This window comes from Orbicella franksi, chromosome 10, assembly GCF_964199315.1.
Source record: "Orbicella franksi chromosome 10, jaOrbFran1.1, whole genome shotgun sequence".
NCBI lineage: Eukaryota > Metazoa > Cnidaria > Anthozoa > Scleractinia > Merulinidae > Orbicella > Orbicella franksi.
In genome coordinates this window covers 8,883,002-8,985,858 of record NC_138154.1, presented here as the reverse complement: position 1 = coordinate 8,985,858, position 102,857 = coordinate 8,883,002, and the positions used below count along the sequence as shown (strand labels likewise).

Genomic DNA, 102,857 nt, shown 5'->3' with positions numbered 1-102,857 from the left:
CTCGTGGTAGTGATACAACATGTCTGTATCTCGGTTCAAATAACAGTGCTTGACCTCTGTCCACGCCTATTGCGTCACATGTTAAAGGAGCTCAGTCACAGTATTTTGAGCTATTTTGGCCACATACAAAATTACCTTTAAATGGTAGGAAACCTGAAAATAACAGTTTAATAAGATAGAAAAACACCAAAGAGATAATGATAAACCATAAAGGAACAAGGATGGCTAAGGGTGGAGAAGAATAACACGGATTGAAAAAGACGAATTTTAACAATTGCGGTTAAACTTTTCAATATGCGCAAACCGTCACTGAGCTCCTTTAAGACCGATACTTGTCACAAAACAGCTTGACGCTTTGTGTAACCTATCTATGTGGTAAATACTTTTCCAGTTTATTCCACTCGTTAAGACATAAAACGGTAAAAACGAACGATAAAATCCGACGTTTCGGAGTCGTCATGACTCCATTATCAAGAAAAAATATATGTTAGATCATGCAAATTACAACATTTAAAGCGATTTTGGCGCGAAGAATTAACATAAACAAGAGCATGGCTTTTGAGCCGTTTTGGCCTGAAAACCGGTATAGAGTTTGGCCATTACGGTCGTAAATCGGGTATCATTTTCAAGGGAACAACGACAGCGTATAAACGTACTTGTCTTTTAAACTTCAAATGAATAACAGAGAAAGGAAAGTAACCAAAATATATCCAGTCGATCTGAATTTTACCAATTCTTGGCTTCGGCACTGATGGGAGCTTAATTACACTACAACAAAGCCAGTATTAAAATTTGGAACCTCAGCGTCAGGTCTAAAAACTGGTATGGAAAATGGAATGTTTTGGTCTGATATAGGGTCAGGATTTGTAACCGTTAAACAGGAAATTTGATCCTTTGTAGCCGTTCTCATTAAACCAGTTGTTGCTGAAGGCCTTGTCCGCAAGGAATTATATCGTTTCTTTCCCGAGGATTATTAGCAAAAATTGAAGAAACATACAATCGTGGACAAAAGTCCTTGGGACACATGTAATTTAACGAATTATCTGTGTTTTACTACTAAAGTTTGAAAAAAAGCTCTGCTTTCCTTTTAAAAACGCGTTGCTGTTCCCCCTACCCATCCAAAACAATGTTGAAAATCAGAAGAAATTGCAGGTAGTAGTTTTCCACATTGTACAGGAGGTGGGGGGCGAGGTTAAGCAGGTGAAGTTGTATTCGCGTCTGGCGTGTGCGCAAAAGCGCCAAAAGTGTAAATTTGTCCCAAGACTTTTGTCCATGATTGAAGGTCAAAGGACACAGGGAAATCGTCGTTGTTATCAGTTCAGGACCTTCGTTCATGCATGTACACGAATGTGTCGCTGATCGTGTAATGATTGGTGGCAAGGGACTCTAATTTATCGTCTTACCATTTTGTTATACTAAATTATTTATCTTTTTGTTTCATTTGGTCGTCTACGTATGTTATATCCTGTTTGGTCGATTGGTCGTCCAAAAACTTGCTTTATTGCAATCCTTTTACAATTTACATTTGGTCTAATTTTTTCTCTTTATAACCTCTTATTATTTACTTTAAACGTTTTGTAAAATCTTTCTAATATGCTCGTAAAAATGTAATGAACTTTAAAGAGGGTGGCTTATTGTCCAATTACGCACTTGAATAGGTTACCTGATCGCCCAAAGCTTGTGGTACTCTCGAGATTTAAACCTTTCTTTAATTTGTCATCAGTAGGAAATATTATTAAACTTCTCCACAAATTCTTGCTCGATATATTCTTGCCTTATATATTCAAAACGGATTTCGCCAATCCAGTTAAAGCTAGTGGATTTTAACATCTATCGCCAAACAAAATAACCGAACACAAAACTTCCTTGACCTCCCACTATTCTTGCGAATTATTTATAAGTCAACTGGTTAAAAGAGTGTGAACTGGAACATAAACTGATACTCAGTTTTCCATTCAAGCTACAGATAAGTCGCGATTCTGGTCCGCGCATTTATTACAGCTCTTATTTCTACTTCAAGGTATGTGAAAATAACCATATACAAGGGTTGGCATGCTGGGAACAGTCCAGAGATATTTGATTACCAGCATTTCCAAAAACAAACAAAACAAGAAGATCTTAGATCTTATAACCGCGCTTTTAAAATTTAACTTTTTTCTTAGCACCACAGTCGCAATGCAGTGCATATTCCAAAGCAGTCCTCGATGATTCGTTGATCACTGTAGACACCACATCACTTGATCAACACAAACTGTATTATTGCACCATCACTCTTAGACTTTGTGAAATCTGCGATGACGTAATAGTCTTAATCTGGAACTTTTTTCGCGATATGTATGGGCATGAAGATACGAACACTTTTAACAACAGCTTTTTTTCTTAAAAGTCAAGATTAAATTTAATTGTTTTTTCCTTGAGTAAAGGGCTAGCGAAGAAGTCACACGAGTCACATAGTTCAAGAATTACGTTATCCACTGCTATCTTTAGTACGGTGGTTATTTCCCTACCAATGACGTAATCCTTGCACGTTCTGAGACGTTCTTTGCTTGGCTTGCAAATATTTTATTTTCCTTCCGATCTCTGAACTCGCTTCAATAAAAGAGCTCGACAATGCAATTCACTTCTCTTATCTAAAAATACGAAAAATACTCGGAAAACTGAAAAGACTCGCTCCTGGTGAAATAAACGTGCGAAGTAAACAAAATCTTATTTGTCATGTGGCGAAAGAGAAAGCTGCAACGTCAGCGCATTCCATGGCTAACGTAATACCTTTCTTAGCGTATTTATTATTCCCTTCGAATCCAACGCTTCGATAAAACCAAAAGAAAATATATTTTACACACAATAAAGAAAACAGTATCCGTAACATTGTCCGTGTATTAATGTTTCAACGGCTTTTGGCGAATAAACATCACAGGTTGCGTGATTCAGAATTTGACCGAGAGGAAGTTTGGGTCTGGTCACCGACAAAACGACGAAAAAAAATATATTAAACCACGGGTAAAACATGAACCCCGCTCGGCCCATGGCCGCACGGTTAACAATATTTTTTGTCATGAAAGACCAGAATGGCTTTGTTAAAAAAATTAATAATAATAATAATATTTTGCCTAAATACAAGTCGGCAGTTATTATAAACATTAGAATTCGTAAACAATTTAAATTCAAGTAGCAATTAGTGAGTAAGGATATTTTAAGCGTTTTTGATAGTTCAGAGTTTTAGGGAAAGGAGGCATAAGAAATGCCAAAGAAAGAATTTGTCGGCCTCTAGTACAAAAGAAACAAATTCTTTTCGCATCTCGCTCAACGTACCGTTATGCAAATAATAAATAAATGGGAAAATTTTTGAAGATGTGCCAAAAGTGGAAAGAACAGGCAGACGTTTCGAGACTTCAGTGGCAAATGCGTTTTTAGTTTATTATTAAACATCTACGCTGCACCGTTAATCGAAGTTGTACCATCATGAAGCCGCGACTTGTTGCCGGAGAAATGTTCGTTTCAAGTGGTAGACACATGAATATCTTGACGGCTGAAGAGACTGAGCCCGTTGGCGTGCTTTCTTCAACTGCAGAAGTACTTTCAAAGTGTTGTAAATTGCTTTAAAAAAATGATGCTTCATTGGACCTTGTAAAGAGAAAAAAACTGTTTTGAATCGTTGGTAGCCAAATATTTGGGTCGCCTGTAATAATGTGTAAGAGGTCATGAAACGTTTTCATATTAGGTGTAGTTGCAAAAGGACCTCTCAGGTTTTAATGAGGTTAACTCTGTCCAAGGCAAAAATTCACTGCCGTTAGTGTCGTACAGGAGCGCATGTTTGTAAATGGCTAGGCCCTCTAATCTTCTCGGATATCGACAGAAAAACGATAGGCCCCGTTTCCTGGCTGTACAGTGTCACCTAAAACAACCGCTAGGCGGAATCTCTGGCCGTGGCCACCCCTCGTGTGCTGTCTTTGGTCTTGGGTGGGCTATCTGTAGGGTCAGATCTTAAACATAGGGGTAACCTCTTGATTCTTCGTCAGGGTGCCGAATCGGCTGCCTGTAAACAGCTTATTTTTATGTGCTTTGTTTGTCTCATAAATTATAGCGTCTTTGAAAAAGATAAAAAGTGTAAACTATGTTCATGAGAGAACCTTTAGCAGCAATTTTCGGATCATTTCAGTTTCTCATTATCTGAATTAACAAAGTGCTTTACAATGCACCCATTTTACCGCTAGTCGTGTTCACGTCTGTAAAAAGTTTTTGAATTTAAAGGAGATCTGTCATGGGGGTTTTTCTGTTTTCCGGCGAAGACTACACAAAAATACTACCTAATGACTAGACCCATGCGAAACATCCCTTGAAAAGTAGCAGAAAGACATCGCTTGAGTTTTTGCAGGAAAAGTCACCAGTAGTACATTTTTGGCCTGAGCTTCAAGATAACGTGTGAGAATGTGAAAAATGTAGGCTAAATTTTTCAAAATGCAATCCATTTTCATCCTTGCCATCCGTAACACAAGACAGTATTTAGTCTCAGTGCAGTAACACAGTCTAGATAAATAAACTGCTTCATTATTTGTTGGGTTTTCCCTTATTTAAAGACATCTTTACGCATTTTACAGCGGACCGAAATAACGTGACAGAGCTCGTTTAAAATTCACAACTTCCTCGCAAATTGCTGACAAACGTTTTATACTCAATTTAAATAAGCTGATTTCAGTCTTTATCTTCTTGTACTCTCCACAATAAATCCCTCGTTGTAGCTAATGATCTAAGGTAATTTATATTACATGAAACCATTTCTTTAAATCTGTAAATTCATAAGATACTTTTCCAAATAACGCCCATTACTTTTCACTTAAGATTTTGTCACGGATACTTAAGAGCAGTTTGCTGTAAAGATCAACTAAGGTCATGCAAGATAGAAAAAAAACTGATTTTCCCAAACTTGACCAGAATAAAGCCCTAGGTCAACTAGTTCTAAAAATACAAGTTTCAGGTCGTTTAGATTTTTATTTATTTTTATTTATTTTTTTGTATTTTGCGCTCGCGGCAGCCTAAATTGACGCCGAAATTGGGCATTTTTCGGAAGCTCTAATTAAAAAGTGAAAGCATTCTAGAAAAGATTAACCTAGGAAATCAAAAGACCTTATTTCCTCTGCTTATTCGCGGTGTAAAATCCAACTGAAAGTTGACCGTGAATTGTTGACGAATTTTTTAAATTTATGCTTCGCGACAGTGCTCACCAACTCTGAATTTAGACGAAATTCAAGCCTCAAAAAAGTACTCTGGTGCATGGCTTCACCCAACGAGACTATACTCTGGGGAAGAACAATCATTTCAACTACACGTCGGGCGAAAAAAGAATTGGGGTAATTAATCGGCGAATTCTGAGATCACTGAAAAGCCCCTTGGGGACGGGGAATAAACGTATGTATGTATGTATGTATTTTCAAAACAGGTCACTTGAGCAATATGAGCGACCCTTTGACCTTTCATGTCATTCGGAAATCAACACACGGCAGCTCTTAATTTGACTTTCATTCGTCGGAATATACGTTTCTTTGCTTTTGTTTTGCTTTCCTGACATATTCTCAGGTAAACGAAGTTAGATTTTGAATTTGGAGGCATCTACCCGCTATAAAATTTGACCCACTTCGCATTTAGACGTATAAACAGGTTGACCGCCGGATTACATATTAAAATTCGCTTTAAGAAAACGGCAGTATTAACAAGGAAGCAACCATCAAATGCACTTAATGTTAGGAATTATTCCTTACCTTGGGGTAAGGTTTTCCCGACGGGAAACCTCAGCAGTTTTGCCAAAACACAGAGCGAAAGTCGCACGTGACATTGACGTAACTTGGCCGAGAGATAGTGGAGCTAGGGGTTAGGGGGAGGGCAGCAATGGACGCGTGTGGTGAAATTTTACGGGCAAGTCACCTTGAAACTGTCTGTGAATGTAAAAATCTGGTATAGCCTTGACTGGATCAATGAAGTACCTCACAACAGAAGCGGAACGTTTGGGTCACAAATTTACACACGCTTCTTTCGAACTGAACACGTGGTCATTTTTATTATTATTTATTTATTTTTCATTCATAGAAAACGCGTTCAGGAAAATAAAACATAGATTAAAGTAAATACCACATAAAAAGACAATTACAGCACTATGAAGACTACAATATATAAATAAATGCTAGGCGCTTTTACTGATACTGAAATTTTAAAAACACGGGAACATTGACACATAGCAGGTAAATTAATTTGTCTTATTGCATATTGCGACGTTGGTGGTGGCAAAATTTCTTGGACAAAATAATTCAATATAAGGTATTTCCATTTGATAGTTATGTTTTTTATTTCGGTGCATCTTTCAGTCATTATGGCTTCTCGAAATTGTATCTTAAACAGTGAGAAGAGTAAAGATTGTTCACTCAAGTTACATTTGTAAATAAAGTATTTTGCCAACAGCAAAACCAAGCTTCGGGGTTGATGGTGTTCAAGTGAGTTTGTAGGTCCGTATAAAAGACTTGAGTCAGATAAATGAATGTTTTCACTGGTGACTTGCGACCTCCAGTCAAAGAATTCATTCTTAAATAAGCTACTTGGGAGCACCTTAAAATCATATGCTGGATTGTATGATGTTCTCTTTTACACAGATGGGACAAATCAGTCATCAGAAATTATGTTGACTTTTTTGAGTTTGTCTTTAGTGTAGATGATATTGTGATTTAGTCGTTTCTAAACCAAGCCAAGCTTACACGACATGTGCTCATTCGAATATGAGCAAATAGCAGAGAGGACATGTGGTTCTAGCGTAGACAAACCAGCTTAAACGCCAGTTAAGAGTCGTATTGTCAAGTGAACCCAAGCCATACGAGAGGGTCCCCCATGAAGGTGTCTTTGGGAACGATGGAGCATGGTCGATTTCGATTGGGGAACAGAGGAACAAAGGCAAACAATGTTAGGGAACATGGCAAAGGGCAAGAAAATTTGAGTAAAGTAGGGAGCAAGCACTGATAATTGCGGGAACAAGGGAATACAACAACTATTGAGGGGAACAAGGACCCTCATATGAGGACATCTGTGTACTTAAAATACATAACTGTCGACATTCATCTGAGTTCATTACCACGTGGATTAAGTTGGGAATTAGCCCTCGTGGAATGTTGAGAAGTGCTTATGGGTGAAACGTGATGAGGGAAAAATTTACATAGTGTATGATAAAGTAGCTAGAAGTATATGTGACGTTTGAATTTTACGGAATTCCACGCGAGGTTTGCTAACGCATTGCTGTTGTCTGACACTGAATAGTTGCCAACCTATAACATGAGGATAATTACCACACAGTAGATTCAGGAGATAGCCGGGTCTTCATTCCCTAATGCATAAATGTTGTCCACCTTGCGCCTTGGATGGAAAAACTGTGTGTTCACGCACCATATAAAATACTTGCAGTCTTAAGCATGGGTATGCTAAGTTGGCTTTCACGCAGGAGTTCCTTCCTCATATGCATGTCGAGTAGGTTCAAGATGACACAGCTGGAGAGTTTTAAAACCGTGTTTCTTCAAGTACAACCTGGCGGGCATCACGAAACTTTCGCTAATGCTGCGCAACTCTGACAGTTACTCACTCGTAATGCATCTTAGAAGCCATTCCTTAAATGAATGACTGTATCTGTTGTGCGAAGGAGAACACACGCGTCGCTAGAGAACATCTTCCACCGATCTGTTTTTTTTTTTTTTGCAAAACGCATCAGTATCTTTCGCCACGCTCTCAGGGTCTTGCTAGCGAACGGTTTGCTGTCCAAGGCTGAAATTGTCCTCCAGTTACATTTTTTCAGTTTCATTGAACCATGCTAACTTTTGGGTGATTTTGACGTCCAACCAGTCGTCCAACCAGTCACAAATTTAGCACTAGCGCTCTTTTCAAGTCTTTCTGTTTTTGTGGCTTTCTGGGCATCGAAAAGGATTTCTTGTATTTTGGGGAGCTCATAACAATCCTTAAAATGTCTCCCCCTTTGGGGGTAGCAGGTGGGGGTCGAAAAGAACAATACATGTAAATGTTTGACTTGTGCACTGTTCACAATAACTAAGAAATGCATTTTTTATGTGTGCTGAACAAATGCTGTTCAAAATAAGAAACATGCTAACAAAATTTTACGTTTGTGATCTTTAGGAGGGTGGCATGGAGCGTTGAGTGACAAGACTAAAACCAACGACTGCAAACGAGACCATGTGTAAACAGTAGTAGCAGAAAGTTTTTTAATTTTTTTTTCAATGACTGTTACGAAAACATTTACAGTTCCAAGTATTTTTAGTATTGCCATACAAGCAAAGAAATAGCTTAAGCCACCTAGAGGTAATTTATCTGTTGAAAACGATGACTAAACGTTCAACAACGCGCCAAAAAGCTTCCAGGGAGGGAAGGAAAGGTATATTGCTTGATATATTAGTTAATACCCCAGATCCCTCCTATGGATCTGTATTTGTTTAAATCATTCCCGCACAAAAATTACTATCCACACTGACTGATTCCGGGCTTAATTTCAGCCCTGTAATATCGTCGACTCACGGCGAGCGACAGTTTTGCTTCCGATCAGAAACCCTTACAACTACCTTGTCAATGAAATCCCCATCGCGGCCCTATTTTTTTTTAGAATAGCTGCTTCAATGTTTAACCGAATATTCGCCAAATCAAGGCAGTATAAAGAAAAACTGGTAGCTTCGAAATTCCCTTCCATCTTTTGCATGTTAGTCTCCAAATTGTATATTTCCATAGCAACCCTATTAAGGAAATATTCTTTTTCAGTGATACTATGACATTAAGACTAAGTTACATATTTTACACGTATATTATATTTTTTTTGAAAAAGATACGCTTTCAAAAAATGTCATTATTAAAAATAAGGGATTAAAAGTTAAAAACACAATGTTATTGTTGTTCCCCTTCATTTTTCCGTCTATCCATTTCTATTACAAACTTTATTTCCCTTAATACATTTGGGTATCATGTTGTCTCAGGGTATGTTTAGTACTTGCAGTTTGTCTGATTCTGGGAACATGGTGGTTGTTATTTTGCCCCACAAGGTAAGTTCTCACAAAAACGTCAACTGTTTTTATTCATCTATAGTTTACCTCGTAATTTGCTTTTTCTCTCAATACTAAAGTTATTTGAATCAGCCTATTGGATCGCATCTCGAAGCTAAGTTTCAAAAAGGAAGGTGAATTAGTCATACAAGAAGTATAAAAAAAAAACACATCTGCCGTGCCAAGAAAACCACGATACTTGTTTGTAATAAATAGATACAACAGCACATAATATAGAATCCGATACAACTAGGTTAATTTTAAATGAGTAATACTGGGGGACGATTTCAGTCATTAACAAAGGACTGTTTGAAGAATAGTGTAAATTTTAACAGAAGTGCTCTCTTTACACACTTGCAAACACTAAATGGAAAAATAACAATTAAAAAAATAGAATACGTTTTATTTCGTTAAAAAATAACAAAGATAAATAATTAGTCGAGGTAAAAGAGGTCTCGACGAATTAGAAATAAGTAAACAGCCTTAAGAAAGGCTTGTCGACCTCACCTGCAAGAAAAAAAGAAACCAGTTTAAGGCAGATTTGACGGCGGTACAAACTAAAACCCAACGAATTCTTGAATGAAATAGAGGTGCGAAAAAGCGCCATTCATTTTTAAATTGCGAGCTTTTTAAATTGAAAATCGATACGTCACATTTTTCACTTAAAATTCACTGAATATTTTTGGAATTGAAACAAAAAGGGTGGATTAAAAAAAAATTCAGTTCAAGTCAGTTGATGTTAGCAAAGTTAGGCCTGTTAGCCATGTGTCAAATCTTACCAAAGGGAAACACCTGAGGGGTTTATACTGTATCTGACCTAAGTATACAGAAGACTACAGAAGTTGTACCTGCAAGACGCAGCAATTTTTAAGATGATTATTGCAATGAAAGTGTTCTAAAGGAGAACGAGACAAGAAATATTTTAGCTATCGGCCAAGATATTGTATCTTGTAATTCAGGGGCCAAGAAGAAAATGCCCAAAAATGTAGGTCTTGGGCTGGCTATGAAAACCACGGTGCGTGGAAAGGAAATAATTACCATGTTAAACCATTATGGGCACTGTGTAAACTACTGGGAATGTGAACAGATCGACACAAAATGGCCAGAAATGAGTTTGAATCAATTTGAAGAGGAAGATGGATATTATCAAGCAATTCTTCCTTCGAACATTGTGAGTGATGCATTTGTGCAAAGTGCTGCAGACAATGCAAACTACTTGCAGGATACCGTTGATGGGAACGACAGTGTACACGTGATGAGTAAGGCTTTTTACCAAGGGGGGTTTGCACTAGATCCAAATAACCTGGTACTCCCGGCGCAAAAAATTAGCAAGGTCAGAAGACGAGTATTAAAATCTGCTGAGACAAAATTGTAAGAACTTGCGTTCACCAGTAAGACGCCAGTACTCACCTCTGTCAAAAAAGTCAGGGCAAACTTCTTTCAACAGTGTGCATTGGAGAGAGAAGTTACAAGGATTGAATCAAGCCTGGGTGTTTACCAGAAATGCCCCAACAAAGCTGGTTACTGTTTAAGTACGTCAAACACAAACCAAGCAGAACGTTCCTGGGTGGACTGGCTTTCATGCTATAGTCACCGTGAACAACTCTCGGCCAATCCGTATAGGTTTTCCTCCAATGGTTCCTGTATCTGTTAAAGAACCAAACACAGTCTACGCATGCCTGAAAAGTCTGGACAAGACTTTCCGCGAGAGCTTTCGTCAGAAGAATGTAGTGGTAACCATGCTTTGACGAAGGAATTTACTGTGAGGCCGAGCGCATTCAGTGGGCTATTTCACAAGAGCTGGACAATGTAATTGTTTGACTGGGAGGGTTTCATCAAGCTAAAAACTTACTCGGTGTTATTGGCAAGTGCGTGACAGAATCAGGTGTTGAGGATCTTTGGATCGAGAGTGACATATGTGGTAGCAATGTCGCAACAAAGATAATCAGCGAGACGCACTATAACAGAGCAATAAGAGCTCATAAACTAACTCTTGAAGCATTGGAGAGATTACAGTGGAGCCCCTTTATGGAATGGTTAGAGAAAATCGGAAAAATTGATGAGAAAGAAATGAATTGCATCAGAGAGAAAAAGCAGGAGTTTCTCGGTCTTTTCCAACAAGGGCAGAACTCTGTACTACAACAACGAAGCGAGATCCGACAGAACGCAATTGAGCTCGGTAACTTGCTGATTTAGAAGATTAGTCTACTGTATATCCAGTTCAAAGAACACGGTTGTAAATGCTCGGCTTTGTTTGCATTTTGGAATGAATACATGAAAATGGTGTGGCTGTTGTTGAATTTCATCCATGGTGACAGAGATGCTAATTGGCTTTTGCATCTTGAAACATTCAGTGTAATGCTACCTTATGACAGAGCATTTGACCACCTAAACTACTTCAGTTGGGGAACGGTTTACTGAACAGATATGAAGATGCTGCAAGAGGACACCCCAACATTACATGTAGAGTTCACTGAGAATAGAGCCAATGCTGTTTCAACATCATCTTCCGAGTCATCGTTCAATTCTGTCCAACCAGACATGGCATTGGAACAGACAGTGAACAGAGATTCCAAAACTAAAGGAGGAATTGTTGGAGTTACTAGCATGGAGGGAACACGAGATAGGTGGGCACTCACAGCTCATATGATGGAAGCAGCAACAGCTTCTTTCAAAGTTATGAGTGGAACTTCAGCAGGCTCAAGCTTTCATAAGGAACTGGGATCACAGAGAATTGAAAGAGATGAAAATGACGTGAATAATATCATTCCGTGCATTGACACGAAATTGGTAAATCCATTCGATGTCGGTCAGTACGAAGGAGAAAAGATGCCACTGATCAATAACAATCAGAGAAAATTTAGTGATGAACTACAATCTGTGATAGATTGTGAGTAACGTAGCCGTGTGCCCTTGTTAACAAAATAACGGCCCGTATTCGCGTTTTCGAAGTGTACGGTGAAGAGCATCTAAACTTCGTTTAAAAGAGTAAAGTGTTAAACGACTATTAGATTTATACTAAAACAATTGGATTATTCGCCCTCGATTTCCATCGCGTGATAGAAATCGAGAGTAAATAATCTAATTGTTTAATATTTTTCTCAATAGTTTTTAATTGATAAGTGAAGGGAACTTCATGCAAAAATAAGAACAAATGTAAAATGCCCTCTCCGAAATGATGTTTAAGATTACGTGCACAGATAAAATGTACTCGGCCGTATTGACTTTCTCGGTTTTTGTCAATTTTATCACGTCATAATCTGATCACGTGACTCATTATAAACATCATCATGTTATCCATGGCATGAACTCTATCTTGGTAAAATTTTGTATCATTAGACAAAATCTGTTGATGGCCATAGGTGATAAACTATTTCACCCCTTGTCCCAGATTGTTGTGGAAATCACTTGAAGAAATACATAAACACTCAGAAGGGGAGTACTTCGAGGTGCTCTCGATTACCACGGCCCACTTGACCAGCTCCACTGCCACCCCGTTATTATTCCCTAAGGTCTAAAGAACATTGCTGGGTGAGTCAAAGTCTACCAACTCCTCGAATAAACGAAACTGTTTTTTAACCGCCTTTCCCAGCGTGGGCACCCGGACTACAAATCAGCCGACATTTTGGGAGCGTTCAAGCGCGCACACTCCATATCATCATCTGAATCAAAGAAACCAATAAATCTTTGCTCAGAGTGGATTCATCGTTGTTTTTTTTTTAATGCTCTATTATCCGAGCGGCCTTAAATCATTGACTCCAACGCAGTGGAAATTTGTGCCATGAATGTTCCGCTTCTGTAGTCACATCGGCCATCTACTTTTTTGATCCAGTCCAGGGTATAACAGATCTTGACATATACAAACCGTTTTGAGCTGCCTGTTTAAGAAACAGCGTAAAAGTGCTCTCGCCCGTCAAAACGTGCAGTTAAAGTACGAGAAACCGCCCGTCCACTGCTGCACAGCTGCGAATTTTAACATGTAATCCGGCGATCAACTTGTTTATGACGTAACCGTCTAAATGCGAAGTGGGTCAAATTTCAACAATACGCCAGCTGTTCCTATTTTATAGCGGGTAAATGCCTCCAAATTCAAAATTCTAACTTCTTTTACTTGAGAATATGTCAGGAAAGCAAAACAAAAGCAAAGAAACGTGTATTCCGACGAATGAAAGTCAAATTAAGAGCTGCCGTGTGTTGATTTCCGAATGACATGAAAGGTATGGTTGACCATTCGTTTCAAAATTACGACGAAGTATACGCGGGTTTTTCTGCCGCGTATACTAGTTTACATACGTTACGTATGGGCTTTAAGCTCATATATACGACCATTTAGATCGCGTATATACGCATTTTTAAAGGGCCACACATTTGCGTAAATTCAAGCGCGGGGATTTGCGAAATAAATACCCAAATATAAGCGTCCTACAAGGACCCATATACACGCGTGCGAAAATGCGCAAATATGCGGGTCTCGTAAATTACGTTTTATATGCACGAAATGTGCCTTTTAAGAGAATGACTCTTCATGTATGATGGCAATGAAAATTAATTTAACTAGGAATCGTCAATATGGCGGCAGTGGTAAAATGCCTTGTCTTGCTCTATCTGCTATTTAATGTTTGTTACTGCAGCTCTCCAGTGAATGAACTTCTAGAAACAGTTATGCGTGTTTTGAATGGCTGTTCAAGATCTTATCCTAACGCTAATCGTCGTGAAGTTGCTGTGGATTACTCTGTACATCGTTTAGTGGCCTGCGTAACTTGGCGGTTTTTAGGCAATTTGAACGCTAAGAAAGCGGCGAAGTGATAACGAGCGCCAAATGCGGCGTAGCCACGAGCCTGGGGGGTTCCTGCTCGTTTTCGCGACTTTTTCGCTTTGTGCGCTCGCTCTCAAATTGCTTAAAAAATTGCTAAACCGCCAAGCTACGCAGGCTAATCCTTTAGTTGATTCATTAGACAGAGGTACCAAGGCGAATGCTGAGAGGATACGGCCTCTAGAGTCGCTGGTGAGACAAATGCAATATTTACTACTTAGATGGGAAATGTTTGCATTAAGAGCAGTTTCATGCACCTCAGTGTACTCCCATTAGGGCTTTGCCAACTGCATCAGCTTCTAATGGAAGAGTGGGTCGTCCAGCCCATGATATATCAATACCTCAAGGGGAGTTTTAGGAAACAGAATGTGATTTTAGTGTAAGTCCTATTGGGTCTTCACCAGATAATTCATCTGGTTGGATGTTATCACCAGATGTGTCCCTGACAGCTAGTATTTGCAGTGTTACATATATCTTGTAAAATCACTGCGTTCACCCATATTAGTTGTGCGTACAGCATGGTTATTCCATGCCTCAACTAGGAGGTTTAACTGGTTGTTAATTCTGGAAAGAAATATGTAATACAAACAGAAAGGATCGATTATGCTGGTAGATTCCAGGATGCCATTTTCCTCCATCTGGTAGAAAAGAGTGTAATAGAACTGACCGACTCCAATAAAGACTTCTCTCCAGAGACGTTCAATTCAGTGGCTGTGTACAGACAAACCAGCAATTTTGCTTCCCCTATTAAATCCCCTGTGCCATAGCAGAACTCTTCCTACCTCTAAATTTTCATCCCCTTCGTCTGAACACACTCTAGAGGGCAATCCATAACTTTGCACAGCAGCTAAGAACAGAGCTAGTCCAGTCGCAGCAGAATTTTTTGTTGCACAACTTAAAGTCTAAAGCCCTGTCAAAACCACCAGGTATTACAAACCTCCAACTGATAAGGCAGTGTAGTCCATCAATGTGCCAGAGAGAATTATAGGTCCCCTGGCGCCTCGTGATGGTATTGAACCACCTCAAATCAGACCCTGCTGGGTCAGTTTGAAAAAAACTTTCCCTTACACGCTGACACCGAACATAGATGTTTCTACTTCGCAAATGACCCAGCATGATACTGATACCAGAATTGGAAAACCCACGTCAGTCATATTTCTCGAATCATCTGGGCCGGGTTGTTCGAAAGCCGATTAACGCTAACCCAGGATTAAAAGTTAACCCAAATATAAATTTTTCTCTATAAAACTGTTTTCCAATGCTTATGCTTTGCGTAGTTTGAGATTACTCAAGTTCAACACTGAACTGCAAACATTTCCCATCTATGTAGTAAGTATTGAATTTGTCTCACCAGCAATTCGAGAGGCAGAATTCTCTCAGCATTCGCTTGGGCACCTCTGTCCTAAACGGTGAACAGAATCCACAGCAACTTCACGACGAACGATCAAGTTCTCTGCCATGTTACGATTAGCGTAAGGATAAAATCTTAAACAGTCATTCAAAACACGCATAACTGTTTCTGGAAGTTCAGTCACTGGGGGAGCTGCAGTAACAAACATTAAATAGCAGATAGAGCAAGACAAGCCATTTCACCACTGCCGCCATATTGACGATTTTTAGTTAAAGTAATTTTCATTGCTATCATACACGAAAAGCCATTCTCTTAAAAGGCACATTTCGTGCTGGCATATACAACGTAATTTTTTGAGACCCGCATATACGCGCATTTTAGCACGCGTATATATGGGTCCTTGTAGGACGCGTATATTTGGGCATTTATTTCGCAAATCCCCGCGCTTGAATTTACGCAAATGTGTGGCCCTTTAAAAATGCGTATATACGCGATCTAAATGGTCGTATATATGAGCTTAAAGCCCATACGTAACGTATGTAAACAAGTATACGCGGCAGAAAAATCCTTGTATACCCTGTCGTAATTTTGAAACGAATGGCCAACCATAGAAAGGTCAAAGGGCCGCTCGTATTGCTCAAATAACCTGTTTTGAAAATGCATACATACATACTTTTATTCCACGTCCCCAAGGGGCTTTTCAGTAATCGCAGAATTCGCCGATTAATTTACCCCAATTTTTTTTTTTTCGCCCGACGTGTAGTTGATACGATTGTTCTTCCCCAGAGAATAGTCTCGTTGGGTAAAGCTATGTACCAGAGTGCTTTTTTGACGCTTGTATTTCGTCTAAAACACTGTCGAAAAGCACAAATTTAAAAAATTCGCCAAAAATTCACGTTCAACTTTCAGTTAGATTTTACACCGCGAATGAGCAGAAGAAATAAGGTCTTTTGATTTCCTGGGTTAATCTTTTCTAGAATGCTTTCACTTTTTAAACGAGAGCTTCCGAAAAATGCCTAATTTCGGCGTCAATTTAGGCCGCTGCGAACGCAAAATACAAAAAAAATTGCAAAAAATAAGTAAAACTCTAAACGTCCTTAAACTTATATTTTTAGACCTAGTTGACCTAGGCCTTTATTCTGGCCAAGTTTGGGAAAATCCGTTTTTTTCTATCTTGCATGACCTTAGTTGATCCTTACAGCAAACTGCTCTTAAAAAATATTAATCTCTGAAAAGACGAATGAATAAAAAGTCGATCGCAACCTTTACATATTAGTTTGCATCTTTCAATATGCAAATTTCTCTCAGTTTCTGTCATTGTTATTGTTAATTAGTTACTTGTGAAGAAACATACGAAACGTCAAGTTTATGAATTTTGTTTTCCAAAACGCGTTTTATTATCATGTTTGTCACCGCAGTTTGTGTGTTATTTTTTTTTTATCATGCATGAAAACATGTCTATAAAGTCTGTAAATTCGTAAAACACTTTAAATAACACCCATTTTTAACCGATTTTTTTCCAATTTCGTTAAATACTATACTTGAGCAACTTTTCTCTTAAGATGATCGTATAGTTTCACGACGAGTTACCACCCGAAATACACAGCTTGTAGTAATTTCAAGGCGAAGACAACCGTTGTTTCACAGATTGATACTTACAAAATAATCCCTTGCAACTGACCAATATAGCAAAATAACCCGATTATAACCTCAGTCCTTTTTAACAAGGACTTCTGTTAAAAAGCCAGTGGTACAGAGTGAAATTTTCGTAAAATTTCATCCCTTGTCACGACAAAACGATTGGAAAAGGCATCTATCCTCGCTAATTATTCATAAGCTACAAGAAATTTTGTTGCTTGTGGCACTTTAAAGGTGCCTCTAGTCAGTCTGCAAAACAATCTGATTACTCGAGTCGTAAGGAACTGAGTCTAGGAATGGGCTCTGAATCACGAATTTCCTCATTTAACCTGAGTCCACGTGACTTGCGTAATCTTGTAGCTACGATTGCGCACGTTGTGCGGACCTGTGTATGACGTAACGTGTTTGCTTCACGTGTTATGAAGCATGTGGGTTGTCTCTGATTTGCGATCCGCCATGTTGTTGTTTTTGAAGAACATTGGACATTTGTACTTGGAACGAAACAGTCGGTAAGGGTTGCATTCGTATAATTTCGCTCTTTTGGTTCCCGTACTTAGTTCCTTTTGATGTCTGTAGAAAACCTGGAATAGATGAACCTAAATCGCTAAAATTGGGCTGATCGAAATGCTTGTCGCAGTACTTTAGCTCGTGGATGTTTGGATTTACAAGTGGATTTATTAAAATTAAAGTTCTGAGTTTTCGACGTTTATTTACATGCAACATAATACGTAGCACCTGGGCTTCGTAACAAATCTTGCCACGCACCACTGTACAACGCTTCTCTCTATTTCAATTTTTTCTAAAAAAAAAATGCTTTGATGAGTTACTTCAGAGGTTTGTTTAGCCATATGACAATTATAAATCGTTCGATAAGCATTTCCTTTCTCAAACAGCGAGGAGAACTATCCCATCGATCGATCGGCGTGGGTACTTTATTTAGTCATTTTTATTTAGTTATTTAGTCATTTGGCCGTTTAAAGTGCTATTGTTACCTATTGTCATCTATTGGTGACGGCGTGAGAGCCCGAGATCCACTGCTCATCAAGACAATTTTATCTCTGTTCTTTGTTTCGTTACTTTGTTATTGTTTCTTATTGGCAATTGTTTAAATTTCTCACTTCTCCAAAACAGGGTAATAGCTATACGGTATAATGCGATCTTGGGAACAAGTAGTTTTCAAAAGGATGCAACTATACCTTGCAATTAAAGAGCGCTAAAGAATAATTGCAGTAATTTGTTTGTCAAGCACGCGGCGTCCGCGAATTGTAAATTCCCTGAGGACTAATTTCATCACACGCCGCGCTTAGAGTTCAGTTGGCGAGCGTAATTAAAGCAGGTATCGCGCGACTGGGTGCGATAGAAAAATATATGGCGGGACGGAGAAAAAATTGTGTTACGCTCTTTTGCATTGCAGTTTGGAAAGTGAACAAGATTGGTTTTTACGGAGGTTTCGGAGGTGGCTCAAAAGTGTGCTGAAAACGCTCATAACATTTATTCTACAGACCACAAGCCGTTGCGGGGAAAGACTCTTGACACGATCAAGATTTAACGCAGCTGTCGCAGATGCGTGGTTTTCTACCAAATGATCATATGATCATAAAAAGTATTTCGGAGCAATCGGGAATGCTCGGAACTCTATTGTCTGTTGACAACTTGTACAGTTGATGGACAGTTATTCCACTGGGTATTCGCAGCTCCTAGAAATTTTGTGTAAATTTGCATTTGTAAGAGACAACCCCAACCAATTGGAGGCCATTGAGAGCCCTCACGGGAGTTCTAGGGAGACAAGAGTAATTTATGCCAGTAAGTAAGTATTTCTCCTACAAACAAAAGTCATTCTGCGCCATGGATGCGTGCGATCGAGCACGGCTTTTGAATATTGATGTGTTAAATTGAACAGAACATAATAAAAACACAGGCAAGACAATCGAAAGTGATTTAGGCTCCGAAATAAGATGCATCGTTTATTTGAATAGGACAATCACATGAGTTTTGGAGGCATACAATTTATTTGTGGCCCAAGTAGCATCGTTTGCGCGTATTGATAATAATACGGCTATTTGTCAATTGTTTTATCTTTAGTTGGTTAATTCTCATTTGCGTTCCATATCAGGCGATGTTGTGTCAACATACATCTCTAAAAGATGGAAAGGGTTATGAAGGAATGGGTAACGGGAAAAGGGGAATCTCTAAAACGGGAAATATCTTTGTTTTGTTCAGCGAAATGAGGAATACACTATGAAGGATAAGATGCAAGCCCAGGTAAATGCTATTGTTATACTGCTTTTTACTTCTGTTCTCATGTTTTACAGGTTTCAATTACATCGCCCCTCAACTATGGGGGTCCGAGTGGTGGCCTTTCTGTTTTTAGTTGGTCTCTTGCTTTCGAATGCTGCCTTACACGCTTGGGGATTACTTGATGACGTTATACTGCGGGACAATCGTTTGGTCGCTATTTACAAGGATGTCTCCGACGAGCTGGTGGAAAGGTCAGTGGTTGACCCCGCTGACGAACAAACGGTCCAAGAGTATCTGGACAGAGCGGTGGTTCAAGAGAAGGTCAAACGAAGCTGGGATCAGCTAAAGGCAGGTGCACCAAAGACAGTCACAGAAACAACAACGCCTGGAGGTGGAAAACAGGTCACATTTGAAAAAACTGGAGTAATATCTCTAAAAGGAGTATTTCAGTTTATGCAGTATTATCCTCTTCTTTACGGCAAAGAAACAAACCCCACAGAATTTAAGGTACCAATCGGAAGCGACGATTATACGTTTAAACTCGCCAATAAAGGCGACGGGACCTTTTCACTACACGCCGTACGCTCCGGCACGGACGTGGATTTGTCTAATCTTCAGGACCCTGTTAAGACTCTGTCTGACTCCAATCTGAAGGCGGCCTTAAGGAAGACGGTACAAGATGTGTCTTTACAAGCGTTAGATGCAAATTTAGACAGTCAGCCCGATTTTAATGCGGAACTACTGAAACAAGACAAAGAAAAAACAGTTTCCTCCAACGAAAGGGATAAAGCCTTCAGCGCAGCCAGAGATTTTATGGTTGGAACTGCTGTCCGAAAGAGCAAATTAGCCGGTCTAATTCCACCGCCTTCCGATTGGCTCAAGACGACAAGCGAGGATATTGGTTCAAAAATGTATGAAGTAAGGGAGCAGCTAAGCAAAGAGATAGCGGCCGAAGGGGAAACAAAACTTAAATTTGAATTAACTCAGAGCCTGCTCCAAAGCAGGGATGAGGCAATTGATAGGTGGAAAGAATGGACGACCCCCGACAAGACAACAAATAAAAGAATTATTGAAGATGAAGAAGTCACAGAAGGAAAAAGCAAAGTTAGAAGAGTGATAGTTCACGAATCTGATAAGGTTCCCCTAAAAGAGGTATTCAGAACATTACAATCTTATAACGACATATTCGACACTCAAGGACTCAAACAAACGAGGTTTGAAGTTCCAATTGGCGGAGAGAAAAGAAAATTTCGTTTGAGCAAGAGTCGACCACGTTATGGTAAACACCAGATAGCGGTATATACTAATGATGCTGATTGGCCTGGTACTTCGAAACGAGGCAACAAAGGCAAAGGTGGTGTAGTGCCAGCGTCTTACGATACATTACTAGATGATGTCCTTAAGCCATTTCCTGACCATGATAAGCTAGCAACGTCTATGCTAGAGGCTGTCGATAGCAATCTTGATAAACAACCTGACTTCTCCACAGATTTAAAAATCCCAAACAACGACCTCGAGACCGCAGACACCATTCGAGCTGCTACAGAATTTCTGACTATTTCAATGATTGCAGAAGCAGCTCGGCCGTTGGATGAGGTCAGAGCTAAGTTTTTAAAGGATCTTGCTCAGAAAATAAGAGATGAAAAGACGTTTCCAGACAGTATTCCCAACCTGGCAGATTTGAATGGAGTTGATAAGTCAGGAAGAAGTCCAACAATGGACACTTACGTTCAAGGGGTGCTAAAAAACCTTCCAAGCAAACAAAAACGCGTAGACGAAGAGTTTAACGATGCTGACTATCCCGTAAGAAAAAAAGGTGTTGGAGCAAACGAAGGACGCAAATTGCTACATAATAAGGGCAGTGAGACAGTTCCCTCATATCTCATCCGCAAACGAGCTGCTGGAGATCACGATGGAGAGGTCATTGCCGAGAAGGTCGCAAAATATTGCACAGGGACGAGACGTCGAAGAAAGCGCTTTGCCTGCTCACTAGGTAATAAAGACTCCTCTGCAACTGTCGATGAGAGCTCCATTAAAGTTAATGAAGACAAGGTGGAGTTTGACGTGATAGATCGTCGCGATGCCAAAGAACGTGAGCACGTGCAGTTAGAAATAAGCCCTGAAGAGCTGGCTACACCCAAGCTGATCGAGGACAAGTTATCAAAATCGAAAAGGTCTGGAGCTACCGAGGCTTACTCCAAGGTAAATAAAGGTCTAGCTGTTCACGGTCTGATATTTTCCGTTCTGGGGGCTGTAAACTACTTCCAGGAAGGTGATAACCTTCGAGGTGCCATTTCCGTGGCTCAGTCTGCCCATACACTTGGAGGACTTACCGGGCTCAATGAGATAGTTTCCAAGGTTGGAAAACGAGTTATAAGTAGTGCAACTAAAGGGTTAGCAAAAGGTCTGAATTTAGAGAAAGGCTTGGAAAGGTTATCTACCAACGTTGAACGGTTTGCAGAGAGAGGAATCGGAGAGTTACTTGGCGACATCCCTGTAGTAGGACTTGCATTCGATATCTACTTCATTGAACAAGACATAGAGCAGTTGGCTAAGTTAAATCTTAATAACCCGGCAGACCTCAAAATATTACCGTTACGTGTGATCGATTTAGCACTTGACGTTAGCACGACTGTGCTGAGCCTAATAGGCACGTTTTGCCCGGAAGCGGAAGTCATTACAGAACCTCTGGTGATTGTCCTCTCAATAATACGAATGGCCATTGACGACTTTTACATCGACATTATGGCAGAAATGGAGAAAGTGAATTGGAAAAGTCCGTGGGCTGGGTTGGAGTTTCTTGCAGCCTTAGTGAAAGGGTTTTTGGATGGAGCTGCAGATTTCTTAACAGGAGGCCTCAGAAGACAAATGGAGTCCTATAGAAAACAGGAGGAATACGACAAAACACTCCTTCGGAACCTGACAAACCCCGATAGTTATTACAAGATTATTGGAGAAAAAGATGGGAGTGGAGGGACGATCGATTTCACCCAAGGCATGCTGTCAAGTTTTGGCGGTTATATAAACTTCAGGCTCAACGACAATAACCGAGCTACGTTAGAAATCGGTGACGTCTCTGGCAGTCATAAAACAATACGTAAGACATTTACAGTTGGTTCTGATGTTAAGAACATCGTGCTTGGGATAGGAGAGTCCAGGACTTTCGAATACAAACACGAAACTGCAAAACTCTGGTTTTTTATTCCAATTAAGTCGTATGATGTAATTTGTGGAGCTAATCTCCATGAGAAATCTGTTTACGGCACTTATTATGGAAACTCCAAGAATAACACATTTTATGCCGTACAGCATCAAAAGCCGACAACAAAACCCCCTGGAAAAAAAGATTCAGATTGTAACTTTGGCAAGTTAAATGTTAACTTTGTTACTGGAAACTATCATTACAATCTGTATGGGCGGGGTGGCAGCGACACCTTTTACTTAGGACCTGAAATGTCTGCAGTTACAGGAGGCTCGGGTAGTGACCTCTACATTATCCAGTCGGACGGCGGAAAAACAGTCATCGATAACTTTGCTGAAGATGACTTGCGCGACATCGTTGTCATAAACGTTAACTATGATAACATCCGATGTCATCAGAGTAAAACTGATCTTGATGTCACTTATTCCCAGAGCCATCACATTCGTATCACCAACTGGTTCATTCCCGGAGATCCTACATATTACCGTCATGTCTCGTTTCGTAGTCTGGACGGGGTAATTTTTGTTCCAAAACAAGTTTTAAATAGCGATGGTGTTCAGGTTGTTCAATGTGTGGCGGTGGCTCTAGATCTAGGTACAGCAAGAGGTGATCAAACGATTTCACTCAATGATCGGAAATACAGTCAAGTGAAACAAGTATCGGGATCGAACGGAACCGATCATATTGTTGGCAACGATGTCAATAACATCCTAGATGGGAGTCGTGGTGCTGATCACCTGACCGGGGGAAAAGATGAAGACACCTACATTATCAGAGCAAATGAAGGCTGCGATGTTATTGACAATAATGCAGAAGATTACTTAAACACCACTGACGTTATTGTCTTTGACGTACCCTTTGAAATGATAGACATTCAAACAGTAGGTAATGACTTGTCTGCAACTGACAGAAACAATGCACAGAGCTCGTGCTTTACCGTAACCAACTGGAAGTTAGGATACCGATACCGGCATGTGCTATTTACCTCCGGAGATCATGTTGTATTTAACGTTACTACCAGTGAAAGCGGACGAGTATCCAAAGTACCAATTATGTTGGACTACAAAAATTCCGCCACCGGAATCTGTGTTGATTTATCGGATTCCCCAAGCCCAGACTGTGTCAAACCACCTGGTTACTCCAATGTCGCCACTCTGTCCGATTCCCCACACAATGACCGCGTAGTTGGAAATGCACAGACAAACTTTTTGAGCTGTTCTGGAGGAGAAGATTATCTCGAGGGTGGGAAAGGCACTGACAACTATGTAATTAAGAAAACATGTCAAAGAGCAATCATCAACAACTTTGACAATCGCCAGAAGGTCGATTTGTTGTACATAGAGGAAACATTTGTGAACCTGCGACTGCAGAAGGACAATAACCATTTGAGGATTGTCTCAAATTATGAGACACCAATCATAACACTTCATAATTGGTTTGACTCGGCTGACAACCAGCATCTTGGAATACGAACTGTTGATGGGATTACGTCAAGACTAAATAGTAAGACGGTGAAATTCGAGCCATACGAAGTATCTAAGGATCCGACTGAATGTCAATGCACGCGTGCAGGGTGCGACACTGGAGTAATACCATACAATTTGGAGAATGAGCCTTGGAAACACGTAGTCCGTTTCCAATTGAAATCAAGTCACTGTAGTTACAGAATATACGGAAATAATCTTAATAATTACCTCGACCCCGGAACAGGCAATGGTTATAATTATCAGCATCTGGAGGGAAAGAACGGATCGGACACTTACGTGTTTAATCACGGGTATGGAGAGTTTAATGAAATTAACAATTATGCGGACGACGACAAGACGGATACCCTCATGCTTGGAATAGAATTTGATGACATTCGTGTGTATTTTCATGGCCAAAATGATGTCATTCTGGAATCAAACACACGACCTAGCTCACTAAGTGTTCGCATTCTTGATTACTTCCGTGGTGTAAAGTATCAGCACCTTCAGATTATATCAGCGGACAAAGTAGTCTTTAATATTTCAAAACAGTATCCATGCAGAATGATAATCGCTGTCGACCGAAGAATTGTCGATTCGCCACAACGTATTGATCCTAAAACGACTAGTATACTTGCAGCTGCGGAAGATTTAAAGGGATCGCTGACCTCTGAGAACATTCTGACCGGCACCAACACGACACGAGAAATCGAAGGTGGAGCAGTGGCTGACACTCTACGTGGCGGAGACACAGGAACAATTTTTGAAGGAAAACAAGGTAACGACACAATTTATGGTGGTGCTGGTAATGATATAATTTTCGGTGGGGATGGCGATGACGTCATATATGCCGGCCCTGGAGATGATTACATTTATGGTGGGAATGGTGCGGATATCATCGATGGTGGCAATGGCACTGATACACTTGCTTTCAAAGGTGACGGCTCTCTTCGCAAGGGAGTCACTATTGATCTCATTATTGGAATTGGAAAAGAAGGTGATGCTGAGGGAGATAGCTACAAGAGCATTGAAAACGTATATGGGACGATTCACAACGACTCTTTGATCGGATCCGATTCTGATAACAAACTTTATGCCCTTGAAGGCGAAGATACGCTTTCTACTCGTGGTGGCGATGATAAACTTGTTGGCGGCGAAGGGAAAGATTTGTATTTACTCTATAAGGCTTCGGGGTTGAAAATAATCGACAACTACGCAAATGATGAGATTGAAGATACCCTCTCACTGGCGCATTTGAATTCTACTGATATTTGTATTTACTTAGTCGGCAACGATTTACATCTACAAGTTGATGAGTCTAATTTAGCCTCCGTTCTTTTTTATGGTGAGCTTTTGACAGTGATAATTAGAAACTGGAAAGTGAGTGTCAAGTACAGACACCTCAAGGTGTTATTTAATGACACTTTGTGGGAAGGATTCGCTTTGTCGGCCATCGCTGCAAGATTCGACAAGCTGAACAATAGTGTCAACTACATCGAAAGGAGCACCAAACTGCAGGTTGTGTCTTCAAACGACACAAGTGTAAGCCTAACATGGCACCAATCAAGCGGTCTTTTGTCACATCCAAAAACTGAGCTTTACCTTGTGCATTTTCAACGACAGGACCCGGCCAAAACCCTAAAAAAAGCACAAGTGGATAGTCAAACATCGCTGACCGTGTCATCTCTTGAACCAGGTTCCCATTACGTCTTCGCTCTCGCATTAACAAAGTGCAACGCAACAATTGCAGTCTCCAACACACTTTTGACCTATGGTCGGAAAAGATCCTGCTCCACAGCACATGTACCACACTCGTCTGTAGAGTATACTCCATCTAATTCCGCATCAACTCCAGGTCACGGCACAATCGCTGATGTGAAATGTAATACGGGGTATAACATTTACATCGACCACACTGAACAAAATGCAACGTGCTTAGACCAAGAATGGATTCCCGCCCTTCCTGTTTGTAAAAAAAATAAAACAGTGTCCTGTTCTCACGAAGCCGAGTAAAGGAGAGGTTTCTAGTGACGGACATCACGAGGGATCAAAAGCTTATTATGTTTGCCACAAAGGATTCGAGCTTAATGGACCTAAGGAACGTATCTGTGTGGATGAAGCCTGGGATGGGACAGTTCCTAACTGTCAGCCGCTAAATTGCCCACGACCGCCAACTGTTGATAATGGATCGTACCTTCCCTGTGACTATATAAGACACACAAATAGGTATGGCACGTCGAACAATCCCCTCGAAGGCTACTGTGTTAAAATTCACTGCAACAACTTATATCTTCCAAGTCACGTATTTTCTGGGAAGACGAATCGTCTCCGATGGGAAAGTGACTGGGAGATACCGCAAGGCGGACGAGTTTGCAACGATGGAAAGTGGATTGGATACGTAGATGACACGTGTGAGCCTATTGCCAGACTCGTCGGAGTACAGGATCAGTGGAATAGGAAAAGTGGCTTACTTCAACTTTGGCAAGGCGGAGCGTGGACGACTGTTTCGTCTACTCCAGCACAGAACATTCTTACCCTGTCTTGCAGAAGTGTGGGCATAAATCATCCCGAGGGTGTAACGCTCAGCTCAAGCAATTCCCAAGTACGGGTAACATGCTCTAAGCTGCGTTTAGCTCAACCAATGCCAACCAGATATGAAGGACGACTTGAAGTATTAAATAACGGCAACTGGGAAGGAGTATGTGTCACGGAAACAGGAACACCCGCAAGTCATTCTGCAAGCATGGAGATTTGTGAATCACTGGGCTTTAACTACATATCTGCGATTGTGAGCATCGCAACAGGTTGGACAGACCATAGGCTTATTTGTTCACCGTAAGTAAATGATTGATGTATGTATTCAGAATAACAAAGGGTCGACTGAATGGAAGATATGTTAAATACGAACATGACGCCGGCCAGGACGCCTGTTTACAGGATAAAGTTTTTTTAATGAGCTGACTGTGTTTGTTTGAGGGCCTACCTAGGTAAAGGGCCAATGCAAAATTCAGTTGAGATCAGAGTAACTGTCTAGATACGTTTTGATAGACAAGCTCACTTGCATTTCTTTTGCAGGTATATCTGGTCTTATTGCAGTTACAACAAAAAAATAAGCTCAGCGGCTATTGTGTTAATCGTGCTGTGTGACATAAGTAATTTAACAACAATTGAGCAGGAAACCTTGCGTGAATGAATGCATGAAGCATCGCACTAAAAAGCGAATTTCAATACTACTACGAAGAATATTGAAAGTACTTTACGCGTCTGAACGCATCGTGTAAAAATTCTTTGGCCTCTCAATGCATAAATGAAAGCTGCGATATTTTACAGTTCACAAGAGGGTACTCATTTGCTTATTACTCGTCTTGGTTTGTGTGTTTTCAACTCTTAATAAGTGTCTGTGTATTTCTTTCAGAACAACCCGAGTTGTTCTCCTTAGAAACGGAAAAAGGTAAATTATACATGTGCTCACTTTCATTTGTGTTTTTTGAAAACGTTGGTATTTTGAAAAGTGAGTAAATGTGTTGGTCCTTTAACTCTCAAGATTTGATTATTAATTCTTTGTGGCTGTACAGTTCCTTGCACTATTAGTTAAAGGAATTTGGGGTTATATCAAGATAACACCCCCTGGCTGACAAAGTTGCCTGTCTGTTGGGCAGTATATTGATATTATAAGGAGACGAAGTTGAAGGTTTAAACGTATCTTTCTGAAGGTTAGATTAACATTGCTAACGTGACTGTCTTCATGATTGTGGGAAAGACGAGTGCTGGCACATGATGCAAAGGTAGGCTTATCCTAGTGTATTTGAAGAATTTCCTTTGTAGTGATTCATTCTGGGTTTTATATTTGTTCCAGACAAACTGTTTATCGCCCTGTTGGAAGCAGTAGGTAGGTGATTCAAGGACTAATGATGACGAAAAAGACTTAGATGCTTTCCTCCGCTTGTAATAAACTTACAATTACGGGTGCTCTAATTGCCCTTACTGTCCCTTTTCAAGACAATTGACGATTCCCTTTGAAAATGTCCGACCTAAAAATTCAATTAGAACGATAACAGAAAGCTGCTGAATGTTAACGTAATCTTGTCACGTGGTTCTAGATGTAATAGCCAACAACGAAGTTCATTTCTGTCACGTGATGTTAGTTCGTTTAGCAGAAATTTTCCCTCCAGCATTTGTTATTGCAACATTATGAGGATCTAGAAGAAACAACTAAGTGTTTGCTTGAAAGATGAAAAATGTAAAATGACTTATGGAATTGAAAGACTACGTCTTTGACTGTATATCTCGATAAACCAGTAGGTGCACTTTGAATGGGCAGCGGCAAAGCTGTGGTAACATGGTACGATGCAGACAAAGATGTACAGACAGTTTCCCAGTACCCCACGGTTATGTTACATGCACGGAACGTTTTAATTATGAAGGCGATACGTGCACGGTTCATTGCAATAACGATTATAAACTCAAAGGAGTATCTAGAGTTTATTGTAAAGGAGGAGTATGGACCAAGCAGGATGGGACAACCGCTTCAGCCCGCTGTGAATATATAGGTATGTATCAGAAGATTACGATTACAGAATGAATTTACAGGCATAGCAAAGGATGAAATGAAAGTTTGCTAAAATTATACTATTTCACAGGTTAGAGACGGAGTCATAAGGACATCAACTTAGCTTTTATTGTGAGTTGTGTGCGGTGTTTATATCGATTAGTGGAGCTTCACTGCTTGTTCGAACATGGCAATCGGCGGTCTTTCCTCCTTCATCAAGGCAACATCGAAAGCCGTAAGAATCCAGATCAAAAGTTCATTTTCCAAATTTCCTATTGAATCAATAAACTCTTTTTTCGGCTAATTTATTCTTGTTTTTCATGTCACCATGTTTCCGCAAATAGCGTAACTCACCAATCGATATATAACCACACGCAACCCACAATCCCTTGATTCGTTCTGAAGCTGAGCAAGCGCTCTGAACGTCAGCTCTTTAATGTTACCATTAATGGTGGGAATTTACTTTGTCAATTCTGTTGCTAAAACTGGATTTTGTTCCACTCCACCACCGACTCAGCATCACAGATGCTTTACAAACTAACCCCCTTTTAGCTTTTATTCAATTTGATATATGTTTCTCGAGGTCAAAATACCGTGCCAAGATCCCGGGGCTCATAATTTTAGCCAAAAGTCAAAGATATCGTTTTGCTGAAGTCCATATTTATCATATCCTCCTTACTTCTTTCAGACACTCTGTACAAGGATGAAGTCATGAGCCTTGTATCTGCTCATAGCGGCAAAAGCCGCCACGATTTAGCCGTATTCCTAAGAGATTATTTGGAGCGAACCTATCCCAGTCAATACTGGGTGGTTACCGTGTATGATCCTGTTAAAGGTTTTGAAAATCACGCTTTTAATGGCCATGACACCCGAATCGGCTGGAAGTTAAGGCATGCGGGTGTGAACTATGTTGTTACAAAATATCCTAAACATTCTGCTCGCTCTCCTGTAGTGTCCCTCTCAGAAGCAGTGGGCTCGCCCACTGGAAATCACGCTGAACAGGTTCTTAATAGTATTAAAGATAGGTTTCGTGCCCGTGGTCTAAGTTGGGCTTCGATACACGTCGTGAAGAGTAGAAGGTCCGAGGGTTGGTGGCTTGGTGAACGTACCATTGAAATGACGTTAACCACTTCACCATCTATTCTTTCCCGAAACTACTTCTGGAAGGAGTTTTCGAATGTTATTGTCATCGCCGTTGCTCCCTATTGAAAGAACGGAATTCTCTGCTAACGTCCCAGTCCTATCAAAAGACAAGTTTAACAAATTAAGCTAGGTTTAGCAAAATGAAATTGATAACTTAACTAAGGGTCCGTTTCTCTAGGAGAATCTAAGATCGGATTTTTGATCTTAGATCATGCGGACTGTTTACTACCAAAGAAACGAAAAATCCAAAAAGGGATTTTTGCCTTTACTTGACAACAGCGTGCTTGGTGGTTGTTTTGAAAAAGGCAGCTAGCCAATATTTATTCCTCGTGGACAATTTACCGCAGCAACAGCTCCTTCTATGACCAGAAGATGAGGTAGTAGCATTGAACAGATGGTAAAGACGAAAAGTTCCGAAAATTAAAGAAATAAAAAGATCGGTTGTACTATTTACCTCCCGTGAACTTGTGAAGCACCGAGTGTGGCGACGAATGGCTGCTATTTGCGTTTGAAATCCCTCTAGCGTTTATGAAATTTGTGTAGCAGTGAAATATCTCCTAAACAATCACGATTTTCTTTAACTTTTAAGTCAATTCTACGACCAAAGTTGCATTGAAAACCTACCATGATCGTTCGCCACGTTTGGTGGACTTTTCACGAGAAAACCGCTCGCCAAACGAATTTTCTTCGGATCCGTTCCCAAAGAAACGCACAGATCACGAATCCTAAAAATCCGGATTTAGATTGTATCTAATGAATCCACTCAGAGTGTGGATTCTTCAGATTCATGATCCATTTTTGAATTTTAGTAAAGAAATGCAAAATCCGTTTTTGGATCTAAGAATCCGGATTTGGATTTTCGCAAAGAAACGCACCCTAAGATTGATTACACAAAAAATACCGCCATCATATGAAAACCAAGCTATAATGAACCTGCAGGATAAAATTTTGGCAATCAACTCTCCATTATACGAAAACTTGCTTGCTCAAAAATTTAATATGATTTTGAAGTTCAGGATAGATTTTCAATTAATTTCTCCCCTGTAACTGCGTAGTTTAGAATGACTGGCCGGGCGTGAATTGTTGAGTAACGTAAATTAGTTTTGTTGTAGTGTATTGAGCATAACGAACCTGAAATAAACCAGGGAATCTGATGCAAACAGTGTGTTTTCTTACCAAAAGTAATTTAAAACCAGTGCGAGATACATGTTCACTTGAACTGGCTGAAGGAGGGTTTTGCTAATTTCTGTTCACCTCTTGCAGCTCACAGAGGGGCTTGCTTATTTTCTCTTGTTTGTTGACTAAAGAAACCCCATGACACTGAATAATGTCATGAAATTATAAAGTAATAAGAGCGTAGAAAACCAGATGTGACGCCGAGCGCGCGCTCTCATCACTGCGCCAACCCTACTCCTTAGGAATTTATGTTTTAAGAAATCGCATTTTAAGGTGGTTCACATCGGTTCCAGCCCCGTCTAGCCTTTTCACTTTGATGGATCAACACCAACAATATTAAGGAATGGGTGCATGCCAGAGGTGGGGGGGGGGGGGGGAGAAATAAGCTCATTTTAATTTTTTCTTACCCATGATCTCTTAGAGGACAGACGCATACCAAGAAGTAGAAAAATGATCATCGGCGAGGTAATACTGTCTGTATAATAAAGGAACGAAAATCTCACCGATGGTCATCGGCGAAGTAATGCTGTCTATATAATAATGGAACGAAAATCTCGCCGATGATCATTGGCGAGGTAATATTGTCAGTGTAATAAAGAAACGAGAATCTCACCGATGATCATCGGCGAGGTAATGCTGTCTGTATAATAAAGAAACGAAAATCTCGCTGATGATCATCGGTAATGTAATTCTGTCTGTGTAGTAAAGACACGAAAATCTCACCGATGGTCATCGGCGAGGTAATACTGAATGATGTATTGCCAACTGAGAAAACAATAGATTTAATACATACAACCACTATTTTGATTCACTATTTGTTCAAGGCTAAGTAAACAAAGCATGGTTTTCAAGATCGCATTATAATTCCTTTTTTTTTTCTTATTTCACAGGAGAAGCAGAAAGTGACTATGTTGTGTTTTTATAGCCTGATATAAACATTCGATCGAGTTTGAAAGAACCTATTTAAAGGACCAACCCCAAAACCATTAAACCCAACCTGGCAGAACCTCTGACCCAGTCCCTGTCCCCCAAATCCAAACCTCTGTCCAGATCTGAGCTCCTTTCCCCTGACTTAACTCCAAATCTGCCAACAAAATCCAAACCCCTATCCCCAAAATCCAAGTCTCCATTCCCCCAACTCCAAACCCTTGTTCTCCAAATCCAAGCCTGCATCTCCCCAATGCAAACCCCTGTTCCTCGAATCCAAGCCTCTGTCTCCCAACTCCAAACACTTGCCCCCTCAGGCCTAAACATAGTAAGTAGAGGGGATTGGTTATGAAGACCGGCAAACTTCAGAGAGATAGGTTATAGTCTCATGACAATGACCCCGCGCACACACAAATTCAAGATGGCGTCGTTTGCGAACTATATGGTCATTTGACGTGTTTTAAACTCTAAAACAATGTAGTTCCGTCAGCTTGAATGGTTTTCAAAAGTTCATCATTTCGAAAGTAAAATGTCCGACGATAACTGTTCGGTTTTTGGTGCGGTACGTGTCGGGGGACGAAAGGAATCGGCATCTGGAAACTGCCGTCTGCACCAAATGCCGAATTCAAGAAGTGGCGAGAAGAGTGGCCGAGTGAGATCCCCTATCCCACTATTACGTACATGTGAAATGATGATCTGGCAACACATAGTTCAGCTGTTTAACCAAGATGTTGAGAATGATTTGAAGTTGATGCCCAGATAACTTATGATCACATTAATCTGAATTCCTATTCAACCATGCGTGTAAGTCTGGCAGCCCAGATACTGAGTTCTGCTGTGGCAGACTTACGAAGGCCTGTAGATCTCAGCCTATTCAGCTGTAGAGACAACAAAGTTTCCTCTGAATGAAGGTGTAGAGTATGTCTTAACTGAGAGGTTCTGCCAAGATCCATTAGACAAATACTTTCGAAACCAAAGAAAGCTGGGAAGAAGAAATGGCAACCCTGACATGAAGACGTTTGGCTACAACAACAACACCATCAGAGTACAACGGTGGCGTCTCCTGCCAGTCTGGGAACACGCGTGGAAGGAAAGAAAGAGACAGATCATGGGTCAATGTTTCAAATGACCCAGTGACAAAGAGAAAGAAACAATGATTGCCTTATACACAGTGTCATTTATTTTATTTTACGGGGGGAGGGTGGGGGCTTTTAGTCCCCGTCCCCAATGTTTCACAAGGATGATGTTTTATTTTGTTTTACTATGAGGTACCATAGCTCCTTACAAACTTGCATATCCGGCCCTCGTTTTCAACCCCCTCCTCCCCCCGCCCTAGTTGAAAATAGGCTCCGTCCCTGATGTTTTAGATATACATTGTAACATGTATGCTGATTGACCAGCTACTGCTGTTGTCTCTGAACTAAGGCCAGCTAGAGGAAGTTTTATCGCAGTCTTCTATAAGTAAACAAGTATACATTGTTTAATATGTATAAGACATGTATTTTTTTCTGTGTAAATATTTCAACTTGCACTTGTGAATGTAAATAATTTTTATTTTTAATCAGTTATTGTTTTGGCATCCCTGAAATAATGTTCAGTTCTCTCAAAAATTGATTGAGCATTTTTTGAAATTGCCCACAAACTACCAATCATGATTTAAGGATGAAGTTAACTTCTGGCATTCAATGGCATTCTGGTCTTCTAATTTGCCAGCTGGATGGAGATTCCCTGCTCACGTTCTGATGATTTACTGGCATGCTTTGTATGAAGTCTATGAAGCACATAACCTCCAACAAACTGTAGTCCAGCTTTTTCTTCATCTGAAAGTTTAGTTAATGGGACACAAGTATAAATGCTTTCTCCTTAGTGTGTGCTAACATACCAAAAGTAACCTTGGTAGACAGTAGTGTAGCAGTGTTTTCCCTCCACCCCGCCACTTTTTCACTAGGATGACGTCTATTTTGTTTTAGTATGAGGTACCAGACCTCCCTACGAACTCTCGCATCGGACCCTCGTTTTCAAGCCCCTCAGTTGAAAATAGGCTTCATCCTTGATTTTTTAGATACACATTGTGACATGTATGCTGATTGACCAGCTACTGGTATTTTTCTATGTATATATTTCAACTTGCACATATGAATGCAAATAATTTTTATTTTTAGTCGGTTATTGTTTTGAAGTATAAGTAAACTTGTGTTCACATTATTCAACAACAAATGCAACAGTAACTTATTATAAACATGCAAATATGGACATGATTTGGTCAAGGTGTCACAATAAATAAAATTGTTTATTGCATGATTATTCTCAGAGTTTAGCTTTGCCTTTGTTGGTCATACTCATGGGAGGCTCTGCTTATATCCATACGGAGTGCTTTTGATTTCATTTGTTTCAATCTAATCTTCTGTTTGTACATAATATCTTTTGCAGAAAAAAAAATGAACGCACTTTGACATACAATTGTATGATGTTGTGCAAAACATCTTTGGCAACACTACTATTGATTATCAGTTCAGAATTGGAAAACATTGAATTGTATGAGACAACTTCAACATCATGAACAGATCTTGATATAATACTAGCATTTGCACATTAGTCCTCGAAGTGGCATCCCTGAAATAATGTTCAGTTCTCTCAAAAATTGATTGCGCATTTTTTGAAACTGCCCACAAACCACCACGATATAAGGATGAAGTTAACTTCTGGCATTCAATAGCATTCTGGTCCGCTAATTTGCCAGCCTTAAGGATGGAGATTGCCCGCTCACTTTCTAGTGACTTACTAGCATGCTTGGTGTGAAGATCATGAAGCACATAACCTCTAATATACTCCAGTCCAGTTTTTTCTTCATCTGAAAGTTTAGTTAATGGGGCACAAGTATACATGCTTTCAATTTTCTCCTTGCTGTGTCCTGACATACAAATGCTTTCAGTGAGACCCGGCTACGTACTCTCTTGCGAGTCGCCAGCTGTATTCCTGCATTAATGTGCTTATGGAGTCAAATAAAAGGAACTAGCAATTCACCCTATTAAATGGTTAGTTATTACATGTATTGGAAAGCTAATAAAAACGTAAAAAAAAACAACCAAATAGTTAATTTATACACTACCCTGTGATTTTACCGCTCTAAAAGCCACAAGTAGTCTTTTTAACTCGTGAATTGGGCATGCGCAACACGAGTTATCGTGAGTTATGGGGAAATGTGTCGCTCGCTCGGTGGGCTGTAAACATTATGCAAATGAGGTACGCTCGCGGCTTACTTTTAAATTGCTGTCCATCTTTAATTAAAATAAGCTGTTTTAAAGGTCTAAATCGAAAGATATAAGTTAAAGAAGAATCGGCCACCGAATATGAGAACATCCAGAATCGTAAAATCGATGAGCAGCACAAGTTCTCACTGAATGCGGAGTTCGTACGGATTTTACAGAAACAGAAGTCGTTGAAGTACGGTTATGGTATGGTAAATGCACATATAGCGAGCGAAATGATATAAACACAGAGCATTTATTTATTGTATCACTAAAAACATTGAAAAACGAAAGGAAAAAAAATAGAGATCTACATGTACCCGGAGTCGATCGCGATTACTTTCCAATGCGGTTACTTTCCTGTGCTAAGTGAGCATAACATGAATGAAACGGAGAAAATGAAGATCACAATTAAATGAACCGCTGATAACTAGCGGGCTCGAGTCTGTACGAGGATTGTCTGTCCCCTGTCGTCTGAAGGTTAATTTGTCCTTCACCGAACAACTGTCAGTGAGTATATTTAGTATTCGTGGATTTTCTGACGCTCGACAGTGCCTTTTTTAAAGCTTAGAGGTCACATGTGTTCATTCGTCGGCAAATAGAGTCACAAAGTTTGTTTTAAGGGAAGGTCTTCATGACTTGTTTTGCACCGAGGCTCTTTGCAAGCTACACACAATACAGGTAAGCTGAAACAAGACGTTTTGTTCAAGAAGCTTGGTTTCGAAGAAATCGGAGTGAATCAAGGTAGTAGTTGAAGGATACATTAGTCGTCGCAATCACCGTCTGGATCTGCAAAGAGTTTAACATTTCACATTAGGCCGTTTGTATTTGATTTGATTTTTTGAACATGGCGAAACAGAAGTTTTTGAGACAGTTTGTCGTGTTATTTCTTCTTTGATTTCCTTGATGAAAGATCAGGTGTCCAGCCTGAACGAGAAAGGAGTCAAAGCTGTAGTTTTGGGGTCAGAAAGTTCTGACACGGAGATTAAGGATGCTTTTCAAGGTAAATACAACCTTGTGTTTACAAAGTCGGTGCGCTGTCAAATGGGTTTTGAATACAGATCGCGGATTTCAAGCAGGTTCCTGGACTTTAGAAAACAAAAATGGTAATGTCCAGTATTACTTCGAAGTTTAATTCAAAGTTTTGAACGACTAGTAAAGCCACGGCCGATAAAATGACTGCAAAAGCCGTCGGCAAAAACTCACGCTTTTGCTTCAGCGTGAAGAATAATTTGAACATTTTGTCACGCAGCGAAGCACGTCTGCGAAATTTTGAACATTTTTTTGCTTTTAGATAGTTTTTTTGTTTTCTTTTGCCTCAACTTGAATGAAAATTTATTGTTATTGAACTTCCTGTCGTGTTTCTTTCATTTGGTTACCTTTCTTTGGAAATTTTAGGTTTTAAAGTTAACGGTAGTTTTGCACTGTGGTTTTCTGCATATTTAATTTACGGCGACCGCCGCGCCGTGTTTGTTTAGTTTATTCGCCTCGTTCAACTGCATTTTTTTTAGTTTTATTCAGCTACTACAAAACTCCTGAGAAAAGAACTAAGTGGGCACTAATTTTGCACAGTTGAAATACGATTTATCTCAAAATAGTTGGCTTGTTTTTGAACTCTTTTTTATTTACAACTTTCATCTTTCTTTCACTGCGCCATGTTTCCTCGTCGTCTTTTTGCAACTTGAAATGAAAATATCTCCTACACTTTGCATTTCACGGAATTTTTACATCGGAAACTTCCATCGAAAATGTCATGAACGCGTCCTTGTACATGTACGTCCTTATAAGCAGAACCTGAAAATGCCATTTTGCAACAAAACTCAAAGCTCGTTGTTTATCTCATTTGATAAAGGGAGAATGAGTAATGTTTTCATTAAGACAGAATTGCCTTGATTTTTCAATATTTCCACTGTTCACTTTTCAACCACATTTACTGCCAACTATTTCCTGGTGAACCAGAAACAAAAATGATAAATGTTTAAAACACATGACCTCTTCCACCGTGGTCAAACGTAATGCCATGATCGTTTCAGTTGTAATGCCTTCTTATCCAAATGTTACTTTGTTTCCTCGGTACCTCATTAGCGAACACTGAACTACTGCTCGTACTGTAAATATGAAAATCAACCACAATATTCCCCAAACCAGATAATACTAAACATAATCCAAAAAATACTGTAATTCTTTTGTTCAATTCGCGAGTTTGCTCACAGAGCACTTTGATTATTTCAAGATTGCGTTTAGCACATGAACGTGCCTTTTCGAAATTTTAGGAGCCTGCATTGTATAGTTGAAGAACTTCAGCATGTTGCTGGTCTGTTATATCAGGAGTACCCGTTGGATCCGCTCCGCAAAATATCCGCTCTGCAGACCAAAGTTGAACTGGCTGGGAATCGTAGGAATAAACAGAATCTTGCTGAGAATTTAGCTTATAAAGAGCTAGCTAGCTGGAAAAATTTTTTGGTGTACAAATTGCTTACATTGTGGTTTTACAAATCAGTTCTGGCTGGAAATTACGTTCCGGATGCGATCACTGTGAAATGACTGAAGTGTGTCATTCGACACTCTCTGACTGCTTGACCCTTTGTTTGAAAACATGCTTACAATATAATGTTAGTTGTTTATCAAAATTTTATTTACCAGCAAACAATAGAGGTCTGTTCTGTTGTCATTGATAGAGTGAAATTAGATCAGTTTCTTTTCCCTTGACGCTCCCTTTTCCCACGTTCAGTTGTATGTTAAACCACCGTTGATCCCGTCGCGGAAAATCATCGTCTGTTCTGCTTTCATGTCACCTAGTACCTAGATACAACCGGTTATCTGGTAATGACGTTTTTTGGTTCGTGCAGTCTTTCCACATTTTGCCCTTTCTTGCCAGATGCCCGGTAAGACTCCGGTAACCTCATAATATTTTGTAACTTAGACATTGTTCCCGTATAATTTTGTGTTCAACGGTCGGTTAAAGCGCGGTCAGGATTCGCCGACCAGTTGTTTGAGGGTTTGGCTGCCAGAGAACTCTCAGGACTCCAATGATAAATTCAAAGGTTCAGGTAAGAACTACTTTGGAGTTGAACTAGCTAAATCAGTCTATATATTTAATATTGATCATGATAAGCAACGTGTGCGGGAAAAGCCGGCGCAGTTTTTCAACCTGTATTCGCCACTGTATTGTATTTCAAACCCTACGGAAAGTGCAGCTTCAGTGAAAAGCAAGACCAGAAAAGGCCTAATATGTCTCCGAACTTGGAAGGGTTTTCGAAGTTGCCAGTCCATTCATCCACAGTGATCTTACTTCCAAGTGTAATTTTAATTCTGTAACTTTAACGGCCAGTAAATCCGATCCCGGTACTGCAGTCGATGATGACCGCTTTTTAACGCGTCGAACATGAGCTATTAGGGAGCTTAAGCAAACCACGACGACGACGGCAACGAGAGTGTCACTAAACAAAAGGTTTAATGAGCAAAACAATAGCTGTGCACGTGCGTTATAAATTTTTGTACATTTCTTTGTCGTCCTCTGCAAAACAACAACGTGAAATGATCAAGTTCTGCGTCGTCTACGAAACGTGGACGACGACGGCTAGTTTTTCACATTTTCATCTGGAACTGTATGCCGTCGTTGCATATTTAATCTGAGCAAGTTTTTAGAGCCATTGGCGTACTGAACAGATCTACACATTCGCGAATTTTGCTTGTAAAATATGAATTCATTTTTTACTAGGCGTCGTCCTCGGCGTCGTCGTCGTCGTTGCTTAAGCTCCCTATTGAAACACATTTGCCGCGTCTTGGACAAAACGAGATATTGAAATGATTATTTTTTCCCGGTGCAAGAAAGTGTTGTTTCCATCGGTTTCTTTACTGAAGTCCGATCGAGTTCTTTATATAACTGAAGGCTGATTACTTATTGCTGCCTTTTGGTATCGCCGAAGCTTTGGCCTGAAAGGTTGACCAACACACCTGATTGATCTAGTTCCATGCTAATTGTACTGTACTTTGGGATTTAAATGTCAAAGGTCAGAAAAGACCAGAAGGCAGTCATGTCATCCCAGATTTCGTTCTTTCGGTGTCGATAGCGCCAGGACAATAATATGTAATTTAATTTCTTATGCGTTTCCATTTCTTAACGCGCGTGTTTTTCGCACATTCAGTTTCTGTCAGAGAGCAAGTTATTTTGATGCCTCCGTTGTTAGCGGAAATGGAGACATTTCGCCTTGTTGTCCTTCTTTTTATGATGGCATGGACAGTGTTTATATCGTGGAACAATTATCGCGCGGTTCAGTTCATGTAGCTAAGGCAAAGCGCGAAACATGGCACACGAAAAAATAGGGGAGAGCCGGGGCACCAGTTCACACCATTCACTGAAATCACGCTTCTGGGTTATAGTTTGATGGCGAAATGAGCGGTGAAAAATCATTCCGCGATTATTGCTTTCTTAAACAGTTAAATCCTTGCTTCATTTGACTTGCCCCAGGGAATGTAATTTTCAGCAATGTAATATCAGTTAAAATCTAAGACATTTCATTGAATACTCTCATGAATGAGTTACTTTTGTGAACGTAGTTCTTTATCTAGAGCTTACATTCAGGGGCTCCAATGGTATCACCAGTTTTGTATATTATTGTGTGTCCGTGGCTGTATGCGTATTTGGATGCATGTGTGTGTGTGTGTGTGTGTGTGTGTGTGTGTGTGTGTGTGTGTGTGTGTGGAGGGGGAGGAGGACGCCGGTATAAGAGGGATTGTGCAGTATGTTGCATTTTCTATAGACGTATCATTTTGCAGGTGCAAAATTGATTGCGTGAACTATAAGAAGCATAGCTGAAGATACTGCAAATGTTACCCGATATCATGGACTGGTACCCAAGAGGAGATGAGCAAATTTGTTGATGAAACCACGAGATTAAGTTTGTGAATGTCTTTATGCTGATCGTCCAGTATATACTTATGACATTACATTGATCTGATTGATACATGTTGTTAACGAATCTCTAGACGTAATGATGCTTTGACATCCCCGCGGTGGGTCTTTGCTGCGAAACTTTGCACTTAACTGTGTGAAACTTTTACGGTGAACGGCCTATAACATCCCAACAATGCCGGGGTCTTTGCTGCGAAACTTTGCACTCAACTGTGTGAAACTCTTACGGTGAACGGCCTTTAACATCCCAACAATGCCGGGGTCTTTGCTGCGAAACGTTGCACTTAACTGTGTGAAACTCTTACGGTGAACGGCCTCTAACATCCCAACAATGCCGGGGTGTTTGCTGCGAAACTTTGCACTTAACTGTGTGAAACGTTTGCGGTGAACGGCCTATAACATCCCAACAACACCGGGGTCTTTGCTGCGAAACTTTGCACTTAACTGTGCGAAACTTTTACGGTGAACGGCCTTTCACACCCCCACGCATGGGTCCTGGTGAAATTTTTACGGTAAACTACCTCTAGGAATGTGATTGTCTTTGGTTGTTTAACTTTCGAGTTAAATTAATTTTGTGAAAGTTGTGTTGACAGTGCTTTGCAGTCTTGGGTAAGGCATGGATCAGCGACATGGACTGGGGTGGATCACCAACATTCAAGGTATTATCAAGATTTTTTTTTTTAATTCATTTTATGATAAAGATTCTAATGTGGTTTATACACTTTTATCTCGCAATTGCAGACTGTGGGAAGCTCAGAGAAAACAGTTGTCCAAAGAAAAAGAAAACGACGTTTTTCGATATTTTGAGGTAAACTTGGTGTTACTGATCAATACTAAACCAGCTCCCTTTCAGGGAGCTGGCACAACCCTATATTTTTCAAAAAAATAATTAGAAAGAATTGTAAACTACTACATCGGGGTAAACATAAAAAAGTGTGCTGTTTTTGTTGAAATTACAATGATTATTGGGCTAGCAATGTAGATGTAAGGCCGATATGTATTAGTAAAGGACTTCAATATTATTTATTTTTTTGGTCATTTCCCTTACAGCATTACATAGAAGTAATTTCGCAACAAGCATTTCTTTGGTGAAAGCAAGTTTGATCTGAATGTCTAGAGGGATTAGAGGGATCTTATTTTAAACATTAGTGTGAATCATTTTAGATGTCAGAACGTAACGTGCCAAACTGTCACACGCATGCTGAACGTGAAAGGCATCTGAAGTATCGGAAAAAAACCGACCGTGTTGGGAGACAACTTGTCCGATCCGCGTAAATGGTACGTTGTACTGTTCAGTTTTTAAGTGATAACATAATCAAAGTGTAGATTATGCTCATGGCGGCAAAATAGTCAACAGACAATAGGCTGTTGAATAGTGGTCCTGAACAATGCGTTTGTTTTTAATCCGGGTCAATACGCTAGCCAGAACAATTTTGGGCCTATAATTGCCTTGCTGGTATTTCGAATGTTACTCTTTACTGCTGGCTGGCTACTTGGCTAATTGCCATTTTTGTAGCTCGGTATTCCAAATTTTCATTATGTCTGGCTGGGAGTTTTATGAAATAAAGTCGATCTTGCTAGCAGTGAAGGGCGGATATTTTTTTCCTAGCAAAGTTAATTATTAATGGTAATTGACGTGGGAGCACAGCACGGAATTGGGTACTCCTGTTATATGACTTACAGGTTGTCAAAGGGAAATTCAAAGTCACTCAAGCAATTCACGGTAAGCCTCAAGAGCACTCAAATATATGTCTACACCAAAGCTACCAGATTCAGCCACTGGATTAATTAGCTGTCTGAATTCTTCGAACAGTTCTGCTGGGAAAGGATTCTCGATGTCTTCAACTTCAACAGATCCATGTTCCTCTAAAGGAGATGGGCCCTCTAGGTCAGTACCATACCATTCTATCATATCTTGGGTAATTGCCTCATTCTGCATTTGTCGATTAAGCATGCCATTGACCCACAGCCTCTCAGGTGACCAGTTGCGCTCGGTTCGTACTGGCCTCAAATTAGATGCTCTTGTAAACTCATCTAGGGCAACACTGATTCGTGGAAGGAACACTTGATGTAGTAAAAACATCTGCAGAGTGCTACTTGCGCTCAGGTAACCATTCTCTTCCAAAGAATAAAAAAACGGCATGAAATAAAAAAGAAATAAATAAAAAAGAAACTTCTCAGAGGACCCTCCTGAAAACCACCTTATGGTGATTGGAGGCCTCCTCTTAAAATATTATGTATTATTTATTTATTTCTATTAAACACAACGGAATACTTTTCTCCATAGACGCTCAATCCTTTTATTTCTTGTGGATGGCCCTGCAATAACACTGCCTCTTCCTTCGCCCCTTTCTCGAACAATAGATCTTACAACCTCTATGTTTTCACCTCCATGATCACCTCCTACGCGAGAAGGCACACCAAACTGTTGTACTGCCCTCTGAAAGGCTGACATAACTGTATCTACCCGATTGTTGGTTGAACATCGTAAGAATGTAATCATTCCAGAAAAGCCGTCGATACAGCCATGGACTACAAATCCCCATCGTATTAGACTATCATGCCCATCTATGTGCCATGACGAGTTGGGCCAAAGCACACTGTACACCCTCCTTGTTATTACCGTTGCCCATCGAAGAGCACTGTTTTCAGGGTCAACCCTATTGATTGTTGCACGGACGCGTTCACGCTGTACGAGATGGCCCAGAGATCGAATATGCCCTAACAAATACGACTGTCCAGTTGTCGTTCCATGTCGAGATATAAACCCGCGAATAACCTCCTCGAGTTGGTCATCGCTTATGTTTGACCACCTGCCGCAGCCCAACCCATACTCTTCCACTCTACGATAGATAGTCCATCTTGATACTCGTAGCATCTGCACAATCTGATTCCAGGAGCACCTTAGGCTTCTAAGATTTTCAAGACGTTCCTCGGCAATGACGAACTTTGGTCTTCCAGGTTGCGATGTATGCGCAACGCTACGGGATCCTAAATCGACAAGGCTTACTGTTCTCCTACCTATTTCAGTCATCCTCTCAAACCAGAACTGATGTATTTCAGAAAAACAATCACAGAGCTGCAGTAAATTGTTTCTACAACATAGATCCTCACTCTGATCAAGGACACTTCGCGGAACGGAGAGTACCTGGTCAAGACAATTGAAAAGCAGCGCCGCTGAGTGGAACTCTAAGTTTATAATTCTGGCACTGTGTTCGCATCTATCCAGTAGATTTTCAGCGAATATAAAAAAATCATTCCAAGTAGTTGCATCTGCTGTTGCATCTGGGTCTAGATTTGTCGCCATTTTCAGACAGAACGTAAGGATTTTGGATAATGGCGGGAAGCTTTGTGACCCTGCCGTAAATGCTTTGTGGCCATGCCTCCTTGGGTCACGTGACTTAATCGTTAATATCTTTTTATCAAATGAAAAAACATCGAATAAACATAATTTTTATCGAATGCAAAAAGAGCATGGAAATGGTTTTATCGAACAAATATATTTTTATCGAATGAAAATATTTTAACGAATAAAAATATATCATTTCCAATGAAAATATTTTTAGCGAATAAAAACATGTCATATATGGATGATTATGTTTTAAGCGAATAAAAAAATGTCACTTATCAAATGAAAATATTTTCAGCGAATAAAAATATGTCATTTATCGAATGAAGATATTTTTAACGAATGAAAATAAGTCATTTATCGAATGAAAATATTTTTAACGAATGAAAATAAGTCATTTATCGAATGAAAATATTTTTTGTCAAATTTTGCTACTTTTCGGCAACCATAAGGAAGTAGCATTTAGAGCAGACGTCCCAGATTTACTTGCTGGAACCGAGAATGCAGAGGCGCGGCCCAGACAGGAGGTAGCATGTAGAGCAGACAAAGAACGGAGAGCATTGATGGAAAATTAGTTGCCTCAGGAACATTGATGCTCAAGTTCCAAGAACAGTGAGCTTTGAGAACAGTAGACACCTGCCCTATGTTCGGAGTAATTGCCTTAGGAGTGGTGAACATTGCCACTTAGACTTGTGTCGTTGAGTTCGACTAGTATTGTACTTTGTTTTCGAGTATGGCATTTAGCCTGTAAAGAGTTCCGGATTAAAGTTTTCACAGTTTTGTTGAAGCAGCACGTGCTGTGCGTGCAGTCGCACCGAGTGTGTGTATCAGTGCAAAACATTGGTCAACACGCCTTGTTTTCGAGCCTCGTTGCTAATGTCGAGGTGATAAGCTTCCGGTTTCGAGCAGAAGTAAAATTGGTTACACACCAAAAACACACTTTCCCCGGAGATACCTCATTTTCCTCCTAGTTATGAGGTCCCGTGTAACTGCAAGCGATGTTTCCGTTGTTCTAGCGTCGTCCTGTTTTCCACGTCCTCATACAACACATTTAGCATGGTTAAGCAGACGACAACCGTCAGGGCAACGACAACGTCACCAAGCAAGAGGTTCTTAAATAAGCCGAACCAGACAGTACAAGGCAAGTTATATATCTTGGTACATTTCTTTGCTGTTTTCTGTAAAACAGCTGCCTGTCCTGAGCAGCTGAGATGACCAAATTCTATGTAGCCAGGAAAACGTGAAGCGACCACTTCGGGTAATTGAAAGTTCCAATTTAATAGACCTCTTTAGCTTGGGCGGTTTGTTTTCCCATTGTAGACCACGTGATATTCTCTAGAGAATTTTTCTTTTATCTTTCTAAAATTATTTATTCATACACATGCGACCACTTAAAAATTTGAAAGCAAGAATTCTCAAGATTATCATCACGTGGTCTACAATGGGAAAACAAACCGCCCAAGCTAAAGAGGTCTATTGTGTGACAGTTTATCCCATTTTTAGGCGATTACGTATTGTGTGACGTCATCGCTTTATGCTGGCATCCATGCATTCCTTTGAATAGTGATTTCGCATAGTTCGTCGCGCTTATGTCCGTGCGCTTATGTCGCGCACTTTTTATCCCCCTGTGGAAGCAAAATGTACTCTGTGAGTTCCTTTGCAGCTTTCCTTTGCTATTTGTAGGTTCAGCGGAGTGCTTTTAATTGGAGCTTTTAAACGAAGATTTAGGGGTGGATTTTGGTTTAAACAGCATCGGATAAATTTGCGTTCACGGGCAAACTCATAATAACAACATATTCTCCATACTTACAAGTTTAGATAGACAAGTAAGTCGCACAGGCGATAGGTGAAGGCTTTGCGGCTTTCCTTTGCTGTTTGTAGGATCAGCAGACTGCTTTTAATCGATATGACAAGTATACAGTTAAAACAACAAATTAATTTCCGTGTTGCCAAATATTTCTAAAGGTAAGAAGGTGTCGATTTCAGAGAGAGTAACATTCCTTTGCGGGTTTCCTTTGCGGCTTTGCTTTGCTGTTTGTAGGATCAGCGGAGTGCTTTTAATTTCAGTTTTTAAACGAAGATTTGGGGGTTGATTTTCGGTTTACACAGTGTCGGATGAATTTGCGCTCATTGGCAAACTCGTAATAAGAACATATCGTTCATACATACAAATTTAGATAGACAAGCAAGTCGCGCGCGCGATAGCTGAAGGGTCTACATAAAATTTGCGGATTGGTAGCGCAGTTGTACTTCTGCCAGTCTTGAAGTGAATTGAATGAGCATTGTATGAGCACTGAAATATACAGTTTACAGTAGTGATAATGAAGTCAGGGTACGATTCATTTGCAGTTTTCAGTTTTTTACGAAGTTTTGGAAATGTGCTGTTTTATATTTTCTGTCAACGAAAGAGTGGTTGTGATTAAACAATCGATAATAATTTTGTCAGGGTAAAGACAATACGAATGTTTGTTGATGATAAGTACACGGTTAACAACAAATTAATTTTCTGTGAGGTAATTAGCGTTGCCAAATATCTGTAAAGATAATAAAGTGTCCATTTCAGAGAGAGAAACCTGTACTTTGCGGCTTTCCTTTGCTGTTTGTAGGATCAGCGGAGTGCTTTTAATTTCAGCTTTTCAACGAAGATTTGGGGGTGGATTTTGGTTTATACAATGTCGGATAAATTTGCGCTTACGGGCAAACTCATAATAACATATCTTCCATACATACAATTTTAGATAGACAAGCGGGTCGCACACGTGATATGACAAGTCAAGAGAAAATGATTTTCTCTTGGACAAGTATACGGTTAAAACAACAAATTAATTTCCGGTGAGGTAATTAGCTTTGCCAAATATCTTTAAAGATAATAAGGTGTTGATTTCACAGAGAGGAACTTTTCAGCGGAGTGCTTTTTATTTGGGTTGGTACATTTCGCTGACCCCTAGCACATGGACTAACAAGGTGGACCTGGTACATGAACTACTTAAATGAACCACCAATGGACTACCCTAAATGTAAACCCCTAAAATTTCTAACCCAAAAGTTTAAGAATCAGTTTGTCTGCTTATGTTCCAATCTCCTAGGAACAATTTTTAAACATCATCGCTTCTGCATGCATTGCGTGCCGTTTATTAAGAAGTTGCGTGATTCAGGGAATCTGGGAATAATAGAAATCGGAAGCACGTGCCTGACAGTCTCAATTAGTTCGGTCGATGATTACCAGTTAATTAGCACCAGATTGTAAACGTGTTTCATCTTATCATTAGTCATAGTTACTAACTATGATCTTATCGACAAAACATGTAAGCTTGCGTGTCAGGTAACATTCCATGATCAAAGAAACTCTTTAGAAAAGGTTGTAAGCCAATCAAATTAGGTTTCGCTAAGTTTTAAGGGAGTGCCGTGTGTTGAGTCTTTTTAGCACAAGTACACAGTCAGAGCGAGAGAGGAAACCGAACCTTGTGATCTTAAAATAAACTTGTGAAGTTTGCGAAGAACGGCCTGTTGAGTCTTGGCATTCGCAACATAATTTGTTAATGTTCTTTTTCCGAGTGCTTTCTTTGGGCATAGCGAGATAAAAACTGAATGAGTTCAGGACTGAACAATTCGTCGGTAAGGTGGGAATATTAATTTCTCAGCGTGACCACCGTGGTGTAGGCAGCGGTTATCCGGTCACCTCGCCACCGGGGAATTTCGCCACCAACGAACTCGCCGCCGAGTGAAGTCACCTCGCCACCAAACACCAACAAAGAGATAAACCAGTCGAGTAAAGTAGTCGAGGTGAAGTAGCTGGCTAATCGGTTTTCAGCGCTCTTGTTTTGTTACTTTCTTGCTATGATTGTGCAGTAGTCTTTTGCATCATTGAAATGGACAATGCATTGCCTTCTTAGTTTTCTTTTCCGAGTCGCTACATAGATTATTCCTCGTTTTTCATTCACTGCCTTATTAGGTTATTGGTGGCGTGGACACTTCGCTTGGTGGCGACATTATGGAAGTGGATTAAATCACGATAATCATGGTCTGTGATTTTTGCGTTGTTAAATTTCTCCGACGTACGGTGTAAATGGAGAACATTTGTCGCGTTTTCAAACCGAAACATCCGTTTTCAAATTTCTCCAGTGTAGTGTGCACTGGGGCCTAAACTCCCTTTTGACAGGAGAATGGCTATGGAAGTGCATCATAAATCCTTGCAGATTTCTTAGCCCAAATCTGGAAAACAACAATTTGAAACGAGGAAGCTGTCCACTCATTTTTTTGAGAACAAGAATCCCGACAGGAAAATTTTTGTTGTCGTTCCTTTTTCTATCTAAGTTACGAGGAAAACGGGTTGTATCCAATGAAGAAAATCCTTGGGTTCGCTCAAGGTGGGTCGACCTTAGTTCTCGAGCTAATATTCAGTTTTTGAACTCTGTGTTTATCGAGGGCATAGGTTCCAAACAGTTATTAGCTCGAGAGCGAGATTCGAGGATTTAAGTGAAATTTAATGGTAAAAAGTGAAGAAAATACGTTATGCTTGGCATAATTTTCAGGCCATAATTTACACATGACTGACTGATATCAGAAGCATATCACCTGCTAATATACATTCACGCTCTGCGGACCTGCGGACCTTAGCGGTGAACCCGCGGTCTGGGAACGAAGTGGGAGAAATCGGAGACATGGCCGCCATCGAGTGCAGCCCGAGTGATTGAATGGGCATTTTGACACGACCTCGGTAGTTCTTTGCTCGATAACTTTCTGTAAAGGTTTCGATATGCTTGGAAAAGTTTGTTTCGGTGCACAAATGGCTGATTTTGGTAATGGTGCCGTACACGCAAGCAGGCCGTGGAAAACAGCAGTGCATGTGTCATTCAGCTGATTATGGCGGTGATAAAGTTCCCGAGGTGTGAAACCTTCCTGACCGCCGAAAAGGATCCAAATATCTTCAGGTAAGAGGCACATAAGTTACTTTCGATAAATTGCACACCACATGGTGAATGTTTTTGGTTACAACGGGACTGGAAACAAGAAATAGGCGTATTTTAGCTGCGACATGCGTTCAGCTGGGAAGTTGTGCAAACCAAAGTGAACTTACAGGGGGACAGGATTGGTTATATTCCCATAGAAAAAGTCCCTAAATTTAATTCAGCAAAATTTAAAAACATCAAATGTCGGTACATCAAGGTAGACTCTCCAAAGTGGACTGATATAGCATCTGTAATCTTTACAAAGAATGGAAAATGGCTGCCTAATGATGGACTATACAAGTACATGTACAACGATAAGCCGTAGCCACTTTAATTAAATTTGTTTTCAGAAAATGAAAGCCCACATTATTCTTAATCTTACTAGGGGTTATCATTGAGAAGCGGGAGTGCTGCTGTTAGTAGTGTGTTTGTATGTAAATATGACAATGGGAACTTCAATGGAAATATAATTAATTTATTTCTAAAACAACATGGTTACATTAGTTAGAGCATGTAAATACATGCGATCTCCATGAAATAAGATAGCATCGATATCTGTTTGCGTCCAAGACTTGACCAAATCCGATCGAATGAAAAGCAAAGCTGAAAGTGACATAAATGCACACTGTCAGCCTCTAGAATGCTCACTGAAAGCCTCATGACCTTGATGAATGCTTCCTCGAATAGAAGTAATCATAACAGATCAGCAAAAGAGATCAAAGAAACGAAAAAAAAACCACAGCTCACCTGTAAACAGCGTAAACCTTGATTCTAGTATTCCACTGCGAGAAAAAGCAAAGCTGCAAGTGAAACAAATGCACACTGTTGTCTAGAATGCTCACTGAAAGCTTCATGACCTTGATGAATGCTTCCTCGAATAGAAGTCATCGAAAGAGATCGCAAAGTTAAATGCGATCAAAGAGAACAAAAGAGCTGCAAAACTCACCCAAATAGATCGCAAACGCTTTATCTTTCTTGTGAAACACGAGAGACGTCAAAACGGAGCACATGTGAGTTTCATCGATTATAAGGGAACTGCTGATTGGCTGCTGGCTCATATTTTAAAGTGGATTGCTGATAGGCTAATTCTCTATCTGAACGATCGATCGATCGAACGAAACTTCTCAAACGCTTTCAAGAATATGAAGGCTACCTATCGGCAGCAATGAGGAAGTGTGATTTCTTAGTAATAATTTGAGTATAAAGGGCAAAATTAGATAGACAACACAGGTGATTTTCAGCAATCTTTGAGAGACTGTCATAAGTATTTGCTAATCAAACTCAAAACTCTGTGTAGGATGTTGGGTGATTTTGAACAGTCTTTGGAAGTTTTCATGTCATGGTAAATTTAAGTGAACAGTAATATGATGAAAAATAGTTCCGCAATGCGTACATGTGTGGTTTACAAGTCCACTTGTAACATGTAATGGAAGTTAAACTGAATGGAAAAATATGAGCTGGAAGTAGGTGATAATAAGTCTAACTGGATAAAGTTTTCCATAACTTACATTGAAAACTTAATTCTGGATATTGGAAGAAGTAACTGTCTGGATATCACTTAGAGGAGAAGTATGGAGTTCCAATGTCTCTTCAGAGGTGAACACTTTTCAATATGATGGTCAATAGAAAAAACAATCAGAATTGAAATTCTTATATATTGCCTTAAGTGACAATTGTACGATTAGTTAGCAGCAGTACTTGTTGCCTGAGAAGTAAGTGACAGGGTTTGTACACCTTTTCAGGCCAAAAATTCAAGGACTTTCCAGGACCCTACTTTGAAATTTCAAGGGCTTTTCTTTTGTGTTGAAAGCTATGTTTTCGGCATAGACATGTGCACATGCAGAAATGCCAGACAGCGAGAGCTTGAAAACATGTGCAAACCAGACATTTGCTGTGCATTTGTGGCTCAATGGACATGTGTGAGAATAAGGAGAAAGCACTAGGACAAAAAACCAATTTTGAGTACTTTCACCCTTGAAATTGGACTGCTGAATTTAAAGGGTTTTCAAGATGCTCATGAACCCAGAAATGAAAATATTAGAGTAAACTACATGTTATTACTCAATTTGTCAAAATTTACTACTTGCCAAAAAGTTAGGCTATGTGCCTTGTTGTACCACAGTTTTTTTGGAAAGTCAATCCAGTTTCTATGTGCATTTAAAAATATGTACCTTTGCTATAATATTGTGGCCTGCGTGGCAACAGGGAAGGGGTATGGAGGGTGCGCTCACACCAGTCCCTCAGTACCTATTCCCACTGATAATTAGGTATGGGGTTTGGGGAAGAGAACATATGTTTGAGGAATGGCGATGAAATTGCAGGTTTCCAAGGTCAAAATTTTGATGAAGGAAGGATTGTCAATTTTTTCTTTCCAGATGAAAGGACGCTATAGACACCGTTAAGTTATTCTGGGCAGAGAATATAAATTTCGTCTTATTGTTGTTTTAAGTGAAAGCATACTTACATGAAATTATTGGTTTACAACCACAAGAAATACACTCATAAATATTTTAATGATTGGTTTAGAGTTCAATCGCTTAGAAAATAACAAGGCGAAAGTTTAAATAACACGAGTTTTTGAAATTGTTGTTCAGTGTTCCATGTTCCTGAACAAACTGGCGATTGGTTTAGAGTTCAATCCCTGACACAACACACGAGTTAAAATCACACAAGTTTCCAAAACCTAAACAATTGGTTCAGAGTTCGCTTACATCTAATAACAAGACAAAAGTTGAAATACTGCAAATTTCCAAAATTGTTCTTCAGTGTTCTGTGTTCCTGAACAAACTAACAATTAGTTTAGAGTTCAATCTCTGACACAACATACAAGTTGAAATAACACAAGTTTCCAAAATCTAGACAATTGGTTTCGAGTTCACTAACACGTAATAACAATCCTTGACCGGTATTGTTCAGTTGAGATCCCCATACTTACTTTTGTCATTTTGAAATATGTCTCCATGAATTCTCAACAGTGCAAGGAGAATGTAACTACAATACAGCTTATTTCACTTTGATACATTCAGCTTCAGACACTTTTAAACACTTTCAAACACTTTGAGACACTCAGTGGTGCAGTCTGCACCGATACAATCACCTGAAATCACTCAAGACCATGCTTACAACCAAGATGGCTGACCCAGACTAATGCGCTGTAGCACACTAGACCATGTGACAGGCGCTTGACTCTCATGGACAAATAAATCCGATCATGCCATAATGTGGCTACACACTTTGTGTAAGCCACACAAAAAGTGATTGTCAGATGTTCATACATTGTATTAAATTCAGTTATTGGCCTGGTTGTAACCCAAATACCTAAAGTCAGCTATACAATAACAAGATAACATTTATTAAAAAACTTTATTTCTTTGATCACCCTTGACCAATGATTTTAGCAAGTCTTGAATTTTAATTGCTTACCATTTTTTGGTTTGAGGATATATACAAATTATTTTCCATTGACACACTCTTGCAAAGACATACTTGATTTTGTATTAAGATTCCTTTACATAACTTAGTATTCACGTGGATATAAAAACCCTCTGTTCTGGTAGGGTTTAGTTAAAAAAAATTATTTCTTTACGAATCAAGCTGTGACAGTTTCTCTTAAATCTATATTTTCAGCACTTGTCTGCCTCATGCCATTGGTATTGTAAGGAGAAAATAATTATTATTGTTGGGGGTTAAAGATATCAAGATACAACTGCTATCCTTGAGAAACAGGGGGTAACCCAATATCAAAACAATGAAATCATTGTCTTGCCGATGTTCTGTTTCTGGCTGGAAGAAATGACGGACTGGCAGCAAATATGGATTGATCTTCCCTGGTATTTCTAACAAGACAGTGCAAACGGTATGGGTTCTTTGTCAGGTTATCATAATCTTCATTGTCACTTCCACAGCCTGGTGGTGGTTCATCAAATGATGGCAACAAGTCCACTGAGAACCTCTCATTCAGAGTATGGTAAAAGAAGGGAAGATCCATACATTTTCTAAATTCCCTAAAAATGTAGAATTAAAGAAGGGTCATTCAAAGCTTTCCCTAAATCAATGTGTAGTCACTGACATGGTTACCACAGACATTGCTTTTAATTTCAAAACTGCCTGACTTTTAACTGATAACAATAAAATTTCCCTGACCAGAAAAATGCAAAATGTCAGGTCTAGTTTCTACCAGCCTTTAATAGTAATTTAAATAATCTGATCAGCTGTATTAGTAGCCAGCAGGCTAGTCATTTCTGAAATCTATTAGCCCAAAACGCAACTTTGTAGCCCAGGTCTGTTTACTATTTTACTCTATTTTCACATTCCTTACTTTGCCCCTTACAACATACATGAAAAGAAAGACTGATCAAGCATGGGCCCTATTGGTTTTTAGCTTAAAATTTTTGTTTCAACTGAACATGAACCGGAACGATCATACCTTCTGCAAATGTCACAGAGCATCTTACCCTCACTGTTAATAACATGATACTGGAGCCACGAAAAACTTCCTTTCCACGATAGATTAAATGCTCTTTTCCTTTTATTACTCTTTGGTTTCACTGGTTTTCGCCTTTTTGCTTGGCGGCACCGCTTTATTGCTCCATCTTCTCTACAATCGCTTCAAGTGCGAGGCGGTGTGTGAGGCGTTGCAAGATGGGTAGGGAGAGAACTGGGGAGTACATTTTCCAGTAAGTGTAGGGTCTGGGTTCCAGTGATATTTTACAACAAGATAGATGCCACAGAGTGGTACTTTTGTACTTTCTTTATTAATATTGTCCTTACAATTGAAAGTTTTTTTGTTTTCGACAATTATGAACTTAAAACACACGAAATAAATATTAATTCTTTAAATTTTTCTACTAGCCCATGGGCTATTAAACATGACATTTTACTAGCCCGACCTCATTTCTACTAGCCTCGGGCTACTGGGCTAGCGGAGATGTCAAACTCTAAATAAGCCATGTTAAATTATTTCAATAGATCAATTACGATATATTAAAATTCAGCCTTAAGTAATAGACCTCAGTACGAGGCTCTGGGGAATAAATACAGAGTTTGGGAGTTTTATTCCCCAGAGCCTCGTACTGAGGTCTATTATTTTAGGCTGAATTTTTATATTATATCAAAATTGGGCTATTTTCTTTGACTTTTCTTCAAAATATCAATTTCCCCTGAATCAAAATAAAATTCCCCAGCTTTTGCCTGGCCTTGAAGAATTTTGAATGCCCTGACCTTTGACAACCTTGACTGAATGTCTGTCTATCAACTTTATTGGTCACAAAATTACAATATAATTAAAGAAGAAAAGGACCAATAGGAATTGCGCGAACGGGAAAATAAAGTTACCCATGCGAGGCGCAACCCTAGAAGCTAGTAAGAATGGTGATAGAAAATCTTAAATTTGATAAAAATTACAATAAAATCTAATAATTACTTATAGTTAAAAATTATAGTTAAATCTAATTAATTACAATAGTTTAAAACAAGACGCGGATAATATTAGTCACAGAAAATTAAGAGTGGTGGCAAGGGCAGTTACGGAAGAGGAACCAGGAGCAGGGCATGTCAATATCATAAGTAGTGTCCAGTAAAGTAAAATAAGTGGCGTGCAAAAAATATTTGAATAAACTTGGGCTAGAAAATTTGTCTTGAGGGGTGAGATTACAGATAGTGTTCCAGGGTTTTACAATTCTATTGAAAAAAGAAGCTTGAAAAGTTGCGGTTTTACAGTAAGCAGGTTTTAGTATGAGGGTGGGGTTCTTAGAGCGGGACCGGCCATGTGTGGTAAAAGTAACCTATCGTTCAATTTTTAGGTCAGTATATCCAGAAATACAGTTATAGAGAAATAAAAGATCTCTCAGTTCCCTGTCATATGTTAGTGGTAACAAGCGAAGAGTCAGCAATCAATCATTTGTAGGACATCTTGCCGATTCTAGTTCTTAGTATCCAGCGAGTGGCGCACCTCTGGACTCTTTCTAAGATTGTTCTCAAATTGACACTAGCAGGAGACCAAACTTCCGTGGCATAAGTAAGCTGTGACTTCACGAGAGATAGATAAAGTGTCTGCGTTACTTTGATGTCGGTCATAAGTTGGCAAGTTCTCTTTAAGAGTCCCAGCATTCTATTAGCCTTGAGTACAATACGCATTGCATGTGAGTCCCACGTTAGATTTTTAGTAATAGTTACACCGAGGTCTTTTTCTTTCTGAACGTGTTGTATGTTTACCTTGCCAAGGTGATATTCATGATTTACAGGTGTTTTCTTTCGCGTAATTGTTAGCACTTTGCATTTGGAGGCGTTGAACTTCATATTTGATTCGTGGCTCCAGGTGTTTAAACTTGTCAGATCCTGTTGGAGAATAGCACAGTCCTTCACTGACAAAATAGTACGGTGCAGCTTGGTATCATCAGCATACAGAGTGGTGCTGGTTTGCTCATGGATGACATCAGGGAGGTCATTGATAAATATCACAAAGAGGAGTGGGCCGACAAGACTACCCTGGGGTACACCGGAAGTGACCGGTAGACGCTCAGAGGCGGTGCTGTCAATCACAACTCTCTGCGATCTGTCCTTTAGGTAGTCAGAAAACCAATCTAACAGTTGACCTGTGACACCGTACCATTTGAGCTTTTCAATAAGAATGACGTGATCAACTGTGTTGAAGGCCTTGGCAAAATCAAGGTACAAAATATCCGTCTGTTTATTTTTGTCTAGTGCCTCCCCAATTGAATGGAGTACGGATAAGAGTTGCGAAGAGCATGAACGGGAACGCATGAATCCGTGTTGTAAGGATGTAATAGATTGCGAGACATGGGAATAAAGTCTATTACAAATGCAGTGTTCCATAACTTTACTCACAATAAATGAATAATCCATGATGAACAAAATTAGTCTTTTTAAAACAGTAGTTAATTTTTATGTCACAATTTCAGAACATTTCTTTCCAACGGTAAAACCCAGGCATAAGATAGAAGTGGCCAGGATATTCACAGGATCCAACACATGTACATATTGCACAATCTTCCTCTACTTTAGCTTGAAATCCTTGAGGGTGAAATATGGACCCAACCAAGTGTGGCACACCATAAAAACACTCGAGGTCATCAGTTTCTGATGTTCAGGGATTCTCCACATAGCCAATTTCTTGATTTTGTCACCAACGAAACTCTTGATTTTCAATGTTGGTTGTCACTTCAATGATGGTTTCTTGAGAAAACCCTCTCAGACTCACTATAGGCCTACAAATTCAAACCAGAGTAAACAATGTCAATTTCTTTTATTATGTGCTATAGAACATTCATTTCCACGGATGAGGCGGCAAATTGCAATGAAGACATAGTTCAATGAAGATTCTACAGGTATTTCTTTTCTCATTCTTTTCCCATGTTTTCTTTTTCTTTTTCTTTTATTCACTTTTTTTCTACCTTTCTATTTTTCTATTTATTATAGTAATAATCATTAGATAGTAATTATAGTAATAATCATAGTAATTATAGTAATGATAATAATAATAATTAAAAAAGAAAAGTGTTTGTAACTATTGATAGAATGGCCCGCCTAGAATAGCATAGCTATCTGCGGGCCAGTCCAACTGTAAAATGAACATTCATTAAGAAATGAAAAAATGATTGAAAAAAACGATTGATTGATTAAAAAGTCAACAATCAAAACACACTATGGAAAGGGTTTGTGATGATTTTCATTCACAAGGTTATATTTTCTTAAACATGTTTACAATGCTTTTCGTGCCACATTCTTGTTGTACTTTATCTACACAGATCTTTCAATGATTTACCATTAACCTGCACCGCTCTGGTGGAATAAACTGCATATTACAGGGATATGTCAATAATAGTTTATGGGCGTAAATTTACTTGTTTATGTCAAATGTAGACAGATCATAATTGTCCTGATGCCAAGGGATCCACTCATCAAGGATGTAATTAAGCATTTGATAGTTCTGCCTGCATCTTTGTAGTCGACTGAGGCCACGTCCACCAGATGCTTCGTGCCATAAAGCTACCGTCTCAACATATTCTGCTTCTGCAAGGTAGTGGTTGTCTTTGCAAAATGTGGCCACATGAAAAAAGAACAATTTCTCAGCATCTGGTACTGACTGCTTGCATGAACCCAACAATGCTGCATAGGTGAGTCCCATCATGGGGTTGCGCATGGCTTCATCAAACCTTTCATAAAATGAGCTCACTGTTGTTGCCATCCCTGGTGTGCTTAGCAATCCTCTTTAGTAAGTGGTTGTGGTCTGCTCTTTCATGGTGAATGTCTCCAGTGATTGGGTCCACCTCTGGCACATAAGCGTACAGGCTGAAATCAATACCTTGATCTTTCCAGTGTTGGACATCACATCTGAACTGGTACATGGCCACCACAGATCTTAGTTTGTCAAGCACGCTTTCAAGTGTGTCCTCTCTGAAGGGGTGTGGTGCATACCCAACAGGGACCAGTTTCCCTCTAACAAATGTTACTGCATCTTCCAAGTTCAACATCTGGTTGTTTCTCAGCTCATGTAGTTGAAAAATAACCTTACGTGGGATAGCTGAATTTGGAAGGGCCACAACTGGAAGACCATTGGCATCAACTGCATTTATTGAAACTTTGTATGATTACTTGAAATGAGTCTTACTAGTTCATTTGATTTTAATTTCAAGTGCCATTTTAATTGAAAAGATTATTAAATATAACCATTAAACAACACTATTGCAACTGCACTCGAGACATCACAAACAATAAAAAACAATGTCAACTGATTTTGAGGATCTTTTGACTGCCAATCATCCTACAGTTCAACCCCTATTAAACAGCCAGGGAAATGAATAGTGGGCCCTTAAAAGGGGTTGGCCACGTAATAGAGGTCAAAACAATAGAAAAGCCCTCATCGGGACTTGATTACTGGCTGCCTACTAGGGTGGCTGTTAATAAGTGGCCACTAAATAGGGGTTTGACCATAGTACAAAAGTACTTGTCTGAGGAATATTAGCAAAATTGTACATTAGGAAACTATGATCTAAAATCCAGGTCACAGGACACCAAAACAAAATAGTGGTCAAATATGGCCTACAGTGTTTAGGACGGAAACTATACTGTTAATAACCCCTTGCAATTCAAGCAACTGTAACAGAGTTGTTTCACTCATCTTGCTGACACTGTCATGAGCATCATGAGCTAGCTGCCAAATGTGCAGTGGGTGGGTCTCACCCCTCCTCCTTAACTGCTCAAACTCACCATCAGTACTGGTGCCTACAGATAGCAGAAAAAAAGACATTCAAAACAAAGGAGCTTAAGCAACAATGTTTGTGAGCAATGGGCAACCAGGAGAGGAAGGTTCTTATTTGGTGCCTGTAATTGACTTTTTGTCAACAATATCATCTAGGCAATTGTAGATGCTAAAACGAGGGATGGTCTCTTAATCCAGGCATAAGGATATCCTTCCTTGAATTGGTTGGCAAGATTGACAAAAACCAAACTGGGACAGAACAGACATGCTTTACCTATTCATATCATTTTTGTTCATTATGTCAAAAAATAGTACACACCCACAACTTTGAGATGTGCCTTAGTCGTTTCAATTTTGATTTTCTTGGTGAGATCCCTCACTTCCTGGTCTCTAATCTCTTTATAAGGCACATACTGGGTGGGAATGGCGTAAGGTTTGCAGATGCGCTGCTTGTTGGCCACCATGAAAACAAGAATGTGTGTTGCACAAATCTGCTTTTTCTGGAAGAGGTTTTGCAAGAATTGCAAATAGCCAGGGGATTGTTTCAGCCACAGGCTCCAGTAAGATGCTCGTGGTGCTTGTGATCGCGACAAATTCAAGTCAGCAATGAAAGTAATGATTTGCTCCTTGAAGAAGGATGCCTGTTCCAACAGTGTTTGAAATTCTACAATGTCCCAAGCAAGGCTTTTCAGAGTCTCAACTGGAGTGCAGGGGCTGTTGAACTTTGAACGAAAAGACTCTCAGACTGCTCGTTTTTGGAGACCATCATCAAGAAATTCAATGTCTTCCTCTAGGGCAGCAATCAGTGCTGCAAATGCGATAACTAAATCTTCCCTGCTTATGTTATTGTCTTCACTTATTGTTTCACAGCTCGATATTCTTGCTTCATACTCCCTCCGTATATCTTGCAGCTTACCATCCAGCAAATCCACGTCACCATTCAACTCTCGTCGCAATGACTCCTGTAAGGCTGCTTTCACACCGGTCCCATCAGTCTTTATCCAAAAGCGACCCTTGAGGTTATTTTACTGCTTCTATCTGAAAACCAAAACATAACATATAACCAAATTAATGAAGTGCTTGCTTGTTACACTAACAACAACATCAACTTTATTTATTTACTCATACGTTTACAATTTTATAAAAACTACTCTGGAGAAAATTGAAAAAACAATATCCATGACAACACAAACACAAATTGACTGGTATTCCTTTTCATGAATTTCTACAACTGGTGTTTTAATGTTCATCTGTTTTCCAAATGGCATTCCTCTATAACTTTATTTGAACTGAACGTTTGATACTTCTTGCTAGGATTCAATTTGTACAGACATTATTTCAATTTTCATTCAGAATATAGTTTGTGTCCACAAACCAAACAACTAAATCATTTTGAATGAATAATTTCAAATTGGCTTCTTACCTGGATTTCTGGCTTGGTGCTAAATGGTGACTTCTGCATACTTTTGTTCTGAGTTTGAGTACTTACACAGGGAACATTTGCCGTTGCCTGAAATAAGAAGTATTATTATAACTGAATGAAAAATTAACTTGTATCTTTTTCCTATGAAAGCATACAAGGGTTATTTGTAATGAGTAATGTAATATAGAACTGGGACTTACTAACCTCATGGTGAGAGCTTCACACCTCTTTCAGTGACGCCTATTTATATGTAGTCTCAACATAACTGTCCACTCAGAACTGTGTACAGTGTTACTTTTCTACTGATTAAACTCGCTTTCTAAGTAAACGTGGATGTCAATGAATAACTTTTAATTACCCTTCTTGGCTGCCCATGTCTTTCCTATTACAACCACTCTGCATAGGCCCACGAAAGAGGCGCTTAAATTTGCCCCCACCAAACTCAGCGTCTAAGGTGTCCCGCTACATGTTATAGTCACGGGTGCTTATTTTCCTTTGTTCTTTTTTATGTTAATATATGATAATGAATATAAAAGAAAATAACATAAAAATTGAACCAAGGATAAAATTGAACTACAACATATATAATACTGTAGAGACAAAACTACTTGTAATCATTGATATCGTGAGATATCAACAATCATTATTTATTCAAACAAGTTGTCGACATAGCATGGCCTTCTTAATATGTCAACACCTAGTTTCCCTACAGGCATTCTAGGTGCTGGTATCAACTTGCCATCTTTATTTATTTGGTGGGCAGGAGTCCAACTCAACACAGGTTTTATTTTCAGATGGGATTCTACTGCTTGCCCCTGGCCATGATCATCAAGAAAATACCAACAATAGTCTGGAAGGGAGTTCAACAAAGACAGCTCTTCTCTTTTATACAGCTTTAACCCTTTATGATCTGAATCCACCCCCTTGTTCTTGCTGACGTAGCACACAAATCTAGTTCCATGGGTATGTATACTGGTCAGGGCTCAAAATTATTTTTTTGGACTACTAACCCTTTGGGCTAGTGGACATAAAGTTTACGAACCAAATCATAAAGTTCGTTATCCAAGAATCGGTTCATGAATTTTAAATATATTAATAGAAAATTGTGCTAATAAATGGGACAAACTAATGTATGGATGGTTCATATTACATTGTGACCCTTAAAATAAAATATAGGCAAGTTAACACTTGTTTACATTGTCCTTTCTTTTCTGTTTGTGTTTTTGACCAAGAAATCTTATATAGACAAGTTCCAGGTCCTTGTTACGTGTATCTGTCTCACTATCAGCCATGACTGAAATAAAGCGTGATCCATTCACCTGCATTGATTCTGCATCTTTCATAACACTATTTATTGTTTTGACAAAAATACGACAACCTTTGTCATTAATGTAAGTGTCCTGCAAAGACAAACCATTTTTCACATCGAATTTACATAAATTTGCAAAGTCACTAAACGGTCGTTCACAGTTCGCAATGTAATTAGAGCTGTTGAAAAGCTTTTTCACCCTCTCCTCAGTTTCGGGTGACATTTGCCTCAAGGCTTATACAATGTCCCTCGAACCTTTTTGCTGTTGGGCAATTTGCTGTTTGGCTGCATAGCATGTCTCATGCTTACGATTGCTTGTGTGTGCTTTTATGTTTCTGATATGTAAAGCCTGACTACCTGTGATAAAGGAACTGCTCTTGTCTTTGAGAGAGGGAAATTCACGACAAAAACTGCAAGACATTGTTTGTTTAGACTTGTTGAACTGCAACCAGGAAAAAACCTTTCTCCATTCTTGGCCAAAAAGTTCTTCCTCCTTCTTTTCACTTTTCTTCATAGTGTCTCTGGGAGTCCTCTGTAGTGTTCAAAACTGTACCTGTTTGTTGTTGTTTTTCATGATCTACAGTTTCCTCTTCATAACTTTCAAGTGGCGGTCTTTTCCTGATAAAACTATCCAATGATTTCTGCATCTGTTCTGTATAATAACCAGTTTGTACTAATGAGCCACTTATGGAAAAAAACAAAACGAAACAAAACAAATGCTAAAATAAGCAAGATGGCAGAAGTAATTTTATTATGGTTGTCTTTTTTTAAGGTTGTGTCTGGTTACCTTGAGTTCTGTGAAGTGATCGTTTTTTGTTGTTTGATTATGCTGTAAGCATATCTTTTAGAACAAATTGTTCAAGATAGAGAACAATCTTATGCAAAATAAAAAGAAACAGCAGCCTTTTGTAAAAATTAATATTTATTTTTAAGAAGATTTTCTGTGAATGCTAATAATACTTAATTTAATGAAAAGTTTTACTGAACATGTCGGGTTACTTGGGTACATTTTTAGTAACCAAATGTTAAAAACCATTAGCTGTTGGTTAACGGGTTACCGTTAATCTCGAGCTCTGCTGGTGCAAGTGATTTTGACTTGAGGCCTGCAAGAATCGCCGACTTAAATTGCTGGCCGACCTCATGCAGTCTTACTTGACTTGGTCTTGGTGGTTTTTCATAGCTCCTGCAAATTCATGATATCTATCACTTTCATAATCTCAGGAAAATAAAATGCAGAACTTCTGAAGAAGGGTTTCTAAGGTAAAACTGACCTGAGAAGTTCTGGTGTCAGATGAAACGACAGCTCCCATGTGCAGCTCTCCAGAGGTCAATCTTCCCACTTTATCAGATGCTGGTGATCCTTAGCAATGCAAACGTTTACATATAAGTATCTCTCGATCGCAAAATAATAAAAAAAAAATCGGGACTTTTTTTAAACTTCGCATTTATTTATTTCCACATAGGACTTAAACCAATCCATCAGATTATCGATCTCTACAATATAAACCTAAAATTTTATCCTCGTTTGTTCAAAAGTCTGGTAATACTCACATTCCGAACCTTTCGACGATGAATTATTCGTTCCACATTATACGTCTGTGGGTATGTTTTCTGCCTCTTCTTATGTGTATCGTACAACACCACAGATGATAGATTATGTAGTTGCTAATAAATTTCACTCACACGGCAGCTGACATATCTCTTTATACCCACGGCCGCCATATTCGATTCACAGGGAGCACTGCTGACGCGGTGCAGATTCCTCATGATCAGAATTGTTGGTGATGGAATGCATGACCTCTAGAAATGTGACATGTTAATGACACTATAAAGATTGGCCTATGTATTGGAAGTTTCACATGTCCATTTGTCATCTTTCCTTGGTGTTCCTTTCAATTTTGTACATAACTTGAAAAATCCAATTCAATAGTAAATAACTCAATGACGTACTCAACTTGAAGGAAACAAGAAAGAAAGCAAGAGGGAAAGAAAGAAGGAGGGTAAGAAGGAGGGAAAGGAAGGAAGGAGAGGATCTGTTTTCAAAGTCTTGATCCTAACCCTTAGACATGATGGAGACACATGCAAATCAATTGCAATGTCAGCTACCCCCTGGGGGATGGCTAATGAAAAGCTAGCCCGATTAGGAACAGTTAACTCTGTGGAGTAAAGGAAACCAAATTAAGCAAATCAAACACTGTGCAAACCATATAATGGTCTGGTATACTCAGGTCCAAAAACCGGAAAATTGCCACCATGAGGTTGTCCTGTAACCTGTAGGCGTAATGGCGAAGAGTCACCTTGAGTTCTTTTAATTCCTCTGAGCACTCGCTACAACTGCAAGCAATCAATAAGAGGATCAGGAAAACTGATTTTGATATGCAGAGAGTGTATGGCTGACAGATACTGTATTTACCTGTGTATGAGTCGAACTCATGTATGAGTCAACCCCACATTTTCAAGGTTTCAAATTCTCTTAAAAGCTTATCTCTTATTTCTGAGAATATTTTGCGGACGCAGCGGACAAAAAAGAAAAGGAAGATGCAACTGTGTTAAGTTCATTAGCATTCAGTTTGTCATTGTGCATACACTAACACTTCAGTTTGCTTGAGGAATTTTTCCCATATTTTTAAGTCAGCTGCATTAAAATTGAAATCTACTTGTGTTGAACTAACCTTTTTTTTAATGTTGAGGTAGAAAAGAGCTTTAGTAGACCAGAGTAATGCCAAGGAGTTTCGATGAACAGCTCGATTGAAAAACTGCCATCCTGTAAAACTTATCACCCAGACTACAAATTTGCAGGGTACTGGTGACTAATAACTTCACATGCTTTCTGAATTTTGCACGGGTGATGCAATTCTCCCTTGTGACATCTTCTGTGGGCAGCAAAACAGGAGCTGTCTGCATACTGTTGTTACTATTCTCCAGCCCACCCTAAACCAGCAAAAAACACAAGGTCTGAAAGCAGCAAGATCGAAGGACAAGAAATACTTAATGAGATCTCTCCAGCAGTGAAAAACATGCAGAATGATTTGACATTGAAACCTAGCTCAGAATCCAGGTGCCCCTGCACAAATCTCCTAGCCACCCCATACCCACTCTGAGGAGGACTGCTTGACAGCAATCTTGATTCGTGTCTAACTTAGCCTAAATTAGATTTAACCACATAAAATTGTTAAAATTTCAAATACAATATAAAATTTGCAATTACAATAAATATCAACTGACACACTTGACATGCTGTCAAAATAATAAGAATGGATAAAACTAAGAATGTTCTCTCAGGGCCCTGTGAGGGAATTCTGCATTTTTTAATTTTTTTATTTATTTAACTTTGCCTAACTAAAATTCTTGTATACCTCAAATTTTATTAGGCAGGGAGACCACTACAGCCTAGCTGATTACAGTGGATCCCTCTTTAATAATTTTGCACTTGCATACGAAAAATAGTGAAGACATAAGTTGTTGTATTTGGTCAGGGGAGTGACTGTATTATTGGCTTGGGGAGTGACATAAATCTATATAATGTAGATGTCCAGTAGTCAACAATTGAAATTCATCACATAAATAACAAAAAATATCAGTTAAATACTATTGCTTCTCATTGCATTAAAAGCTATTGACAATTTCTTCACAATAATTTTCTTCTTAGATTAAGTTACAAAAAATATTGTGAATGACCTTATTTACTGCAAGTGTCTTTGATTCTCTTTATGGCCACTGCAACTGCTAGTACTGTTGCGTCCTGTTTTGATTCTCTTATTTCTTATTTTACATAAATTGAGAGTATAAAAGATGAATCTGTGCCAATTCATGTCTTGTTATTTTGCCACATTAGGATAGCCATGGAAATGAAAATTTAGTTATTACATATATTACAGTAGAATCAAGCCTCCATAAATATAATTAGAGAGAGCTGTTTATAATGGTACAACACACAGCATTTTACTTTCCTGCTAAAATTTGAGCTACAGTCCGAGCAGGGTTGGGGGAAAAACCTAGGTGAACAACAAAAGGCTGGTGTAGTGTAGGACCTTTTCCAGTTGAAACACACAAAGTGGTGCCATCTCCGAGCAATACAAATAGAAGGTCACCTACGTTGCTCAGAATCATACTGGACAGGCATGGGGCAGTAAACGTAGAGACAAAAGAAAGCACTACAAGTGCTTGCCTACGTTGTGGGGCTGTGGAAAAACTTTGTGATTGGGTGGTGGAAACCTGGCTCCTGAGCAGAGGAAGGCAGCCATATGGCACCTAGGTTTGGTTTTTCTGATATGAGTTTTTGTCCCTGAAGCATTCCACATTCTGAGTAACAGGCCACAGCTATTTCATAATGACTAGTTTCATCTTCAGTTGGAATCAAGGTTGATACCCAAGTCGATGAAAGCCCCTATAATTTTTCAACGCGCTGTAGTTGCATGATTAGATGTTTAACAAAATCACACAGAACAGCAGTATGTTGGGATTATCTACCCAGCCTAGAGTTGGTATGGGTACTAAATTATAAATGAATAGAGGACGTAAATGTGACCAATTCTGTCGTAACATGCTCCACAAAAGTAAATTCATTATTAGTGTGCAGTAACCACTATAGCACCCAAGCAACATGAAAATTCAATGGATAAAAAATGATTTACAAGATTTAATGATAGCATGGTCTGAGTAAAATTGTATTCATGTAGCGTATGTTTGCAGCATACAAACATCTCATGTACTAGGCCTATTGGAAAGCAAGGAGATACCTTTTACTATAGAACCCTGTAACTCCAATATGGACAATACTGCCCAGAACAATTCAAACAAATGCCATCAGGTATCATTCAAAAAGCACCTCAGGCATTTTATTGAAAGTGGTGACCCTATTGATATCTGCCCAAGGCAAACCTGTGCCATGATGCTGTCGAAGAAGGACTTTGCTAACACTGACAGTATTAGAGAAGTCAACAGACTGCAAAAAATATACCAAGTCTAAAAGCTCCCTCATAACAACATCGGGAGATTGAGAACTTAAATCATTTGCCCCGATCTCACAAATAATTACCCTGTAAGAGATTTGTGAGCAAAAGGAAGCCGTAATTCCCGGTCCTATTGCGGAATAGTCAATCCACCAATGCCATGCAATGAAACAGTAGAGGTTTGAGTTACAGTGTAGCAAACTCAACCAGGCCACCCAACATATTCTGCCAATCACGAGTTCAGAACAAAGATGAGTTTAGAACAAAAGAATTGGAGTTTGTTCATTTCGGACCAATCACAAAAGAGGGACTTATGGCGAAAAGTTGTTTATGTCCGTCAATGAAAAGGCAACTAATAAACTCATCACTGCGAAGAAACTACTTGCTGCTCTTTCTCTTGCAGCCTTGAATACGTCTAATTCATTCTTTGACTTTTCTTGCCTTTTCACCAAGTCTTTAACCACTTGCTCTTTTATTTCTGCCCTAACTTCTGGATGTTTGTTGTGGTTGTTGTAGAAGGAAATTCCTTTGCATGGACCTTTGCTGTATTTGTTCTTATTGTGTCCTGCAGTGTGACAAAACGTACTCAGCTTTTGCTGTCCATTTTCATAATTTTGCTTCCATTTTCATAATTTTTGAATGCTTGTGTTTTCTACGTCAATAAATCTCATGCGGTTTGTATCTGTGCAGCCAAAAGCTCACTATCTTAAGTTCTGTGTCCGGCTTCTGAAGATAAGAACTTGTCTAATTACAGACTTGGGGAGCTTTTTTATCTTCAGCAGTTTCACTTTCAATATTTGTGCTAACAGTGCTGGTGTTGGTCAGGCAGCTGTAGAATTTGTTGAACAACACCAGGTTTGACGCGTGCATAGGTGATGACACTGAACGTCCAGGGGAACCTTGTGTGGACGAAGGGATGAACTCTCTTGGTGGCAAAGTCTGCTTTTTGTCCAGGATTTTTTGCCATTTCAGCTGTTCGAGTTCAGTCTCAATGATTCTTTTTTCTGCCAGCAACAGTTTATGCGGCGAGGGAAACAACACATCTAGATCTGATGATCTAATGTACTTTAGGGAACTTGTTTTTTGAAAACCTCGGCTTTCCAAACTCTACTGCTAATCTTTTCAGTCCAAGTCCATTAGAAATTGAACGTAACTAGAGGAAAACCTTCGACTTTGCTTCCGAGATGTTCCAAATTCATTGAGTGGGTGCCACACAAATGATTTGCACAGGAACTATCTTGAAAAACAGTTTGACTGATGAAAATTTGGCCTCTGCATTCCACAGTGCCTTGACAAATTAACGGTAGAAATATGCAAATTTTGTGTTGACCTTAGACCTTCAAGTAGCATGTAATTTTCAGGCGCTTTTGTCACGCAAAGTACGGTGTTTTCTGTACCTTTACCAAACCTCACATGGAACATCCAACAACTGGAAATTGCTGCCACTTTATTTCCTATCATTGATACTTCTACAATGTTATTCTGTTATTATATTGCTATATGTGATACGGATTTGATCTTGATTTTTCTACAAGCAAGTCAGGAAATCAATGCAATATTTTTCTCAAAGCCTCAGAATTTTTTTTGTCTGGGTATTGAAATAAATTCTAAATCAGAATTTTGCGGTGAGATTCTGCTGCAGGACTAATAGATGGCAATTTCTGTTTCATTTTCTGCTAACATAAGATGGCGATTGAGGAAAGCTTTGATCTGGTTGGAACAAAGCTCGCAAGTGTTCAAGTGCGGAAAGTATGCAGGCTGGAACAGCAGGTTAACTCCATATTCAGCCAGCATATTTCTCAAAACCATCTCAGTAAATCTGCCATGATGTAAAGGACAGGAATTTTTTCCCAGTGGAGCTAAAATTTCTTTGGCTGAAGAACTGAATGTTCGTTACCTCTGCAAGATCAGCGATATTGCCATAATAGTTACTAGAAAAGAGAATCCCACCATTAAGCAGTAAATTTCCTGCAGCCATGGAGCTTGTAAATGGCTGTGTTTGCCACCATAGTGGCTGGTTGCAACAACAGCAGCTTTCATTGGTTGCGACCAACTGGTTAGTTTTCAGAGTTGTGCTATCTATGCCACATCCACAATTTGCACAATGCATGTGGTGAGAGAAAGGCAGGGTTGTAGTTAGAAATTGGAATAGATGGAAGAATATGTTTAATAGGCGGAATGAAGCGAGCAAAGCGAGCTAAGCGAGTGGTCAACAGCCACGAGCTTCTAGGGGGTTCCGGGGGCATGCCCCCCCCGGAAAATTTTGGACATGTTATAGCCCGGAGATGCAATTTGATGAGTTCTGGTGAGGCATTTATAGAGAAAAATTAGTACTTTAAGCAACTAAAACTCTATGAATTTAAAGGTCTCAGGAAGGGCACCCTCTACTGATTTAATAAGTAAATAACAGAACTTTTGTTTTGAAAGTGCCTATGAAAGTTAAAGTAAATTGTGATTTTTGTATCAGAAAGCATTGATGCCAGTGTTAAACTCTCAACCTCTCCTAGGTTAATTCTGAAAAGTTGCTTCTACTCAGTCAGACCTGAGACAAAACATCGTTGAAAGTAGTGCTTATTTCTTCACGTCCTTTCTCCAAGGAGATGGGATCTTCTTCTGTAGAAGATAGCTTCAAAGTTGAAGTCGATGCTGCTGCAGTAATTATTTCACCTCGCGGCTTCTCTGACAACGAAGTTGTTTCGTTATCACAATCTTCGGCGAGCAGACTGTCTTGATCGTCGGTGTTCACGGCTTGTAGCATATCATCAGTGTTCACATCTTGTCGCGTCGAAAAAAAAAACTGTTTAAAGTCGTCTGCTTGGTCAATTTAATCTTTTTTGGTGTAGACATCAACTTTGCCCGAAGCAACAATGTTTGCCAGCGCACACGGGACTGAAAAATTCCGGCGCTGTCAAACTGCGCTCGAGTCACGTGCAATGGTTACATAATATAACTAGTACGTAAACAAGTAGGTGTATTTATACAAAGCGAAAATCGAAAACTGTCGAAATGTTCTAAATGCTTGTCTTTCTTAACAGTCTATGACAATGGCAAAAAAATCGGCATTTGCAGAAGAAGCATATTCTTAATTCGTAAATGCGTTGTTTATTTCATTTCAGGAAAAGCGGAAAGCTTTACTTTTGTTCCAGTGTAATTTATTAGATTTATACAATGTGGATCAAGGTTTTTTCCTTGTTAAATAATTTTAAAGAAAACATCGTGAATGAATGAAAAGGTCTCAATTTGTCCATTGAAAGTTTTGTTTTTACGTACCTCACACTAAAACAATGTGAAATTACAAGTAATTAAATGAATTTCGGCGAGCCCAAAAGAAAGTGTACGCAAAAGCGAAACAAATTAGCGAACATCATGCAAGACGCTGGTGCGGCCTTTATTTATATCGGATGTTTGCCGTGTCTTTATTGTTTAGTCTCTTTTCTGAATCGACGTTTGAGACATTTCTACAGCCAATCTTAGAAAGTGTAGTAGACGGTGAAATTTCGAGAAGTCAAGTTCGCACTTATCAGTCGCTTGATTGCATTTAGCGGTACAAATTTAATCTCAAATGGCCCTTTTATGACTAAGAAATAAAGCCAAGAGAACGTAGAATACAAGTAAAACACACAAAACAAATCAGTAATTTCATTCAACACAATATGATTGTTTAGCCAAACAAATTTTCTATTTTTAGCTGTGGTGCATTGTCCCTCTACGATTCATCAGCCGGAATTTTTTAGGAATAGCTGGTGATTTTTTCCGGCTGCCGGCTTTTATCTACAGTACCGCTCAAAAGTAAGTTACCACCTCTCGTCTCGTTTCTCTCGAGACGTTTCTCGTTTCTCGCGAGCCGCGTCTCGTTTCTCTCGAGAATCACTGAAGCGTTTAGTATGGCGTATATTACGCGTAAGAAACCGGTTACGGGTAACGATTGCCACTCTGCAGTTCGTTGTCAAATCGATGGGACCGTCCAAAATAAAATATGCATCGATCGTTTGCTCAATTCATATCGAACAAAGGTAATATCGAACATCGAACGTAACTACAAGTAGAGTTACATGCGTTTCAATTCGTGTGATCAAGGGGGCAAAGAGTTGATTTTGCGAATCTTGCTCACTCTGAATGATTCAGTTACCTACATTTGCTCGCTCAAACAAACGTTTAATTTTGCGTAGAAGAAAAACGTTCCGGCTTTCAGCATGCGCCAGTGAGTCAATTGTGAATGGGAGTCATGAAAGCGTCACGGAAATTGTTGAAAAAAATGATATCTCCGGTTCTATTTGGCATAAATCGTTCATTCAAACGCTGAAATACGATATCTTTGAAGACAGGAGTTTTTATCAAGGTTTCTGAGATGCGCCGTTTACATTACACGTAGTTTTAAATTTTTCTGCCCGCGCGAGTTTTGTCTAGCGGCATGCGTCGACAAGTCGACAACATAATGAACTTTTATTGTTCTCCGAAACGTCAATGCAAACACTAAAAATATATATCCAGTTCTATTTGGCATAAATCGTTTATTCAAACGGCAAAATACTATATCTTTGAAGACAGGAGTTTCTAATAATGTTTATGTGATGCGACGTTTACATTAACTCAATGTTTCTACAAGGGGAAGTTCTGTCTAGCGGCAGTCGATTTAATACGCAAATGAAGTTTGTTTTGCAAAGCATCGCTGGTTCTATTTGATATAAATCGTTTTTTTCCAATGGCACAATACACTCTCTTTAACAGATAGAATTTTTGTTGCTCGACAACGAAGATCTCAAGCGGTATGTGAATAAACATTTTATATATCGGTCAATACAGCGGTCTAGGCCTGCCATAAGATACATGATCCGACTTCTGAACACTGAAACGCACTTTTATTACCACATTTGCACATAACATTGGCCAGCTAGTCTAAGAGTCGTGATCTTTTCTAAATTACATTCATGACAACGGAAACTTTTCTCTTCGAACGGCAATACTGTACTTGAGCGCGCTTAAATCCGCGAAACTATGTTATTGTCTCTCAATCTTTCATATATGAACTTGAACACATGAGAATCTCCGATTTTAAGACTGATGAATTCATTTTTCACACAAATTGGCCTGTTTCGCACAAACTGGCCGTTAGGGTTCAATCTAAGAAAGCGGATTTTAGCGCACTCAAACATATGAATTAATTACTGTAACATTAAAAATAGAGCTTATTTAATCTCGTCGTTCCCGGCCATCACGCTTTTTCCTTCGCAAAAATTCGTCGATAGCAATAATACATTTCCTCCATACTAAGTCCTCTTGATCAAAGCGTGGTGTCGCATGTTCACAAGTTTGAATAAAATGTTAGCTGAAGTTTCATGATCAAAGTGTGGTGTCGCATGTGTTCACAAGTTTGAATAAAATGTTAGAGGTTTGATGTGGCAAAAAGCGTGTGAATACAAATATGGATAAAAAGTTGGTCGAGGCTCAGTGATTAAAGTGTGTGTTCAAAAGGTAGTCGAGATTCCTTATGTTTACAAAGCGTGTATTCTCAAGCGTACACAAGTATGAATAAAAAGTTAGTCAACTCGGATTTCATGTGCAAAGCGAGCGTTCACAAGTTTGAATAAATTAGTTATTCGAATGTGAAGTGAAGTGAAGTATGATCAAAGCGTGGCGTGCTCACAACTTTTGAATAAAAAGTTTGAGGCTTATGTGCAAAGCGTGTGTTCGCAAGTTTGAATATTAAATTATTCGACGGAACACTTATCGTCGTTTCGTATGTTCGCAATCTTTGGATAAAAAGTTCGTCGAGTTTCCCGACAAATCAGTTGGGAGCGATAGTTGGCAAAACATAGGCAGCGCTGCTGTGTTGACTTAGTGATCACGATCGCGGCTTTAACTTCCAACACGTAGATCGGGTGACAAAACTCCACAAGTTGTTTCATGAACACTACATTTTGATTATCAACTGTATGAATCACGTTTAGGGTTGCGAACAAACTTTTTTTTTAAGATCTATACAAACAACAGAATTAATATAACTGTAAAACATATTTGTAAACATAGTGACTAACTTGCCGACGATTCACATACCTTCAACTTTTATCGTGCATGTATTTACAAAAACTAAACGTTAAGCAAGTCTGGCTGGAATAAACAAAGGTTTGGTCGATGTATATGAAACAATACTGGATGCTTGAGAATTTATAATACACACATGGTACACACGCATTGCTGATGAGAATGAAAATCGTGTCTACCGCGCTAATCGATATGATACGATACAGACGTCTTATTAACAAAACAGGTTTCGAATACCAACGAATGCGTAGCATTGGTACTTCCAGTGCACTCGCAAGAAACGAGTCTCGCGAGAAACGAGACGCGTCTCGCGAGACGGTGGTAACTTACTTTTGAGCGGTACTGTACATCCCTGGAAAGGTCTTTCTACATTTGAAAACTGCGTAACATTAGGGCCTGGTTCAGCAGATAGGTTGTTGGAGGCATAGCAATGCAGGTCATGCATTACAGTGTCATGCAGGTCATGCATTGGAGCATGATGAGTATTTGCTAAGGGGATTGATTTAAATTTCTGGGGGGAATGCAAGCTAAGGGGCAAATATGTTTGACAATCTTGATGTACTATTGTTATTCCCATGTCTAGAGGCATTGACCAGGAGTGTCCTCAAATCAGATAGTTTTCTTTTCTTCCTTTGTGGTTTGTTTTTGTATTTGAAACTTGAGCACAGGATCTGATTGTCATCATCTTGAACTAACGTCACGGCATGAATAGGCTGTGCAGCTTTGGGTGTGGTTTGTCTTGATTTTTGCAAGTTACCATCACAAATTTCCAACATTTGATTAAGAACCTAGGAATAATAAAACCAAAAAGTTTGCAAGCAAAATTTCAAATGTTTTAACTTTGCTCAAAACAATGAGGCACCCAAGAGGTAAGCAGAATCTGTTTCTCATGAACACTAACCTATGCAACTTACCTCTTGATGCTGAGCTCTACTTCCTTACTGCTCACTAGCAGGCTTTTAGCTTAGTTGTTGTTTGTATGGAAACAAGGTGGGAATAGCATCCTCTTTTATACAACATCTATTTGAATTGTTTGGCAAAAGATGTAGTTGGTACTCACTTTCAAAACATGTTGGATCAAAGTGGTCAGAACAGATGTGACTGGTGCATAAGGAATACCACATTGTCCACACATAGGTTTTTCAAAGGTGTGGTCTTCATTCCTTTTCCAGCCAACTTTCACGCACGTCATAAGCTATCTTCTTGCCTTCTACTTTCCCCAGAAAATGGCCACTTAAGTTTTCCTAAGTTGTTACAGTCTTTACAGAATTGGGAGGACCTTTATATCCATAGTAGCCGGCAATAAGAAGCTTTGCTAATTCTCAGTAAAAGTCAAGTTTGTGTTGCTTCTTGTGGGTTCGCTTCTCAAGGATTTAAGCTGATAGATTCTGTGATTTTTACTTCATCTTGAACAAGTTTCATTCACTTCAGGTCAGAAGGATAATCTTTCTTGGTTGTGCAAACGGTGCCACAAGTATACATGTTTCTTGCTTCGAAGTCTCGCATCAAATCAGCAGATGAAAAGAAAGTGTCAAAGAAAAAATGCCAATTATTAACGCGGGGCTCTCCAAGAGTCCAAAAACATAATAACTAAGGACTTTTCCTTGAAATAGCTCACTCTTTGTCTGATTCTGGCTCAAGTACACTTGGAACTGTGGAACATATGTGTCAGCATGAGCGAGAAGCCAAACTTTGATGCCAAATTTTTCAGGCTTCATTGGCATGTACTGCTTTGAAGGAAAGCCTTCCATTTAATTTCAAAACCATCATCAACTGTGATGTTTTTCCTGAGAGTGTATCCTTTGGCATACTCCTGCTCCAAGTGAGTTACAGGTGGGCAGCTTTGCAGACGAGATCATTTGGGCTTTCTGTGGTTAGGTCAACAAGATGTAAATATTTTCCCAGTGTCATGAAGCAGTGCTTTGGGATAGTTTTCTTGAAGCCTTCCACACCAATAAACTCATGAGAATCCCAGTACATTGCATGCTGAGGGCGTTCATGGATTACAGTGAGAATGTTCAGCTTGAGATACACTGAAATTTCTGCTCTAGTTGTTGTGAAGGTTTGATCTCTTTCGAATGAGTTTATGCAACATTGAATCGGACGATTTTGTCAATGTAAGCACTGTTGATAAATATCTAGAAGAGATCTTTGGCACTTGTGTTGTCTCAAGATGTCTGGTCGAGCCATGACAAATGGAAAATTGTCTAATATTAATTTCAAACAATGTGGTAGACCACTGAAGAGCATTTGGTTGACTTTTTATGGCAGATTGACATTAAAGAGATGTTGTGGTTCAAATGTATCTATAAAAGTTTCTTTATAAACATACAGCGAGTCACTAAAGGGTTTATACACTGAATTACATTCTAGACCATGTTGCTACACTTGCCTCCCCTGGACTTCCTGCTGATTACTCTTGCATTTGTGCCCCCATTCCCTCCCCAAATAAAGATTAAATTGATATAAAGCAAACTTTGTCCTCAAAAAGTACCACTTTTTCAAATTCTGTCGTCCCGGGATTTAAAATTTGTGTGCAATGAACTCAGTAATGAAGGGCTGGGGTCACAGCAAAACTTGAAAAATGACAAGACATTCAGATTAGATTACAAACTGATCTGGGTTATCCTAAAACTATTAAAGTGCCAATACCTAGACCTGAAATGCACTACCCCCAACCTTTTTGAATAATAGAATATGCCAGGATGGTTTGAGTGAACAATGACAATGCTGTGGGAATCATTCTCCTTTCTGAACATGGTGTTTTCGTCCTCTATAAACTTGGCCTACTTGTTAGCTGATGGAAAAAGTGTTCCTTAAATCAGAAAGTTAAACTTAACTTCTTTGACATGCTTGTAATTTTTTACCAACAGGCATAAACCTTAAAAGGCTTGGCTGATCATGACAACATGTACAGGCTGTGCAAGGTTGTATTTGTAGGATCTTTCTGCAGGCAAGGTGTGCCTTTTCACTACAGCCAGACTAAATTGAAACATTTCTCTGCCAATCTTTCCATTAAGTTCTTTTTTGGAACTTTGCGATGAACAACAAACTCCACCATTTTGATATTTGGAATGCTTACCACACATTACCACTGGAAAAGAAAACTTAGCTGGCTCAGCTATCTGAAATGGCCCAGCGTGACTTGAGCATGGTGGATAATACCAGAACTAACAATTAAACAAAAATAGCAGTCTTAAACTTTTGCTAGTGGACTAGACTTATGGTTTTGCCCTGGGTGACTTAAGAAGTAGCAACATCACTTTCATCCTTACAACTAGAGGTTTCTAAAAAAAGAAGATCAACTGGTGGAGGTTGTGTAGCTTGGCGTTTGGCATGCGGGACATTTCCAGGTTCTGTGATTCTTTGGCATTCTCTTCAAATGTAGACAAGTAAGTTACTTTTCATTTTTGTAGCATTCTCATGTCACTCTACTAACTTGTCCGTATGAGGTTGGCTATTGCATATCATAGCTACTTAATTTTATACTGTAGAAGGTTGTGGTCACTTTGTGGCACCTCCTCTTCTCTGCAACCATGACACTGACAGTAGTACCAGGTCTTTGCCATTCCAACAGAGGTTTGAGAGAAAGCAAAAGTGAAACCCTTGATAAAGGCAGTCCCTATTACAGCATTACCTCTTATTGTTTGACATGAACAAATGGAATCTTTGGTTGGTAATGTGAGGGGTACTGTGCGCCTTTGGGAATACCATCTTCCTAAAATCTCTGGGAGAATGAATATTCTCTAAAATGTCTCCAATTTGGGGAAAACAATGCTTAAGTGCTGCAAATCTTGGGGTAAATGGTGCATTAATTTTTTTGATCTCATCAAAGGCGCAGACCACAAAGCCATAACACTTGTTAATTTATTGCCATTCTTTCTTGCACTTTTGCATAGAAATGATGTGCTTTCCTTCAATGTGAGTCCAGAAAAAGTTAACTCCAAACAAAAGTTTTGTTTACTTGCAAGGGTGAATACTTACCTGGTACTATTGTTTTCATGACCAATTTTTTCAGACTATAACTTGTATCGTAACTTACATTATAACCAAAATTCACTTGCATTATGGTACCTATATATTTTATATAATATTAGTATTTTTATATAATATTAGTATTTTATATTATATTTGTCTTTATGTTAGTGTCCCCAATTAGTTACCTTTAGCTAAATACTCCGACACTCAAATAAAGTTTATGTATGTATGTATGTATGTAGATACCTTGTTTTTTAAAAGGCATTGAGATTCAAAAGTCAATTGACAAAATAGTGAAACAAGGCCATTTTAATTTTAAAACAAAGCTAAAAACGTGTTTTGTGCACGAAATGAAATCTCCTCAGGTCGCATTTTAGGGCGCTGGAACCTCGTTCTGGCCAAGCATTAGAAACAGGCATTGATAAACAGACTTCAGCAATGTTTGCAAGAGTAGGAAAAACCATGCTGTACAACGTCTTGAGCGAGACCATTTGTTTGAGACCACTCTGTTGCTGTTTCAAGGTGGCTCTCTCCTTCACCTCTACTAAGAAGATTGGAAAGTTGATTTTCTGTTGTGGTTGTCAAGTTTACCTCAGAGATAGGCAGTCATCCATCTAGGTCTACCTTCAGGCCTGTTATTTGAGAATTGGAATCTTCAATTTTAGTCAGCTTCTTCAAGGTATCACTCTACCATGTGCACCAGTCATCATAACTTCAGCATCTGAACCAATGAGCTGTACTTCTGTAACTCTGGATCAAACTTCGTTAGCTGGGCTTTGAGGACTGTAAAGATGGTTTCTAGTAATCCCCTGGAATCCCCTTTGTCTCCAGTGTTCTTCCTTTTAGTTTTCGCTGTAAAATAATCATGTAGTGATTGCGATCGTTGTTGCCCTCCCTCCATCTTCCACCTTCCATGTGCAAGCATGTTTCATGCAATTCACTATGAAAAGGGACCTGACACTGGTAGCTATTATTATCTAAAGGTAGTTGATCCTACTTCACGAGTAATAATTTTTATTCAGAACATTTTGTGGATTAAATGACCTACATGTAGAAGATATCACACATTTTGATCAGGAAAAAGAAAACATGATTTTATGCAATATGATTTTCAGGCTTTTAGTTGAGGCCACCTCGTACGTAACAATACAGTTACACAAATAGTGCAACAGTGTGCAGCTTTGCCAGTTCAGTAATTATTTGACTAAAAACACAGTAAACAGTTGTTAACATAAGGAAATGTGACCGTGGAAAAATATTTCTGTCCATTGATTAATATGGAAATATACACGCAAAAAAACATAAATTCAAGTTTGATTTCATTTGGCTCTTGCTGATATGAAAACTTTGTCTGATAACACATGGTCACTTTTCCTCTGAATTTTAAAATTATGAAAAATAATAACTATTTAATAATGACAGACATAGGTGACTACCCAGATTGAAATAAAAAAGCTTACCATTTGAACTTGTGGTTCTGTGTTATACGCGAGGTCAATTTTACTATGTGAGAATGAAGGCTCCTGAATACACAAATCAAAATCCTCTTGAACAACAGATTCTCCCTGAAGTGAAGTTAAATGTTGAACTGATTCAGTTTACAGCACTGTCTTGTTTCTAGCTAGGAGCTATTCGTAGATCCGAAAAACACATGACTTTAGTATGGTTTGAAATCTTCACAGCTAAAGCTAAGTGATACACATAATCTGAAACGTAAGCCAAAATTTTTTGGTAATTTTGGCATTTTATATTTTCCATAGTTATGTGTCTCAAGCTTCAAAAGGGCTATTTTGGTGGCATTGCCCTGAAAACAAAACCAACAGTACAGCACTAAATTACAAAATATTTAGCACTGGTTGACGAACAGAAATATTCTTGTAACCGCCAATCTAATATGGAGGCTGTCGAGTCCAATCTCTTGAGAAATTGTTTCAACTGTTTCCACAATGGATATCCCTTGAAATCCTTTGAAACAATGGATATGACGTAGTATTTGTAAGCAGACAGAACATTTGGTTTTTGTCGGGCATTTTTGGAAAGAAATCAGAAAAAATAGTAATTCAACCAATCTCACAGCTTGAATTAACTGATTATCAAAATATAGAGCACTACTGCACATGCATTGCCACAGATTATATCACTCCAGCGCTAACCATCACTTACCATAAAGCGAAGGTAAGAAGAGGATCTACAGAAGATTGTTTTTTAACAGTTAAGACTGTTTAATAGTTTGGCTGGTACTTTAAATCACTGCTTTATCAGATTCTACCTTCACTATTTGATTATGTTGCCAGCAGTAGGGAAGATGCAAAGGACAAATGATTTGTGGTTGTAGTCTCCCCTCTAAATACACTGATCAATGCAGGGCTGGAAATTAAAAAAAAAGCTAAGTCGCATTTTTGCGACCAGTTAAGAAAAGTTAGTCGCAAGTTCTCAAAATTTAGTCGCTAAGCATAACTTAATTATTAATAACCACTTTGACTAACGCATTAATAAGAACGTTTAATTTTATTTCTCCATTCAGCAGCTTTGACTTCACAGTTTCTATTGATGTCTGAAAACGGATCGTGTATTACTGACGCCACAATCATACAAACAATCAGGAAAGATTGTATAATTATACCGTTCACTCGATTTATAAAAGTTCAATGCCACTCAAAACCTGCTGAACAATATTAGTACCCAAGCTAAAATTCTAGAAAGGACACAATCTTTAACCCATTGACGCCTGTGCCGCCCGTAACCGCCCATGCGGAAAACCTCTTCATTTCCCTGTGCCGCCCGTAACCGCCCGAACAAAAGCGCGTGGGGTCTAGGTCCTGTCCCCACTCTCCCTTAGGGCATATCGTTATTTTGTTGTCATAGAGATAAATAGGGGTAATTAGCCAATCATTTGCCGTCTTTTGCGCATTTTTTGACAGCTGATGAGACGCCCCACAAGGTGGGGATTTCCAAAAAAATTTTTTCACGCGCGCGATCGAATCTGCGTGAGACAATGGCTGAGAATGATGAGAGAGAACCTGATCTTGCAGCTATTTTTGATGACTCAGGGGATGAAGGAAGCTTTGATGGGTTTGAGGGTAGACGTAGAGATCGTGATAGTGATAGTGATGTAGATCTTGTAGGTTTAGAGGACGACGATGGCGGCCCAGCACCTGGAGGTACTGACGACGAAGAAGAAGCTCGATGGACTGACCATCTCAGCGACTTCCCCATCCCGGACTTCACAGCAGCATCTGGCCTTAATTTTAACTTACCTGATACTCCTAATCCTTTAGATTACTTTGTAGAGTTAGTAGGTGATGATTTATGGGATTTTATTGTCGTAGAAACCAACCGCTACGTTCGCCAAAAACTTTCAAATTCACCCGAGCGCCTCGCTAATTTCGTTCCAGTTACACGTGCGGAGATCAAAGCATTTATAGGAATAAACATAATTATGGGTATCAGTAGGCTCCCTCAGTTATCGTTATATTGGTCATCTGATGACTATTTCGGAAACCAGGGCATTAAGAAGGTTATGACTAAAAATAGATTTGAGGAAATTACTTGTTATTTGCATTTCAATGATTCTAGTGTAGAGCCTGCTCGGGGAACACCAGGTTTTGATCGCCTTTACAAGATTAGGCCGATATTTAACTCTATTTTAGGTAACTGCCAAACTAAGTTTAAACCTACTAAGAATCTTTCTGTAGATGAGGGTATGATCGGTTTTAGGGGGAGGTTATCCTTTAGACAATACATGCCCGCTAAACCTACTAAGTACGGAATTAAAGTTTGGATGGCGGCGGATTCTAGTAACGGCTATGTTTTGAATTTTGATGTATACTTAGGTAAGGAAGTTGACGGCCGTCGGCGTATTTATGGGTTAGGTTATGATGTAGTGACTAAGTTAATTAGACCTTTTATGAATAGGAACCATCATGTATTTTTCGATAACTTTTTTACGTCAACTAAGCTATTAGAGCATTTAGAAGCTAATGATACTTATGCCTGCGGGACTGTAAGATGTAATCGTAAAGACTTGCCACCATGTGCGAAAGATAAATTGCGGGTTGGGGAGAAGTTAGTTCGTCAGAAAGGCCACGTTGTTTTCACGAAGTGGCATGACAAACGGGATGTTAGTGTTATGGCAACTAATGTAAGTCCTCTAGCCGATGATGTGGAAGTTAATCGGGGTGATAGGGAAGTCCCAAAACCAGTTGTTATTGATTTGTACAATAGCTCAATGGGGGGTGTTGATCGCGCCGATCAATTGCGCGAATATTATTCAGTGGGTCGTTCTTCTTGTAAGTGGTATAGGTATATATTTTGGTTTCTGATTGATGTAGCTATATGTAATGCTTTTGTTCTTTGTAATTACCATCGGTTAAGCCAAGGGATGGGCAAGCTTAGGCAACTGAAATTTAGGACAGGTTTAGCTAAGCAGTTGATAGGGGGATATTCGACTAGTGTGTCTGCGGCACAATCATCTAAACGCCGTAAGATTGAGGCTTATTTTCTTCAGGAGGGGAATGCAGGGAAACATTTTATTGATAAAATTAAGGGAAGGAAAAGGCAATGTGTCCAGTGCAAGAGGGTGGGTACAAAAACTCGCAAAGGTCGCCCCGTAGAAAGCACTTTTGAATGCGTGCAGTGTGGCGTAGCTCTTTGTCAGGAAGTTTGCTTCGCGGATTATCATATGTTGTAAATTGTAAAACTTTTCGCTTGCAGGCTATCCTTCATCTCCTGAGTCCTCATCAGCCAAATGCCGGTATATTCTGGAAGAAACTCGAATATATAAGATTAGGACTTACCGTAATGATTAGTATTATTGGTTTTAGCGGTGTTTCTGTATTTTGGAAACTATTTGCATATTTGGGTTTGCCGTGTTGGTTTGTTTACATTAATCGGGCGGGCGAGAAAATTAGGATTTTACGATTCTTGTTTTCAGGTTTTATTTTTAGAGATTATTTGGCTTCTATTTGCCTTCATTTTATGTGGTATTTTACCGCTAATTTACCACAAGAAAAATCCTATAAATCTCGTAAATTTGGTTTGTTTTTGTCGTGGTCGCCGTTACACAGTTCGCTTATCTTTCGCTGTGTAAATCAATTTCGGCGTTTAATTGCCGCGCGACACACAAATCATTCGATGTTCTCTTTTCAAAGTGGTTTTTACTTTATGTTTGGCTTTTATTACCCGATATTTTTTGGTAGATAGGCTGCTAATTTACCTCATTGGAGATGCTATCAATTTCTTGATGTTTGGTTTAGTTCAGCTCGACTTACTGGCGATTTTACACATTTCACTTTTCTTTGCTATGGTAAACAATTTCGGCATTTTGTCGCGCGGCGAAAAAAAAAAATTAATTTCTTGCTTTCAGATCGGTCTGGGACTTTATTTTGAGCTCTTATGGCCGTTTTTTTTTTATAGTTTGGCTGCTGATTTATCTGACTTGAAATAAACATTGTCTTGAAACCTGATCTTGTGTGTGTGGTTACTGCGCATATGGTTTATTTTTAGCGCTCGCGCTCGCTCAGAGATGTCAAAAAATCGCCAGGGAATTGGGGGTGGGTCGCGGGCAATTTCAGTCAGGCGTCAATGGGTTAAACATCTCTGAATGATGTGAAATCCCTGTTTCCGTTCGCTAACCACGTACTTAATTCGTTGTGAACTTGTAGTGTAAAGCCTAAATTAGCTGTGTAAATGTGCATTCATGATGTTCAATACTTTACCTTTCCCGGTGTTCCACTTATACTTCAAAAAGACAAAGGTTGTGTTTCACCCTAAGCTATAAATCTTAGGTAGTCTAATGAGTAATCACGCCAAAACAAGAAGGTATTCCCATGAAATCTTTGCAATAAAAGATGCGTGTGAGAATGAGCCGCCATGTTTGTTTACAGGGTGACCGTTGGAGGCATGGGTTGAGTATGACAGATGGGTGTGGCTACTGACTAAAAATAAGTGATTCTCTAATAGGTGATTCTCTGCTAAATATTCTCCAACAAGAACAACTTTCATAAAAAACAATTGTTTGAAATATCTCGGGAGGGCCTTGCACAATACGTAACTTAAAATATTTCAAATTATGCCCGCATACACGTGTTGCTAAAACTTGCTAAAATGCCTGTGTGTGCGTAATAATAAACTTCATTTTGAAACTTGTGTTTTTTTCATATAGTACTGGTACCTGAAGGAAAAAATTAATTCTAAAAAATACAAGAAAATTCTTACCGAGAAATGGAAAAAAAAGAGTTTCTGGCCTTGAAAGAAAGGGGTTGACTTACACACGGGATCAACTAGCACACAGGTTAAAAAACATGGTACAGAAGTCTAGCATTCATTCTAGTTATGGGCCTAAAAGGACCCTAGTCAGCCATGCCTTTGTTTTTGTTTACATATGGAAGTTACAGTATTATATTTTCGTGGAGCGTGTCTAAACCAAAGAGATCACTGTAAAACTGCTAAAAGTAATTTAACAGACTTCTAGTAACAACTTACAGCAATACAATAAGATTTTGCTTTGCCGTACAGTTTTCAAAATTTCGAAGGCATCAAAAATGGCAGAGGGTGACTAGGGTCCTTTAAAGTTTTAATTTTTAACTGGGGATTTTACTTTCAAGACAGTGACATGTCAGGCAATCAAGACTTAATAAAACTGTACATAGTTAATATGATTCATCATCATTCAAGAAATGAGCCCTTCTTGGACATTCGCCTTTTAACTTGTCATGTGAAAACCACTGGTCGACTGCTGGGCTTGGATTGAACTCCGCAACTGGTGGGCCCTCAGAAGACAGACGAATCAGGTCCTCCAATACTTATACGCTGAGTGTTGCCCTGGTGCTGCCTTTGATTCGGTTCTGTGCCGAAACAGCTCGTTCGCACTGTGCCGCCGATATTGGAAGGACAAGGACCATTTCCACAAGGTGTGAGACATCTTTAAAGTCCTCTTTGTAAGGACATTTAGTAACGAATGTCTCCCAAAGACTGGGGTAATCCATCTTGCGGAACTGGCCATTGAACTGTATCTTCATGGAGACCCACTGCTCTTGAATGGCAGTGATGTTGCAACCTGCTCTGTGCAAAATGGGTTGAAACCACTCAATCAAACGCTCAATCTCAACTCTTCCATAATCTAGGAGGTCACTAGGATGCGTTGGCCAGCTATTGACATTAAAAACGTGCATATCTCTCACCACTTCTTTAGGGCCGTAATCGGTCACTTTGCTTCCTTGGTTCTCAATCTCGGTACTGAGCAAGATACCAAATCTCTCGTGAAGACCTTCTGTTGTCAGATTCACGGCTTTGTTGATTTCAGACTGGAGGCATTCAGATACATCTTTCCCGCGCTTGGGTTTTCCTTGAAGGGAACCTCTTAGAGCAATCCCCTGAAACGTTTGAGAGCCTTCCACCATCTTCATAAACTTGGTGAGGTAACCATCTGGCTCAGGACGATTTATTAGGCACTCCACTCGCATCATCGTTTCCTTAAGATGTGACACTGCATTCGGAAGGATGATATCATTTCTCTGCATTTGGAGACTCAGTCGACTTAAAATGGAACAGAGGTCAGCTAAAAAATGACAAAAAGCAGCGAAATGAAAATCTTTTCATCTTCTCGCAGACGCGTTGCGCTCGCCCTTTGATATCAGCATTTTTGGAGTTGATACTCAGGTCTTCCATGTGTAACAACACGGCGGCGTACTGGCCGGTAACAGAGGCAGAAGTGTGGCCAACAAACACTTTAAGGGCACGGCTGATGTGAGGAAGCCAGCGGGTACCTTTTACTTGTGTGGGTTTCAGGATGTTCATTTCCAATTCGTCAGCGATGGACTTCAATTCCCTTACACTCTTTGGACTATAATGATATGTTTTCGATATCAAGTGCAGAAGATTGTAAACAATGTCTACAGACTTGCAGCTGTTCTGTAGCTCTAGCAGAGCCAGCTCCAGCTTGTGAGGCAGACAGTGGAAATCCACGAGGTGGGGCACTTCTATTTTCAGCAAGGCTACTAGTCCTGCCTTCTTACCAAGGTTGACAGAGGCACCATCAGCACCAAATGCCAGAAGCTTTTCCTTCCAGTTACTCACCCCTGCGTCTTCAAAGGTAGTGTTAATAACCTTCTTGAGCCTAAAACAATTTTTTTGCAAACAGCTTAAACCCCTCACCTTATTGTAAATAGATAACGTATCAAGAAATGGAAAGTTCAAAGGCTTAATATGCGTCTTTAACTGTAATAAGGCTTACATTTTTGCTAGTTACTAGGGAGCAACAAGACAAATGGACAAATATATTTTTAGAAATTGCCAGTAAGCAACTTGGTGAAGAATGCTACTTTGTCTCTGAATTTCTGAGTATTGTTCTAAGCAAAATCTACGACCTTTGCTAGAAATTAAAGGAAATATAGTGCCGCAGTAATTAAAGTCATGTTATTGATTAATCATGGCAAAGTTGTGATATTTTTGCGTACCTTCAGCGTGTGCGTGCTCCACAGCTTTGTGGCCAATCAACCTGTTAGTGGGGCAGCCATCTTGGACAAATCAGCAAAACATGGTCTCGTTCTCTATCCCACCTGCATCTGTCGCACCATCTGCCATTACGCTTATGTAGTTCTTTCCGCCAATTTCAGCAGCAAGTGCTTCCTTTTCAAGTTTACCAATAACAGAGATCATTTGCACGCAAGTCTTGTCATTAGCGTAGGTGGATGTTAACTGTAGGCCATTTTTCTTTTGCAGAGCGATAAGTCCATTAAACTTGCTGAAGGGCAGCTCTTCCTTAGCAATGAAGTAAGTGGTTGTCATTTTAATGGCAACTTCCCTGCGGTCCCGTTCGTCCAAATTTTTCGTTCCTTTCGAGAAACTTTTAACAAGAACACTTTCACGAACTGGTTTCTGTTTTGCCAGGGTTGCACTCTGGGCACGCATATGAACATTGCTTGTTGCATGTTTTTGCATGGTCTCTTTTTTGGTTGGCTTGCAACCTGTTATGAATTGATTGTTACCTGCTACCTCGGGAGCATCACAACAAACACTACAGCGCACTGTGTCATCCTCGCCGGAAATCATCAACCAAGGGAACTCGCCTTTCCATTTCAACATCTTCTGCTTCAAAGAGACAGCTGATTTTTCAACCTCTGTTTTGTCCTGGAGGCCAGCAGTTGTTGCAGTTTGTTTCTGAAACTTTCCACGACTAGATGCAGCAGTGGAAGCCTTTGGATTTGCAGCAGTGGAAGACTTTGGATTTGCAGCAGTGGTAGCCTCTGGATTTGCAGCTGTGGTAGCCTTTGGATTTGCAGCAGTGGTAGCCTTTGGTTTCGCAGCAGTGGTAGCCTTTGGTTTCAGAAACGAGAACAGTGTTCCTTGCTGCTTTGCCTTTCGTGTGTCATCAGCGTTGGAAGAATAGCAATCTGGCTCGAGTATCTAAATTTCCATCCCTTGACCACAGGATATTCATGGCTGCATCTGTCAGCTTCAATGAGTTCTCTGACTGCCTTGGGTTGATTATCCAGTGCATCAGACAGCGGTACCGAAAGCAGACATCAGGATACATAGAGAATATGGGAGTTGACATAACCAAGGAAAGACTCATTAAATGCATGAGGAAGACCATTCTCCCTTTTCACAAACGACGAAAGCCTCTTCTTTGACTGCTTCCACTTTGCCCTGTGATGCTGTGAATCTCTGGTCACCTCTCTTTGTTAGGGCAATTAAGAACAAAACATCTTGGGAGAGTTCGGGGATGATCTTGCAGTTTCACTGAATGTTTCATGGTCAGCATAAAATGTGGCATTAAAATATAATTCCCTGGTAACCAGAAGGCGCAACAAGGTGGAAAGGGATTCATGGCCACACAAAAGGATAGACGCCGCGTTAAAAAGCGGTGTGGCTTGGAGGGCTAACATTTGTTCATCTTGCTTGACCGTGACATCTTCAGGGATCAATGATGTGCCAAGGTCATCCCGAGGAAGGGTTTCCACTGTTACTTTCGCTGCTCTGGTCGCATCCTTGAATGCTGCTTGTTTCCTGGCAAGAAAACTTTTTGCTTCGTCGATTTCATTATTTAAAAGATGATTCTTGAAACTGGTTAAATCTTGAATATTGGCCAACATTATTTAAAGTTGTTCGAAATACTGGAAAAAAGCGTCACGTGTTTGGCATCCTGAGACCGCGGTTTGATAATTAAGTTGACAATCCAGTGGTTTCACAACAAAATCTGCGCCAGCGAACATCTTTATAACGAAACCGCTGTAATGGCGTCTGATCGAGCAAATCATGTTACATAGTGTTGCACGGAAATTGAGCAGGATTTTCCCTGTACATTTTTGAATCTCTGGAACAAGTATGTCACAAAACTCTTGAAATTTTTATTTCTGTGTTAATTTTGGCGAAAAGTAGTTGCAAAGTTGTGACTGCTAAAGAAGTCTTAGTCGCAAAGGGAGAAGATTCATTCGCAAATGCGACTGTATCGGTCGCAATTTCGAGCCCTGCAATGATCAAATAAGTGAATAAATAAATAAATAAAAGACTTTATTTAACTTGAAAGGCCAATCAGTGATCACTGGATCACTGGTATTAACTGGTATTAAATGTAACGCACTTGGAGTGTGTTGTGCCAGTTTGTGCCTTTGTGGAGAAGAGACTGATGGCAGATTTCAAGGAAGCTTTCAAGAAATCCTTCAGGCAGAAAAATTTCAGCTCATTCTTTTGTACCCAGAGGTAGCAGTAAACAACAGGCACTGTAGAGAGCTATTTCTGTCAAATTTCTATCAGAGAAATGTTGTATTAGTGTTGGTGATGAGGTGCATTGTATCGTAGAGTTATTTAAATGTTTTCTAATCTTATTTTTGATACATTGTCTAAGCCCGTTTTATTTTGTTTCACAAATTGAGTGGAGATAAATAGTACTTAGACCCTTTGGATTTGGAATTCCCAATGTTCAGGAAAAACCACACAGTTGTTTTGACTCAGTCAGTCAAAATTGTTTCTGTCTGAATTTCATGAAGACCCTTTCTACCAGGGTCATTCACAAGCATCTGCTGACCTGGCTGTCTGAAAATTAACTGCAAGAAATCAAGTCAAAGAGAGTCAAATTAAAGTAAGAAACTGAGGCCAAGGAAAATAACTTTCATTTGGGCATGTGCTCAGGATTAACTATATCCATCACTCCCATGAACTGTGTCATTTGGTTGCATAGGAACAACAAAAAGCTTAATCAGATATGGGCCATAATTCTGCACCTTGTCATCAACAGCGACTTCCAAATGAAAATATGGCAATTAACAAACTGTTCAAGCATGTTGTCAAAGTCTTGCTTTTGAACTCCATGCTTGCATTCTGTTGTGGCATGTTACTAGTTTTCTAGCTCATGTATCACCCATAAATGTAATAAAAACCATAGATGTAGCACCAACCATAACTGTAATAAGAATTAACCATAAATGTAATACTGACTGTAAATTTAATCAGCTTTAACCACAAATGTAATAAATCCATCAACTGTAATAAGATATGACCATAAATGTAATAAACTGAACAACCATAAATGTAGTACGGCTTAACCATAAATGTAATAAACTGTTTATCACCCAAGTCAAGGGGCCAGAAACCCTGCCGTTATCTTATTTCGTGCAGGTGGCCTGTTCCAGGCTCTCAAATACTCTAGCGTCAACAAAGACACCTTATTTCTACTAGTAATGAAAAACAAAGACAGGCCTGCACGGACTCCCAGTGTGGTTTTTGTGGTTGTGTCGCATTATCAAAGCAGTCAAATTATAGTTTTGCTCTTACAAGGATGTCTTTTAGAGATTTACCTCTTTTATAAGATGTGATTAGAGGCTTTCTGAAAATTATTTTCAGCAGAGGCTGATTTTCTATGAAACTCCAGTTTTCCATCATGATTTTGGTAAGTTTCTTTACTGCAGGGTGGTATGTAGTGACAACAGGCAATAGTCTCTCTGCTGTTTTTTGTTTTTATGGTTTAAGAGGTGATTGTCTTGGGGAAAAGATGACCTCTGACAGGGACCTTTCTATATGTTTCTTTGGATACCCGTGTGCATCGAGGCATTGTTTGAAGTTTGCAAGGCACTCTTCAAATGTTGTTTTAGAAGAGTTTGTTCTAAGCAGTCTTATTGCTTCACCTTTGATAAAGCCTCTTTTACCCCCGGAGGGTGGCACAAGGTAAAATGGGTATATTGAAAGGTTTTGGTCAGCTTGTAGTGAGTTTTGATGTCCAGGATAAATTTTTCTATGCATCTCTCTCTTTTGAACACCACTGCATCAAGGAAAGTTATTTTGTTCTCTGATATTTTGGCCGTGAATTTTATTGTTGGGTGGAATGTGTTAGCTTGTTCAATGAAACTATCCACTTCATTTCTTTTACAGTCTCAAAGGGAGAAAACAACATCAGTGTAGCATTTCCATTCTCTTGGCTTGGTATTGTTTTGTTGAATTAAATTTGTTTCGATCTCCGCCATGAATATATTTGCAAAAGACACTGCTGTCTTTGCGCCCATTGCAATTGGGTTTGGGGATAATTTTTCCATTGAACTCAAATGAGTTCTCTGTTAGGATTACATCAAGCATTTCCCTTAGATAGTATGTGAGGATCAGAGGATCATTGTTGTGGAACGTCTCATATGCTTTGCATACTATTTCTGTTCCCTCCTCTTGTATATTTGTGTATAAGCTAGAAACGTCCATTGTTACTAAAATTGTGTCTTGACCTATCTTTGTTTTTTCTATAAAATTGATGAAATCAGTTGTATCCTTTATGTAGGATTGTTGTTTTTGTGCGATAGGCTGTAGCAATGTATCCACAAAAGAGCATATTTTTTCAGTTGGACAGTCACAACCTGAGATGATCGGTCTTCCGACCGGAATAGGTTTGTGGATTTTTGTAAGCATGTAGAAGACAGGAATTCTAGGCGGGCTGGTGGTTTGAGAAAGCCATTTTTTGTCATGTCATTGATGTGTTTGCCCTGATGCAGTTTGTCAATGATCTGGTTGACCTTTGTTTGTGTGGTGTTCACCATCAGTGCTCCGAGAGGTTTATAGTGCTCTCTATTCTAGAGTTGCACTTCAGCCTCCTGTATTTTGTTTGATTTATTCATGATGACCGTTGTTGTTCCTTTGTCTGCTTTTTTGAGGTTTGTGGCAGACTTATTCTTAAGCTCTTTTAAAGCTGCCATCTCGTTGCGTGACAAATTATTTCTGGGCTTGTTGATTCTGATGTCAGCAAGTTGTGTTTTGACACTTTCTAAATAGCTTTCAAGGGTGATGGATTGTTGAACGGGAGGCATCCAATTTGATTTGACATGAAAAGGAAGTGGTTCTTTATCTTGTCTGTGAAATATGTATTGGAGGTGCATTCTTCTTGGGAATTGTTCAAAATCCTTCAAGAGTTGTTGCCTAATTATGATTTTGTTAGTCATGGGCGTTGGGATAAATTTGAGACCCCTTGATAACATGTTGACTTGGTCGTCAGATAGTTGATGGGTTGAAAGGTTTTAAAGGAATTTTTCATTTAATTCCCTTTCTTTGGCTGCCTGCCTTTTTCCAGAGGTGTTTCTATGGTTTTTGAGCCGTTTGTTTTTAGAAATACCCTTGCTGGTTTTGTGGCCAGCTTTTGTAGAGTCAGAGAACACACTGTGATAGTGTTCATCCTGTTTATTTGCACAGTTGTAAAGTACATGTGAACAAACGATTTCTTTTAAATCTGAAATCTGTTTTTGCAAATTGGCTAAGTCTACATTGTTGTGGTTTACAATGTGGTTCACCGATTGCATGTCGTTGAAAGGTTGCCTATTTGCATGTTTGTTTCTGCGAGCATTAGGTTTTCAAAATGCCCTTAGTTTCTTTCTCTGGCCATCGAGCTTACATTTGTGGAAGTGAGTCAAGGCATCTACTAGGCTTTGTTCAGCATCTAGCTTGATGTCCTTTATTTCTTTTTCAAATATGTAATGCAGTGTAATATTTGGTTTCGCCGTGTATTGCAATGATTTCGAACAAGTCCGGTTTGTTAGTTGTTCCTGTAATAGTTTTATAGAGTTTTCAGTCTTTGCTATTTTCTTCTCCACAGTTTTGTGGTCTGTGTATTTTCTTTTTTGGCCTCGCTTCGGCAAGTTGGATTCTGGCCCGCTGTTAGGCTTGTTGCTCGTTGGCGGGCAGTTTGAGGACGACGAAGAAATGCTTAACACCGATGAAGAAACTGATTTGGAGAACGGCCCTCTGCCATCACAATTCCCCAGCTTCTTGGAACAGGCTAAGCACATGGAGGACAGGGGACCTGTACATCAATTTGGAGGACTCATTTCCTGCAGCACCATTGTGACCCAGAGCCCAAAACGCAAGAAGCCATACACCTAGGGACTGTGAGCAACATGCGTGAAAACGAGGCTGGTTGGGTAAAAATGGCTAGTTGGGTAAAAATGGCTGCTGATCAAACTGTAAGTGCTAGCTGTCTTTCTAAGGGTGATGTACCAGGAGCATCTCTTCCAGGACAAAATCCTACAACACTTGCCACAAATGAGCTTCCCTTTTGGTTAAAATGTGGGGGTGACCCGGCAAAAGGATCAAAAACAAAGTGACAGATAGCAAAAAGGCAAGTAAGCGTATTGCTGTATTCCTCAGTAGTCGTAATAATAAGAAAGGCTTTTGCTCCTTAGTTAAAAGGATAAGATATGAAACATTTCTTATTTCAAACAGAGATCAGGAGATTTAATGTTAACTTCTGTCCAGGGCTGTACCTAGGATTTTTTGTCTGTGTGGGCAAACTCTGCACACCTTCACAGGGATCGCCTGTATACAGATAGGATTTCTAGTTGGACATTTTGTTTTCATCCCACACAGAAGGTTGCCTCGAAGACCTTAAAAAAAACAAACCACACTGACGCTTTTTGTTTTAAATTGTCATGTTTTATCATGGCATAAACACCTTGTTTAGTTTGAAATTGCCCTCGAGGTCTCTGCTACACAATGATGATTTATATACCATCTTTAACTCAAGCTAGACTGTGAACAGCAGTTTGACACTTTGTATGGATGGTTTCAAAAATGGGTTGAAAGACTTCGTTAGTTTGAACAGAGATTGGCTTGAAGAAACTGAACTAAAATTGCAGGTTTCGGTATCAGAATACCAAGTCTCAAAAATGAGTCTATGTTAGGCTGTTCTAGATTCTTCTGGCCTTACGCTCCACTCACGAAGGAGCGAAGAGGAGGAGTGAGTGAGTGTGAGATTCTTCTCCTATTTGACTTCATGGCGTAGATCTCTTTTGGAGCAGGAATGAAGTCTGTTCCGCGATGAATTAACAGCATAGCAAGGTCACCTAATCGATCTTCTGTCATTGATGACTGAGTCCATAGCTTCGAGGACATTTAAATTGCCATGTTGTTTTGTCCAATCCAGAAAACTGTGAAGTGGCTCACCGTTTTCCATACTACAATGAGCTAAGCATGAACACAACAACCAAGGCAACTATTAGATGTGTTAAATAACACACTATGTAGTTTGATACCTACCTTTTTTTGGCTTCAAAGAAGTCAATTATACCTCGTTGAGTGGGAGCCAGGCGCTTTCTTCCCAACATTTTCCCAGCAGATTGAGAGCAATCTCGTACCTTGAATCTTTGTTCCTTACTGTGCATGCTGGCTTGACGAAACAATCGTAGAATGGAATTTACATTGATGGAAGATGTTTCAGTCAATTGGTGGGTTTTCTTGAGATTTCGGACCAATATAGCTACAAGAAATAGCCCAGCAAAATCAAACACTATGTAAAAAAACATTTAGTTTTCCTGGCGGGGGCAACTGCCCCCCCTGCCCCCTGCTATGTACATCCCTGTTGTCACTTACTTGTTTCTGGACAATTAACTGGTGTGTTAATTTTTCCATAGAGTACTTGAATATGTGGCCTCAGGTTGTGATAAGGATGTGGATCCGGATGAGAATCTTATTTATACTCGTCAAAAGCAGAGACGAGAAAAATTGCAAACTTGAAATGATCCGTTGCTAAAGGAAAGTACTGTGAGATCTCCATCGACTGGGTGGTCGACAAGTTTGCAACAAATGCCACTGTTAATGAAGGCAGAAATGGATTTACATGTCTCTCAGTCTGGAAAAAACATTGACGGAAGTAATTAGAGCCATGCAGTTCTAACAAGCAGGAGAAAAGCCAAGACATTCCTTGATGACAAATACCTGAAGGACATAGTTGCTGCTAGTGATGACTATTTCTTTTTTTAATGTTTGTGTCATCATAGCTTTAAAAAAAGTGAAGTCCCTCAGAGATTAAAAGTTGCACTTTGTTTAGGGAGTGGAGGTGTAAAGTATGCTTCATGCACGTGCATGGTGGGATATGTTGGCTTTTGTAATCATGTACTTGCCCTTATGAAACTTTGTAAGTCTAGCTTGTATAGCTGTCAAGATATTAAGGAGTTTGACCATGAATCTGATTTGGCACCACCTAAGGCATGCACCTCAAGTTTACAGCTGTGGCACAGACCTGCAAGAGGGGAAAAAATCAAGCCCTAACCTGTCATGGAACTCAATGTAAAAAGGTCCAAATTAGATAGCAGTTATAATCCTGATAGTGGTATGAGGTGTTTATTGTATGAAGGCTAGGAAAAACTTGAGCACACAAACAGATGAAGTTATGTTGAAAGACAAGCTTCAAAAGATCATCCTAAATTTGCCCTGTCTCAGATCATGTCTCCTGGTGGTACCAACTTACAGGAAACAAAATTTGGAAAATCTCCAAGCGGTTCATATACAAGTTATCAGTTACAGTTCTCCAAGTCCAATATGCAAGTTTTCTGCAATATTGACTCAATGCCTAGAACAGATTGTAATGATGGTAATGATGACCAAAATGCTATATCTGCATTTCCTACATTTCCTTTGCAACATTCTGAACAGTAAAAAAAGCCAGATGGTTTGAGCAGGAACCAAGAAGCACTCCTGGATCATTTGATTGTTGATGAGGCAAGGCTCAATAACATAGAGAAGACTACAAGAGAACATGCAGCATCCCAAGAATGGAATGCTGAAAGGAAATTTCAGTTTACAGCTTCTAATTTCCACACCATTGCAAAAAGGAAAAGGAATCATGCCTCCTTAGTACACAATGTGCTTCATCCCAAGCCATTTACTTCCAGGCAGACAGAACATGGGAAAACCTATGAACCTGTAGCCTTAAATGAGTATGAAAAGTATATGTTTGCAACTAGGAATCCAGTTACAGTGTTTAAAAGAAAGTGTCTTTGCAGAAAACGTAAATGGACAGCCAAGACTGAAAAGGGAACATCAGTACTACTTTCAAATACAGTGTCAACTTGCTGTTACAGGGGCTAGCTGGTGTGATTTTGTAAATTACACCAGCAAAGTCATGAGTGTAGGGAGGATCACATTTGATCCTCAGTTCTGGAACACATTGAATGAATGCCTCAAGAACTGCTATTTAAATCGCTTTATAGAGCCAGCCGCTTTAGAATTCTGTAAACATGAGAAAAGTCATGTCACTGTTGCGCCAAAACACTAGTTTACCAAATTTGTGCTCTTTCTGAGACATAACATTAGGGTCACACTTTTATTAAATGGTGTTGTTTTCTGTAGAGTGCCTTACTGCTTTGCCTAAATGTTATGTGGAAATAAGTGAAAGGCACAGACATTCCACATTTGATTCACTACCCCAAATAGACTAAGTGGTATGACACTATCCAAATGTGGAAGTTCTCGATTTTGTTAATAGCTCATTCGCTTTGTATTCTAACTGAGGCAATTTCCTGGGTCTTGATAACATCTTGTGCTGTCATTTGGGTATACAACCGAAGAAAAGGTCGAATGTTTAGGTTCACACCCAGTGGAAGGAGATCTTCAACTGTAAAGCCTTTATCAGCCATGACAGTGTCACCTTTATCAAACTCTAACTTCAGAAAACCACTTCTCTCAATAATTTTGCAATCGGAAATACTTCCACTGTACAGTTGACTGACAAAAATTATAGCTCCACTGGGAGCAATTCCAACTAAGCCTTTCAGAGTTACGTGGTTCATATACGAGCTGAACAGTTTGGAATTCAACAGAAGGCTGGATGGCATCTGGCATCTAATCTCTGCGCAATCTATTATTACATGGGTGGAAGAGTACTTGTCTTTAAAGTTGTCTAGCATAGTAGCTCTAACAACCTCCTTATTTGCCCATATAGATACCTGACCAAATTTAAGATACATGTAATTTATCCAGGACTGGAATATCCTGCTCACTGTTGACTGAGAGATATGAAACAAGTGAACCAGATGTTTTTCTGCAAATCCCGTTCTCAGTCTGCAGAGTACAAGGAAAGAATCTTCTCTTGTTTCTAAGCTCCTTTTCCTACCTTTGTTAGTATATTCCTCTGGTTCCTCAGTTTCATTTTTATTCTCACCATAAAATCACTTTGGACACTTCTTCCTTTTGATGAGGAGTACCTAATGTTCTCCCCTTTCATTCCAGTGTTTAAAAATTCATATACAGCATTAAATGTAGGTAAGTTAGGAAAGCCGGTGTAAAAGGCAATGTTGTCGTCAGAGGTAAAATTTTGCAACTGAAAAACATGAGAATCTGCAAGACCCTTCTGACGTTTCAAAACCTCTTTTTCAGCCTTTAGTAGAGCATTTTCAAGCTCCAAACTCTTCAGTTTTTCAAGAAGTTTTTTGACATCCTCTGTTGTGTCTCCCTGCATATCTGTGTCGTTTTGAATGTTATGATCAGGAGAGCTACCAGCCACTGGTGTAGTGCAGTTATCAGCATTGGTTTCAGTTGCACTGGTTGTTTGAAATACTAGCAACTTGGTGTCTATATTTGATGTAAACAAGCGTCTCTTAGGAGACTTTCCTGTAGCAGAGAACTTTGTGACCAAGAAAAATGTGATGGCACAACCCCTTCCCTGAGATAAATACGCTGGCTTCTGATAGACTTAACAAAGTCCTCACATTTAAAACGACAAGAGCAAATCTTCATGTTTTGGTTGACTCTAAATTCTTTACCTTCGTTGCAACGAATAGCGTGCAGCCAACATTTCTTGAGGTTCACATCATCTGGAAACTTGATATAGGAAATTTTCTTCCCATTTTCAGTCCTGTACAGCTTTTTGGTGTAGTTGGGAACACGACAATTTACTGGCATATTTAAAATTTGGCGCCCTTTGCATCAGGTGGCCATTTTCGCATGTGTCACTCCCAGTCCCTTTTCATTCTGCATAGGGTGTATCATTACAGTCCGTGCAAACATTTAGAAAGTACTTACAGTATGTGTATAAAGTCTATATATCAGACGAGTTCTCAAGTGGTCTACAATAAGTCCATTTGAGGTGCTGGGTTGACAATGTTTAAGTGCACTTAATTGAAGTGCTGGGAGTTGATTAAGTTTTATCTCTACTAAGTTGATTTGTGAGTGTGGTGATATTATTTCAGGCCCATTGTGCAATCTGTTTAATAAATCCTTGATGTCTTGCATATTCCCTGATGATTGGAAATGTGCTAGAGTGACTCCGTTGCTTAAACAGGGCGAGTCACCTGATTTAAACAATTGCCGACCTATCACTGTCATTTCCGTAGTCACCAAAGTGTTGGAGAGGATTGTGTACAATCAGTTATGCAACTTCTGAAACAGTGAAGACATCATCCCTAAACAACAGTCTGGTTTCCAGTCTTTACACGCAACTGTTACTACTTTTCTAGAAGCCACTGACAGTTCGGCGTTTAATATTGATTGTGGCTACGTAAATGCTGTAGTGTTTCTCAACTTGCTGTTGATAACGAGATACTATTAATTAAAATGAATTGGTGTGGAATTCAAGGGAAAACTCTTGATTGGTTTAAATCGTATTCGACGAATCGCACATAACCGTGCTCCGTTAATGGCTGTCTCACTGACCTCACCATTCTTGAATGTGGTCTGCCACATTTAAGCGTGGCACACAGACAGTAGATTTATCTTGAACGCTACAAAAACAGAACTTATGTTGATCAGCTCCAGGCACAGATTAGGTACTCTATCCAATACACTCGAACCCTCCATTGATAATGTTCCGATTGAACAAGTTTCCTCTGTGAAATCACTCGGAGTATATATCAATGAAAATCTAACGTGGCATTCCCACACTGATAGACTGTGTAAAAAAATTGCTTCTGTGAGTTATGCCATTTGTGCCTCAATCTACCCTACTCTGCATATACAGCTCACTAGTTCAACCTCACTTTGATTACTGCAGCCTAGTTTAGGGTAATTATGGCAAAACATCCAACAAGCTACAAAAACTACAAAACCGTGCTGGAAAGACCGACTGGAAAGACTGGAAAGAAATCTCAACTTCAAATTCAGAAAGCCCTTGTGGTTTTCAAGTCTTTAAACGGTCTGGGTCCAGAATATCTTTCGTCTAAATTTGTAACGCAAAATGAATTAAATTATGCTGTTTGAGACCCGGTTAACAAACTTGTTGTTCCCTTTCCGAGAACTAACTACATGAAAAATAGTTTTAGCAACAGCGGTGCAACTCTTTGGAACAGCTTACCCTGTAACATTACAGAGTTTGGTTCATTAAATCAATTTAAACACTTTCTCTATCATAATTTTTAAACACACGGCATTCATGGAAATCAGGTTTAAAAGTAGAATATTTTTGTAAGTTGATATAGTATTAGAATTAGAGTTTTAGGTTAAGGATCTTAAGAATAAATAATGATTAAAGATTAAAGATTAAAGGTTAAAGATGCATTTGAAGAAGATTGAGGTTGTTAGAGTAATTTCACAGGTAAGTGAGACAACTTTGGGACACCCTGGCTCCAAGCAAAAATAAAACTGAATATTATCCCTTCCGCTTCAAACTTCTACAGTCAGTTGTTCGACTTGCTTAAGACTTGATCATTCCTTTAGAATTCATTTGCCAGGGGTGGATTGGGTGGCTAACCACCCACCTTTTAAAGAAGAAAATAATTGCGTTTGACAGAATACAGTTCTAATCATGTAATGAAGAAAAATTCAAGATCTGTGAATCTATCTATCGGGGGACACCAATTTTGCCCCCCCCCCCCCAAAAAAAAAAATTCTTCAGGGGCAAATGATGTCATGTCCATGTTTATCCATGTGCTTTCTTTCGAGTGTTGTGCAATATTGCAGACTTTCGAATGTCAAGGAAGCTTATTGTGGACTCTAGCGGATACTGAAGTTGTTTATTTAAAGTTCGAAGTCAGTATTAATGGCATTTAAAAACCTTGTAGACATGTCTTTACAAAATGTGTACAACTTTTTGAGGCAGCTTATTGAAGACTGTAGGGGATAAGTTGTTTATTTAAAGTTCGAAGTCAATGTTAATGGCATTTAAAAACCTTGCAGACATGTCTTCACGAAATGTGTACGACTTTTCGTACAACCAAAAAGCTGTAGTTTGGCTGTGTGTTACATACCCTCTTCTCTTTGTCTGAAACCAATGCTGCTTTCTGCTGAATAAATCAAAGGAGGAAATGATTTTCACTTCGCTGGCCTAGATTTCTGTGTGCAAACTATGTATCGTAAACCCAACAAAAGTGTTCACCTAGGAGATGAGTTCAACTCCCAAAGGGTTGCTTTGGTACACCAACATGTCCTCCGTTTCATTGTTTCGGAAGTGAAAATGCCCTGTAGCTGTTGCCCCAAAGCCAAGGTGATTCAAAGTCGTGTTTGTAAACAAAATAATTGTCCTAGTTTTGGCAATAAAAGCATGTCATCTCGCATACCAACGGAACAAACATGGATGGTGTCGATTTACATGGTCAGTATAAAAAACACTGCGGACTGTGGAGTGCAGACTACGGACTATGGACTGGGTATAAAACACAGACTTATGTATAAAATGCAGACTAAGCATTACAGACTGGGCATAAAACGTGTGCGGACTCGGGTATAAAATGGGGACTGTAAGGGCCAATTTCCAATTCCCTTGGTTTCAATAGGCAAGATTCACTCTGGTTCACTGACTTTAATTTGACTAACACTCCAATAAGACGCTCCTGTTTGGTTGTACATAATTCCATCAATCGTACGCGTCTTTATGTGTCTTATCCGTCTTATCCATCCTACTTCGAGTGAATCGCATACACATCTACATTTGCCGACGTTCGCCATAACATGCACACTCAAAAAGATCATGTGACTTAAACGCGGGAACTAAACAGCAGGAAAAATACATGAACAATACAGGGAACCCAGTAACAGGGACTGAGGACTAAATGCAGCCTCCTGACTGCACTCCATGTTTTTTACTGACCAGTCGTAACTACTATTACACAATACTTGTATAAACGAGTACAAACCCTCTTGTATGCACATGCTTTATGGTCAATTCATTTGTTTTTGCCCCTGCTGAAAGGAGATCAATTTCTCGCCTACCTAACAGCTCAGGCACAAAAAGCTGTCCCTAGAATTTTTTTTTTTTTAACATAGCAAGCCTACCAAAACTCGAACGCACTCTTTAATCTACGATTACTGCTAGTAATAAAAAATAGTGTTGGACCTAAAACAAAGGTGTATCTTGATTTTCTTCAGCCCTGTTAAAGACTATTTTTCACATATATAGTTGTAATGTTAATACAAACCTGAATCTTTACACAATTGCTTTAGGTATTAGTTGCCATTGTTGAGTTCATGTTGTAGTAAATCAGGTTTTGTTCTATAGTTTTCTTTAGTGTTGTAAACTACATAGATTAAACAAACCACTGTAGTTATGGCTTGTAGACTTTACTGACCTCAAAACAGAAGCCATAAAACTAAAATAAATTCAAAAATTACACTAATGACTTGATGCGAATGTTTGTCGAACAATGCTACATAACATACATGAAAATAAAATTGGAAATAAAGTTCAAAAAAACAGAAACTTAATAAACTTAGGACAAAAATATACACTTTGTTACCTTGTCCAGCCTTAGGACCACGAAAGGGACAAAAAGGGCGTGCTAAACGAGCATATATCCACTAAAACTTGGGTCAAAACCTTATGACCACGCTCGTCAAAAACACACTGGTCACCTGACCCTAAATGGCACCAAATATAACTGCGTGCAGACTGGACTGACAACAGTCCCAAGTGTTTTATCCTTGTGTGGCCCATGTGGCTGGTAGGATATCAAACATATCTACCCTGGTTCAAAAAAATATACCTGGACTACAACTTTGGCCAAAGCACAGTGATTCCTTTGACCAAAGCAGAGTGTTGTGGCTATTTCAGGTTTTCTGTATTTTGTGTTTTCCATATTTCGTGTTTTCTTTGTGTCCTTTTTTGTTCCGTATCTTAATGTATTTTTTCACATTCTGCATGCCTTTTTTTCTCGTGTCGTATGTAAATTTTGTTGCGTATATATTTGTGTTATCCCTTCATGTTCATTTAGTGCTGGTTTATCGTCCGGTACACTTGTAACTTCTTGGTTCCCAGAACCCCGTTGCCAGCATTTTGGTAAGGCATTTAGTTCATCGTCTGTTTTGTATTTTCCTCTTAGTTTTCTGACATCGTCGGTTAGTTATTTGTATTAATTCGTTTTATGCTTATCTTTAGGAATTTACCTTCCTCCTATGGAAAGTCAAATAAATTTGCTGGTCAGGACTAATTGAAACTTGCTTTAAGTTGTGTCTGAAGTCGGCGCTCTGCCTCCTAACAGAGTGATCTTGTTTAACATGGTTCCACTTCTCCATTCCCTTGACTGGGTATAAAACCGAGTCATCCACATGAAATTACAAATTAAAACAGGCTTATTCTGTGTAAGGTGATGTTTGAACAGAATTCTACCTCCTCTCTTCTTTCTTACAAACACCTCAATTGCAATTATTTTAGACCACTTGAGATCTCTTCTAGTATACAGACTTTTTTATTCCACATATTTACACCATTTTCAACAAAACTACGTAATTTATGTTATGTACATGTATATTATTACTTAATGATTTCTAAAAGTTCTCAGGGTCAGGGACGCCTTTTATGATGAGGAAGCAATGAGTCCAATTGGATTTGCGGGGCTCCTGTCCTCTCTGTACGAAATAAGAGAATGGCAGGGTTTGTGGCCCCTTGACTCAGGAGTAATAGGCAGTTTGTTACATTTATGGTTATTCAGTTTATTACATTTATGGTCAAATTTTATTACATTTATGGTAGGTGGATTTACTACATTTGTTGCTAAAAGCTATTACATTTATGGTCAGTATAACATTTATGGTCAATTTGTATTACATTTTTGGGTGACACAGCTCATGTCTCAGGGAGATGACAAAACATGTTTAAAAAGAACAGAAAACTATAATTTGACGACATCAAAAATTAAGAAATCCATGCTTGACTCAGGTAACTGTGCTTTGAAATTTCTTTATGCAATGAGGAGGAAATGAGTGGCAGCCCATTGGCTGAATCTTTAGAAAGCAAACCACATTAATTTTCCATCACTGCCTTTGCAGTGATTTCTTTTCCCTCATGGATTTTAGGATCAAGAAGGCGATGATTACCAGTCTATAAACAATCAGTCACAAATTTCAAAAGTTTATTGAATTTTGTGGAGTGGTAAAAAATGGATAGTTATTTCATAGACAGCACATCATGAGGCCATGCTCATAACTTTCACTGAAGTTTTCTCTAGATGAGCAAGCAATTGAAGTATCCCGTCTTAGCATTTTCTTGTTTCTCGCCTTAGCTATTTTCATTCTTTTCCTCAATGAATGCCAGAGACTGAAAGTCAAAGTGCACTTTTAGATACGTTCTTCTGTGCTATTTGGACATAATGGTGTTTAACATCAACATTTATTGGCTGCCTTTCCTGTTGTACAGGAGAGAAATATTCAGCACCTTGGTTTATTTCTTGGTAAAGGAGACTTTTTTGGTGGTTGTGTAACATTCATCTTGGATCTAATGAACACACTCTCAGGATGATAAACAGATTGAAGGTGGCCATCGTTTTTAATCCTTTCTCCATATCTGTAATTGAGCCAAGCAATATGTTTAAATTTAATTTTTTTTAAGTCCTTGTTTCAGGTGACGCACTGTATCCAGAGAAATGATTAATAGTCTAAGCATATCTAGTGTGACCCAGTGAACCAAGGGGTTTGATAGGTGGCCTTTTTGCAAAATACCTGCCCATGTCTTTGGAATGTCAACAAGTTCTTGGTTCTTGAAGAGTCTTTGTGCAGTTCCAAATCATCTGTCACAAACAGAGTAGATGTGACCCTCATGCAATAATTTTAAATCAGCTCTTAAGAGTTGGTGTTTTTATAAAGTAATCAATGTAGAAAAACAAGTAGCATTCTTTGAACTCTCCAGGTGCATTGTCACACCATGTAATGATATGTCATTCTTTCCAAATTTATCTTTGATATCACTTAGTATGTAATCCAAAAGCGATATTACCTCATTTTGTTCTGCCCTACCGATGGTTTCATTATAGAAGAAACAATGAATAGCTTTGTTGTTTACATAGTAAATACTTATCTGATGTGCTGTAAGTTTCAATTTGTAATTTAAATTTTGGGCGCTGACCTTACGTGTTTTGATAGACTTGTTAAAATCCATCTCTAAGGTTAGAGTGTTTGGGAATATGTCTGCATGTGCTTGCATCTCCCACTATTGAAAGAAAGGATAAATAAAGATTGACAATTGTCCCAGGGAGATGACAAAACATGTTTAAAAGAGTAGAAAAGTACAATTTGACGAGGATTGTTTTGGCTGACATACTGTATCCAGAGAAATGATTTATAGTCTTTAAGCCTATCCAGTGTGACCCAGTGAACAGAGAGGTTTGATAGGTTGCTTATTTGGAAAATGCCTGATTATGTCTTTGGAATGTCAACAAGTTCTTGGTTCTTGAAGAGTCTTTGTGCAGTTCCAAATCGTTTGTCACAAACTGAGTAGGCATGACCCTCATGCAATAATTCGAAATTGGCTGTTAAGAATTTTTCTTTTCTATAAAGTGGTCAATGTAGGAAAACAAGTTGTTCAGCCCCCCAAGTCTTCCAACTTCTTTTACTCTCTCCAATATATGCAACTCAACTTCTGCAACTCAGTTTGAATACGATTCCTTTCAACTGTTCTTTTGTTGGCCAGTCTTTGGGTTTCTTGAAAACATTACCCAATGTTTGTAGAGGTTTAAAAGTTGTCTCAAGGTTTTTGCAGTTTAAAAAGCCTGGAACAAATGGAAATGTCAGCTCCATGGTAAAACAACATGGTGAATTGAAAAATTTTTTTTCGTCAAAAGTGCCTGATTTTTTGCATATAGCCTTCAATTTACTTACTTAACAATGCCTTGCTGTTTTTTTCGCCAATTTGTTTTTCGTTTTCAAGGAAAACAAAGTTAAAATATCAAAGAATTGTTGAATGGTGTGCAATGAAGTACCTATCGGAAGCCTCTCGGAACAGAGAAGACAACCAACAACAAACTCAACCTACATATGACGCCGGGGACCCATTTCTTGAAAGCCCCGGAAACTTTTCAGGTCTGTAAAGCCATTTTTAGTTCATCTCTATCCAACTAGTGAGACAATCTCAGATAGTGCAGAGTGTAATTTACGGCTCTGATACAGTAGTCACACAGGTCCTCACCCATGCCGTTCTCTCCCTTGGTAGTCAACTGGGCCTTTTCCCCTTTGCAGAATATGAGCAGACAAAAAACTTAATAAGACATATCCTAGCAGTGTGTGTTTCATGTTTGTGTTTTCTTTCAAGGCCCAAAGACAGCTTACAATTACCGTTTGTCAAGACAGTTTTAAATTTATTGTGGTATTTTATGTTGAGTTTCGTTCATTTTGAAGCAAATGTGACAATTTTACTTTTCACACACACGTTTGTAATTTGATACAATATGCCAATGTATGCAACAAGATACCTTTGTTTCCACGAAAATATAAAAAAGATGTGTAATTTTTTACTCACTGCTGGAGATCAATGGGATATAAAAGTTAAATATCTGCTGAAAAGTCGAAGAGGAATGATTTTGTTTTATTCAAAAGGCAAATATTCATTTCACCGATAAACATGAGCTCAGTGTAAACTCACTTTTTTCCATCTTTGAACAGACATTCTTTTTTGGCCTTATCTTTGCTATAGATTTACAGATATTTTCATTCAATTCACTACAAGTGACAAGACCGTCCATGCAATTAATTTTATTAGGCATAAATTTTACATGTGGAACGTATGGCTGTCCTAGTGACAAGACCGTCCATTGAAACATTATTTCACGTAACTATTTACATGTGGAACATGTGGCTGTCCTAGTGACAAGACCGTCCATGTAAGTCATTTATTATACATAACATTTACTTGTGAAACGTGTGTCTTGTCCCTGGGGAGGGGTACATCCGGAAAAATTGGGCAGGGGTGTGCAGCCCGCTTCCCAAAACCCTTACCCTATTTATGACCAAAATCTGCCATAGTCTATTTATGACCTGACCATAAATTCGAAACTATTTATGACCAAAATGGGTAAAATCAACTAAAACTGATACCCTATTTATGACGAAAACGGCTGAAAAACCATACCCTTTGGGGCCACACAAACCTGTATAGCCCATATAAGGGAGTACCCCCCAGGGGTCTGGTCCTAATGACCAGATGTCCATAAAAATAATATTTTGCACTTCCTAATTCATCTCAAGGCAAACTTTATCTCATCTTTAGTTGCAGTTATATACTTAAGTCAAATTCCAATTTTAGAAAAACTTGCACCACTTTTTAAGCCAGAGAGAAGCAGAACCCGCCGATCGTGACTTGCTCGCATGTATTTCCCCGCGCTTGGCACCGGCTGCACCATCGTAATCGCTTTAGCTCTGAATGCTGATTGGTTCTTTGTGTCGTTTTCTTTTGTAGTGATTGGCAAGAGTAATAAATGTATTGGAATTTGACTTGAGTATTAGTTTATTTTACAGGGTCCTCGTC

The 102,857-nt window shown here is 39.2% G+C and overlaps 4 protein-coding genes, 1 long non-coding RNA gene and 3 pseudogenes across 6 annotated transcripts; 3 read left to right on the top strand and 5 right to left on the bottom strand.

The window, feature by feature from the left end:
• The first annotated feature begins 17,803 nt into the window (after nt 1-17,803).
• On the top strand, nt 17,804-27,032 carry LOC145499889 (uncharacterized). Its single transcript, XM_081479412.1, is given in 2 exon segments — nt 17,804-25,747; nt 25,749-27,032. Coding segments are annotated over 2 exon segments (7,506 nt in total). The 5' UTR covers nt 17,804-19,108; the 3' UTR covers nt 26,616-27,032.
• A 1,480-nt stretch (nt 27,033-28,512) lies between these two features.
• On the top strand, nt 28,513-29,684 carry LOC145500074 (uncharacterized). Its single transcript, XM_081479568.1, has 2 exons — nt 28,513-28,560; nt 28,950-29,684. Exons 1-2 carry the CDS (start codon nt 28,513-28,515, stop codon nt 29,532-29,534), a joined length of 633 nt encoding a protein of 210 aa, XP_081335694.1. The 3' UTR covers nt 29,535-29,684.
• Nucleotides 29,685-33,885: 4,201 nt separating this feature from the next.
• Nucleotides 33,886-34,573, bottom strand: LOC145499800 (uncharacterized; annotated as a pseudogene).
• Nucleotides 34,574-41,439: 6,866 nt separating this feature from the next.
• Nucleotides 41,440-41,877, bottom strand: LOC145500531 (uncharacterized). Its single transcript, XM_081480058.1, has one exon. The coding sequence runs from the start codon at nt 41,875-41,877 to the stop codon at nt 41,440-41,442; it is 438 nt and encodes a 145-aa protein (XP_081336184.1).
• Nucleotides 41,878-41,991: 114 nt separating this feature from the next.
• On the bottom strand, nt 41,992-43,120 carry LOC145500530 (uncharacterized; annotated as a pseudogene).
• Nucleotides 43,121-47,446: 4,326 nt separating this feature from the next.
• On the top strand, nt 47,447-90,934 carry LOC145499518 (uncharacterized). Its single transcript, XR_014050948.1, has 2 exons — nt 47,447-48,014; nt 90,832-90,934. It is a non-coding gene; the product is annotated as an uncharacterized LOC145499518 (long non-coding RNA).
• On the bottom strand, nt 48,008-57,811 carry LOC145499519 (uncharacterized; annotated as a pseudogene). The gene is made up of 5 exons (XR_014050949.1): nt 57,572-57,811; nt 57,120-57,275; nt 55,895-56,616; nt 55,041-55,258; nt 48,008-52,044 (listed from the first exon to the last, which is right to left on the bottom strand). The product of XR_014050949.1 is annotated as an uncharacterized LOC145499519 (transcript).
• A 1,735-nt stretch (nt 90,935-92,669) lies between the features above and the next one.
• On the bottom strand, nt 92,670-94,099 carry LOC145500073 (uncharacterized). The gene is made up of 3 exons (XM_081479567.1): nt 93,961-94,099; nt 93,554-93,808; nt 92,670-93,365 (listed from the first exon to the last, which is right to left on the bottom strand). Exons 1-3 carry the CDS (start codon nt 94,097-94,099, stop codon nt 92,686-92,688), a joined length of 1,074 nt encoding a protein of 357 aa, XP_081335693.1. The 3' UTR covers nt 92,670-92,685.
• Between the last annotated feature and the right edge of the window lie 8,758 nt (nt 94,100-102,857).

What these genes read in the sequence shown, in the direction of transcription:
- LOC145500074 (XM_081479568.1), top strand. Translation starts at nt 28,513, where the DNA reads ATGGCAATCGGCGGTCTTTCCTCCTTCATCAAGGCAACATCGAAAGCC. An exon ending in TCAAGGCAACATCGAAAGCC is followed by an intron (nt 28,561 to 28,949) that starts GTAAGAATCCAG and finishes TCATAATTTTAG; the next exon opens with CCAAAAGTCAAAGATATCGT.
- LOC145500073 (XM_081479567.1), bottom strand. Translation starts at nt 94,099, where the DNA reads ATGCCAGTAAATTGTCGTGTTCCCAACTACACCAAAAAGCTGTACAGG. An exon ending in CGCTATTCGTTGCAACGAAG is followed by an intron (nt 93,809 to 93,960) that starts GTAAAGAATTTA and finishes TCTCTGCTACAG; the next exon opens with GAAAGTCTCCTAAGAGACGC. An exon ending in TGAAAAAGAGGTTTTGAAAC is followed by an intron (nt 93,366 to 93,553) that starts GTCAGAAGGGTC and finishes GTCCAAAGTGAT; the next exon opens with TTTATGGTGAGAATAAAAAT.
- LOC145500531 (XM_081480058.1), bottom strand. Translation starts at nt 41,877, where the DNA reads ATGCCGTTTTTTTATTCTTTGGAAGAGAATGGTTACCTGAGCGCAAGT.